This window comes from Electrophorus electricus, chromosome 9, assembly GCF_041902795.1.
Source record: "Electrophorus electricus isolate QZ-2024a chromosome 9, ASM4190279v1, whole genome shotgun sequence".
NCBI lineage: Eukaryota > Metazoa > Chordata > Actinopteri > Gymnotiformes > Gymnotidae > Electrophorus > Electrophorus electricus.
The window spans coordinates 18220001-18345000 of NC_137505.1; the positions used below are offsets into that span (position 1 = coordinate 18220001).

General features: G+C 43.8%; 6 protein-coding genes and 4 long non-coding RNA genes across 12 annotated transcripts in view; 4 read left to right on the top strand and 6 right to left on the bottom strand.

The window, feature by feature from the left end:
- The window catches only part of gpr18 (G protein-coupled receptor 18), a 3471-nt gene extending 382 nt beyond the window's left edge, over positions 1–3089 (bottom strand). Inside the window, exons 1-2 of the mRNA XM_027005217.3 lie at positions 2995–3089; positions 1–2030 (exon numbers count right to left, since the gene is read on the bottom strand). The exon at positions 1–2030 is cut by the window's left edge and continues 382 nt beyond it. Coding sequence (XP_026861018.1) covers positions 1033–2019 — 987 coding nt within the window. The 5' untranslated portion in view covers positions 2020–2030; positions 2995–3089 and the 3' untranslated portion in view covers positions 1–1032. The remainder of the gene's footprint in view (positions 2031–2994) is intronic.
- A 1618-nt stretch (positions 3090–4707) lies between these two features.
- Positions 4708–10621, bottom strand: gpr183a (G protein-coupled receptor 183a). Its single transcript, XM_081720852.1, has 3 exons — positions 10361–10621; positions 5585–9161; positions 4708–5469 (listed from the first exon to the last, which is right to left on the bottom strand). Exon 2 carries the CDS (start codon positions 9121–9123, stop codon positions 7930–7932), a length of 1194 nt encoding a protein of 397 aa, XP_081576978.1. The 5' UTR covers positions 9124–9161; positions 10361–10621; the 3' UTR covers positions 4708–5469; positions 5585–7929.
- Positions 10622–26320: 15699 nt separating this feature from the next.
- On the top strand, positions 26321–29733 carry LOC145659230 (uncharacterized). Its single transcript, XR_014125196.1, has 3 exons — positions 26321–26407; positions 29228–29436; positions 29601–29733. It is a non-coding gene; the product is annotated as an uncharacterized LOC145659230 (long non-coding RNA).
- On the bottom strand, positions 27480–29877 carry si:ch211-184m13.4 (G-protein coupled receptor 183). Its single transcript, XM_027001405.3, has 2 exons — positions 29666–29877; positions 27480–29404 (listed from the first exon to the last, which is right to left on the bottom strand). The coding sequence occupies exons 1-2, from the start codon at positions 29875–29877 to the stop codon at positions 28366–28368; spliced, it is 1251 nt and encodes a 416-aa protein (XP_026857206.2). The 3' UTR covers positions 27480–28365.
- A 1697-nt stretch (positions 29878–31574) lies between these two features.
- On the top strand, positions 31575–38017 carry LOC145659267 (uncharacterized). The gene is made up of 3 exons (XR_014125304.1): positions 31575–34531; positions 36035–36169; positions 36571–38017. It is a non-coding gene; the product is annotated as an uncharacterized LOC145659267 (long non-coding RNA).
- Positions 38018–42535: 4518 nt separating this feature from the next.
- Positions 42536–92694, top strand: clybl (citrate lyase beta like). Of its 2 annotated transcripts, XM_027001357.3 has the most exons (8): positions 42536–42623; positions 68198–68402; positions 77354–77542; positions 83053–83154; positions 84016–84109; positions 84347–84514; positions 90291–90415; positions 91658–92694. In XM_027001357.3, the coding sequence occupies exons 1-8, from the start codon at positions 42580–42582 to the stop codon at positions 91751–91753; spliced, it is 1023 nt and encodes a 340-aa protein (XP_026857158.2). In that variant the 5' UTR covers positions 42536–42579; the 3' UTR covers positions 91754–92694. The 2 variants fall into 2 exon arrangements, with proteins under 2 accessions (XP_026857158.2, XP_081576778.1); XM_081720652.1 differs by lacking the exon at positions 77354–77542.
- Positions 92695–108171: 15477 nt separating this feature from the next.
- On the bottom strand, positions 108172–112696 carry zic5 (Zic family zinc finger 5). The gene is made up of 2 exons (XM_027001362.3): positions 111496–112696; positions 108172–109873 (listed from the first exon to the last, which is right to left on the bottom strand). Exons 1-2 carry the CDS (start codon positions 112535–112537, stop codon positions 109428–109430), a joined length of 1488 nt encoding a protein of 495 aa, XP_026857163.2. The 5' UTR covers positions 112538–112696; the 3' UTR covers positions 108172–109427.
- Positions 112697–114853: 2157 nt separating this feature from the next.
- Positions 114854–116962, bottom strand: LOC113572084 (uncharacterized). Its single transcript, XR_004775615.2, has 4 exons — positions 116610–116962; positions 115708–115785; positions 115412–115545; positions 114854–115046 (listed from the first exon to the last, which is right to left on the bottom strand). It is a non-coding gene; the product is annotated as an uncharacterized LOC113572084 (long non-coding RNA).
- zic2a (zic family member 2 (odd-paired homolog, Drosophila), a) lies at positions 115316–121213 on the top strand. Of its 2 annotated transcripts, XM_035522879.2 has the most exons (4): positions 115316–115365; positions 117892–118574; positions 119911–120074; positions 120219–121213. In XM_035522879.2, exons 1-4 carry the CDS (start codon positions 115331–115333, stop codon positions 120411–120413), a joined length of 1077 nt encoding a protein of 358 aa, XP_035378772.1. In that variant the 5' UTR covers positions 115316–115330; the 3' UTR covers positions 120414–121213. The 2 variants fall into 2 exon arrangements, with proteins under 2 accessions (XP_035378772.1, XP_026857164.1); XM_027001363.3 differs by lacking the exon at positions 115316–115365 and having other exon boundaries at positions 117324–118574.
- A 928-nt stretch (positions 121214–122141) lies between these two features.
- Positions 122142–124493, bottom strand: LOC113572031 (uncharacterized). Its single transcript, XR_003410058.3, has 3 exons — positions 124392–124493; positions 122595–122722; positions 122142–122446 (listed from the first exon to the last, which is right to left on the bottom strand). It is a non-coding gene; the product is annotated as an uncharacterized LOC113572031 (long non-coding RNA).
- Positions 124494–125000: the final 507 nt, after the last annotated feature.

A 125000-nucleotide genomic window follows, 5' to 3' on the forward strand; every position in this document is an offset into this window, starting at 1 on the left:
AAACACTTTACTTGCACTGCTTGTGCAGTTGATGATGGACCTCTGTCTGAAATGTTCTGTTTCTCTGGAAACCTTGTGTAATATATATATATATATATATATATATAAAATGTGTAATTCATCATTTGAGAAATATTTAGTTATAGTGGTTTTCAAGATGCATATTCATTCCTGATATGAAAATACTGACAAGAAAGACAGCAGAAGAGGAAGGACTTATCCTTGTAGGTATTTTGGTATTTTACAAATACTGACTTTAGGTTTGCCTAACAGAGATCACCCCCGAATATCCTGTATGGAGATGGAAAACATTATCACGATTGCAAGTCCCGTAAATACCGTGCTTGACTTTTTCTATTGCATACATGAAACATTTTGAAGAGCCACAAATATTGTCCTTTGATTCCTTTGGTCCATGATTAGTTCATGATGAATAATTCATGAGTAACTCAGTTTACTTTTCTGTCTCTTCATGTAGTCTCCTAAATTGCGAGCACTGGAATGTAATGACTTTCCAGTGTGGAAGCTGGGAAATCAAGCTCTCACCGTTGGTTCCAGTATCAAGAGCTTTTCCTGTTCTGATGGTTCCTTCTTTGATTTCTGTTCCCACCCCCTTGAAAATCATCAGCAGCTGAACTGCCAGCATGCCCCATTATAAGATTAGAAGTTCTGTCCAAACAGCTCTCTGTTAACAAACTGCAATACTCTTTGGTGGAAAGTGAAAATTAAATGAGCTTTAGGGTGCGTACTTCTCCTTTCTTTAAAACCAGGCAAGTTTCTAATCATGTTATAATCAAAACAGCATTTTTACATACTATACCTAACTAAACCCTGTCTCCAGCGGTACGCCTTATCAATGGTGTTTCAGCACCAAGTCCTCAGGGGACCTCCAGACAGGCCTGTTTTTTATGCTCTAACCCAGCTCCTGGAGCACCTGAGCAAGAAATCAACTAAGTACCAAGGGTGATCTGGGACAAAGCAAAAAATGTGGAAGCCAGTACCCTCCCCCCACGCGAGCGGGTTGGGAAGGCGCTAAATCATGGCACTGGTGAGGTTGCTGAGGGAGCGCACGCTAGTCGTGTGCCGGCTCTTCCGCCGCACACTCCTCAAGTAGTTTCTGTATAGGATCACGCTGATGACACGGTCCTGGAACTGCTTGGACACAATGTAGTAGAGGATGATGTCTAGTACTGTGCTCATGTTCATCAGGAAGGTGGTGAAGGCACCCCAGGTGCTGTAGTCCTGTCTGCTCTGTTCCAGCAGCAGGAAAACGAAGCAGATGTGGAAGGGCACGAAGCAGACCAGCACCTGCACGATCAGAGTCATGATGATGCGGACAGACTTCTTCTTGACGTTGGGCTTCAGCTTGGACATGCGCCCGTGCACCAGGTTGTTGACGATGACCATGTAGCAGCCCACCATGATGAACATGGGCAGTAGGAAGAAGAAACCCAGGCGCACAAAGTGCACGGGGTTGTCGCGGCGCAGGTACACGATGTCATGCATCTTCAGGCACGTGGTGTGATTGGATGGCGCGTCCGGGTCCTCGTCGTGGAAGAGGAGCGGCGCGGCGCTGCCCAGGGTCATGACCCACACGCCTGCGCATGATAGCAGGGCCTTGGGCACGTTCTTCAGCACCTTGCTGTGTCGTGGCTGCACTATGGCGACGTAGCGGTCTGCACTGATCAGGGCAAAAAGCCACAGAGCCAGACAGGGGTAGACTATGGTGAGCGCTGCATTCACCCTGCAGAACAGGTCTCCGAAGGGCCAGTAGTTCTTACTGTAGTAGATCATGCGGAAGGGCAGTAGCAGAATAAAGATGAGGTCCACCACAGCCACATTGATCATGTAGATGGTGACAGAGTTCCTTCGCTTCGTAGTCAGGGTAAAGACCCAGAGGGCGGTGAGATTGACTGCCAGGCCTACGCAGAATATGATGCTGTAGAACACCAGGCTGGCAGTGCGGAAGAGCAAAGGGAGCTGATCTTCGAACTTCACAACCAAAGGACTCTGCTCCATGATTAAAAGACCTGACATGAGAGAAGAACAGGACACACGAAGCCACTGTAAGAGAAAGAGCTGTTCATTTATGTTGACAGCGTTTGGCTGATGCTTTTATCCAAAGCGACTTACAATTCTGAGTGAACGCGACTTGATCAACTGAGGGTTAAGGGCCTTGCTCAGGAGCTCAACTGTGGTCAGTGGTGGGGCTTAAGGTAGCAACCTTCTGATTACTAGTCAAGCACATTAACCACTGAGCTACCCGCCCCCCCCAAATAATGGCGAATAAAACCAAACCACTTGCTGTGCGGGAGGTTTCTATCTGTAGAATACATCATTCACCATGCCACATGTTGCAGGCTTTTGCAGGCTCTCTTTGCTTGACTTCACCCTGAAGCCCTTAGACCACCCACAGGGGAATACACATACAGATACCTCCAGTGGAAAGTTGGCAACATCTGGCATTTATTTAGAAGCTTAAAATAAGGAGTACCAATAGAAACAAATAAAAAAATAGATAAATAAACAGAGCCTTTAATGAAATTAAGTTCTTGATCTCAATCAGAGCATAACCAACAGAAGCATAAAGGGGAGGAAACTACTTAGTTGAATGTTCTTTGTGTTTTATCGTTAGGAGATTATGACAGAAAGTCCACTTGTCTTTCTGATCATGCTTTCTACCCTTTGATCATATAAAGATAACCCAAAATGTAACAAAAAAAAAAAGTTCTATTGACTAGTTTTAGTCATTTTACCTAGCTACAGTCAACATGATAACATTTACAGCCCACACTTACATAGAACTCTGGCCATGTGTGCCTTTCTATTGTGGTAAAGCAAAAAAGGGATGTGACCTTTTATAAAGTGAATCTCACATGTCTGTAATTCCATAGAACAGGTTTTTCATTATCTTGTTTCTTTTGTCTTTTTCTATCTTCTTGTTTTCACACTCTGGATTGCACACCATAGGAAGCTAACCAAAGGCAAACTTACCTCAGCGATCTACACCATCGTCTGTTGGCACAGTAACTGCTTGAGGCCCATGACAAAGACTTGTGATGTGGTGGCGAGCCATCTCTGCTCAAGCGCTGCTCTGCAAACATACAGGAAGTCATGTAGCTATGCCTTCATTTAAATAAGGTCTCTTTTTTTCTTTCTCTTTTGGTTATAACTTCCTGTGTTGCTTGCACTATAGAAAAATCATTCAGTCTTTAAATTCTGACGCGAATTATTATATATCATCTAGCTTTCTATTGCACAATGAGTCTTGAAGGCTAACGCAGTTTAGGTGCTGTTTATTTCTTGGAAAATTTCAGCAAACATTTGCATTTTTCATCCTGCGCCTAGCATGCACTACAGAGTAACAGAATGCAAGTGGTGTTCGTGACCTTCAATGAGCCATGAGATTTTAAGTCGTTCTTAAACAGGAAATAAGATTCTTTTAATAGACCTGAGATCGGCCCCGCGAGTCCTCTCAAAAGTTCACACGTAGCATGGCTTGTGAGGGAGCAGTCTGATAGGATAAAGGTGAGGATGAGGATAAGGGGAAAACGAATTAAGAGATGACCTTGAGACAACTGCTGGAACCTTAATTTACTGAGCAAGTAAACTAGACACATGTAGATTCAAATCCCCTTTCAAGAAAATGGAGGGAGAAGGTATTATTTTCAGGACATTGCTCAAGACCATAAGAATTCTGCTCTTTTTTACATAGGACTTACCACTTCAGTGGTAATCACACAGATGAACATTGCATCATGAACACTGTGTATATTTTAGTAACTGAAAAGAATGAGATGTAAGTAAACAGTAGCTGCAAAGAGTAAAATATTACAGACTTTGTAAATCAGTAAATCATCAGTAAATCTACAAAGCTACAATAAAAATAATAACTTTTATAAATAACCATCAAATACAGAGATCTGAGTGAGTGATACAAAGTTATTAAAATCATTTTTGAGTATGTAAGACATCATTAATGAACAGCTGTCTGAACAGTGAGCTTGAGTGAACAGTGAAGACCTCTTTAAGATTGAAACCCTTGATCAGTGTTTAAAACACTTGCTTAGTTAGTTGCAACACACTTATCAAGAGTACAACCAAACCTCTCATGAGCACCATATACTATCAAAAAATGTCTCTCAAAAATGTGTCTCACTTGTTTCCAACATTTTTTACACCAAACGTAAACACTTCTGTTCTCTGCTTGACCTCTGGGATGATGCAGTAACTCTAGTCCCTTAAAGCACTTTATTAAAGCACTTTCAGGACATTGCCAAGTGTTGCTTAAACACTCCACTTAAGCCACACACGCTTCAGCCGCTTCAGAACCCCCCTGTCAGTAGCTGAATAGCCCATGTAAGCCTATTTGTGACTAGATATAAAAGGTGTGTGTGTGTGTGTGTTTTATTCCTTGATACCTTCATCTATTCATTCATATTTACACACACACCAATACACATACTCTCTCTCTCTCTCTCTCTCTCTCTCTCTCTCTCTCTCTCTCTCTCTCTCTCTCTCTCTCATAAACTGTTGGTTAAGGTACTCTAATAGCATTCAGAAGGTTGCCACTGTTGGGCCCCTGAGCAAGGCCCTTAACCCTTAACCCTTAATCGCTCAAGTTGTACTCAGTCATAACTATAAGTCACCTTGGATAAAAGTGACAGCTAAATGCCATAAATGTAAATAAACAAGGACAAAAAAGAATTTAATCTACAGCAGCACAATTTAATTTAATAAGTTCACTGTCTTTGTCATATACTCCATGACAGTATTAGACCATCTTCTCCACTGTGACTTATACCACAAATATAACCACAGCATAGAAAGTCGCCTACAATATCCCCTCTACCTGCTACCATCAACTCTCTCTGTTACACCATTCACATGAGATGTTTTAGATCCTGTGCATGTATAGGACAGGTACCCTTTATTTTTAAGATAAGGTTATAAAGTCTGGTTGACTCCTGTCCCACAATGATCTTAACATTTGTAATCTTAACATTGGACCACCACCACAACCACAGTGACAACACACAACAGACATGTTGAAATTGCAGCAATACTACTGTAAAAGGGGTTTGTGCTAGCTCTCTCAAGAATTGCAGAGTTTTTTGTTTTGTTTTGTTCTGTAAAAAAAAACAAAAACAACATACATGGGGTCTTTGGTAGCTGCTGTGAGCCCACGCATCATTGCAATTTCTCAAAATTCAAAAATAAAAAGACAAAACGTGGACAAAATAAAACAGACAAAACATGTGACTGCAATGTAACTCCTGTCTGTTCTTAACATGAACATTACAACGGCAATCTTAAAAGCAAATCGAATCACTTTTGCATAGGGTTTTAAAGAAATGAAAGTCTGTGTAGTTTCCCAGCCTCTGTCTCCAGACAATCTGTGCAGTTTCTTAATTTCCATTGCGTTACCTTCCTGTGTCTCTGCCCTGACCTTCACCCACTTCTCCTTCCCTTTTATGGTAAGAAAGCAATAAACAGATTACAAAATAACACATGCAAACACACACATATACACTGAATGGAGTGACAGCATATTCAGGAGATAGACCATGCTGGAACTCCTCACCTGCCAGCTGAACAAGTCTGCAGATGTATTCATACATAGACGATTCAGTCCTCATGCAAACATCCCACTCCTCCTTCTTCTCTCTTTATTCTGCTTATTTAGTGATCTCTGGGGGATTTCACCCCTCGTGCTAGTGAAGGCTCCACCCAGAACTCCAGGCCAAATCAAGCCAGCAAAACAATGCTCCACATCTTTCTCTTTGTCTCTCCCAGTGAGTCTTCTAAAAAGCCATTCATTTCGGTTAATACTCGCAAACACTGAGGTGGGCCTACATTCCAATATGCACACGCAAGCATGCGTCTGTTCACATGAAGAATAAACACTCCAGGACAGAATTAGATCAGTGGGTTATGGCACAGAAAACACATGTGCAATAGTCCTCCTGAACCAAAAAACCTAGCTTTACAACCTCGCTCATCTGAATGATTTGCTCAAAGAACAGTCGTATTCCCGTGGAATGACTCGAGTTGAACATTACATAAGGGCATTGTTGCAGTTCTAAGCAGTGCAGTACTAGAAATTCCTGTTGTGATGCCACAACATGCTAAAGAGAGAGCCAAAAATAAATAAATAAATAAATTTCCCCCCTCTAAGCAAACGTATTAAATCCTCAAAGCTTTACAGTGAAGTGTGCAAAACTTCCCCACTGTCAACTCTGTCACCCCTACAAAGTGGAACCTCCAACTGCCAAATAAAAATACACTTCTACAGAGCGCCTCTTACACACATTTACAGGCAACAGGTGCTCCATACCCCTAACGTACAGTAGTTTTCAGTTCTTCATACACTTGGGTTTCAGAATTTCTAGAATCTAACAGCAGACAAAAGGGCTTGTAGGAACATTCGTAACCTTTTTAACCTTTTCTTGATGTCTTAATGTCCGGTTAATACAATCTAAACAGATCTAATGATCTCAGTTGAAGATATTATACCTGCTATGATCCAATAAAAGTCAAAGTCAAATTTATTTATAGAGTTCTTTTTACAACACAGAGCAGCTTTACAAATGTAAGGGTCTGGATCCTTGATGAGCCAGCCGAAGGCAATAGTGGAACGCAAAACCCTGGTCCCATTTAAGAATGAAACCTTGGAAGACTCGAGAGGGAACCAATCTTTGGGCAGACCTGCTGGCTGGAACATAATGAAGGTATTTAGAAAAGATATCTATTTTATGATGCATTTTCTGGTGCAAACACCAGAATGTCCAGCTGTTAAAGGGGAAATGGGTAGCGTTTTTCATGTCTGGCTTGTCAGGCTGCAGATCGAACAGTTGGCACGTGGTTTGGCATGTTCTGTGAGGAGGAAGATAGCCTTGCATCTCGCAGTTTGGACAAAATGTATAAAAGAAGGCATTTCTCAGCTCAGAACCAAAAAGAGGTTTCAGGTTGTTGCCAGAAATCCACACAGCATGCATTAACGCTGATCTGAGTTCCTGCATGAGCCCTGGATTGGCAGGAAAGTTTTATAACTGGCAGCTTTCACCCATTCAGAATCATGAACTGAAGATTCCCCTGATTAAATGTTATAACCATCTCTACTTTGCACAACCCAAATGAGGAGAAAGGAGAAATTTTGCAGACAGTTAACAGTTAAGTTTTTCTAAGGAAAATTGGACTGATGTTGTCATTGCCATTTGCTGCTAAAACAAATAGACTGTACTTCTGCCTATGGGCCCTTTGCCAGTGTAAAGGTGTCAATGCATTGCAAGTAAATTAATGAGGCTACAGGGATATAGAATGTGCTGTCGAATTATATTGCCCTCTTGAGGCACATCTCTGAAACTGCAGTTAAACAGACAATGCTTTTCTATGCATATGATTAGGAAACATATGTTGATTGGTGCTTTTTACAAAATCTCTGGATAGTTTAAAAAAATCTATTTTTTAATCTAAAACTACAGATGACAAAGACTGAGTTGCAAGCACTCTTTGGTTTAATTTTTTGTAGCACAGTGCTTTCATACATAGGCTGTGGTCACAGACTGCGGTCAAGGACTGTGGTAATGATCACTCTGTTAACCGACATCTAACCCTGCAAACACATCTAAGAGGAGTATGACAGAAGGGGGCACTCTTAGATTAGAGACCATTAATGAGAACATGTCTCTTCTTCTGAGGAGCCCAGCCAAAAGATCTTAAAAAGATTAGGTTTTAAGGAACTAATACTTGATGATATCTTAAACATTTGAAACAGCAACAATTTTATTATTATACAAAAATATGGCAGTAAGCAATATAATTCTAACGGACAGATCAGAGATGAGAAATATATACACTGAGAGTAATAAATTATAGAACATCAGTTGTGCCCTGATATAATCTTCCTGAAAACTGCTCACATTGCTCCTATGGCAGCATATTTTGTTTTGTTGCATAGTGAGCCACTTTCCCGGTGGTTCCGAATCCGCTGTCACTATTTGGACTCTGTTCACTGTCCAGAAGCTGAGAATTTCTCCCTCGCTGCTCCACTTTCTGATAGGCCCTACTGTTCATTTGGATTTTGTCGTGGCCAATCACGTCCCGGGAAGAGCCCTCTGGGGAAGTCCTAGCTACACTGGAGAAGGATGTGCTGATCTGCCTCCTGAGCAACTTCAGCATCTTCTTCTTGTAGCCTTTGCAAGCGAAGAAATAAATGAAGGGGTCCAAGCACGAGTTGAGATTCATCAGGCAAACAGTGATGTGCAGGGAGATCTGGAAGGCGTGCAGCTCGGCACAGTCCGGCTCGTAGTGCAGCTTCCGAACCATGTACTGCAGAAGGTCGATGTGGTAGGGGCTGTAGCAGACCACGTACACAAGGATGACACAGCAGATGACACCGATGGCCTTGCGGCTGCGGCCCGAGCGCTCCGTCAGCTGATTTGTCCTGGCCAGTAGGCGGAGCTTGAAGCAGAGCGCCGAGTAGCACGCCAGGATGGTGACGAGGGGCAGGCCGTAGCCCAGGAGCACGGCGCAGATCAGTATGATGGGCAGGCCTTCCACATGCTCCAGGCTGGGGTACTCCATGCACGTGACCCATCCGTCGCTCTCTTTGTGGCTCATGGGCATGCCCAGGAGCGTCAGCGTCTGGGCAAGCACCAGCGCCCACACGCCAGCGCACACGTAGCGCACAGTGCGAACCTGGCGCAGGCAGGCGAAGCGCAACGGGAGCACCACGGCCACGAAGCGGTCCACGCTCAGGCACGTCATGAAGTTGACACCGGCGTACACGTTGAGGTAGAAGAGCAGAGCGGAGGCCTTGCACAGAGCCTCACCCAGCGGCCAGTGGAAGCCCAGCGCGTAGTAGAGCACGCGCAGCGGCAGAGTCAGCGAGAACAGGATGTCGGACACCACCAGGTTGGCCGAGTACAGTGTGGTGGAGTTGATTTTCTTCGTGTTGGGCCAGATGACGTGGAGGGCCAGCATGTTACCCAGCAGCCCTGCCACGAAGATAACGAAGTAAACGGTGGGCAGGAACACGCGTGCCCACCCGCTGTGGTCATACAGGTTGGTGCAGTTGCTGGAGGAAGGCACCAGGGCACTGGTGTCATTCGTGGTCACCATCGTAGAATCCACAAGGTCAGAATGGAAAAATGACAGATCTGGAGGAGCAAATGTAGAAGTGTTTTTTGTTTCTCTCCTCATACATTCACAGTTTCCAACCAAACATGTGGTGCAAGGTTTCAATAAGGAAGTGAAAAGTTGTTGGCCTGTTTATTTATTTATTTATTTATTTATTTATTTTGTCTACCTTTCACTTGGCTATTAATTTAAAAAAATAAAAATAAAAAAAGCACCACAGACTAGCTGGCAGAGCTAGGCTGGTTAATAAGTCTCCAAATGCTGAAGCATAGCGCACAGGAAGTGTACAGCACAATAGCAGCGGACAGTAAGGAAGTCCTGTGTCTGACATCACTAATACACACAATGAGTGGTGGGCCCTACACAGCTTGAGACTCAAGTGAAATGTACTTCCTGTGCTGCCAACAGCACCGGAGAAAGCTACTCCTACTCTAAGATGAGTGCAAAAATATGTCAGTAAGTGAATGAAAAAAGAAATTTGAGGTTGGAGGCTATACACAAGCCATGAGTCTACTGTAGGAGTGATTGTGCAATAGCAAAAGAGACTCTATAAATCACCAGCCTGGCCTTACTCCTGTTGAGAACAGTTAGACTGTATCATCCTGAATTTTATGTAATTACTGTTACATTTACAGGAATTAATTATAGTTGACTGAGTGACGTGTAAGTGTTAGTCGTACATATAACTGATCATATAATTGAGTACAGCATTTGAGCACAGCTTTTGAATACAGCTTTTGTTAACCGTCAAACCACCCTATATCCTTGGCGACGTTTTTGGAAGGATATTGTTGCCATTCTTGAATGTCATTGCTGAATTTTTTGCAACTCTTTTTTTGACTTCCAATCATGAGTAAAGTTAGAACAAAGAGTCACGTGAACTGTACACATATGTGTATAACAGGATACCGTGGATTTTTCCGAACAACCTCTGGATTTTTTATTCATGTAAAGATTTTTATATTTATTATTTACATTTAAAAGGTATTTATTTTATTAATACTTTTAATTTCCCTGGCACATCCCTGAAAATCATTTTTAAAATATTTTTGTAAATACATACAAAAATTACTCAATAAATGAATATCTGCCAAGATCGTGCCATTAATGTAATTTGGTGTAAATTATCTGTAAAACAGTTACTGAAATGGATATGTAACTGCAGCAACCAGCAGTGATTTCACTATTATTTCATTAATATTAATATTATTGTACTCACCAATGCTTTGTTTGTCTCCACTCTCCCAGTGTATCTGTTGTTTCTGTCAGCATGGCAGAGATGGGTGTTGTCTCTGCTGGTCCAGCATGGACCACGTTTCTTCAAACGATCAGACAGCAAACGTCCTTTCCTATGTAGATCTGACACCATGGCAACTGACATAATTTCCTGTTTGGTTGTTTAAGATCTGCCCAATTTTTTAAGGGTTCTCTTTTTTTTTGCATTCTAGCATATTTCCTGGTTAGTTTTTTGCTGTCAAATTCTTCACTTGAAGCAACAATTTGTATGCTGAACTCTCTCTCTCTCTCTCTCTCTCTCTCTCTCTCTCTCTCTCTCTCTTTCACACACACACACACACACACACACACACACACACACACACACACACACACACACACACACACACACACACACACACATATATGTATATCAGTGGATTTATTGTCAGGGTTTTTATAAACAAATTATATTCATCAAATTGTTGAATAAACCCTATCATGTGAGCCCAAAAGTAACAGAATGTTAATGTATCATGTACCAGAATAAACAAAGCTTGTGCTCAATAAATAAACATTACAGTATTTAAGTAGTTTTTATTGATAAAATGGGAGCATAGATATATCTTTAGAACTAGGTACTATTAGTCATGACATTTCTGAAAAAGAAAATGTGTGTGTGTGTGTGTGTGTGTGTCTCTGTATGTGAGTGTGTGTGTGTGTGTGTGTGTTTTTGAACTGACACACCTGCCATTAATTTGTTTAGCTTCTGCTAAAGTATTAGATTTGAAAATCGTGTTGTCTATTTTTACAACACATGAAAGTTTTGAAGGGCTTCCTTTTTGCCTAGTGGGCTCCACCCATGTGCACTTGAAGATTGGAACACTGTTTAGGCTCACTGTCAGAGGGTAGGGCAACACAAGCATTTTCATAAAAACTGGCAGACAAGCAGAGAAGCTCTTGAAGTCCCCGACTATGACCCCTTTTCATGTTCAGCTCAGAGACGCAGAGCGCTAGAGCACCAAGGGCACACTGGCTGTGCTGAATAAGATCTTTCCAAACAGTAGATGAAAGACTTCAGTTAACTACAGTTTCGAACCAAACACCCCAGCGCAACCCAAGCACAGCTGTTTTGTGTTCTGACCAAACACAGGCTACAGGTATATAATGCAGTAGAGCACAAAATGTATAGGCACTCTCACATAAGCCTCTAACAAATAGCATTCATATGAGTTAAGCACTGGATTATGCCTCTGTGATAAAAGTGACAGGATGTTAAAAATTTAAGACAAAGAGTTTATGTGTTTTTACTCTATGCTTTAACTACATACAAATTCTGTCTTTCTTGAAAAGCCAAAACTGAACACAATAGTCTATATCTGGTGTGATAGTGAAAGAGACATGATTGGATTATAGTAGGGCATGACTAAACACTGGCATTTTTTAACATTTGGATAGTTTTGCCATTTTGACACATGAAACGATATGTGACAGACGTCATTAACAGAAAAAAGCCCTCTGTAAAAATGACTGAATATTTTGAGTTAGCTACATGTATGAACACAAAATTACCAGTGTGGTCACCAAACCACATCAAATGGCATCTGTGCACCATCTTGTCTTTGCAAATGAAAGTAAAGAATCAAGGATGAAGCTCATGAAAGGTAGTTTGTAAACCCAAAATGCTGGTTGTACTTTCTTTACATGGCTATAAATTTAGCTTGCGATATTTGATCCCACATACAATCACTACTCCGTTGACCCGTTCTAAAGTGAAGCAAAGTAGAGCAGGTTTGAAGCTTCTCCAGAGACTATCCTTTAAAAGAACAGGTTCTGCAGAAGTTGTAGTGTGGACCCATTAAAGGGAGGAATGTTCAGTTCACAAATAATTTGTAAACTGTTTTCACAGCTTCCTGCAAGAATTGGAAATAACATAAAACTGTAGTTTTCACACCTTGGAAGATGATCTGATATACTCAATAGAACAACTGAGATGGTGCTACAAACAAACACTTTCAGCACCAAATCTCTCTGGTGTTATGGGGCCAGTATTGTCTACTAAATTTTAAGTTAATGTAATTTCATTTCATTTCATTTCAGCAGATTTTATTTCAGCTTTTTTAAAGGCTAGGGTAAGCTCTGGTTGGCTGTGAGTCTCAGCCCAGTGAATTACTTTTCTGACTCACTGGCACGTGGAACAGAAAATTTTTCCCTCCACTGTGCTAAAGGGTACCACGGAAAAAAGATGACACTAATGAAATTTTGACCTTCAGAGCATCAGCATCATCAGGTCTTGAGCTGTAACCTGATTTAACATTGTTTCCAAACATCCTCTCTTTGGTGAAATGACACAGGAAAGCTATGTGTTCAGCTTAACAGACATGAAGACTTGACCCCTGTTCGCCTTTAAAACTCAAGCAAGGCTTGTGGCTAGTGTAATGGCAGTAATATCTGAGCAATCACTTAGTTATATCTGTTTTAGATCCTTGACACTCTTGGTTCCCAGAAATCTAAGAATTAATGTACAGAGTTAAAGTTCATCAGAGATGTCAAGATAAGACTTCAGAATCCCCAACCACAACTGTAGAAAACTTAGTCAGTGTTATGTACTTAAAACAAAAGTAAGTGCTTCATTAGCTAAGTAATTTCATGTAATTAAAACTAAATATCAGTGCTTAAAGAGGTAAGTATTTGTGTTTTCTTGAACAAATGTCAGTGCTTCAAGGAGTCAGTACTGAAATAGCAACATTAGCCTATGGAACGATCTGTTGGACAGTAACATTGCCATGAACATAATGCAGAGAGATAGTAAGATATATATATATATCATCACCTGGATTTAACTAAGCAAATAGGCAAGAGCCTCCCACTGAATAATTACAGCATGGCAACAAGTTATTTAACCATAACTGAGGCAGTGAGTAGCTTCTCATTTGTTAAACAACCACACATCCTGTGGTCATGGAAAAGATGTTAATCTGTTTCAGAGAGGTTATTGGCATACATCAAATTATTGGCATACATCAAACAAAGAAAACATCTAAGGAGATTGCTGAAACTACTAAACTCGGGTTAAGAACTGTCCAACGCATTATTAAAAAGTGGAAGGACAGTGGGGAGACATCATCTTCGAGGAAGTGGTCGGAAAAGGTATCTTGAATGATCGTGAACAGCAATCACTTAATTGGGTAGTGAAATCAAATCATAGAAAAACAACAGTAGAACGATATGTTTAATAGTGAAAGTAAGAGCATTTACACACGCACAATATGAAGGGAACTCAAGGGAGTGGTCCCTTGAGTTCCCTTCGTATTGTGCGTGTGGAAATGCTCTTACTAAACAGTTGTGTAGCCTTAAGAAAACCACTTGTCAGTGAGGCTAACCGGCAAAAACGGCTTCAATTTTCTAGGGAGCATAAAGAATAGACTCTGGAGCAATGGAAGAAGGTCATGTGATCTGAAGAGTCCAGATTTACCCTGTTCCACAGTGATGGGTGCATCAGGGTAAGAAGAGAGGCAGCAGAAGTGATGCACCCATCATGCCTAGTGCCTACCGTACAAGCCTGTGGGGGGCAGTGCTATGATCTGGGGTTGATGCAGTTGGTCAGGTCTAGGTTCAGCAAGGTTATGTGCCCAAAGAATGAGGTCAGCTGACTACATGAATATACCAGGTTATTCCATCAATGGATTTTTTCTTCCTTGATGGCATGGGCATATTCCAAGATGACAATACCAGGATTCATCTGGCTCAAATTGTGAGAGTGGTTTCAGGGAGCATGAGACATCATTTTCACACATGGATTGGCCACCACAGGGTCTAGACCTGAACCCCATTGAGAATTTGTGCAGTGGTCCAAATCTCCCATCATCAATACAAGATCTTGGGGAAAAATTAATGCAACTCTGGACAGAAATAAATGTTGTGAAAGCTTGTGGAAACGATGCCACAGCGAATGCATGCTGTAATCAAAGCTAAAGGCGTTCCAACCAAATATTAGCGTGTATGACCTTTTTATTAGACCACTCCAATTTTACAAAAAACTCTACAAAAAGAATGACATGCAGCAGCTGGGGTGAACTGCACAGCTAGGATGGTGTGAAACAGGCTTCTGGAGGCAGGGCTGAGGTGGTGCAAAGCTAGAATAAAGCCCTTCATCAATGAGAAGCATAGAAGAGCCAGACTGAAGTTTACAAAAGACCATAAGGATTGGGCCATAGAGGACTGGAGTAAGGTCATCTTCTCTGATGAGTGCAATTTTCAGCTCTGTCCAACACCTGGTCGTGTAATGGTTAGACGGAGACCTGGAGAGACTTACAAGCCAGAGTGTCTCGCATCCACTGTGAAATTTGGTGCAGGATTGGTGATTATCTGGGGGTGTTTCTGTAAGGCTGGAATTTGGCAGATCTGTCTTTGTGAAGGACTCATGAATCAAGCCGCTTACAAAACTGTGCTGGAAGAAAACTTGTTTCCTTCTGCTCTGACAATGTTCCCCAACTCTGATGATTGTTTTTTTCAACAGGACAATGCTCCATGTCACACAGCCAGGTCTATCAAAGTGTGGATGAGGGACCACCAGATGAAGACCCTACCATGGCCAGCCCAATCTCCAGACCTGAACCCCACTGAAAACCTCTGGAATGTGATCAAGAGGAAGATGGATGGTTACAAGCCATCAAACAAAGCTGAGCTCCTGGAATTTCTGTGTCAGGAGTGGGGTAACGTTACCCAACATCAATGTGAAAGACTGGCGGAAAGCATGCCAAGACGCATGAAAGCTGTGATTAAAAATCAGGGTTATTCCAACAAATACTGATTTCTTGACTCCTCCTAAGTTGAAATATTAGTACTGTGTTGTTTATAAATGAAAATGAGCTTGTTTCTGTGACACTGGTGGCACAGAGGGAGCAAGAGGCGTGGTTGCTAGATGCTGCTCTTTATGGTCCATAACTTAAGGCTCTAGCATATAACAACAAAAATGAAACAAAAGGTAAGTGCTTGTTGTGGTTCTCCATGTCGGTTCCCCAACAGGTAATCTTCTAATGCGCTGCGCCGTCCTTGCTGATCTGCAGGTTGAAATAGTGCAAGGGTGGAAACAAAGGACAGGTGCCCATGGTTAGTAGGCTGGTGATTGGGACCGGGGTAGGTGTGTACTGTGGTCCTCCCAGTGAGTCGGCATGTTCTTCATGCTGGGATGTCGGCCACCCATGACAGAAGCCCCCCAGCATGACACAGAGAGTTTTGTGCTATGTATGCTAGGTATGCACTCCAGGTTTCTGGATGTCGCTGGCAGTACAGATGAAGGAACTTGCCCAATTCCTGGTTTACCCTCTCCACTTGGTCATTGGCCTGGGGATGGTAACCTGATGTCAGACTCACAGTAATCAGTTTCCCAAGGAGTTCCTTCCACAGTCTTGAGGTGAACTGAGCCCCCTGTCTGAGACAAAATCCTCGGACAGCTCAAACTGTCTGAAGACATGGCGGAAGACCAAGTCCGCTGTCTCCAAGGCCGTGGGTAGGCCTTTTAGTGGGACGAACCTAACTATTTTGGAGAAGCAATCCACGATCACCAAAATGGTTGTGTTCCCCTCAGAGGCGGGCAGGTCCGTGACAAAATCTATTGAGATGTGGGACCAGGGTCACTGAGGAGTGGGGAGGGTGAGTAGCTTACCGGCAGGAGGAGTGCACGGGGTCTTGCTGCGGGCGCAGTCAGTATATAAGGACACATACCTGATGACGTCCCTGTGCATTGCAGGCCATCAGTATGTTGTGCTCAACAGTTGCGTGGTGCATGTTGATCCCAGCTGTCCTGTCCCCATAGATGCGTGTGCCCAGGTGAGAAGGTCCTTGCGATGTCTAAATGGGACATACACCCGTTTGGGTGGACATTGGGGATTCATGGCCTCTATGCTGCGGTTTCTCCTCCCAGGTCACTTTGGCCAACAAACACCTCCTGCATCCTTCCTGCATCCTTTCTCCTGCAATTCCTCCTGCATCCTTCCGCTGTTGACAGCATTTGACCTCACCGACAACCACTATCCTCCGACTCACAAAGCAGGCAGCATCAGACATCCCAGTCACCCCCTCCACCTCTCAGACCATTACTCTCTATCCTTCTCTCTCTCCCTTCCTTCTCTCCAACATGTTCCTCCTCCTTCTGTTGCAATCTGCACTCCATAATTCCCTCTTCCCTTACTTCTACTATTGTGTCCACTCTCTATCTCTCTCTTTGGATGCAGTTACTAATTCTTTCATTTCTACACTCTCCTCATCAATGAATCTTCTGTGCCCTCTCTCCTCTAGACCTGCTAAGTCCTCCCCACCTGCCCCCTGGCTAACAGGAGCTCTCCGCTGCCACAGGAGAGAACTAAGGACTGCAGAGAGGCGGTGGAGGAAATCTCATGTAGATTCAGACCTCAGCTCAGGTCTCTCATTTCCAAGTTCTCACTGGAAGTAACATCTGCAAAGTCATCCTACTATAGAGAGAAATTCGAATCATCAGCATCTGATCCACGAAAGCTCTTCACAATTTTTTCTTCTCTCCTTAATCCTCCCCCTCCCCTCCTTCCTCATCTCATAGGATTTTATCACCTTCTTTGAGGAGAAGGTTGCAGCAATCCCCTCTTTTTCTCCTCTCTTCTTAGATAAAATTCTTCAACTCCTGACTTCCAGCAATACGACTACATGTCCGCTGGATCCAATTCATTCCGCTCTGTTCCAGAAAATCGCATCTTCCTTTCATCTCTGTCATCATCAACAACTTCTTATCTTTTGGATACGTGCTTACTGCATTCAAAACCATCAGGGTGGTACCAATCCTCAAGAAGGCCACACTTGACAGCTCCAGCGTTACCAACTACAGACCGGTATCACTTCTCTCTTTCCTCTCAAAAGCCCTTGAATGAGCAGTTTATAATCAATTGTCTTTTTCTCACCCAGAACCTGCTGCATGATCCCAATCAGTCTGGCTACAAACCGGCACATTCTACAGAAATGGCTCTTATAGCAGTGACTCAGAAACTTCATGCTGCTAAAGCTGCCAAACTGTCATCTGTTTTGTTTCTTCTAGACATTTCAGCAGCCTTTGACACAGTGAACCACAACATTCTTCTCTCTGTTCTCTCCAGGCTTGGTGTGACTGGCTCTGCACGGAGATGGTTGCAGTCCTATCTGGAAGGACGGTCCTATCAGGTGATATGGAGAAGATCCACATCCAAACCATGTAGACTCTCCACTGGTGTTCCACAAGGCTCAGTATTAGGCCCCCTTCTCTTCTCTTTGTATACTCATTCTCCTGGTGATGTAATATCTTCTCATGGTTTCTCCTACTACTGCTATGCTGATGACACTCAATTATTTCTTTCTTTTCCACCCTCTGACACGCAGGTTTCCAGGCATATCTCAGCATGATTGACTGACATTGCATCATGGATGACAGCCCACCACTTGAAGCTCAACCCCAGTAAAACCGAGATTCTGTTCATCTCAGGTACTCCCAACCCTTACCATGACCTCACTGTTTCCTTTGAGAACTCCCTGGTATCACCATCTTGTGATCAGTGATGATGGTGAAGGGATGTCTCACTCCCTCCAGCCAATGCCTCCACTCCTCCAATGTGAGTTTCATCACCAGGAGTTCTCTGTCCCCCCACCATGGTTCTGTTTGGATGGGCTCAGCTTCCTTGAAAAGTAAGCGATGGGACCTAGCTTACCTTCCTCCCCTCTCACTAGGGACAGCACAGCTCCTACTCTCACATCCGAGGCGTCTACCTCCACAATAAAAGGTCGCTCTGGGTCAGGTTGTTGCAACAGCGGAGCGGAGGAGAAGGCAGTCTTCAGGTCTGCGAACGTTCTTTCTGCCACCTCACCCCACCTTAGCTGTTTGGTTTTTCCCCAAAGCAAGTCCATGAAGGGCCTGGCTATGGTGTGAAAATATTTTATGAAGAAGTTCCCAAGAAGCACTGCAACTCCCGGTGCATCCGGTGTCTTGGCCAGCCTGTCAGGGCTTCCACCTTGCTGGGTTGCATGCTTATGCTACCCTCCCTTATGTACCCTAAAAAGTTCACTTATCTGCAATGAAACTTGCACTTTTCTAGCTTGCAGTAAAACTGGTTCTTCAAAAGGATATGGAGAACAGTGCCAATGTCACGCATATGTTGGTCAAAGGAGGCAGAATAGATCAGGATGTTGTCGATATATGCAACGACCGATCTATCCAGTAACTCCCTTAAGACCTTATTAATATATGCCTGGAATATTGAGGGGGCTGAATTCAAACCATATGGCAGGACCAACTACTCATAGTGACCAGAAGATGTGCTAAAGCCGGTCTTCCATTCATCCCCCTCCCTGATCCTAATAGAGGTTGTAGTCACTGTGCATGTCTAACCTAGTGAAATACCAGGCCCCCCTCAACTGCTCAAGTGCCACAGGGACCAGGGGGAGGGGACAGGGGTACGTAACCAGTAGTTTGTTAAGTCCCTGGTAGTCCACACATGGCCTCAACCCTCTGTCCTTCTTTTTGATGAAGAATACGCCTGCTGATGCTGGAGAAGTAGAGGAGCATATGTACCCCTGCACAGTGGCCTGATGTTCCATGGCTCTGGTTTCCTCCTGGGAAAGAGGGTAGGTCCTGCTCCTAGGAGGTATGGATCGCTCCTTGAGGTTTATGGCGTAGTCCCACTCCCAATGGGGGGGAGCTGTGTAGCCTTCAGCAGACGGAACACCTCAACCAAGTCGTGGTACTCCTTGGGGATGGTGAGGTCCCCTTCAACCTTCGGGCTCTCAATCAAGGTAGACTGAAGATGCACAGTCCTGTTAGGGAGGCAATGCTTACCACAAGAGGGCGCCCACGTGAGGATGTGGTTCTTGGACCACAGCAGGTGAGGGTTGTGTTTCCGTAGCCAAGGGAGGCGTAATGTGACAAGGTGAGAGAGAGAAGGGATTAGATAAAAGGAGGTTTGCTCTATGTGATCCCCGTTTGTTCCCAGTTGAACATGGGGAGTGACATGTAACAAAGCCCAAGCCCACTGGGCCCCCATCCAGTGCCTTTATACTCAAGGGGGAGGGCAGGGGAATTGCATTTATCCCTAGCCTCTTTGCGAAATCCCAGTCCATTATGTTCCCCGCCGCCCCAGAGTCCACCAATGCTGCCGAGAAAACAAAGCGACCCTTGTGCAACACTTGAGACATTGAAAGGGCCTGGGAGAAATTCACCGGGTCATTCCCCTTTTTCTGCTCTCTGCATTGGCGATGCATCCTAGACCCGCCTAGTTGTATGGGTTCTTCCAAGGTCTCTGTTGTCACCGTGGGATCTCAACCCAACGAGCCACGAGGAAAACCTAGATGTCTCTCCTGCAACTGACGGTCGTAATGGCTAGGTGGACCGCCTGGTTTAGCGTGGCCACCTCCTCCTTGCAGGCTAATTCAGCCTATAGTTTTGCTCTCATTCTGTTAAAAAAATGTGTCTATCAGCACTGCCGCTGATCCATCGAGATCCTGCTGCCAGTGTTCTGAACTCCGTAGCATAATCAGCCGATGCACGCAACCCTTGCCTTAGCCTAAGCAGGGATCCCCCGCAGATCCTCCCCTGTTGAGGGTGATGGGATACGACCTTGAGTTCTCGTAAGAACCCAGGGTAGTCGTTCAGGATTGGGGAGGAGTTCACCAACAAAGTGGCACCCCAGGCACGAGCTCTCCCTATCAATTGGGATACCACTTTGGCATGATCAGGCAGGAGGGGCTGGTACCCAAAGTACAGATCGCACTGCACCCCGAACCCCTCATAGCTCTCTGTATCTCCCCCAAAGACCTCAGGGGTGGTGATAAGACACCTTACCCCCTCTGGGATTGGCCTTGTGATGGAAGTTGTCGGTTGGTTCTCGGGGCTCTTGGTGATACTACTCATGCATTGCCCGAGGCTCTGAACCATGGAGCGTATTTCTCCAATCTTCTGCCTTTGCTGTTCTAGTGCCGCCATTTGAACAGCTAGCAGGTTAGCCCGGTCCGGGCTGCTCGGCACGTTCCCTGAGGGCTGCGCATTCTGTTACACTGGCAGCACAGAGGGAGCAAGAGGCGTAGTGTAGTGGTCTCTTATTTTTTTCCGGAGCTATATATATATATATATATATATATATATATACACACACACACACACACACACACAGCAGATCAAATTTAGAGAACAACACACAATTTCCTAAATGTCAAGGTCACTGTAGTCCTATGTGAATTTATCCTAACAGGACTAAAAGAGCAATATTTTAAGCTTATTTCATGAGCTGTATATATTCTAAAGCACAGTATAAAAAACTTAAATGAGATAATTGAAAAAGAACACTGATCAAATTTAGAGAACACTTTAAGATACCTGCAAGTTATTGGTGCTAATCTGGGCCCCGGTGCTTTTCCTTAATTATCTGACAAACCCTATTTAACTGGTAGCCTAACTTTCCCATTTTCACTGACTTTGCAAGTTGTTCCAAAGTGAATGAACCTGGCAGCAGGTTGTCCAAATGAAGGCCAAAGGGGTGACCCTATCAGCCATAGCAAGAGAAGTTGGTCATTCCAAGTCTGGGATTTCTAGAATATTGCATCATTACAACATCACAGACTCATTCAAGTCCCCCAAGAAGGCTGGTCGCCCATGAAAGACAAATGCAAAAGTGGACAGGATAATGCGCAGAATCTCCACGGGTAATCGGTTCAACACTGCAACTGGAACTGCTCACTGGTTCAGCACTGAACAGGGTAAGGATCTGTCTCGTCATACAGTGTCTCAACATTTAAGAGCATTTGGACTGAAAGCCCACTCTGCAGTGACCCAACCTCTCATAGCAGAAAGAATCAAAAGGCTAGACTAACCTTTGCTGAGGAGCATAATGTGTGGATAAAGTTCACTTTAGTGATGAAAGCAAGTTTAATTTATTTGGGTCTGATGGGAAACATGTTCGTCAACAAACTGACTGAAGCCAAAGTGTGTAAGAAGAGTGGACCAAAATCACACCAGAGCAGCGTGAGAGACTAGTGATGTCCTGTGCTGAAGTCATTCAAAGCAACGGCCTGCACACTTCCTACTGATTGGTGACTGTTGTAACCCTCAGAAAATTTAGTTGCAATCTTTCTCTGTGCTACAGCCATTGTTGTTATCTAATTTTGATCATTGTGTTTTCTGCAAAATAAAGTTTTTATGTTGAAATACCTTTGGTGTCATGGAACGCTCGCCTCCCACGAGTCACGTGGCTTGGACCTCCATGTGCAGTGGAAGGATTCTTGTTTGTGGCCACGCCTGCACACACCTGTACCTCGTCCTGTCTATGTATTTAAACCCTTGTCATAGCGTGCAGGATTGTTGGTCATTGTTGATGTAATGTGTTAATGTAAAGTTAATGCTCTTTTTTGTTAAACGTTTGCGTGTTCATCGTGTTTGTTTAATGTCAACCATTACATGTTTATGTTCTGTGTTTGTAATACGTGTGAGTGCCGTTGTCGTTTTGTGTTAATAAATGTTCGTCCACGTAAATGAACACTATGTGTCAGGCCCCTCGCCCTTCGGCACTCGGGCTACCATGTGCTACATTTGGTTCTTTTGTAAAACACTGTTCTAGTGGCATGGTATACCCCTAACAAAATATTTTTCAAATGTTGACCAATGAACATTATATTAATTTATATATATATATATATATATATATATATATATATATATATATATATATATATATATATATATATATATAATTAATATAATGTGTGTGTGTGTGTGCGCGTGTATTAAGCACCTAAATAAATAAGCACCTACTACTTACTTTATATAAACCTAAAACTAAATTAGTAATAGTATCAGCATTGGTGGTGGTAGTGATGGTTAGAGAAGAATATATCACCACGTTTTTGCATTTTGACAGTTGGTGTCCTGAAACAATGAATGTGATGTCAGTTCTGTATAGTATAGAGTCAGCCAAGGACTTGAGAATAGGAAGTTGTTAGGTAGAGGATATCCTGCCTGGTATAAGTTAAACTTTGCAGCCACTCTTGCCAAAAGGCATGGAAAATTTGCATTTTGCTCCTGACAAAAATGAGGGTTTTTTTTAACTTGACTGCATCTTTGCATGTATTTTGTTAAGGTAGTATATGGTATTTGCAGGTAAGTAAGATTTTTAGTTTAAGTGCTTTACAAACATAAACTTGTTAATCATACCACCTGTTTCTACGTATATCACTATATCCACGTTTGCAAACAACAGGTATACTGCATCACTATACACCAGTGCAACACTATCAGCGGTTGCTTAAGAGCAATTTTAAAAAATGTGTCTTAAGCTCAGATTTAAACCCAGACAATGCTGATGTGGGATGTCAGCTGCTAGAGTTTTCCTCAGTTTTGGCACAGCCACAGCAAAGCTCACGCTTTAGCTCATGCCTAGTCCGCAGGACTGCCGAAGGTGATTACAAATACGGTGGCCGTGAAGACCCATTGCGCTGCAAATGAGCACTGCAATTACACAAAGCATATTCATCAAACTGCAAATCCACTGCAAATCCAGACATGACACAACGGAAGTGTTTCTAGAGGACACGCGGAGGGGATGGACCAGCGGGAACTGAGTGGCTGATGAAAAAGAAGGAAAAGGAAAAATTATTGATGAAAAATAATGGATTTTTTGGACACGTCTTCTAAATTTGCACCATGTTTCCGAAATGTAGCGCATGTGATATTTTGAAGCTTTGTGTAGCTGCAGGGTGATGGGTCTTCCCAGCAAACAAAGCATCTTCACAATACATGTAGATGCAAGTCCATTTAAAGCTTTACTAAAAACCAGCTCTGCCTTCTGTTGGAGTTTGTAATGAACTGCAAGCCAATGCGCTGAAATGTGCTAGACTATGGCGCTTTCTTTGTACCACTTAAAAACAAGGCCACAGCATTTTGAAACATTTGTAGATGAGCAAGAGATGTCTTAATCCCCTCATACAGTGCATTACAGTAATCCCATCTGATCCTAACTATGTGATGTCCTCTGATAGATTTGCATGTAAGATGGTGCTGGGTGGATTATGTCGTAGATATCCTTAGGCTTCCCATTTTTTTGCCCCTTCAGTTCTTAAAATCTGTTTGAAAAAGGTGTTGCTACTGGTGTCAGTGATAAACATACAGCATCTCAGCAGGAAGCAAATGTTTGCGGCTGTTTCTGCTGACTTCAACATACTGCGGAGGCTGGTTTCTGAAAAACATGTTTTCTCATGGTCTGTTTTACAAAGTACCTTTTTAGTTTATATTCAATCCAAGAATCATTATTCAGTTATCAAGGTTGGAAGGTGAAGTTTAATATGGTGGAGCTTATTGTGATTAAAGCTGTTTGATATGCTATTATCATAAGGTCTTATTTCTGTCAACCTATCAAAATAACAATCTGTCAGTCAATGGAAAATGGTTCTTTCGTCTGAATAACTCCATATTGTTTGATTATATAAGACCAAATACAGATTGATTTTCCATCAGCACAATTGCACAATAACGCTCCCTGCTGGCAAAATGTGAGACCAAGTGAAGGCCCCTGGCATGGAGCCATGACTGCTTTCCCAAGAGACATACAACATATGATAGATGATGAATTTATGAATCAAAATTATTTTTCTAATAAAGAGCTTCAGATGCTTGCAATTATGATTATCTTCATTCATCCTCATTAGCTCTGGAAAATTAATGCAACATTTAAGAGTATCACTTTTGATGGACAGACGTAACCAGACTTGGCCTCAAACTGCTAGTGTTAAATCTAATGAAGCCTGACCTCATTCAGACAGACTATCATCTCTGAGGCATTGCCTCCTGCTTTTCAGCATGGCCTGACCTCATCATGTGCCTCTTTATGTGGCAGACCATGTGCAATTAACAATGCAGGGAGACACAGTTATCTGCACAAAAAGTATCTATGTATTATCTATCTATCTATCTATCTATCTATCTATCTATCTATCTATCTATCTATCTATCTATCTATCTATCTATCTATCTATCTATCTATCTATCTATCTATCTATCTATCTCTTTTTACTGAGTGTAACCCAACTTCATATCAGCTGTATAAAAAGAAAAGAAAGTAACACTAACATATTAATCAGACTCCTGTTCTTCTTATTATAAAGATTTGTTCTGCAATTTCTGAGAACTCAATACAGACGTAGCACTAAACAGTATCAGATCTCTCACCTTTATTTTCACCTTTGATAAGGCCATAGTTTCGAAACAGTTTAAGGCTTTGCTAGTCCGGATATGGTGACACAGGCTTGCTTTTTTTAAATTCTTTTTGTGCTTTTCGTGAGTGACCAGTACAGAAGGCTGAGCCCCAGAGCAGCTCACAGACATGAGGCTAGCTGTCAAGTGTAGCTGAAACAGAAGCTGAGTTGCTTGTACGTACATATTATCAATTTAATCGTTCCACAACAAAAAGGGATTTGTGAAAATCATATTCCAGGAATCATAACAAATATCAGCACAGAGGAGACAAAAAAGGCTCAAAAGCAACAAATCCAAAGGATCCAAAACCTGGCCAAAGGGCCAATACACAAAACAGATAAGTAATATACAGGCTCAGAAATGCTGTTTCAAACATCGGAAGACCACCAGACTTCCCAACTGTTAACTGAAAACTAATGTGCATATATAGTATCACCAAGGTTTCACTAGTAACAGGTGTACTATTATTCAGGGGACTGAGAGCACCCTGGGCGATTCTGGGAAGTGTAGTCAATCCAAGACCAGCTGGAGGCTTGAGGCTGAAGGTGTGCGACTAGCACCCAAATGTTCTACTCTCTGTCCTGCTTTTTTTTTTTTCTTTTTTTTTTTTTTACCTGTATTTGAGGTAAAAATCTGTATTTTAGACTTGCTTTTAAATAAATGTATGTAAAACCATCATCAAAGCCATTTTATAGCAATATGACAAGATTATTCAGGTCAGTTTTACGTGGTGTCTGGAAAGATGCGGTTTGTTGTTGTTATTGGTGACTAAAGTATCACCAGTGTGTGTCTGAGCAAGATCACACCAGCTGAATGCATCATTGGCTCTTCACATTTGACTGTTACGAAATTAAGATCCATTGTTTGTGTGCTGTTTTTAAGGATATCCTACTGTCAAGTGTGTCCTATTGTCTTTATGACTTTTGAGATTAGCAATTTAAAACTATGTAACTTCAACAGAATTAATGCACCCAACTCTGCCATTCAAGTGTTACTATGTTACCACAGAGCTCAAGTTATCATAATGGGGTGTATTGATTTATTAGTTATTACCTGTGTTGCATCTTTATTGGTGTAGATTAGTAATTTATTGTGGGATTATCTGCATATATCAATGTTCTGTCTTCATGCTTATTTGAAAAGTAAATGCATATTGCAGATCAAGGGACTTCTGGAGCAGGATGAGTATGTTAAGCTGTGGCACACGATGCAAGAAAGTTGACCTTTAATGGTTGCTTAGCAGCCTGTCATCCATATATATTTTTTTCTGTGCTCTGTAAGAAGCCTAAAATCAGTCATGGTTTGTTTTACGCTTTTTGAGACTTGAACTATGGCCAATTGAATAACATAGTGGTAGCCTATTTCAATGCAATTAAAAATCAAAATATTAATCATGTAATTTCTACTAAATATTCACTTAAGGTTTTCCTCTTCTCATACTGTTTTGTCTCTGTGGAGATATGAAATTGCAATGTGACTTGAAACGTCTTCGTGGTTATGTATTAGCACACTACATTGTACCCTCTCTGGTAATTCTGTCCAAACTGATCCTTAGTTCCCCTCAGTCCAGTAGACGGTTGTGAATTAATAATGTAAATAACTGTAAATAACTGTTCTGAATTTAGACCAGTGTGTTTCGGATGTAGCAGTCAAAGGAGAGTTCAAGGGCCTTGTTTGCAGCTTCCTGTTTCTGAATGCTTTCCAAATTTTCAGCCTTGCCAATGTGGAAACCGCTGAAAGCGGCCGTGCGAAAAGATGACCATGAATGAATATCCACGCATGCCAACGTGCTGCAGCAACTTCTGACAACATTCTCGGGTATGCTCATTCCTGATCTTTTTATTATTAGTCTTGCCCAATGTTTTTAGAAGATGATCTGGAACATTTTGCCTTCGCAAAGGCAGTAATGTGGTCTCTCCCTAGATCGTACCCACGGGCTGCATTTTTAGACTGCCGCATAATCTTAAAAGAAAAGAGTGTCTATTTATAGAAATGTGGATGCATGAAGTACAAACAGACCACCTGCAGCAGCTAAAAAAGAAGCAAAGTTCTGTGTTTGTGGTTATGATGCCATATTTTACACCCCAGCTTTGGCAAAATAGGGCAAGTAGGGGAAGCTGACAGACCGGCTCCTCCGTTCGGCTCGAACACCTACACGCCTCTGTATCCGCTTACCCCTGCCCTCCTTGGTGATTTTGTGTTGTGTAGTAAAGAATTCGTAGTATTGTCAAAGTGATCTCTCTCATGTCTTACATATCAAACCTACACATTCATTTACAAAGTAATGCAAAGATGTTCCAAGAAACGATTCAGAATCACATCAAAAAATATAACTTGTGGTCCAAAATTTGCAGATTTTTTCCCCCCTTGAATTTATGGCTAACAACTTAACAGATAATTTATTTTAATGGTGAACTTCTCGCCAAGGGAGTGCATCTAATTATAGATACTTTGAAAAGTTGATATTAAAACTAGACTTTTTATCAAAGGTCTCCAATCTAAGATGCCTTTCTGTTAACTGTTAAGTCTCTAAGACCTTTCAGATCATATTTTCTGAACCTTCTTAAAATGTTTGCCTTAAACAAAGAGAAACAAGCCAAGCTAAGGGACAAAAACCTTTCTTTACATAGTTAAAATGAGGTTGATCTGACTTCAGTAGAACAATTCATACCCTGCACTACAACAACCAAGACACGACAAATCAGTCATCTCATTTAGACTGCTGAATTAGTTTTGTTCTTGGTGTGATATCAGCATGTCATTAAGACAACGAAACAGAAAATTAAAGCTTTTCATAAACAAATACTTGTAAAAGATACTGCGACCTGAATATAAACACGTCTCTTTATCAAATATAAATATAAACACGTCTCCTTATCAAATGAACATAAGCCACACAATCCAGTAATGTTCTGAGGGAAGTTGTGGGGTTTTTTCACAAATTCTTAACAAGAGGGAATAGATTTGCATTTTGAAGTGGCTTTTTTGAAATGTCAAAAATGTTAATCACTCTTAAATGAGATAAATGTCACTGGAATTTTCAGTTCTGTGCAGAGGTCATAGTGATTAGCCTAATAAAAAGTATTTTTTGTTGCTTCTTCTTCAGTGAATGCCAAATCATTTATACATGGTGTATTCAGCAATGTCTGCCACTCTCAGTAATGTTTGCCTAGTGACAGCTTGTGAAAAAGTTTTAATAGAGGACTTCAGAGGACTTTCTATGTACATTATGTAGTTAGGATTATGAGGATCAGAGAATCTACAAACTGTTGTATTAACTAAACAGTATTGTGAACTGTGGTGCTCATAAAATACCCTGGAATCCACATTTTTGAAGTTTTAAGGTGTAAATCTGACAAAACTCTAGTTTATCAGACATTGCTTAACACCTGAACTGAATCACTGCAAGTGAAGGTTATGCGTCGTTTGATCAGCTCATTTCTCTCAACACCAGCCCCTTTTTTATAGGTTCTTGGTGAAATATGCAAGTCCTTACAAAATGCAGAAGGAACAGCTAATTATAAAAAAATCCTGGATTTAATTACTGAATTATTGCAAAAATATTTCAAAGAATATGGAAAAATGCATAAAATAGATGCACATTGACAGTATACATGTTAAATTGGACTAAGCCAAGAGCCATCTATCAAACAATAGCGATTTGTCTGAGCTAAAATCATGAAAAAATCTTCTGCTTCAGCCTCTCTTTAAGGATCCAAGCATTCCAATACAGGTTGCTGGATCTGAAATATGGCATTGCCAAAGCAGGCTGGCTCTCAAGTGTTACTGCTGCTGTTCTCAGGCATGCTCCTAGAGGAGAGCAGCGTAGGCATGTAACCCATGAAGAGGCTCATCACCCTTTGCTTGTATGTCTTAATGGCGAAAAAGTAGATGACAGGATCCAAGCAGCAGTTAAAGTTCATCATGGACACCGTGACCTGCAAAGACATCTTGAAGGCTTTCTTCTCCTCACAAGAAGGCTCGTGGAGAAGCCTGCGCACCATGAATTGCATGATGTTGATGTGATAGGGTCCGAAGCACACCACGAAACTCAGCAGGATGAGTAAGATCATGTTCTTGGCTCTGTTGCTCTTTCCTGACCTGCAGGTCATGGGGTTGTCCTTAGCCATCCTGGAAAGCTTGCAGCTGATCTGGCTGTAGCAGCACAGGATGAGACCCAATGGTGCACAGAACCCAATAATGCAGGCAAACAGAAGCACATATGACATCTTGGGAGAGTCAACCAAGTTTGAGTACTCCATACATGTGCGCTGGCCATCGAACTCTTTCACCAGGCTTCTGAAGAGCAAAGGGGATGTCTCCAAGATGACAACCACCCAGATGAGGGCGCAGACGCCACGCACCACCCGCGTGTTCCTCAGGCTTTGGCACTTGTGCGGGTGCACCATGGCCAGGTAGCGGTCTACGCTGATGCAGGTCATGAAAGCGATGGCACTGTAGGTGTTTGAGTAGAACATGATGGCGGTCAAGCCACAGAGGAGGTCTCCAAAGGGCCAGTCAAAACCACGGACATAGTACGTGATCCTACCCGGAAGGGCAAGGGTGAAGAGGGCGTCTGAGACAGCCAGGTTGATCAGGTACAGCGAGGTGGAGTTTAACTTCTGCTTCCTCTGCCAGGTGATATACAGGACGAGGCTGTTGCCCAAGATGCTAATGACCAACACAATGGTGTAAAAGATAGGGAAGAGGACCCGAGCTGCCTCCTTGTAGATGAACACATCACAGCTTTTGTTGGTGGTGCTTTCGCTTGATGTCACAAAAGAACTCACCGAAGGAGCTGGATTGGTCATTTTTCTGAAATAAAAGAAAAAAAAAAATCCCAAAAGGTAAAACATTCACAGTAACAGAAAGTGTATTACTTAGGCCCCCAAGGAAATAACCTGTGATCCATTTTGAGAATGCTAATAAAATGTCAAACTGTAAGAGTCACCGAAATAGTAAGAGTAACACTTTGTAAACTCCTGTGAGACACTATGATTTTCTGTTGCAGTTAACAACATGGAACACGAACGATCTTAGACGAAAGCGAGAGGAAGAAAACGTCCAGTTACTTACAGGCAATTGAGCAAAGCGGGTAGATCACACAGAGCAACAGCAGAAGGTCCTCTCTCTGCAGGAATCTGGTGAAGTATATGTGAACTACACTGGCAAGAGGCTTTCTTGAGCAACCCCCCAGAGACCCAGCCCCACTCCTCTAATCTCAGAGTGCGAATGTGAGTGATGCAAACTATACTGACTGTTTGATTTGGCTCTGTGCTATCAAGCATGAAAATCTCGTCCTAGGAGCAAGGCTAGGTTAAGAGTCAGATCTTATTTTCCGGCATATATCTGATTGTACTCCACGACTACTCTGGCACTGTTTAAAGTGTCGTGGCCCCCGGCACGTTTGTCTGTATGCTGCCACTTAATATAAATGATAATCATAAGTGTGACGGTTTATGTACATTTGAAAACCACAGCCATCTGGCGCTGAAGAACTGGCCCAGTTAGGAGAAGGATATCGAGGTAAAGGTGCATACTTGAGCAAAACATGGCAAAGGGTTTACCGCAAAGATCAATATCTACAGCGCACACTCAATCCTGTATATGAAGCTAAGCTGGCATGTGCTCTGATTCATGGGGAAATTATTTAGTCACTGTCTATGCTGTGTTCTATATTTCAGAATAGAATCTGTCGTTTGCTACTCTCAGCATGTTTGGAAAAATAAACCACATTAGATTCGATCAAGACCACATATAACCCATCAAAATTACACAATAGATATTTCAATTTCCATTTGTGTGACAGTAATATTTGCTAGCAAATTTTGTCAGACAGATCTAAGCTTTATGATAATTTAATGTTGCATATTATGTTGCGTAATGTTGCATATTACAAAATACACTATAATTACCAGTTTAAACTTAAGAAAAAAAAACCTGCAAAATACCAAGAGAATGACAGCTGAGACTGCTAGACATGTCAGAGTGAAATGTCTACCTCTAGTGGTTGGGAAAAAAAATATTGTGCAATACAACAGAAGAAGAAAATTTAGGAATGGGCCACCATCATGTGCATGTGGAGATATGACAGTAACTAAAGTTACAACGGCTAAAATTAGCTGCAGTCTGCCATGGTCACTACTGGTTCACTGCCTCGCTTCCTGCTGTAGCTAAATGAAGCAGATAGATTTAAACCAGACAAAGGTCACAAATCATCACCCGTAACATGCAGCTATGATGAGACGTACTTGGGTCATGCCACGTGGGGGTGTAGGCAGTGTCACCTGCAGGTTAACACCCTGCAGATCTGCACTAGATTTCATTCTCCATTAATCTACAGTGCAGAGTTAAAGCTCTTTCCATCGTCATCACACCGCTAAATGAAATGACACCATTGTTTTATGCACACAGTAGGGAAGTTCTCCAGCTCCATAGCAGACCATAGAACTCAAAAGTTAAGTCAACCTCACTCAAGAGCTGGACTGTCTGTACATCTGATTATTACGCTTAGCATCTATCAAGTCATCAGATGTTCCTAAGCTCCCAAGTGCACGAAGAGTGAAAATACTATTAAAAAAAAAAAAAAACCCGAAAAACTGAAGCAGAGTAACCCAGCAGTGCTCGCTGTGTCTCCCAGCGGCAAAACATGTGCTGTGTCAGTGTCGGTGTGAGTTACCAAACCTTTAATTTATTGCCTCACCTGGAGTCATGCTCTCAGTGCAGGAAAAGTTACAGGACGTTACAGGTTGTTACAGGTTGCATGTATGAACACGCGTCTGCACAGATGACGTCTCGGTGCAGCCACGGTGTGTGGATATCGAAAGTGACGACCCAGCGTGAGTCACACATAAAAGTCACTTCTCAGAGATCTGACCTTTTCCCATGTATTCTGGAGGGGAGGTCTTTCGGGGGTGAGGTGGGGGGTGGGGCTGATTTGGAGGGAATTATACATGATAAGACGTTGCTGCTGGAGCTTCAAACATCCTGCAAGATGCACTTTGTGAGAATTTACACCACATCCTCCGCAAGCACAAGTGAGAGGTACTTCTGCCTAGAAAGTAGAGGGGTTGTTTTGGTTGACATTGGGCTATATTTACTCATCCTTAAATAAAGCTGAATTAGTAATCGAAAGTAAATAATCTGTTAATTTAAGGTCCTGCAGGATCTTTTTTTTTTCCCCCTTTAACAAAGTGACCACGGCCTCCCTCATCACATCTCCAAATTCTTTGGTCTGAGGTTTGGTGGGCGAGATCCACATTATCTAAGCAATAACAAACTAACTGAGAAAGAAAACAGAGAAGTCATTTTCTCTGCACTGTGACTTTGAGACTGTATAAAATCTACAGTGACTGGTCTAATAAACTTGCTTAAAACATAGCATGATATTACTTTAAGCAGTGAGGCATTTACTATGGCATCTGAATATTTGGTTTAAAAATGAAAGACATCACTTCTGGTGGCTGTTCATCTTTATTAAAGTACACAAGGTCCTTTGCATTATTTAGTCCAAGAGATATTTTACATATTATGCCATCTCAATGATCCACACAGGGGTCCAACACCTAAGATACAGATCACAGTAATTATTCATACAATGGAAAATGCCATGCCAAATGTCAAATATACCATGCTAACTGCAGCCATTTATTCTGCATGTTACAGATAAAAGTTTGTTTTGTTTCAAAATTATGCATGTAACAACATTAAAGATTAAGGCATCACATATTTGATTATCATCTATGATTAATACCACACAATTGATTACTGCTTATGAATAAAGCTTTGTCAGTCCATTTGACTTTTCATCAAATAAGATGTTTGTTCCAGCCATGGCCACTAGAGAGAGCTCGTTGTGAAATACACAAGATAGAAAATCACGGATGTTTCCTCGTAGAATGGGAAATTTCTAAATAGAGCGGATGAAATGAAAATGACGACCTTTCCATTCCAAATGAATAAAAAAAACCATTATTATGTGATGCAAAGTTTATTATGCAGACTCGTTCCGTTTTTCATGGCCAAACTACGCGTTTATTTGAGAAGTATAGATAGGCGTGTGCTTCGTCAATGCAACATTACAGATGGCATAGCTACAAACACATTTCACAGTCAAGAGCTGGCTCCCCTCTCAAGACCTCTCAAGATCTTTTACTGTCTTCTTTTCCACTCAAGCCAGAGCTTTTCTCGACATTGACCACGCTGACCTTAGAACATTTACTTCTGGCGGTCGCTTAGGGCGTCTACTACATGATGTAAACGTGTGTATATTTTTGCGGGACTTTGTAGCTGTAACAGGGAGAGAAGCACCTCCCCGGCCGCTCTGTGATGCTGCCCTCTCGTCCAGCGGCTCCTTTACTGGTGCGAACGGTGACCTGTAGTCATAGGCCTTATATATTATATATAGGCCTTAAATACACAGCTTGCATGTATTTCAATCATCGACATTTGCCATGCAGCTCGGCGGATGCACAACTCGCACCATGTCCATCAACTCTGTTAGCAGCAACACCCCCTGCTCACTTGTCAAGTGCCTGTCTGTGTAGTTCCGGCTCACAGCAAGGAGGGTGTGTGTGGGTGTGAGGGTGTGAGGGTGTATTTATGTATATGGCATAACATTTCGAATTATAAGTATTTATGCTTAAATTTATGTTAAGCAGCCAATGTTGCCTTCACTCCACTGCATATGTATAAGAAAAATTATTTACTGAACAAGCGCATTATGGCAACTTTTAAACAGCGTGTTCACATTTGAGAAACGCAAAAGTGAGTTTTCTGCCATGCAGTGTGTTCTTTCCCTGCTGGGCACTAAAGATATTCAAGAGGTCTTGAGTGCAGGTTGATGTGAACATAAACGGCGCATAAGTGATAGGGCCATTTTTGGTTCTTCTCTGAATGGGTTATATCTTCTCAAAAAGGAACCAGACAGTAGCAAAAGTTCTGTTATATGCTGAAGTAATTTTTAATATTCCAAGGCTGGTGATCTTAATCACAGAAGAGCACATGTCTAAAAAAAGTGACCAGAAACTACATTGCTTTGGCACAAATGATTTTTTCCATCAATCTAAATGGCATATGATACAGATGGTTGAACAAAAGACATCACAAGATGCTAAGTGCTCAAACACTTCTGAATAAACCCATCATGCAAATAGGACACCTGCTAATTCCTGCCCCTGATGACCTGTCTAGAAATGATTTTAAACAAAATGCAGAAGGAAACAATGAGCAGGTTGGTAGCAAGAGAGAACATCCTTTTGAGACCAGGGGGCAGTCCCCTTCAGCGTGATATTACTGGGTCTGAGGTATCACAGGCAGTCTTGTTGACAAATCACAATGTTCACAGTGATTCTCAGTAAGTGTGTAGCTGCTCTGGGTCTTGAGAAAGCAATATTTGCAATATTTTGTACCTTATTATGAAATCATTAATAAAATAATATTTTAAAAATCACTATAACTAACATGCCAAAATAAAAAAACATACTTTTACTTTTGTTACTTGAGTGCATTTGAAATTCTTTTTTATTCTTTTTTTATTCTTCTCCTCAGTTTTGCTAAAATACTTTTTGATTTTAGTTAACTGAAATTTTGATAAAGTATTTCTTTTTTTTTCATATTACTAAATTACACTACTGTCTATGTGTGTGTGAATGAATTTGTGTGTGTGTGTGTGTGTGTCTGTGTATGTGTGTGAGTGTCTGTGTGTGTGTGTGTGTGTCTTGTGTGTGTGGGTAGTTCCACAGACACTGTGATACTGAGGCTGGTAGTGTTGCAGTGCTATAGGTTGACAGCGCATGCCAAGCCTGGCTGTGGGCTGTGTAAGGAGTTAAAGCAGGTCTGGATTCTCAATTGCACCCAGCGGGAGACAACTATTCGACTCCCGGGGCCCTGCAGCCAGCTGGCTTCACACAGATGAGCCGTGCCCCGTCTGTCTGCCACGAGGTGTGTGTTTCTGTTTGTATGTGTGTGTGTGTGTGTGTGTGTGTGTGTGTGTGTGTGTGTGTGTGTGAGACAGACAGAGAGAAAGGATGAAACAGGAAGTGTTTCTGCAAATATGTCTTTCCGGCACTGATGTCTGTTGATATATTTGGAACTACAAACAAGAATATTTATGTCTTTTCACATGTTAAAGAACACATTAGCTGGTTTCTATGGTTTAGGCTCTTTACCGCAGTTACGCTTCTTTCTTTCTAACATGTGAGACAGATAGTGTAACTAAGTGTCCTATTGAATTGCTAATGACTTCACACATTACAATGTGTCAGAAGTGACACTGCCCATATTTAGCATCCGTCAATGTTTCAAGGCAGCTAATATTTTTTGCACATGCTCAAGATCTACCAGGGAGCACCGTTCTCTGAATTCCATCCACTGTTAAAAATTCTTTCCTTAAGTCATTAATACACAATTGCTAATGAAACTACAGGCTCTGTAGTAAAGGATATCTGTATGTAATATAAAAGAAAACTAAATATACACTAAGGCTGACACAGTGGTTGTAGATACGCAAGTTTGCTGTAGCTGATGAAGACATCACCTGCTAATGGATAAGAATTGTGGGGATTAGTACCATTCGCACCATTAGTACCAAATACAAGCCTTTCTTATTAATTTAGAAAAACACTTATGGTTAACCACTATCATCAAAACGTCTTCATCGTGGGTCCGCATAGTCCTTTTCTATAGTAAATGCGTAATTATATGACTAAACACACATGGTATGTGCATTTATGTCCTACTTTATTGAATTTTACCAGTTATATTTGTACATAAATCTCATCTGTATTTAAATACTGCTTGTTCTGTCTTTTATTGCCTGAACTCAATTAGTAAAGATTTTTAAAAATGATTTAAATATGTACAGAAACCTCACTGTTATTAGGTAGTGAGTACTTCTTAGTCCTTGGCAAAGCTAAGATCAAAGCTAAACAATTAGGCCCATACAATCTATATAATGAAGGAGGCTGTACATAACAAAATATTCTTTATTGAACTTAACCAAGTAATTCACTTTTAGACCCAAACCCAACCAAGAAACTCATTAGCTCATCCTCAACAGTCAGGGTGTTTTGGGAAGCCATTTTTACATACTGTTTACATACTGAACAAACCTTGCGGACAGTGCACCTGCCCCATGTCTCTGTTCACATTTTGAGATGAGTCTCTGTTCTTTGGACTATGCCTGCGCCTGTTTTCAGGTTTTCAGGTCATCTGAGCAAGAGCTGGTATTTTGGATGTCATTCCGGCTGTTTTCATATTGTTTCCTTTACAGAACTTGGACTAATTATCCCAGCAGTGCTGCTCACTGGTTAACAGAGTGACAGTTGGCGTTATCGGAGTGACCGGCCTGCTCCTGGGCCCCTGCTTCAGCCATTTGATGTATATTAACTGTAATTGGTGCCCCAGCAACGGTGCTGTTTAGTAAACCTTCATGCCGTTTTCCAGGAGGGTGCACGGCAGGAATTTGGGGTGGATGCCGGGTGTCGGACGCGTCTCCTGAGAGAGCTTCTGCACACAGTGCAAGGGCTTGACGGGGCCCACGTCCGAGTCTACAAACAACAGCAAGAACTGAAACTACATGTGAGGAAAGCTTACAGGGCGACTGAAAAAAAAAAGGTTCTAAAGAAATTCTGTGAAGTCCAATGAATTGACCTCAGTCTTAAACTATTTTCATACATAGCTTCATGGAAGAGACAGACCTAATTTTGGTAATATGTATAATAGATTAGCAATCCCACAAATGAAATATGGGTTCAAAGGTCTACAATCATAGTATAATTAAAATACAGCATTTGTGTGGTTGAACAAATTGTGTTTCAGTCCTCTTTATTGTAATTGGTTATAATATAACAATGAACATTGTATCGGGCTTGCGGAACTTGATTCCGCCTTCAGTTTTAATGTTATGTTATGGCCTGTTATGGGCGAGTAGGTAACGTCTGCGCTGCGGTTCCTTTGTATGTTTATTGTTTTCCCTATAGGCCCATTGAACGTGAGGAACCGTGGTGGGGCGCTCATACGTTCTCAAGCAGGGTCGATTCTATAGAGGACTTCCAGTGACTCCGTCAGGTTATGTAGCTGCCAGATTCTACAAGTGTGCGCTAGTTGGAAATGTGTGGTGACAGCGAGACGCTCATTAAGCCCAATCAGGATCAGCGAGGGTGACAACTGGACAACTTAAGGCTTCTGCAATAAGCCGGCAGCCCCTTGCGGTCTCTGCACGCAGTTCACTGGGGAACGGCTCTGCGGGCCATGTTAGTGATATCTATTTCAGCCCGCCGCTCCACCTGACACGCAGCACTGTGGATCCAGAGAATTATGCGTTTGGAGAGCGCTTACACCCTTTAATTTGCTTTAGCTCCTGCGGGCTATTACAGAGCCACGCACGATGGTCGGCATAGATGCGCGTCGATCTAGTTTTGCCATCATCAGAGATGTGGATGATGAGTAGGAGCAAAATACCTGAATATTTCTGAGGCACGCACTGTTAAAACGCAGACAAAGAAAGTTCATGTGTAGGTCTGTAGATTTTGTAAGTCTGTAGGTTTTGTAGGCTTTCTGGACACACCACTATGTCTCTTGGTAACTAATATTTTCATTAGTCTTGTAGTGCACGAAACAGCATAATTAATAAGTATATGAAAGAAAGAAAGACATAATGGATGAATGAATGAATGAATGAATGAATGAATAATGAGGATTTCATCGGAATGAGGAGAAAATTTGCCTCTACCTAAAATCAATCAGCATAATCACAGGTGTTCAGTGTTTAGAGGCTCAGTGAAGCTGATTTGTCCAGGAGAACATAAATACTGCGCCATATTAACCCCCATCTGCTAAGCTGCTAAACTTTTCTCAGGGGCAAAATATTAAGGGCTGGTGTCCTTTTTTAGCGCCTTGTCACAGTTCCGCTCCTGTTGAACAGCCCTCGTTGATGAAATGAAAAACAAATGTTCCACTGACACGTGCCCCATGCCGACAGAGAGAGGACATTTATATCAAATAGGTGCTAAGAATAATGGGGCTTTATGGGGCGGCCCATTCTTCCAGTGTGCCATGGGGCGTGAGCACACTGGCCTTCTTGAGCACTTTAAATGGCTAATTATGTGATTTTACATAAGATGATGGATGGGTGCAAACTTTAGGGATGGTGTGACATGATCTTGGTTGGCCTTGAGGAGAGTAAAGGCCATCTGCTGATCCTACATTTGAAAGGTCTTTTTTTTTTTTCCAGTTAGACTGACAGAAATATCAGGATTAGTTTCTTTACTCTACATTTGTTTTGATGTTTTTGTCAACACTTCATTAAAAAAATGCCACTAGCCTTAAAGTATTGTAGCAAATCAAGGGCATGGCAAGAATTATATTATGACTGCAACTGATTCTGTATTATTGGTTAATTATTGTATATACAGAATATAAAATGTCTTGAAAGTTCTTGTTGCCTATTTGGTCAAATATAAAATTCTCCAAATATGTCGACCTTGTCTCAGTATTATCTGTTTTTATGTGGCTATTTTATTTATTTTATTTATTTTATTTTTTTTTTACAGTAAATCAATTTCCATTTTTATTCTCTTTGACAGTTTACACTGGATAATGGCTGTATGATAATCTAGTCACAGGTTTGGTGGTCAGAGGTGTTAAAACACAGCTTCTTCTTCTGAAAAAAAAAAGTATTAATAAGCAGGCAATGACGTCACTCATCTTGCCGTCAGCGTTTACTTGTTTTCAGAGTTTACGGGTCACTGGAGTGGCATTTGGTGCTTGTCCCCAGTGCAAGTCGTGTCCTTACTAACTAGCCAGTTGTGACCACTGTGTGAAGCCTTGCTTATGGCAAGCCAATTTCATAATGTTGACCATGTAAGTGACAAGGCTGATGGGGGGATATGCTTATGCAGAACAGAACATGAATAATGCATGAATTCCTATCAGTTCAGAGATCACATGAGCATGAATAATGCATGAATTCCTATCAGTTCAGAGATCACATGAGCATGGTACATAGTGAAATATGGTGGCATATTGTCCTTGTCTATCTGATGAGGTGGAAAGGTTGGAATGGAGAGAGAGAGAGAGAGAGAGAGAGAGAGAGAGAGAGACCCATTATATTAATACTAAACAAAACTGATACGCATCAGCTACAATGCTCATGCCTGAGGCTATACTGAAGACGTGAGCATTGTAACTGTTGACTTGATCCTCACATCTGTATTGTAATTGTAATGCATCCTTTATTGAAACATTTAATGCTTTGAAGTTATTTGATGGAAATAAAATATGATTAAATGGGCCAGTACAGACCCATGTGTAAAAACGTTCCTTTGTTCCGTACAATGATTGCATTTTAGTTTAATGCAGGAAGGAGGGTATCTTGTAAAAGGTTTAGATTAACTATGTTTAAGATTTAGGAACATGTGCAGTGAAACGTTCTCTCAAACCTGGAGAACACATGTCTGCTATAAATAAGGTTACTATGAGAAGGGATTTTTATTTATTTATTTATTTATTTTTTACCTGCTCATTAATTCAGTTAAATGAAGTGGGAAAATAGGAGTCAGGGTCAACTAACCAAAATCAGCAGGAAAAAGAACAAAAATACCCCTTTAAAGCATTTCATGTGATTCTGCACACATGCAGCATGACTGCCAGCCACTGCTGTGGGAGTGGCTCCGACCTTTTGGCTTGCAAGGGGTTAATGTTTGTGGCATGCTGCTTGTCATCTGTTAGACTGAAATTACTGAGAGTATGGCTGTGTGTGGGGTGGGGAGAAAGAGAATTTGAACAATTTTTATATTAAAGATCTTCCCAATGTTTTTGGGAAATCCATTATTTCTAGTAAGTGGGCTAAAGACGATGGCTATTAAAACAATAATACTTTTTTTTTTTTTTATATTATCCCACAACTGGTCATAGAATTAAACAGGATACCTACATAGGCCTGTTCTGTGAAAGCTGAATTGTTCCTTAAGCCAACCAGTGAGCCCACCTCATGCGATCCCACCCTCTCCAGCAGAAACTAGTGCGCAGTGTCTCCTGAGTGCAAGTACACGTAGCGTAGCAGCAAAAAGCAGGCCACTAAAATGAATAAGGGAAACCCGCGATTCACAAATCCAATAGCCCTCTCCGTCGCTGTTGCTTACTCATCTGTTAAAAATTGGAGAGAGCTGGAAAGTTTTTTTTTTTAGGAGAGGACTTTTGCCGATGCCCTGCTGCTCTGTCAGTGGTACACACACTGCAGGCCGTGGCGTTCCCTATTGCCTTCCAGGTCATTGGGTAGCCACAGTGGGGGACCCGCCCCTGAGCCTCATGACAAGCTTCTGATTCGCAGCTGGATCCGTAACTGGGTATCATAGGAAATGAGTCAGTAAAATATCACTGGGCTGAAGAGCGTGAAAAATTGTCATGATATCATTTGTAAATGCCAGTCGTGGGTGAACTCAGCCTAAATAATGAAGGGGCCTTTCTCCAAAACTCTCCTGATACATTGCGACTGAGTTGTCTGCGAACGCAAGGAGGCAACATTGAAACAAGGGTTCACGTTAGTTTCTGGTATGAACAGCTTGAAGCCCCACTGTGGCTCCACTGTATTTCAAGCATACGTTATATACAATCTTACTAATATTACTAATTGCCAATCTTAGTAATATTCAAGTTTCTGTGAATTTAATATATTAAGTATCTACTAACCCCTCAAATTGGAACTAATTTCAGGTACTAAAAAACACACACGTACTAATGTAATATTCCAGTATAAACAGATTAACATAATATCTGGCATTAATATTTAAGGTTATTTAAAAAATGAAGAAAACCTTTAACTTTAAAATAACAACAAACAGTTTTCAAAAGAAGAAAATGTGTGAGGGGGTTCAAGCAAAGGCAATAATAATTCTTTTAATGTTATTTTTTAATTTATTTTCTGACATGTCATGCTAATGTACAACTGGAGTTACTCCCTCTCTCTCATTTGGGAGACACTAGAGTTGAATATCACAGCCATGTAAATCTAATCAATTATACAGTCTTACAGATAAAATATTGGTAAATGAAAACACATTTTCAAAAAGTCACAGTATAATGAGAAATTTAAATTGGAAAAAGAAACCATTTGTTTATTGGAATTACCAGAATGAGGTGATGACTTGCCATCCCTCAATTTTGTCATCCTTTCATATTTCTTTAATCTTTAGGCCCCAGCCCTGGTACTATTTCAAGATTTTTAACGAAGCCAGACATCAGAGGCCTCAATTCCTGGTGATACATTGTCCGTGTGTATCAGAGGGAATTGTGTAGAAGTAGAAGGAAAAGAACAAAACAGGTATCCGTATATCCAAATTGACCATTAGCTTTTCGAAGGGACCTTTACATGCTTTCCCTGTTTCAGGCTGCCCTATCAGAAGTCTAGTAGACATGCTAGCGTATGAAGATCGAAGGAAACTGCACAGATCCCGAGCCACTGTATGCAGAACTGAGTGATTTTCATCACTTTGGCTCCACGAAACTCTGTCTTCTTTCTGAGGCCCAGTGGTTCCTAGGGGAAACAAGAACAGAAGGCGAACATCTTGCTGTGATCCAAAGAAACTGTGCCAGAAGCTATCAAAACAGGATTAGCAGGCAACAATTGTGTTTAATGAAGGTATGAACAAATAAAAGGTAAGTAACTCATGAGTGGAATGCAGCATGTCTATTGTTTTGCATCTATACTACACCTGTTGTTTAAAAGTACTATATTACAGAGCATCTTAAAAGTGCCCGAGTGCATCATTGCATAGACACCCAGAGCCCTACATGATGTTATTATTGTTATTCTTATCATTTTGTGCCACATGTGTGATGTGGTCAGAAAAGGTGAAGGGAAAGTAAGAAAAGCCAGGATATTGAGGGAAGGGCTCATCATTGGTGAGAACTATGCAGTTACACATTGTGAAATAAGGCTGTTTTAGCTGGTGCTACTACTGTCATGTAAGCAGCAGTGGAACACAGCAGGTCTCATCTGAGCCTACTGCTCTCATTGCTACCCACAAACGCTCAGACATTTATTTCAGGGAATTGGCCTGTAATGTAAGCAGGACCGATTTGACTGAATGGCTGTTCCCCAAGACTATATCATTTATCACTGGGGCAGCTGGTTCCCATGTCCTGGGTTAAAGTGTTACAAAATACCACAATTATACATCTGGAACGGCTAAATAGTCTTTTAGAATTTTACAATAACTGTGTCCCAGATAGTTTCTTGCCACGCCGTTATATTTAAGTTAAAAATATCAACCTTTCAAAATGTGCATAGCACAATACAGCTAATGAAATGTCAAAAAAGAAATGGCCCAGGATCCCATATTTGATAGTAGCCTATTCAAATATTGATGGGCTGTTTTTCCGCCCGGCACTCTCGTGGATCTTACCGAGTGTCCCCTCTCATGCGATTCTTGACGCACACGGTTAATACACAACCGGGCTACCGGTTTTTGAATCCTGCCATTTGGAGTGAATCCCCCGCTGACTTAATCATCGCAAATATTGCGTGTCATTTGTTAGCCATACACGGACGTGGCCGATGGTAGGAGCGGTAATTCGCCTCTGCTGTGCGCGGGTTCCTGGAGTGATAGTGTCACTGCGTTCCTCGCTCTTACTGTCCTGCCTGCCCGTACAAATGACAATGAAGCTCACCATGCAGGGGATATTTATGGAAATATACTTATGATATACTTATGATATACCTATGACTATGGCGACTATGTAGACTGTAGGAAACGAGACAAGGGGGAATTAGTCATGGTTAAAATAGTGATGTGATTTACATGAATGTTTTACATTAAAGAATGACATAACATGTAAAATGATTACAAGTGAATGTTGGGTTATAGCTTTAAATTATCAATGGGACGTCTCGCAACGCCCCTCTGGTCCCGTCCAATCAGAAGTCTTCAAATGTATACGAGCCGACGTAGGCAACCAATGGAAATGTGCTATGAGACGACCGTGGGAACATGGCGCTCCACATATTCCGAGCTTGCAGGAAGGATTCTGTACTGTAAGTTTTAAATGCCTCTCAGACTATTCTTGGTCCTCTTTAGACGTTCATCCCGTGACACGTATTTGCTTTAACGCATGCGAATGCGTTTGTTTCTCTGCTTACCAAGACACGCAAGAAAACCCCCCAAACCCCAACGACAATAAAGGTGACAAAACCATGTAGCATTTGTGCTAAGTAGTGTTGTTTAGCAATGTGCGTTTTTGCAATATGCCTTTTTCCAAGATCGCCTTCTGCGTTGTAAAAATACACTCTTCTGGTGAAAGAGTCTGGGAACACGTTCTGCTTGGAAAGCCATGCCGAGCCATGACTGTCGTATGAAATGTCTGTGACTGCAGTCAAAAGGGAGCACTCATACTGCTCCCATCACCGTGTGTGTGTGTTTTAGTTATCGTTATCCTCTGCCGAGCTAGTGTATAAGGTTTTCGAGGGAATATTGTTAAATTCACACAATCCAGTCAGGCTTTTGATATTGTTTGTGTTTTACCTCAAATGTATGATCGTTCAAAAATGACATAGTAGACTAGGTAGCGTATTTACCGATTACAAATTGTACCCCTTTGTATGTCAGAGCAGTAGATGCTCACTGTCTACAAATATAGAAAAAAAGCTACCATTTAGCTTTTTAATGCAGATCATTTGCCCGGGTCTGTTGATGGTATCCGTATGGGAATTGTCAGAATGGTTTTATTGGTATTGGTTTATTGTCAGTAAATAGTTCATTTCTGTCTTCTGTCAGCTATTGCTTTTTACTCTGTATTGAGACTAAATAATTACATCTAATCAGGCATTTTGCAGTTATGATGACATTTAAAAATAAATTATGTTTAAGTTAAAAGGCAGCAAAAAGAGGAACGCATTTTAACTTAAATTACATTTTAAATCATATTATTTTGTCAAAAGGGTTAAATAGCAGTGCTATTTAGCAGGTGCTGATGTGGCTTATTGACAGAATGTACACCCCTGCTAAGTCTGTGGCCTGCTGCTCTGATTTCCTTCTGCACCGTAGGTTGTTTGGCATGCTTATGGTCATGCCCCATTTTCACACTGAAGTTTGATTAAGCTTGTGCGACTGCCTCTAAAGTCAGCGTGAAATCTTTAGACTCTACTTTTTTATTATTTAAATAGCTTGTCAACGGTTGACTCGACATTTTATGCTATTTTACATTTTTGCTACCAAAACATTTATTTGAACTAGGCATTTCTTCCTCTGCACACAATTTGTTCCTTTTCCATCAGTTCTATATTCGCTATAACACTGCCGTCTGTATTATAAATCGAGGGAAGAAACTGATTTGTTATTTTTAGTGTTCTTAGTATTTTGTATGTTTTGATTGTTGCTTAAAAGAAAGTTTCCCAACAGAGGTATACCAGCCACAAAGGTCGGAGGTCTCTAACTCCTGACCAGGGGGCACGTTAGAGAATGGAACAAGGAAAGACAAAAAAGTGAGAAGTTTCAGATCACTTAGGTTTGCCAATCGAGCTGTGAAACAGATAAACTTAAATAAACAGGGAGCACAGGAGCAAAAACATTCTCGTCTTTTTTTTTTTTTTTTGAGTCGACAAACAACCCGTCAGAATGTCCCGCTTCAATTAAGCAGTACAGTAATCTGTAAGAATGGTAGGCTATGTCTGCACATGATTTGCCTTGAGAGACTTTAATGAGGAACTTCTAACAGTTTAAATGTCAATTACAAAGAAAGCAAGGTTTTAAGGTCCCGGCAGTCCGCCCCTATTGGTCATTGGGATTGTGGTGCCAGGTGGCTTTAATCTGAGGCAGATGAATTTCCAGAGGCGTTTCGCTGATGGCATTGAAAATCTACAGCATGACACGACAGTCACGCTAGGGCCCGTCACGCCAGGCTCCGTCAAATTTGCAGGTCGCGTGTGAGGTTGAAGCATGCGTGGTGACAGTTTCAGAGCCCGAGGTTTTCCAAGGCACTGCCTTGAAGGTGTGTTTAGCTGCGTTAATTAAAGCCACCAATTCCTCATTGTCTGGAAGATTAAGTCATTTGCTTGTCTCTTCTTAGAGAGGACATATGAACTCATTAACAGAAAGTGTTGTGTATTTTTAACAGTTTTCTTTCCTGCTTTTTATCCCCTCATTTGTTTAATTTAATTTTTTTTAATGACTTGGCTAAGCTTGTCAGTTACCATGTGGCTGACAGCACAACTGCGTTCCTCTCCAGATTATATGATTTTACGGTGAGTTTCTCAGGAAGTGCTTGTAAGGGCACATGCTTTATGGACAACCGACAGTCTTGTCTTATACTTGCGGGCTGTGGCATGTCACCAACACCTGCACGGCAGATATGCAGAAGCATCCCAGAGAAAACACAGGGTGCTATGAACTCTGCAAGTGATGAACGTGGCCTCGAGCTTTTCAATTACATTGGTGAGGCCTGGATGTTAACGGGCAGCTTCCTCTTTTGAGGGCTGCCAAAGCTTTATAGCACAGGTTATAAAACCCTGAGGTATAATGTGCTACTATAACTTTTTCAATTAGGAGCAACTGTGCACAGGTCTGTAGATACGTGGCAGGGATGGTAAGCAATTTTAGGGAGGCATTTAGCATAAATTGAAGGGGAATTTTCAAATAGCCTCAGTTAATGAACTATTTAGGAAGCTATGTGAATTTGTCTGTTCGTATGCGCCCTTCTGAAATCCAGAAGGTCTGTTCTGTTTTGAGACCCATTTTGTATAATAACAGGATTTTAGTAAGCTGCACAAGGCTGTCCTAATATACTCCATGCCAAGGACTGTCAGAGTTGATAATTAACATTTTCATTTTGAACGAGTGACCCTGCTTGAACAGCACCTGAAGTTGTACTTGGCACAAAAACTCCACCCTCCATTGTGGCTACAAGAGAAATTCAGCTAAACGTCTGCACTTCTGATACTCATAATGCATGGAATGACTGTGAAGTTTGAAAACGGCGTTCTCTGCGAAGGGCAGTTTTAAATATACAAAACCGACGGCCCCGCCCATCTGGTTCAGGCGTGGCAAGCCTGTCTGCAAACAAATGAGCGCTGAGCAAACAGCACCATGCTGACAGGTCATTTCCACGTTAAATTGTGCTGGTGACCGAAGCAGAGGTGTGTGGCCTTCACACAGGTTAGGGTGAGAGCAATTTAAGCCCACCGTTAGAGAGCGCCACAGCCAGGCTCACCGGAGCAGTGGTCAGCAGCTCAGCCCGTGTCCTCGTACTTTGGTGGACTCCCGACACTCCCCGAAACTCATAGCTGAGAAACTGCTTCAGGAGGCCAGCTATGGAGCAAGTCAGGTCTTCGATGCCTTTACTACAAAACGAGGGAGGTGGTTTTTGACGCCACTTCCAGCTTTTCCCGCCGTAAAGGGTGAAAAGCTGCAGTCAAGCGTGAGGCACGTATATTTGTCTTTGCTGGCTGCACTACTCTAGAAAGCATGATGGAGAGTAAAAGCAACAACGTTCTTTCCAAAAAAAAGTTTCTTTCTGGCGCTCTCCTTTCAGAGCAGTGCATCAATAAATCGCTCTATTACCTGTTGTTGACCCTCCTAAGCCAGCCTTTGAAATTTGTTACAGAGCATTAACTTAACACATGTCGCAGAGGGAAAACAAAGAGTGGGTAACAAGATTGGGGGCCAGCTGAGTAAACTGAGTGTGAAGGGACATTGGTCCAGAGCGCCCTCTTGTTCTGAAGGGAACCGAAAAAGCCCATAAGGCTGACAGATGGAGATTTCTTGCTTCGGGTCCCCACAGACGAAGAAAAACACCGGCCCAAACAAGTGGCTAGGCCCTCGGCGCTGGGCGCTTTGATCAGCAGCGGGACTCGGCCCGAGAGAGGCACCTCCGATACGCCGTGGAGCCGCATCTGTATAAACATGGCCTGCAAGGAATGTGTGAACAATGCAACAAAAGAATCCTGTTCTAAAGCCGGACAGCTGGCCAGGGCAAGAAATGTGTGGCTAGACGGATCATGGGATCCAGTTTAAATTAATAGTGTTCGGAAGAGGGTTTTTCTTTAAAAAAAAGAAAAAAGAAAGATACTGTTTTTTCTGTAATGCAATAGTTAGCAAAAATACTCAATTTTATCATAAAATAAATAAATTAATAATCTTTTTCATTTTTGCTGTATTATGAAAACAGTACATTAACATATTTACATGAAGTGTGATTTATTAGTTTTCCATTGTTTAGTCCTAAGACGGCGCAAGCAAGCTAATTATTAAAAAGCTAAAAAGAAAACGGGCTTGTGGAAGGCGCAGAGCTTCTTCCTGCAATGGGCCTAATTGGATTTCAGCCTGTTCGGTTTGTTGGCTCGCTACATGGCGTACCATGCGTAGCCCATCATCCGGAGGGCCGAGCTGTGTGAAGGCTCTCGCGGAAACCCGTCCCCGCGCGTGCCAGGAGCGCCCATGATCACCACCTGTTTTCTGTCTTATGCGTCACTCTAATGAACTTCAGCGTGTGCGGCGGCGCTTCTGAGAGCAGCGGGCTGAGGCGGCAGGAATTCTCGCTGCGTCCTCACGGGGTCAGTGTTCACAATGTTCTGCTGAACTCCGGAGCCGCAAGATGGGTGGGCATGGCGCTTGCTTTGAAGGAAATGAACTTTCAGGTTTGGAAGAGAAAATAACACCATTTTTAACACTTCTTTATGGTTTTACCTTTTAGAATTTTGAGTTCTCAATTGGAGTCATTTTAAGGAATATACGTCACTGTTTATTATGGAACTATGATGGAGAAAAAAAAAGAATTGCTGTGATTTACATTAACAAAATAAAACCTTTTTATATAGCATAGGTTGTATATAGCATAGAAGATAACAACATATTTTTAGTGCATTATCAGAAACATTAACTTCAATATAATGCTCTAAATTTTAGTCATAAGCAGTGAGTGGTGTTGAGCTTGTGATTTTTTTTCTTCACTGAAAAGCCATAAATGAATGATTATTATGGGCGTGTTGTGTATTAATAATTCTATGTATATCGATATGTTTCACTGCACGCATTTCTGAATAATCCATTTTACTGCAGCTTCACTCTGTCATTAAGGTCTACACAGCCACCTCCGATAAGCAAATTCTACATGAAAAGAAAAATCCTAAAAAAACCCCCAAAGAACTTAGAGAGAAATCAGCCACTTGCAGTGGAACATGCGATGAAACAAAATCCCCCTTAAAAAAAAAAAAGGAAAAAAAATCTTTTTTTTTTTTTTAAAGAACTTCAGCAGTAGTAATTCAGAACTTGAACAGGAGCAATGACACGAGTTCCCAGTGCAGGAGCGCATAGTTGGGTTTCCCGTCCCCATGTGTCCACAAGCCTGCTCCTGTTCCACCGGTCCTCATTAGCTTTGGAAAGTAGTGCATCTGGGTGCAGTGTTTCCCGGGGACGGGGGCCATCGGGGGTGCCGTGGTGGTAGTGTGTGTGTGATAGGTGGAGCCGCCTGTCACGACTTGCACTTCCTCAGTCCGGCTCTGTTTGGCTCGGGTATGGAAGTGGTGTCCGCTTTAATTTACGGCCGGGCACGCGATCTACTGCGGCGGGGGTTGCAAAGTGCTTTGCACTTTTAAAACACCACTTGTACTTTGTGTAAATGCTTTGTAATGTTGCTAGTGGTTCGAGGCTGTGTGTCTGCTGGGTTGCATGTGCACTTCCTGCAGATACAGCCCAGCCTCTGGCTCCCAGAGCAACACGCGCATGGAGGATTTCATATGTGATTGAATGTTCATTTTATTGAAGCTCTCAAATGCTGGATTTATATTACTGGGCTTTTCTTATCATAATAGCTTTTTGGTGCTCGGGGTATTTCCTATTAGTGGAGTTGACAGGGTTCTTATTTGTTAGGTTTCCTTTTCCCTTTGAGTATTTAGGTGTGCTTCTGGTGAAACAGATTTTTCAAGAATGATGTTTTTGAAGACACGTGTTTTGGATATGAACTGCTGGTGTCTGACTTCTTATGAGTTTGTCCTGTGCCAGTTTTTTCTGGCAGAACTCCTGACTGTGCTGAATATGTACAGACCTTTGGCAAACATAACTCTATTATAGAGTATGTTTTTACTAACAAACAAAAATTAACCTTGACCATTGGAATGATTTCGTTTGTGGAAATGTTTTCTATGAATCATACAATACTTTCTGGGTGATTAGACATGATTAAACATGTCACTGTTTACTTTGTAGAACACAGCTTTTTGTGCACGCAGCACTGACATAATAGTGGCGAAGTATTATCCTAGTAAGCCAGCTTTTTTTGGTTGGTTGTTTATATTTTCAAGGCATACCCTAACCTGAGGTGTTTAACTGTACACTCTTCTGTGGCTACTCGGTTTCCTCTGTTTCAGTAAGAGTGTTTTAGGACTGTGGTGACCTTGAAAACCCTCCTTATTGTGGAAATCTCTAAATTTCTTCCCTACTTTCCTTTAATTTTTTTTCCCCCTGCCAGTACCTTGCCCATATTTGCCATGGCTTTAAGAGTGAGACTGGACCAGAGCTAGCAGCTTTATACCCTGTAACCTTTCTCAGATCTCAAGGTCATAGATTTTCTCTGTTGCTCTTTTAAGCTCTCTAGGATCAGCTCCCAAACACAAACAAGGCCTGGTGTACTCTGGCTCCGCCTCCCCCACGTACCACCTGGATCTCCCCCGCTCAGAATGGTTGCTCACAATGGCCCCGCCTCATGTGGATGTCCTATCAGCGAGCGCGAGGTGACTGGGGGCACGCGTTTGCTGCGGAAGCCAAGCAGGCGAGTCAGGCTGTTTGCTTTGTCCCCTTAATGGGGTGTGTGATGGGCCCCTGGTCACATCACTCCGAGCACTGGCCTGTTGGTGCTGCAGCTCATTAGAACCAGGCCATGGTCCCGCCACATGCACACGAGCACAACCCAGCCGAGGAGGTCTCCCTCCTGCTCCCCACCCTGTCTCACTGACACACACACACACACACACACATATACACACACACACACACACACACACACATACATACACAGAAATCTCTGTACTCCAAGGACAGGTGTCTGTGTCCACATCACTCATCCTAATGATGCATGTGCCTTTTCGTGTTAGTCAGCCAGTAAGTTGGTTACAGTGAGAGGTTTAGGGTCTCCCCCTCCTCCACCTCTCCACACATAATGTTTGTTTGGTGAAGTTTTGTTTGTTTATTGTTTCCAGATGGCCACCCTCAACTTTGCCTGCGTGGCTTTCCAGTTCCCAGCGAGTGTTTTATAGTCTTGGCTCCAGCGCTTATCCTGTTTCCTAGCCCCTGCTTTATGACGGGTCCGTTTTCCTCCAAACCGGGAACAACTGTCAGAAGCTGTCTGCACTCTTCTGGAGTGAAAAGAAGCATCTAATCATTGTTTTGACGCCATGAAGTTTTAGCCGAGGTCTAAGGGTCACTAGCGAGGTGAGCGTCCCCGAGGCTCCGTTCCGCTCACGTTATTCCCGTATCAGGCCCCAGCCAAAGGCCTTTGTTCATGGAGGTGCAATGAAATGGGGGGCTTTTGTTACGAGGGAGGACTGATGAGGCTGGGAACCTTTTTGCATGCTTGCGTCTGGGCACCATTAAGCGCACGTCACTTATTTACAGGAAAAGGGCAGGTCTGTGCCGGCTGTAAAGGCAGGGGCAGACGGCCTTACTCATCGGATGCGGTTAAGGGCAGAGTGCTCCCGGCTTTGTTAAGCCCTCCGCTCCTTTAATAGGGCCCTTTTATTTTTCGCCCCTCGACGGCATTCCAATTCCCTTAATCTCATTTCGGCGGGTGACTTAACCCAGCGAGACCGGGCCATCGGGCCGTTGGCCAAAACCAAACGGGGTGGCTCGGTCCTGGGTCAAAGGCGCTGCCGCCGTCGGGAACCGAGACCGGCGTCCTCCACGTTGGCCCCTCAGGAAGGCTCCCACCTATGCCTGGTCGGGGCGGAGAGACAAGAAACGAAGCCTCGTTTTCTCTGGTGCCATCGAGCTCACCCTGCATCACCTTCGGTCACAGGATCGCTGGCGTGTTGCTAAGGAGCCAGGACAGCCGAGCCACGATCAGGGAGTGGACCTCGGCGCCGTCCTGGCCCTGACCCTGGGCTGCCACGTGTCGGTGACGTGGCCTTCATTGGCATCAGGTTTACAGTGTATATGCCAAAATGGTAACAGATGATTTGGAACTTGTCAGGTGTACTTGACGCTGTTAACAGCTGGTGGCTCAGTGCTTCACTCATCACGCAAATGAAGGTTAGAGGTCATTAAGCACTTAGGTCTGTAAGCTCACGACAGCAAAATTAAACCGCAGTTGTGAGATGATAAAGCTTTAAGATCTTCTCAACTAGAAAAAGTTTAAGGTGCTGAATTTCCATTTTGACCAATTTGCATGTGTCTCCTTTTCTTTGATTCATTTTGTCATGCAGTGCCAGAATTCTCTTTTGATCACAGACCTGTTCAGTCTAGACAAAACCGCTTCATGTGGAAGGTTAGAATCTTTGAGCTTTTAAAGTCAAAGTGAAGCCTTAGATATATCTGACAGCCTAATGTCTAAGCCCAGCAGTACCTTATACTATCCAGAGTAAGATCACTGGGGAGTGAGTGCAAAATTCTGTTGTGGCACAGATTGGTAGGGGCGGCGTCTAGTAGCTGAAGGTTGACTCATGTGTAGGAGGTCACGTGATGAAGAGAAAGAAATTAAATAATTCTGTGCTATTGCTTTCATAATGTGATGGCAATTAGCCTGAAGCTATACGTGCGTGGTGTGTGATTTTGTGAATGTTAACCAGGTCTGGTGTATAAGTATATGATTTTATTGCCGGCTCCGTTTTGTTTCATGAACAACGTGGAGGCACTGTGATGCTCATTTGAAAGCATGTTTAATTGATGCACAGAATGCAGAGATCCATCTGGGGAAATGCTGTTTAGATCAAACGGCCCCTTTTCAAATAGTTTACTTCTAGACTAATTATCAGCTAATGGCTGATGTGCCAGCAAACAACTAGACTAATTAGGCCTATTCTCTGATGCTGCTTTTGCGAGAGCACAAAGTGAATTATTTTAACACCTTTGTAAATGTCCCCAGTAGAGCATTTTTTAAAAATCTAAACCAGCCACAGCTGGTACGTTTTTTTGGGGATTTTTTGGGGGTTTTTTGCAAGAGCTTTCTCATACATATTTACATTTTTGCAGGCTTTCCAAATCAGGTTTGTCAACTGTAGAACCATTTTTGGGTGGCTTGTAATATTTTGCTTATCTACTGGAAAAATTTTATGACACTTTCTCCATATTACAGCGCACACCTGATATGGGAAGAGCCTGGCTAAACGCAGCTGCCTGAGGCTGTTTTCCGTGCTTATGCCGTTTTGAAAGGGCATGGAAGGAATGGTTTGTTTTGCTAAAAGGGTCCTCCAAAAGGTTGAACTTTTCCGGCAGAGTCCTACACATGGCTTTTGGAGCTACCGGTTTCTATTACTGTCGTCGGTGTGAATTTCAGTTCACCCGGCAGGAAGGGCTGCAATTATGAAGATGTGAGGGCTTCAAGCGGGGTCATTGGAAAGTGACGACCCAGGAACAGGAATAAAGTCTCTGCATGCCTGGCCACTACAGGGCCTTTCTCGTTAATTCTGTTGCTGGCTCATCCCCGCCAAACCCAGTTTGTCCAGTTGTCGCTGCTATGATCCGTCCATCCCACGATGGGCCCGTCACACGACATGCAGATTAAGGCAACCGGATGCAAAATATGAAATGGAATAAAATAACGACTGGGGGCCTTTCTTCTGTGTTTGATGGTTTTTTTGGAATTCCCTCCCCAGGTCATGCTCGCCCACGCCGGCCACCCATTCGATGCAGTTTGATGTTTTGTCCGATATTTGTTCCCATTTAGGGGCCCTCTGTCGTGTTCGCCCGGCTGGGCCATCTGAGGCCCGGGCATGGCTGGAGCACCGCTGGTAGCCTGCCCACAGACACATCGCCATGCCTGTTAGGCCTGGGCCGCAGCCGTGCGCTCCTCCCCGACGGCTATTGTTTACCCTCGCGGGCCCCAGCTGTTGCGAGAGGTGATAGCCACGCTCCCTGTGCCGAACCCCCAAAAACCTCAGGCTCCGCGCTGTTGCACCCCAAACACCAAATAGGCGCATTAGACACACCACATTAAGAGGCTGCTGGTCTGGAGGTGGGTGCATGTCCCTCAGGGCCTTGCTCTTCTGCCTCTTCACACCTCAGCACCCTCCTGGAAACACACACACACAATCACGCTCGCTCTGTCTGGACAGATCAGGGGGCATGACTCTGTGAAAAGCTTAGGCTCAACGCTTTGTAATGCGCCTTTCACCACTCCACCCTCCTCCCTCACCCTGCCTTGCCTCCATTCACACAACAGTACAACAGTCTCACGATTTAGATATTCTGCCTTGGGTTGCCATCGCGGTCATTGTTGAGATTTTTTTTTAACCCTGTGACTGCTGGCACTGGGTCTGATGTGCCGCGTTGCCGCCTTTGTGAGCCCCTCCGTTTCCCCACTATCCAACTCCCTCTGTGCCTGTGGAAGTGTATGCCCAACCCCAGCTCTGAGAAAATACCCACAAGGCCAGTCACACCATATGCAGCATTGCCCCCCCCCCCCCCCCCGCCCCCCTTCTTTTTTTAATATTATGCTGGCTCTGAATCACAACACAGCAGGGTATTCCTAAACACGTAAACGAATTCACAGCTAAATGCTCCTATACGCAGGACAGTGCCACTGCCTAAGGGGGAGTGGGCTCTCTTGCTAGCAGCTGAACCGGGCCTTGCTGTGGACACAGCAGAAAGAAGAGAGACATGGGGGGAAAAATGGAAGCGCGAATAAGTGTTAGCATTAGCAAACAGTTAGGGAAATCTCCACCATATGGATCCAGTGGCTCCTCATACAGCTACTGCTTCAGTTTGGAATAGGTGGATTAATGAATGAGCTGAAACGCTAACAAAACCACCCAACTGGACTTTTGGCTATGTGGATTTTTTTTTAAAAATGCGGTCATAGCCCAGGGAGCGCGGCTGATTGGATCAATAATGCAACCCTGGGACCAGGGACAGGTTGACCCACACCCTGCTTAATGAAAGCAATGGTGGCGTTTCTGCTCTTGTAATGAACTTTACCATGAACGTACTTGAGCATGACTTTGTCTCGGAGCAGTGCAAATGGAATTGCCCCCTGATGGTTTGGAATGCACCCAGCTGGCCTTTAAAAGGTGATAATTGGAAAATACAGGATACAGCTATAGTCAGAGAAGGGACTTCGTGTTCCACTGATTTAACCAGTGCATGCGTGATATGGGGCTATTCTGAGTTTGCCTTAAAAAGCTCTCAATTTTTGATTTCAGTTTGCTTTTGGTGGGAGCCAATCACTTTCCAGGGTGGTACATTGGGGGGGGGGGGGGGGTGCCCTACAAATGTAGAATCCTTAGTGACTTATACACACTAGAACATCTTCGTACATATGTTCAGCTTTGTGAATAAAGAATGAAGAAACATTGATATGATGCTGTTATACTACAAGCGTTCCCCTAAGAATGATGCACTCTACTCCCATTTTCTACTTAACCCAAATCTGAATATGGAGGGATGGGGTAGAACTAATCCCATTCAATGGCAGTCTTATCGGAAGTTCTTCGTTTTGAGCTCCGAGCTTACGTGCCTCTCTGTGGCCAGGAGAGCCTGGACAAAAGACGTGAGCTTCAAAACCTCACCCCTCTCCTTCGCTCTTCTCCTCTCTTCCACTCCTCCCTTCTTCTCCCCTCTCCTCCCCTCTCTTCTCTTTATTGTAGTCTTATAGCAGCGCATTAAGCCAGATGTGTTATTCCACCACCTCGGAGGAAGGAAGTCTTGAATCCTGGGATTTGGAGAAACCTTGGACCCTCGCAGGTCTAAATTGAAACCATTTCTGTGCTTCTCTTTTAACCCTGCGTAAGCAGGAGCAGGCAGCCTTCATTAGAGAACCTTGGCAGGGAGACCCTGCCTGTGCTACCGGTGAGCCCCAGCCCACAGCTGCAATGCGAGCCAAAGCTGTGATTCATAGCACGATCACAGCCGTGTCTGTTTGCGGAAAGCATTCGGAATTGCGGGCGAGCGCACAGATAAGGGTTATCACCGCTCAGCAGATATAGGCAGATTGCTCTGGTCGCGCCAAGCTCCTGCCATCCTGTTTGACCTGGGTGTCTCCAAAAAAGAAGTTTCCATCATTTGCATTTGGGGATCGTTTCTGTTCAAGCCACCGAAACACCGGACTGGACGTTGTCTAACAGCCAGCTCTGGGTTGCCGGCAGCGTTCCCATTCTAGATATGCACCTGGGGGGGGGCGCGAACATCCTGCTGCCATCCTGCGAGTCAGGGTGAAGTTGCAGCATTTCGACACCCACTGTCAGAATGCCGGGCCGCGCTGCCGCCCAGAGGCATATTGCTGGTTCACCTCTATTGCGCTGCGTGTTTTTGGAAAACATGGATTTTCTGTGTTTTTGGAAAACATGGATTTTCCGTGTTTTTGGAAAACATGGATTTTCCGTGTTTTTGGAAAACATGGATTTTCCATGTTTTCCATGCCTGAGAGGTGACTGGAAGGGCTGGAATTCAGGAAGGAAGGGCGACAGCAGGGTGTCACCTGTCTCCACTACATCATCCCTCCTCTCCACACCCGCTCTGTACCTCCACCGCTGCACTTTCCAGCATGCTCCCTGGGCCTGCCTGGCCAGACCTCGAACTGGGAGCCTTTGTTGAGCTGATCAGCTCTGATCTTTTTAGTCGATTACTGGTCATCACAGAAGCTATAGCTTAAACAATTTATTTAGTGAGTGCTCTGTTTAGCCCCCTCTACGCCCTCTCCTTAAGCCCTCATGTTGTCCTGCTTGGTTTTCTGCTCTGTTTCTACTGATGCTCTGAAAACTGGTGTTCTGCTGGCATTTCCATTTGCATCCACCTGGCACTTTACTCCGTTCGTTAGCTAGAGATGCAAATATCACTCTCTCCTTCAGTCCCTTGCTCTCTCACTTCTTCATTCCCTCTCGGGGCTCCACCCCTTATTTGCATATTCCCTAAACCTTATTCTCCAGCATGATTTAAAGGCCCTGGAAACAGGGGCATTAAAACGGGTCTTTTGCATTAGTGGAGTGAGCGGGTCTGGATAAATGGCGGCAGGTTGTTCCTACAGAGGCTGGGGTCTGCACTCACCATGCCACAGGGCCCCGCACTGCCCTCAGGGGCAGATGAGCCGGTGAGGAATGTCAGACAGCAGGAACCGATCCCCCCAGATGTGAACGGCGGGAGAGCTCTGTGTTGTGGACCCAGGTGCTCGGTGGTAAACCCGAATCCTAAACCAACTCGGAGAATGCAGGCCATTGTCATTCCCAACGCTGGTACTTCCAGCTGTGTGCGAATTGTTGTTGATGGGGAGAAGTTACTTAAGAGAACTTGTACCATGGCTCCATGGTGCACGTGTGCACTGTGGAGTTTTTTCCCCACTGAGAGTGAATTTGTGGTGTAAATGCTAACGGCGGTGCCGATTTTTCTGTGTTCTACCTCTGAAGAGTGAGACCAAAGCCTGTTAAAGTCAGCCAGCCAGCGAAAGGCAGACTTTGTATAACTGTCTACACAATCACTCGTGTGCCTTGTTTACATGTAGGTGTGCGTTTTTCTTTCAGTTGGTAGGTGGGGTAGGTGAGAACTGGACCTGGTGGATGCTGGGAAGGTGGGTCACAGAAGTCACAAAACTCCCTGTGACGGCAAGAACTCCGGGCTCCGAGCCAGCAGTGATTGAAGCACCCGGATCAGGCTGCCGGAGAGGGAGGTCTCGCTGTTCTGATGCAGTGCTGCGTCCACGGGGTGTCTCCCTGACTCTCGCCCTCGCTGTGCCAAAACTAAAACACTGGAGAAGTCATTTGAGCCCTGGCATTATGAAGCCAGACATTAAAACGCCATCATTTCAAAGTTGTTTTTCTCTCAGTAGACCTTGTGTGGTGAACGAACGCCCCCTTCCAGCTCGGCTTGCTCGACTGGCCCTGCTATGCCGACAAGCTTCCTGCCGGCGATGACTGCAGGCCTAGTGGAAGCGTTTGTGTGAGAGGGCATGAATTCTTCCTGATCCTCTAATAGTGCTGTAAATGGCCACATCGGTGGGTTGCCCTCTGCTCACTGATGCCAGGTCAGACATATCGGTCCGCTTATGGATAGCGGAGACGGTACCTGTGGCTGTTCTGGGCACACGGCGCCTCCGGTTGGACAGTGGGTGGCATGGGTCATGTCTGGTTCCTGCACACCCGTGAAAAAGGCACCTCTTATTTGGTCCCGGCACCCACTTTCTACCCAAGCATATTTGAGTTTATTGAGGCAATTTGGACCCCCAGAAACTGGGCTACGCATGTCTCTTTTTCACTCTTTCTCCAGTGCTCTCTGTCCAACACACTCTCTCTAGCATTCTTTCTAGCACTCTCTTTCTCTAGCTCACTCTCTTTCTCTCTCGGTTTTTGTCTCACACCCTTTTTCTTTCTCTCTGATCTTCTATGCGTTGATCTGTCAGTACAGCATATTCTTTACTCTCTCCGAGACTGGACCACCACAGCCTCATCCCCTCAGTTTTTCCTGCCAGTAGGTAATCAGAACATTTTGTACACAAACATGCAGTACCAGTGCTGTACCACTGGAGGGCGAGGCACACTCACCAGGCCATTGGCTAGCAGCTCTAGAGGAAGTGTCTGGAATTTGGCTAGATGAGGCCGTATCCAAGAAGCGGAGTGCTCACTCACGTAAACATGCTGTTTGGAGCGGAAATCAGACGATTTCTGGGCAAATCCGGAGCTGTATTGCTGGGTCTGTTTTGGTATTGTACCCACGTTGCCACCCCACCCATCTGTTACTGTGGCCTTCAGCGGGTACAGTGTGGGGCCAAGAGTCTGAAATGGTGGTTTGTGTGAGTGAGTGAGTGAGTGAGTGAGTGAGTGTGTGTGTGTGTGTGTGTGTGTGTGTGTGTGTGTGTGTGTGTGTGTGTGTGTGTGTGTGAGAGTGTGAGTGTGTGTGTGTGTACTGTAAAGAGACCCTGAAGGCTATGTCTTTGCTTCATTCTAGTTCACTCTGCTCCGCTGAAAGCTGGAACCAGAGTCAGCTTGAGTCTCATTCTCCCTGCTTAGGGCCCCAGCCACCTGTGGTGCAGCTAAGCAATCCATCTTTTTCTCTCTCTCTCTCTCTTTCTTTCTTTCTCTCTCTCTCTCTCACACACACACACACTGTCTTCTCTGACATAAAGAGCTCTGACATCTTAATGTTGAAATCTTCCATCAGTGAGGTTCAGTGTGTCGTTCTTTGGATAGATTCCATAATTTTTCCAGCTTTATTTGAAAAGAACAAGACAAATCAAACCCCAGTGCCCTGAACTGGGTAAATGTTAGCGTCTGTGAAGTGTATTTGTTTGTTATTGACTCAGTATTTAAAATGCACCAAAAATAGAAAAGGTAAAGATTTGCCTAGTCATACCCAACTGTGTGCGTGTATGTGTGTGTGTGTGTGTGTGTGTGCGCGCGTGTGTGTTTCATGCGTGTGTGTGTGTGTGTGTGTGTGTGTGTGTGTTGCCACAAATTGTTTCATTTCTGCCCCCCCCCCCCCCCCCACACATACACACACCCCTTCAGGTCCCATCAGTGAGCTGGATTTTGTTTAAGTACAGCCACTGCAAAAGGACACTCAGATGCCCATATGGTAGAGAGAAAGGGAGAGAGAGGGAGAGTAACTGAGAAGGAGAGTAACCGAGAAAGAATGAAAGATCTAGAGAGATGGGGGAGAAGGAGGGAGAGATACAGATAGAGATAGAGATAGAGATAGAGAGAGAGAGAGAGAGAGAGAGAGAGAGAGAGAGAGAGAGAGAGAGAGAGAGAGAGAGAGAGAGAGAGAGAGGAGGAGGGCATGTTTGAAGCGATCTGGACTCTAGCCAGATGAGTTGTGCTTGTCTTTGACTCTATAGGGCCTGTCGAGCACAGAGGCATGACAAAGCTGTGTGCGTGCGTGCGTGCGTGTGTGTGTGTGTCAGGTATAGCTAGAGGGTAGTCGGCCTCCCAGTGGTGTCTCTTCAGTCATCAGTCAGCACTCTAAATCAGTAATCTCATACACACCCCCCACTCCAGGGCTCTGCACAGAGTAACCCCAACAACAATCCCTTTGCCCTTCCTCCTCTATCCAGCTAAAACCAACACCAACACCCTGACGCAGATCACAGTGGTGGCTAAATAACTGTCCTGCATGTTTGTCTTGGGCGAAGGCACTCGGTCAGTACATTGTGCCGAGCCCATCCCAGACAATTACCTTCTCCTGTCATTCGTCTCGGTTGGCCCATTGCACATGCCTGAATGAGTCTCCCCAAATTAGACTCGTTGATTAGAAAGTAGCCCCTCGTTGCCTTCAAGTTCGCTTACCGATTCGTAAAATCAAACGAGCGCATAAATGTAATTAAAGACGAAAGAGGTTGTCACACGGAAACGATCCGGAATGGCCAGACGTGGGCACGGGGTACTTCAGCGGAGCGGAGTGGCCGCGGAGTAGCGTTAAGTGGCGATGGGCGGCAGGGGCCGGACTGGGGGCTGTTCCAGAGGAAGCCCGCCTGTTTCAGGCCTGCTCCCTCTGCGGCACGGGCTCCGGTCAGGCCCGCAGAGCCCCGCAGAAGCAGGGGAGGAGCGCTCGGCTCCTGGAAGCTGCAGACACCTTGCGGTCCTGCTGCCAGCGTTGTGAAAGGCCCCGATCTATTTGCATGAAATAAATAAAACTCGTGGCTCGTCAAGCACGGTGCCATGGCAAAAGGTTTCCTCTCCCAGATGCAGTCTCCATCTGTCCCACGGCCGCCCTTCTCATTGTGCCTTTCTGTGCTGGTAACTCTTAAATAATTCCTTTGGAGCAGCACTTTTATTAATGGCCTGTGTTTTTCCTATACCCTGCCCCATGGACCCCCCACCCCCACCCCATCCTCCAGTGTTCATCTCCCCTCGCTACCCACTGTGAGGACATTTTATCCCAACATTGGGAGCCCCTGATCACATTGGTTTGTAACTATGGGAGAGGCAACATGGGCTAATTAATAATGTGTTGAATAATGATTGGTGAGCATGGTGAGGCACTTCTCTTTGTGCGGCTGCCCTGGTGAAAAGGAAGCGCTTTATTAGTGTTTAGTGAGCAGCCTGGCTTTTCTCTTTCTCTCATTCTGTCTCCTTCTCTCTCTTGCTCTCTTTCTTCTTCTTTTTTTTTTTTTTTTTTCCCCCCGTTGCCTTATGGGTTGAACCGAGACAATGGAAAGGCTACACACACACACACACACACACACACACACACACACTATAGAAACGAGTAACCCAGGCCCTCCACTGTGATTTGGAGAGGCTCAGATAATGAAGCTGTATAAGTCCCTTGTTTGTTGTTTTACAGCGTGTTTTATGAAGGTGAGCTGACGGCGTGTCCGTAACGCCGACAACATTGTCGTGAGCGGCAGGCCCAGACACCGGCCAGACTCTTCCAGCAAGCCACTCCGCTTCCATGGCGATCTGGCTGCAGGCTATCGGTTTTACATTTTACACGGGCCGCTATTGTCAAGAGGCCGTCACTGGCGCTGAACCCGGGGTTTAATTCCCACCTCCTCGCTAATCAATTACAGCGTTGATCCATTAATCAGCTAAACTGAGCAGGGAAAGAAAGAGAGGGTTAAATATGAGCTCGGCCCACGGCCCCGGGCACACTGCAGCACTTAGATAAGCAGCCTGTATGGCCTCTTTCCACTGAAGGCTCACGCCTGGCAGGCTACCAGTTAGGATGCTCTCGCCCTTAGGAATTCTTTCACAGAACACTTGTGAGAATGCCTTCAGAGGCTGAACAACACGGAGCTTGTTATTGGTTGATTGTAGCTGCGATTATGCTGTTCAGTGTTTGTCATCCTGACATTATTAGCTTGGGGTAATTGGATTTTTATTGTTGTTGTTGTTGTTACACTGCAGTCACTGGGCTCTTGGGAGAATGTAATGTAAGTGAGAAATTGCATTAGTTAATGTGTGGATGACCACATATCTGACGATTTACTATTTGTTATTCACTGTAGTGCAGAATCAAGGTGAAATGCAACATTTCAATCAAACATTTCAATCACAGTCCAATACCCACCTTTCAGTAATATTCAGTAATATTCAGCTTTCTAAACCAATTGTTTTACCTGTTTCTGACCTGAAATATGTTTCTGAACTTTGGGGGTGGAACCGTCATTTGTGGAGTTTGTTAGAAAAGCACGTTAGAAAAGCACATGGTCCTCGTCCAGAGGCGGCATGAGTTCGCTGTAACGAAGCCCTGCCACCTGCACGGACCCCGCACACTGACCGCTGTGCAGTCCAGCCTCCTCCTTCCCAGCCAATTGGAAGAGGGGATGGGGACAGAATAACAGTCAAGGGAATAACAATCAAAGAAGTGTGTGTGTGTGTGTGTGTGTGTGTGTGTGTGTGTGTGTGTGTATTTGTTTGGGGGAGGGGGCAGGGGTTGTGTTCTTCTGGGGTTTAGAAGCTAATTGTGTTGGTGCACAAAGAAGCACTTCAGAAGTACGACTGAAGAGAGCAGTGAGCCGGAGTGGCTGTGGGTGCCCCGGACACGCCGCGGCTGTGTGAGGACGCCAGTCATCTGCCGTCACCTGTAACGGCTTCGGTCAGGATAGGAGCGCGTCCCTGTCTCACTCTCCTTCAGCCCCTTTAATCCTCTTCCTGTTGAGCCTCTGTGGCTCTCTTTGAGAATTCAATTCTAGTCCATCTCCCCCTCTTTTGGATCTCTCAATGTTAGTCTGGCTGTCTGTCGCCTTCTCTCTCTCTCTCTCTTTCTCTCTCTCCCCTCTCTCCCTTTATCTCTCTCCCTCTCTCTCCGTCTGTCTCTCACTCTCACTAATTTTTTTTTTTATATGAGACAGCCTGGCCCCACAGCCATCCTGCAGCTTCTTGTGGGTTTTTGTGGAATGGCAGGGGGTGGAATGGAGTGACGCTGTGTGGGGGTGTGTGTGGGGGTGTGTGTGGGGGACACTTCTTGTGTAGACTTTTCAATTCTTCAGTGTGTCACTTGGCTGTGAGCGCTATTGTGCGGCAGCCTTTTCCCCGTGCCCCTCTGCCGTGCCGAGTTGTGTCATTCCCTCCTGATCAGCACTATTGTTGCCTTTGTTTTTGGCCGTACCTCAGAAGTCCATCTTGTCTTTTATCCACCCCCCATTCAGGCAGAAGGGAACAGTTGTGCTCTGTTGTGGAGATGTTCCACTGGATTTCCACCAGTGGGGTTTCTTTTCAGACCCTTCAAAGTGCTACAATGGGCTCCAAAGGCCTGAATGGCTATTGCCGAGTGCACACTCCTAGTGAGGTTCCCTTATTTTGTTTCCTGGAGTCAATAAAAATGCTAAGTTAAAGGCTAACCCCGACGCCCTCCCCACTCCCAGAGCTTGTTCCCTGCTTTCATGAGCCTCCCTCAGTTATTTCTAAAGAAAAATTAATGGGAAAATATTCGCTCTTGATCTCGCTAGGAGAAAAGGGGCCCGAGAACGAGCAGTTGGTTCCTTAGATCGTCGCAGGACGAAACTTTGTTTTCATTTTGATGTGCAATTGTTTGCGCGCAGATTCTCACATCTGCGACTCCTGGCAGAAGTTTGTTCTGCCAGCAGGGGCGCGGGTTTTACCAGGGAAGCGGTGTCGCTTTTCCTCCATGGTCTTCGCCAGTTCAGCTGGATATAGATGTTCCTTGCGCTGACCGCAGGTGGGTGGGTGTGTGTGTGTGTGGGGTGGGGGGGGGGATGCATGCTCTGTGGGCTTGTGGGAAGGAAGAGCTCAGACCTCGGGCTCGTTAGGCATTGCATGCGTGGCTGGCGAGAAAGGATGAGCGAGCAAGAGAACGGAAATGTCACGGCGGAGATTACGGCAAGACGTATAGGCCGGCGAAGATAACGGCGATGACTTCACCCTCCTTGTGCAGATTAGTGCCGAAAGCCTGCCCTAACGAGGCGAGCGCGGGAGCGGGTGGGAGCAGGCACGGCCCCCTCGCTCCTGAGTGCCCGCGCCTGCCGTTACCAGATGCCACGGCTGATCCTACGGAAAGAGGATCGCGCGGTTCCCTCACCGGGAACGGCGAGAGGGACACCGTGTCTCCCAAACCGTCCTCCCTGTCCCTGGGTTAATTTGGCTAGATTTTTTTTTTTCTGCCTTCCAGGCTCTTGTGTCTTCAGACCAAGCATGCTACCCTGCAGAGAAGCAGCTTTTACTGGGATTGTTTTAGCCTGGTGCTGGGTGGAGACAAGGCTTGAAAACAGGAATAAATATTGATGACTCTGACCGTTACACCCCCCCCCCCCCCCGTTTCATGTTTATGCATAACAGCATTGATTCAGACCCCCTCCCTACATCCCTTCATCTTTGTTCATTTCTAAATTTAATTTAAAAGCTTAAACATGACAAATCCTGAAGGTAGTCTGCATATTAAACATGCTGAGTATCACAGAGTAGAAACACAAATGTTTAATTTTGTGCATTTTAGACACAGCTACTGCGGTCCCTACCACGCACTGAAAATAATTGTGGAATCTACATACTGAGCGCGCTACCCTTGACAGTGTTCGTATGTGACAGGAGCAGGCGAGCGCAAATTGGACAGCATATCTTACCGTGGCACTGTGGCAGGAGAGCATGCAGGAGTGAGTTATGAACCGATGGCACGTGCATTCATACACAGCATTTAAGAATCAGATTTTTGTTGGATAATTAATAAATAATACGATTTTTTTTCTGTCTAAAATGCTTTTCTTTTTTAAAAAATATTTAGATGAACAGAGGCGTCAGTAAGGATGTGGAAACCCATGGCTGGCAGTAACAGGACGTTAGCTATTGGCGGGTCAGGCGTGTAGCCTGTGAGTCGTTCTCTGAGACTGCATGCACCATGAACTGTCCTGCTCTGGGGGACTAGTATCTCGGAATCATTCAAAATGAAACAGGTGGGGGACGCCCTGAAACCAATGCTCATGACTCCAGGCATGATGACTGCACTCCCAGCCAGTCAAACTCAAACTTGACAGCAACATTTGCTGGAGTGTTTCTTTGTCACCGTGTAGAAGGGCATGAACCGGTGAGCTAGGCTTCTGCATGAGCAACGCTGTACCCCCTCCCCGACATTCGTCAAGCAATATGCTCAAGTCTTGTGGGTGATGGACACTCCTGAGCAAAAAAAGGGCCAAATCCAAAATAAAATGTAATGGACCTAACAACAAAAAACTGAACCAGAACAGCCCTCCAGAGACCTGTTCCACCGTTCCCTGGTCAATGAAAACTGTGTAAAAAGTAGAAAGTGAAATTTAGTCACATAGTCTTCTTGTATACGTAAAATGATGAAAATATTTAAATGGTTCAATTTTTTTTTTCTTTTTCTTTTTTTTTTGAGTGTACTTAATAAATATATAAATTATGAGTTAGATAGTGTAGTGGTTGTTAAGAAAAGGAAGCAACTGTTTCCAGGAATGACATCAATCTCAGTCCAGAAGGGCACAATCCTAGGAACAGCAGGAACACCTCCCAGACCTCGGGTAGAACGCCGCAGCGAGAGGGAAAACTGACCACCCACCTGAAGAGTGAGACAGGAATTCTAAATATCAGTGTGTCCTATAAGAGTGGCAAATTCCAAATATAATCCTAAAACCACCTTTTATGGGCTAGGCTGGAATACCCTGTACAACGACGTCTCTTTCTATAGTAGTTGCAAACAGCAGTATGTGCGATAACATGCATCGTCATTCCCTTCTTTCAAGAAGGAGCACTGGAGCACACGTTCTAATGTTCTGTAATCGTCGTGGGTTGGGGGGGGGGATAAACGACACCAGAAATGTCAGTGTGTCCAGCAGAGTGAGCAGGCAGCTGAACGGGAAATGCTTGTTACATGTTCACTGAGCAAGTGATTTAAATGTCCAGTAAACCAATTTTGCAAAGTATGATCAACATGTTCTTTTAAAGTTCACAGTGGTGGTCGGATTGATGCATTTTCATTTTCTAGACTTTTATGGAGTCTAATGTATGTTATAATTGCTGCCGAAATAGCTGAGCTTGCAGCAGGTGCTCCGTTACCATCTCACATTAGGAATTGGGAATTGCATTAGAAAATTCAACCCTGGTGAGATAGACCAAGAATAAGAGCCAAAGAGGGTCGAGAAATTAGTCCATTAAAAACGGCGATAGGTCATTATATTAACTGAGCTAACGTTAGGATGGAAATGTTTCAACCAGAAGGTTAGATGGCAGAAGCAGTGCTGGAGGGTGGGGAAATTGACTCGCTACTCCAGGATCTTGGCTCTGAGTCTCGGCAGAACCTGTAGATCGCAGGGAAAGTTCTCCGAGCCTAAGTGCGTCTTTCAGAAGCAGATGAGTGGAACAAGAAGTTAGAAGCCCCTGTCAAGTTCACTATCCTCCTTGTATTTCATATAGAGGGACAACAGATTTATACATAATGAGGACTGTCCACTGCAATATGAACATAAAATCTAGAGCGCTTTAGAAGTTTGACCAGGAAGTCCATGTACAACGGCGCACGGCCGATAACTTTACAAGCTTGCCGTCAGAACCTTTCAGGAATAGGTTTATTAAAAATTATGTAATCGTTTTAACTGTGTCTGTTTTAGGCGTTGTTAAAGTTATAAAATATATGTCGGAATTTAACGGTGGTGGAAGCTGTTGGGCAGATGTGAATTTGAGCCAGTAAAAAAAACAATCCCAGCTGGGGAAGTGCAGAGGCAGTATGAATGACTCCGTGAGACCGAGCATCAACGAACGGTTCCGTCGCTACAGTAATGCTGCAATGATGTTTATTGCTTCTTACTTTTATTGTTCACCATCTCCTCTTCTTGCTGAATTATTGCGCAAGTCACATTAGCTCCCGGTGCTAGCTCTCACAGCCGAGCACAGTTCCCAACGAGAACCAGGCAGAGCAGCTATTCAAAGGAATAATTGGGCCATAATCATATAAGCATATAAGACTAGATGCCCATGTTGAAAGGTAGTGTGAACATTCTATTAACAATTGTTAAATGGAATTGCATGGATGGTTTGCTGCAACATTTAATGACTTCCATGGTCACAAGCGCCAACAGCAAACGTGTATACGCTAATGTAAGTTTTCAGCAAGTATTCAGTATTGTATTGTGTGCAAGTTAACATTTAGCCAAAGCCTCACCACGTAACGATTTTAATCAATTTCAAAATTATACTCACCATTGACAATGATAGTTGCCTAGAATATCTGTAAGGGCGGATTTCATTTATTTTATACCTACATAATCATTATCAATTTCATTTATGCCCAAAACCCAAGACTTGTGAAAAAGAGAATATGGCCAAATTCCTGTCAAGTTGGTGTCTAGTTGCAGAATCACTTAGTAAATCAAAATGAATTTGACTACAGTCGTGAGTACTCTTAAAATAAAGTGTAAACACATTTTAATGGTACATAGTGAAGCACAGCTGGACAACTATTGGTCTTTCCTCTGGTCTGCTTTGGAGAATACAGGACATGACGTACGTCGCTTTGCTTGTATAGACGACTCAAAGACCAAGCCTCTTAGGACAATGCGAGTTTTGGATAAGCTGACATTTTTTACTAATTAAGCTTATTGGGCCTGCTTTACGTCAACATAAAAACAGTAGGTTGTGGCAGTAATTGAAAACCCTTGGCAAGCTAAACGGCAGCAGAGTGCCGTACGCGTGCGTTTATGGCTTTGGATAGTGCCAGATTCAGGGGAGGGAATGTTTCTGCTTGTGTAGGACCTTTGACTCACTTCTGGCGGGAGGGTTCACCTTCCTTTCTGTGGGTAATGACTGTACGTCGCACTTTCTATGTGAGCAAAAGTGAAGTCCCCGTTAACCCCTGCGGCACAACAGCGCTAGTGTTGCAGGGCCCCGGCGAGAGCCTCCACCCTGCCTGCGTAGTTTGAAGGGCCAGCCTGTGCTGGGGAAACAGTAGCTGCCTCTGCTGCCTCTGCTGCCTCTGCTCCTGCCCCAAACACGAAAGCGAGAGCGGCTCTCTGCGAACTCCGTTAGAGTCCCTCTACTGGTGTCTACCCTCCGCTGCCCGTCAGCCATCAGGGAGAGCTCTCTGAGCCGTCCTTTTTAAAACTATCTTTAATAAGAATTTGTCAGCTGTCCTGTTTTGTAGTCCTCACACTTAACTGGTACTTTGTTTCCCTTTTAAGTTAAATGTGTGTATACACACACACACACGCGCACACTCACTCACTAACTCACTCCTCATTGCCTGCTCTCTTCTAGTCCTCTGGATCATTTACCTATGTTTTTGTTTTGGCCCGAGTGCACATGCTACGTGGCAGCGTCCCGTGGGATGCTGAATTCCTCCCAGGTCCCTCTTTTTTCAGCCCGTACTGACGGGAGGCGTTTGCACATTCCCTCTTCATTCCGACGGCAGGCATTGTTCCCGTCCAAATTCAAACACCGCGGCGATCGGGATCCCTGCCGAGGCCCTGGGTCCTTGCACCCACAAAGCGCTCGCAGCCATAGCTACCTGAATTGCTTTTAATTGCTCAGTATAACTGCATCATCTTAGCTGAGATTATGCCTGATTGATACTGGAAGGCAATTGTAAGCGTGGAGGATAGGATTAAGAGCCTATTGAAGTGACTTTAGCTTCTTTAGACAACAAAGGCAGAAAGGAGAATAGTTTACCCTCTTTTTTTCTTCCAAAGCCCACAACCCCCCCCCCCCCCCCCCCCCACCAACAACCCACCCCCTTCCTTTTCTGCTCCCCCTCTCAGGACGGAAAGGGAACACAATCTACTGATATTATCCCTCTGAGGGAAATGGGAAGGAACAGTCAGGGAAGGACTGTTCGTGGCTATAATTAGCTATATGTGATCCCAATTACTTGGCCCATTCATTAGCGCTAATTGTTTGAGCAGACCGACCTACAGAACAGATAATTAAAACGTGTGTGCCGTAGCTGCGAGTACCGCTGCACGCGATAAAAACGCCCTGGAAGGAGCCGAAGCAATAAAGTGGCACTTCCATTAGCCGACGGACCCTGTGAAAGGGAGAGCTCGGCCCTCGCGGCGAAGCTTTCGCGCTTTACGTTAGCGCCGTTGCTGTTTGCTGCTAGCTAGCTCTGTTTCCAGGAGTAATTAGTAGCGAGTCTTTTTCAGATTTGCTGTGTTGCCCGAACTTTAATTATTTTGCAGGGCTTTGTAATCCTTTTCTATTTCTGTCTCTCCGAGCTCAGAGTGGCCCTGGCCCTAAATAGATTTATTCAGCCGCGGCTACTAAGCCTTTGTGTGTTAGCTTTAAAGGAGAACAATTGGCAGTGATGTTGTGGGGGACAAATGTGCTTAAAGCCCACAGGTCAGCAACACACATCCACTTGAATGGGAGGATTAAAGGAAAACAAACTTTGTTTTGTCATTGTGTTAAACGTATGGGAAGGAAGGAGATGCAGACACAGATAGCCATTCTTAGCTTTCACTGCAACCCATGTGTCATATGGCAATGACAAATCACCTCAGCCAAAACAGACGCCAGCCAAAGCTGCACGGCCTCCATCCATTCCATTGTGTCCAATTTTGTTTGTTTGTTTGTTTGTCCAGGGCAGTCCATAGGGTGGTGTCAGCTGTGTGGCGTTTTGGCGGTCAGCGAAACCACCACGCCGAGGGAGCGCCTCTGAGATATGTACCACGACGAGCTGTCCTGTACGTACCAGGTAATGATGAGCGCAAGCTCAGGAAGTTAACCACGCTGGACGTGGACTGCGCCGTGCTGGACTGCGAAGACGGCGTCGCCCTTAATAAAAAGGTGCGCACCCAGACCGCAACCTCAATTATTCCTTCAGCACCTGACCAAATCATTTACTTCTATTTAATTGGATGTCGGCGCTTAATCACAGAGCATCGAGGCTAGCTGAGCGCTGTGCCTAAAACAAGCACATTTCCTTCCCATTATGTCGTGATGAAGGCAAGAAATGCCCCTCTATCACATTCATTTGAAACAAGGTGGCCACTTCACACCGAGAAAGCAGCAGGAAGTCAGCAGATGCAGCAGGTTAAAAGCATTCTCGACCTGCCCACACAGCCATCCAATTGGCCCCTGTTTGCTGCGCCATGAAATTGTGATTGGAGCGCGGGATAAAGAATGGCTGAAGGAAAGAAGTCACCCGACAAAGGTTTTTAAGTCGTGATAATAAAGATGATTGATATGGCTAGAGGCTATTCCTGATTGAGACGGGGGCGGGGGGGACGATGACTCCAGTTGATAGACAACTGTGACCCCTTGAAAAAGGTGCTGAGCCTCAATGTTTTCCAACACTCCCTTATTTCTCTATCACTGCTAAGTGGGAAAAGGTTTTCAAAAGAAAATGTCATGGAAGTGTCCGCTGATGCTTGAAAATAATGCTATCTTAAAATTCGCATGTCTCTTGTGTCATTGTGGTGCCATTATTATGTCTTAATCCAGCCTTTGACAGCCGTTCAGAGAAAACTGTGGGTTTCAGTGTCACTTTTTCTTTTCTACTGTCCACAAGTAAAAAAGTACCACAATTGTGATTCCTAAAGTACAGCATTTCTGTTAGCAAATAAATAATGTTAGCTTCTAACATGTAGTAGTAGCTACCATTTTGCCAAAGAAAAAGGGGGAAAAAAAAAAAAAGGAATATGGACTAAAAGCGATTTTAAAATGAGTTCTTTGGGGTGGTTCTGCCTGTACCGGATTATTGTGCTGTGGAATATTAAGGCCGGCTGATCTGAGAAGAGGAAAATGGCATTAGGGAAGGTTCCCTCCCTTAGCAGCGCAGCCTTTCTACACACGCACATGTTCCTGTCAGGCCTGATAGAATTAGCGCTCTCTCTGGTCTCTTGCATAAAAATGATAATAGCTCAACCTGAAAAATAACATTTGTACTGCGCCAAGAGCCCGGCAAATAATCCTATTACTCTTCAGCTTTTTGAAGGCATAAATCTGTCAAGGCTACAAGCGTGTACAATCCTCAGTACAAGACGCAGTCAATTTTAAAGACCATATGTTAGCTTTAAAGAGTCTGGCACAGTATGCTGAAAGCTGTGATCCATTATTTATTTGCTAGCCTGCTAGTGCGTAATGTAAAAATGAGTTATTAACTCAGTAATAAAAAGCACCTCTCTCTGCAGCACCCAAACTCCCATTTCTCACACTCTCCGATGTTTTTGCCATCATGGCAATTGGAAATCCGTAGGGGTTTATGTGTACATATAGATAGATGTTTTATTTTCCACGCCATTAAATGACACTTCCTCCTGCAGTCTGGCTGTGTTCGAATAGGCCTGCAAAGCTGGGGTGGGGGGTGCACACTTCTCTCACAGTTCTGTCTCCGATGGAGACCTTGCATTGATTCTAGTACTTTCAGGATCAAAAATACACCATTGCCTATTGACACATGCTTTTCATTCACAGTCATTCTGTTTCGTCTGTGTTGGTAAAAATCACAATATACATCGCCCATTTTTAAATTATTTTTTACATTACTCATAACCACCACTGACTTTATTAAAAACACATGACTTGGATCTATACCCAATGGCCTCTTTATTAGGTACAAGTGTGGAGATCCATTGCAAGTATTTGCCATCAGTGGTTTGTTTTTTTTTTACACATTTTTTACATGTCACTTCTGACTGCAGAGTGATCTGCTATCTAAACACCTCCAACCTGCAGCAGTCCTGTGACCAGAAGCTGAACTCTGATCCAGGGTCAGACTTTGTAAACACAAATCATGCTTAGAAATAGGCCGCGTGATCTTAATAAAGTGGTGTCCTCCACAAACCATTTTATAAGTGTATATTCGCGAATGTGTATTCAGTGTGACGTGGTCTCTTTATGCAGAAATAGCACAAGGCTTCAGGATGTGTGTTAGAGCAGTTTAAAAACTATCTGCTTAGCAGGGGTGTGGGCCGTAACCGTCCCCTTACCAGCAGGGGCTGGTTCCCACTCAGCTGTGCATGCCCGTTGCCATGTGACAGACGAGGCGAAGACAACCCGGAGACCGCTAACTGCTACGCACGGCGTCGGCTTACGCACTCACACCCAAGCACACATGCGTTTTCGTTCACAACCGCTCAGTTATTATATAAACGCGCCCTCTTTTGAGAGTAGGCCGGGGAGTGTAGTCTTCTCCCTGTCCCTCCGGGAAAGACGGTGGCTGCACCTGTCTTCGTCATCTCTCCAGGGGAAGACTTTGTTTATCTGCTGTTGCATCGTGCTAGAGGTGCCCTATAGGCTGCCGCTCTGCGTGGGGCAATCCGCCTGACGGGTCTTCTGCTCACCCGCCCCGCGTAACCCCCCCCCCCCACCCCCAGCTCCCGCTCCCGATCCCTGGAAGTTTGGAAATAATGAACTAACCGCTGAGATGCCGCCACGGAGCTTGGTCCCAAACTATACTGTACTTCACACTCGATTTATCCTCCAGATGGCAGGACTGCGCAGCCCCGCCGGGAGGGACCACCTCTTCCACTGGAGTGTGAAAGTGGACGGATGTTGTTTTCATACCCTATCTGATCAGCTCCAAGTTCCGCAACCCCCCTGCCTCACCCCTCCTCCACCCCCCACCTCCAAGCTTGGCTGGTAGGGATGGGGTCCTCCAGCTATCTTGCCCCAATGAGGCTTAATGAGAGCAGGGCTGTGGGGAGGTGTGGGTCTGCCCTGGTTATGGCCAAAGCTCAATGCGGTGGCCGCCGTTTGCTTCCCCTGGCTTCCTCTCTTCCGTCTCTTTCTGCTCAATAAGTCTGTATCTGTCTTTGTGTTTCACCCTTAATTTGTCCCGCTAAATAAGCGCACACACACACACACACCTTCCATCCCCCCTGTTCTTCTCTTCGGGTCAAGCATGTACCAAAGCCACTGAGCAACAAGTCCGTTGGTCTCCTTGGTGGTCAGACCGTGTGAAGTCCCTATGTTATGTAATCAACCTTTACTCTTCCACACGATGCAGTTGGAGCAGCACTTCGGTTGCTATATGTGGTAAGACAACACTGTACTCATACAGCTATTGTACCTTCTACCACTGTCTATAGTAGATATCACACCTCTCTGTCGTTCCTGTACAATCAGCCATTCCTAGCTCTGCATGCTGAACACCCTTATGCCTCTGATATAGCCTTTAAGTTATTTTTGCATGGCCCGAATACAGGATTTGTCTTTCGTTTGCCAAATCATGGTCAATAATGCACCATTATTAACTTAGATTTCAGGCTTAGCTGATTTAAAAGTGTAATCCTTTGGCTTCCTGTTAGGGTTTCCGTTTTAGCATAATTTATGCAGCCAGATGTTATGTGATATTTAGAGGCCCAAAAAGCAGCCTTTGGATTTAGACTTCAGCTCAAAGAGCGGATGCTTGTCCAAGGAGCAGTGTTCTTGCACATGTGCATGTGCGTGTGTGCATATGGGGGGACGTGTTGGGTAAGGCCTGTTCCTTCCTTGCTTCCTCTCTCATTGGTTGCTGCTGTACTCGGGGTAGGAGGCTGTGAAGAGGTGCATTTCTGGATGGGAGTCCTGGGGCCTTCACGGGGGAGGAACACAAACACCAGTCCAGCAAGCCCCACTCAGACCCGAGGGAGCTGCAGTGACAGACAGAGGCAAGGAGCTGTCCAGGGCGAAGCTGCTTTTAAAAGTGACTGAGCGACCGAGTCCATGCGAGCACATCATGGCCTCCCCTCTGAGGCCTTTAACGGCAGCCAGTGTGACAAGCTCAGATTGTCACCGGGAACTGGCCGAGTAGCATGTGTGCCTCACGTAGCCGGCACTGGCAAACTCCTCCCTGCCGTCTGATGCCTGTAACCCGACTGGAAAGGGATGTGTGTAAAGCGTTTGTGTCCAGACCAACCCAGCCTGGAATGCTGAACAGCCGTGTCCATGTCCTGGAGAGATAGGTCAGAAGACATGGATTACGTGCCATGGAATCATGTTGACAAGAAGGCTAGCGGTGAAAGCTGTTGACAGAATTGTAGTGTTTTAAGATGTTGCTCATCTCGTCATACTATGCTCAATATGCATGCAGATATCTGGCTAATAGATCAGTGTCGTCTTGGGGGATACAGGGGTCACATAATCACACTCCTTTTGCATCAGTAGCTACCCTCCGACTGCAGTTTGCACTTTTCTCTACGTGCCAAATGCTCTGCTCTGCTCACTGTATTTTACTGATAACTGCTAAACTTCAAGTGTGAAGATCATGAAAATCAAACTTGTTAGCAAATATTTCAATATATAGCATTTACCTCAAAAGTTTGCTTAATATAAAAAAAAAATCCTTCTGCCATAGATTTATGAGACTGCTGACCTAGCTATTAATGGCGTCAGTTCATGCTTCAGTTCATACTGCTGGTTTAGAAACGCATAGCTAAGTCTGTGTCTTAGAAAGCCTACGTTACAAAGCTGGCCAACCCTAATATCTTAAAAGCAGAGAGCAGGCCATTGGCAGCACTGTGTGCATATGCAGCTCTTAAAGACAGTCGCAGATTTCATGATTAGCTTCAGGAGTCTCGCTCCTGCTTTGTAGAGAGCCTCACACACAAGGTATAAAGAAGGGCATTATCGCCGAAATTGGGTGAGCACATCTAAATAGAAATCACTCCCCAGCAGATGGCTTAGACAGGAAGCAGGCACACCAGTGCAAATTACACTTTGATATTTTGTGGTGCATCATGTTTTATTTTAAAAGACTGAACCTCAAAATTAATGATGATTAAAGAGAATGCCTAACGAGGCCACAGTTGGCTTACAATTAGCATCGATCTGTCAATCATTAAAAAAAGTTCACCTTTTCTGAATAAAAGACCACGTTAATTCAAGTTCCACTAATCAGACGGTGAATCAGAAAGAAGCACTGTGAAAACGGAGGCCAAAGAGTATTCGAGGCGCACACGAGAGGAAAGGGCTACAAAAATATATGCTATTTTTTTGGACATGCTAGTGAGCACTGTTGGATCAATTTGAGCAACTGAAAGACAAGACTGACCCTCAGACAGTGTCTGAGCAAGAAGGGGGCCAGTGAAAGAAGCCACAGAGCGGGCAGCAAGCGTTCTGAAGGAGCTCCTGAGTTAAGTGGCTGTGGCCCAAACAGCATGAGAGCTGTGCATGTTCTACAAGCTCTGGAAGAAACGTACCCCAACCGACTTGGAGCAAAGGGGCAGGCGTTTTTTAATTTGCAATTATTTTGAAAGAACTGCTGACAAATAATGTTAGATTCATAAATTAATTATTACTATAAGATTTGAATCATTATGCAACACCGTGTGTGTGTGTGTGTGTGTGTGTTACTCCAGAGCTTCACTAGAATGTTAGGTGTTTAGAGTTTCTTCACTGACATGACCAGTATAAATAAACAAACAAAGAAATCAAGCCGCAAAGCCTTCATTCTCAAAGTTCATGCTAAAGGTGGAGGCGATATGTGTGTGAGTTTCAGGAGAGTGCTCGTCCCCAGGGGCCTCTGGAGAAGTCCTGGTTCTCTTAGACATGTTCCCTCATGTTCAGCAGGTCTCAGGAAGAGTTTCCGAAGCGACATTGCACATTTGGGTTTACATGTTTCCCTTCATTTAGGAGCCAGCCCTATGGGGGAGGTTTTTAATAACGCAAGGCTTAAATCTTATTGCAGCCTCGGGGCCTCTTCTTAAAGCTTACTAATTATGTGGTGACACCACTCGATTTTATGATTTGTACCAGTGGTAAACCATGCACCTAAACATCGAACACACCGCAGTCATGCACAGCGGTTGGTGAGCAGAGCCCTGGCTGAGGTCCCATCAGAGCCGCCCGCTCCTCCAACCACAGGCAAGCAGATCAGCAAGTGCTGAGGCTTGGAGAGGAGAACACGCCTTCTGCTTCTTGAATTCCACTGGCCTGCTTTCGTCAGCAGCTGCTGGGCCTGCTCGACGGTGCGACACGTGGCCCGCTGAACACGGCACTCTTCAGAAACGTGCCCTGAGCAGTGCCGGGCTCCGTGGCTCTGTTTTTCTTTTTTTTCTTTTTCCCCCCCCCCCCTCGCCGTGCTGAGAGGATCCAAGCGCTGGCCAAGAGCGACAGACATTCCCCTCATGTTGAGCTGGACAAAACGCGGAGGGACGAGAGGATCAGATGCCGTATCTGGTGGTTGTTGGATGGGGCTCAGGGCCGCAGGTGCCCATTGTGTCCCACGTCAAAGCCGGTCTGTGGGACGTTGTTTTTCCTGGAACTCGCACCTACGGGACCCTGGCCTACCTCCTGCTTAACCTGCAGCTCCCTTCCCATAGTGCAAGCGCGTCAGTCAGCTGCAGAGTGGCAGGAATAAAAGACGATAAAGGAAGAAATGATAACATAGCTTAAAGCAACTGATCTGAGAGTGTTTGAGTCCGTAGTCCAAACGAATTAGTATGATTGTTGCTGCACTTTACAGGGGGGAAAAAAAAGCTGTTTCCTGAAATGCAAAATAGTATATAGCTACTGCATGTCAAGTTGTTTTATATTTGGCTTCAGTCAAAATAGCAAATATACAAATAATTCCAAAAAAATGACATTAGCATATAGGTGGTTGTTACCAGTGCCTGCTGTTTATCACCTGGAAACTCTACAAATGTAGGAAGTCATTGCACCATGGATGTGTGTTTTTTAAATAGTTGACAGTATTTTGTATTTTTGTATTTTCTAGCAGTTTCCAGCAGTTTCTACGTATCTTTACCTTTGACTCAAACACCTTTCCCAGACGTAGATGAAGAATCCAGACATGGAGTTCCTTTTTTTTGGCGTACGACTCTGCAGGAGTCCAAATTCTGAGGCTCTCCACACATGAAGGAGCTGGCCTTTTTCTTCAGCTATAGGTCAACATTTCCAAACTTGAAAGTCCATCCTTTGTTTTGAGCATTTTGTGGACATGCTGTCATGACTCGGTGTCAGACTTTAATGACAGGCTTGATGGAAGGAATCAAAGCTGCGCAGAACCGAGGCTTTTCCAGGCCGCTCTGTGGGATGCCTAGGTGATGGGGAGCATGCCTTTGAAGCAACTTGTTGGACAGAGATCCATTAATGTAAAAATTCCCATTTTCAAAGCGCTTTATTCAAGATTGGAATAGTTTCGCCCCCTCAGGAGCTGCGGTGGTTCTCGAGAATGTTCTCGCTGTCAGTTTACTGGGAGAGGAGGTGAGTTAACTGGCTTTCCTCCTACTGATACAAAATCAAATATCACCGTGTCTACAGCACCCTTTCACAAAAAGAGAGGGGAAAATGTCAAGAATTCTGTCATATGCAAGCTTCTCGTAGTGTTAGCGTATTTAGTATGGTGTAAGGATTTTGTGTGTCGACTTACTCCATTTTTGTTTGCGCAAAAGTAAATTCATTACAGATTATCCAGAGACAGCCTCAGTAACCCACGGCGGTAGTGTTTAGATCCTGGGAAAGATATGCATGAAAATGGATCCACCACGCAGCAGCTTTGAGTATTAGATTATGGCTTTATAGTTCGTCACCCTTCCACACCATTCCTTGCCTTATGACGCCGTGTTCCTGTCCCTCTCCAAATTTGCTTTACAATCCATTTATGGAAGAAATTCCGACACAAGGACACTAGGCCTGAGTGGAAGGAGGCAATTAAGCTTGAGTCTGTAGTAAACCAGATCTGGTCTAGAGCACATTGATCTAGGCAAAAGATCAGACCTTGGTTCTGAGCTTTTGCTGTGGATGTGTGTGGGTGTGGGTGTGTGTGGTGGGGGGGCAGGGGGTGAAGAAGACCCGGCCTGGCGAGCTCGTCATTCATGTTCTATTAACCTCTATTCCCCCACATCTCCCAGCTTCTGTAGATCCTTCCTTCCCGCCGCCCGTGGAAACCGGGCTAATCACGAGCAGATCCCGTCGGCCCGCGCTCTCCTGGCCTCCTCTGATCTAACCGGACAACTCCTAAGCTACTGTTTCCTCCAGCCTACGCGACTCCGACCACATTTCCCAGAGCTGCACGGTCCGCTCCACACACGCTCAGCTCCGCTTCCCAGTCATTCCGCAGCCTCGCTGAACTCGGGCCACATCTGCTTCTAATCTGCCGTTGTGTGTGCTGCTGTGGCGCTCCCTCTTTGGACTTCCTCTCTCTCTCTCTGTGTGTGTGTGTGTGTGTGTGTGTGTGTGTGTGTGTGTGTGTGTGTGTGTGTGTGTGTGTGTGTGTGTGTGTGTGTGTGTGTGTGGCTGCCGGGCCTTGTCCTTCATGGTTTGAGTGCAGTTGCTTCATTGAGGATGATCCCAGCCGCCATTTCCTCAGTAAATTCACAAAATGTCGGCTATCAGCACATGCTAATCTGCGCAGAAGGACGATGTCATTTATTACCAACGTTGTGTTTTTGCTGGTGTTGTTTTTTTTTCTATTTTTCTTTTTAGTCCAGTTGTTCAGCTTCTACTTGAAGTAATGGTCAATATTTCTCTCCCCATTAAGCACAAGGATAGAAAGCGTTAAAAATAATGTTGGTGTGTCTCAATTATTTTCTCAATTGTGAATGTTTGGCAAACTGAATGCCCTTTTGAGTTTTGTATTACATCATTGTTCTCGCAATGTGGGCATGTCTATTATAAACTCTTATGGTCAAATAAAATAAATTGCCCCAAATCTTTTTCATACGAATAGAAGAATTGGGCACCTGACAATTCAGCCTTCAATTGTGCGCGATTAGGTTTGCATTGTGTGCCTGAATGTTGCATTTGCAGCCGGCCGGCTGGCTGGCGCGCGTCGCTGCTCGCCCGTCACTGTTGCTTGGTGTGTCTCTGGGCAGGCGGAAGCACGGGAGACGGTCGTCCGGATGCTGGCCGAGCTGGACCTGGGCCACACGGAGAAGTGTGTGCGGGTGAACTCTGCGTCTAGCGGCCTGGCCGACGCTGACCTGGAGGCTGTCCTGCAGGCGGAGGTGCTGCCCGCGGCCCTCATGCTGCCCAAGGTGGAGGAGAGCACAGAGGTGCAGTGGGTGGGTGCACGCGCACGCGCACGCGCACACGCACACGCACGAGGGGTCATGGCTGCATGAACTGGCCTCACAAACCAACCGGAAGAACCCAGTGATGCTAGGAATGACATAGATGCCTCGGTAACACTAACTTTTCCGTAACTGCAATGCCACCTTGAAATAAAATTAGAAAGCTGGTTAAAACAATTTAAACAGAACCGTGCACTGGCAGTTGTGGCTTTGAGAGCAGTTTGAACAAATGACCTGTTCTGAAGTCCACAGTAACGTTTTGCTGATTACAGGGGTGATAAAAAAAAAAAAAAAAAAACACTGTCCGTCATTTTTAAGAATTAGCGTACAAATAGGCACGACGCAGAGGATTGTGGAATGTAGATGTTTATGGAGGCGCGGAGCTTGACATAGCTGAGCTAGCCTACCTGTAGCCTGGAAAGCGCTGTGGCAGTAGGAACACTAATGTTGTTTTAAAGCTGTCAAGATATACTTTACTAGAATGTTAGGCACAAGCAGACTGAGTTGGCAAAACTGAAAGCTGCACATCTAAATCAGCTCTCTCCAACCATAGGCAATATTGGGTATTGTCAAGAGTGCTTAGGGCAACTTTGAGAATATTATAACAGGTATTTTATTTATATAGCATGTTTGCAGGTTTCTCTACATAATGAACAAAACAAGGATAAAAAGCAGGAGCCAGTTTAAATTACACTATTCCTACACCTGAATTCTGAAAGGTTTAAGTTTCTTTACTGTTAGTATCATATAGCTGTATGCATTTAGTGGGCACTGTATAAGATGATCTAGGCTTGGCACCAGTCAGGCCCAGCGGTGAGCTGTTCCGACGACAGGCCATGGTGAAAGACTAACCCTAGCATAATTTGAAAAATGACGACCTAAAATACCCATGACATTTTCATTACCATCTTTAAAGAGCACCATGGTCATACCACATAAAACTGCTGGAAAACCTCAGATTTCATCAGGGCAACAAAAACAACCTGCACATTTCCAGCGAGCTGGAGTCCATCCCTGTGGCCTGGCCCAGAGAGAGGGGCTGTTTCTCTTCAGCGTACGCCAATAAAGCAGTGACATTTCGATATCGTTCCCACGCGTCAGATCTGACACAGGATGGACCTACCTCTGGACCACCAGGACCCCCCAAAAAACACTGAACTGCGCTTCCTTATGAAATAGCAGAGACGAGTGTTTATGGATAAATTAGTTTTTCCCCAGTGTGGCTCAACTCGGAAGGGCCACTAGGACAGCTAATAAACTGGTGTGGTAGTGTTGGTGAGGACAGCTGAGAGAATACGAGTTGGCTGTGACGCAGTGTCGCCGCCCTGTGCTTCGGGCCGAGCGCTCCCTGCGTCACTCCGTAAAGCACTCCACACAGATGCCGGTGTCTCTCACAGCACGGGAGACGGTGGCGTCATTTAACACGCCCGTTTCCTGATCCCGTCCACGTGTTGCGCGGCTCCGCGTGCTGGCCTCTGGTCCCCCTGTCCGTCCGGGGAGCATCCCGGGCGCTAATAGGGCCTGGTGGCTGCCAGAGGAAGCACCACCCCACCACCCAACCCCCCATCCACATTCAGTGGCTCCACATGCCTCCCAAAAAGACCTGAATGGAGCCACAAGGTCTTAACTAGGTGGAGGAAGAGCATGAGGGAGAGAGGTGTGGGCGTAGGGGGCCCCAGTTTGTAGCTCACAGCGACCCCAGGAGCAGGAAGTTTTTAACTAGTGGTTTTAATTAGTGCTCATATATTTCCTGGGCTACTCTCAGTTTCTTGCCTTTTTAATTGCCGACAGGTGCTCATATCTTTTTTTTTTTTTCTTCACCCCCCCCCCCGCCGCCCCGTTCCAAGATTTTTCCACGCTCTGATTTTCCGCTTTCAGGCATTATTCACTCACCCATCATGGACCTCCTTGGGTCAGGCGATCAAAGAGAGAGAGCGGGTTTTGAGACCCAGCCGAATTGCTGGTGCACGAAACGCTTTGAGAAGCCGATTATAAGTCTGTGAGTTCCTAACATGACGACATAAGACGGATTTTAGCGCCTACTTTTTTTTTGTGCGTGTTTAGTTAAGTGTCGGTGAGCAGCAGGGATTTCCTGTTTATCCACGTATGAACATGTATTTGCTTTGAGCTTTACAACATTACGCCGCTCTCTAGCTCAGCAGATCTTTAACCGTACATGCTGTCACCAACAAATAATAAGGTGTGCGTGTGTGTGTGTGCGCGTGCGTGTGTGCGCGTGCGTGTGTGCGCGTGCGTGTGTGTGTGTGTGCGTGTGTGCGTGTGCGTGTGTGCGTGCGTGCGTGTGTGTCCACACTGCGCGTGGATTCTGTGGACATACTTGCCCAGGGCTGGGCTCGTAACCCCAGCAGGGTAGAGGATGCCGTGTAGCACTGACCTGACATTGGCCTGCCACTTTACAAGGGACGCGAGACAGCCAGCTAGACTCACATGAAAGCCCTGTCCCTCTGGGCCTGTCCCGCCTCTCCTTTCTACCTGAGCGACGTGTCTCCTGCACGGCTGGCTGTCCTCCACAGCTCATTATCATAGAAATCTCCAACGCGAGGTTTGGATTTGCCCGACATGGTTGATCTCGACTAAACTGGTTCGGAAGTCTGGTTTGCACATGTGCGCTGCGGAATGAACTTCTTACCTCTGACTGGCACACTGCATTAATCCATCTTTTGTGCCAGTTCACTCTTCACTCCTGTTCCAGTTCGCAGTTCTAATTACCAGCAAAACTGGCTGCAGCTCAATCGCCATTTGTACAGCCGAAATAAAAAGCGCCGACACCGTGTGGTACCGCTGTGTGGAATTACAGCTCTGGGTCTCTCTCTCTCTCTCTCTCTCTCCCCTCTCTCCTCTTGTCTGTGGACTTTGTGGGATCGGAAGCCGCTCCTCGGCGACTTGGGCCGCTCCGAGCGCGGTCGCGCTTTTCCACCCCCAGCCCTCTGCTGTCGAGCCTAAACACCTTCCCTCTGTTTATCGTCCTCTGCTTTCCTCCAGCTAGCGTAGGAGAGGCACCTCCGCACTGATTTGTGTCTAAGAGGCCGACTTGCTTGTTTCCCTTTGTGTGAAAATCTTTTGCTCTCCCTTTCGCTCTCCTTTCTCCCGTCTTGTTTGACTGACGAGGCTTATTGGACTATAACAGGCGGAACTCCCACCCCTTTGTCCGGGAACAATCCTCCAGCAAATTCCGAGCCCCGTGCATTGTTCTGTCGCCACGCCATCGGGTGTGCACCAGCTCCTGAAAGGGTCCCGCTCCTGGTCCAGCCTTCCTCCCTGCCTCTCTCCCTCCCTCTCTCCCTCTCTCCGTCCTCCTTCAGTGAAATGAGCACTTCAGCAGGCCGGAAACATTTAATCTGGCCCTCTTTTGAAGAAAATTAAACTGAAACCTGTCGCCACCCTTCACCCTCCCCCCCGCCCCCCCCAGCCCTGGCTCCCCTTCTCCCATGATCATTTTCTTCTCTCCCGCCACGAACCAGCCACTAAAGGATGGCCTAATGCAGCTCTCACTGAAGAGCGCCCGGAAAAGGATACGAAGGGCCTGCTCACGCCGAGTCATTGACTCTCCTGAAAGGCCCCTTTCTCTCTCCCAACACGGGGACGGTATTATAGCTCAAGCAGCACCGCGACAATCGGAAAGCGCCGCGGGCTGCGTAAACGTCGACCAGAGGCCGACTCTTCGACGCTCCGCCGGTACAAAGGCGCACCTGTAATTTGCTGCCACTCCTCGACATCCCAGTGGCCCACTCAAAAGCGCATGTGGTGGATTGTTTGGGCCCCGGTGCCTTGCTCGGCGGCTCAAGGGCCGCATAAGTGCTTAATTTCTGCCAGGCGCGTGGAAGCGGGCACCGGCAATCGTGGCGTAAAATAGCAGGCTGGTGGCAAGGAGCTGGGAGGGCGGAGCAACCTGGGAAGAGGCGTGAGAGAGGGAAGAGGGCGCAAGCACTAGGGAACGCTGCCTCGTCGGGTACGCAGTCCTCTCTGCATGGTTGTGGGGGGTGGGGCGGGGGGGCATTATGCTAAGCCCTCGGCGTTAGTTTTCATGTTGCCATAGCAGCGTTACTCCTGCAGGGTTGTGACCTCAGATGATTACAGTACAAAGCTTATTGGGTCTTGAAAACCCCTTTGAAGATGAAAAGGCTTTGATGGTTTATATTTATGCAAATCTCCCAGATATGATTTTTCCTACTGAGATTGAATGGGGAGATGATGATTAAAATTCACCCCATTAGAAAAAAAATCCCTCAATGAAGTCGTATTCTCAGGGCTAATAGAACAAGCGTGGAGGGGATATTTTGGTCTTTATTTTGGGGGAAAAACAGACTGGATTTACCTGAGGTTATTTTGATCCACAGTCCTGTGTGTGTGTGTGTGTGTGCGTGTGTGTGCGTGTGTGTGTGTATATGTGTGTGTGTGTATATGTGTGTGTGTGTATATGTGTGTGTGTGTGTGCGTGTGTGCGTGTGTGTGTGTGCGTGTGAGAGAGAGAGAAACACCAGGCTGGAGAGAGGCGACAGGGGAATTACACTTTTCTGCTTTCTTTCCCTCTCTCTCTCCCTCTTTCCCTCTCTTTCCCTCTCTCTCTCCCTCTTTCCCTCTCTTTCCCTCTCTCTCTCCCTCTTTCCCTCTCTTTCCCTCTCTCTCTCCCTCTTTCCCTCTCTTTCCCTCTCTCTCTCCCTCTTTCTCTCTCTTTCCCTCTCTTTCTCCCTCTTTCTCTTCCCACCCATCCCTTTTTTAGCGGCTTTGAAAGGAAATATCTGACAGAGGGTGCTTTTGTGTGTTTCCAGATGATAGATTTTGGAATTCGGGCTACCCCACTGGCAGCGCAAAGCTAGCTGTGAACTGGTCTGCTGGAAAAAATGGAATGCCTTGGTCTTCAAAGACCTAAACTTCATTTTAAAGGCTTCTTAGGTAAAGCTCAAATATTAGTGGGGGGAAACGCAGGCAAATGAAAGGCTGGGAAAAGTGTCACATCACACCCCGACCGCCGCGCGTCTCGCTGGTCCGTCTGCCCAGGGAAGCAGAGGGAAAGAAAACGCATAATGCTAAAATGAATTGCTCACTCAGGCAGCTGGAATCATCTCCCTCTCCTTTTCATATTCCCGTTTCACTGGGCTCGCTGGAAGATGTAGCGTGTCTCGAGAGCGCTTGTGAAGTGGGCATTAGTTCAGGGTCCCGGGAACGAGCGAATCCTGACGCTTTTATATGAGGAGCCTCCAGCCCAACCCTGACTCAAGACCTTTTTTCTTCTTTTTGTTTTAATCCCGAGTTTAATTGGATGTTTGTCAGATGTACCGAATCATCAGTATAAGCATGATTCGTTTTTTGTTTTTTTTAAGTTCACATACAGGGTACACAACCCGCAGCAGGAACAAACGGCCAGTGTTTTGTTTGTTTTTTTTATTCAGATGGCGATCTTTCTCACTGATGTCTGTGTGTGTGTGTGTGTGTGTGTGTGTGTTTGTGTGTGTGTCACTGTGTGTGTGTGCGCATGTCAGTTTGTTGACAGGTTTCAGTGGCACTTAAAAAACAGAAAGCTGTTGGCGCCGATTCGCTTAGTCACCTTTGTGGAAACGGCTGTGGGGTTGCTGAATTTTAAGGTAAATTACTGCCCAAACATGTAGATGTAAAAACTTTGTTTACCAAAGCGACAAGATTCAGATATCTGTCACCGTACACAGGAGCATGTCAGCGCCTACACAGGGATTTTTTTGACAAATTATTTTAGAACTTTTTTCATTTTCTTTTTCTTAGTTCTCTTTTTCTAGAAAGCGTTTGTTTAATTCTTTGTCAGTTAAACATTTGGCCATAAATAAACAATTTTCAGCCCCTTACAAAAACGATGAATTCAGAAGGCATTAGCAAGGGCTTTGCAGCTGCTTTGCAAAAAGAATGCAAATTCTGATTTGGCTTTCCTCAGCTTTTGGTTTTCTGGTTTTGTTTTGTTGTTTGTTGTCTGTTGTGCTGGCTAGACTGCATCCCAGAGTGGAGACAGGAAAATATTGCAGTGTCACAGCGAGAAGTGAAATTAATTTGGAACCCAACAAAAGCACGAGACAAATTCCATCTGCTCTGCGCCTGACACAATCATATCACATTCCAAACTTTCTGCTTCCCGCCATCGCTCTGGTGCCACATTACAGATTTGGACAGCCTTCACAGATTATGTGAAATTGTATTTTTTTCCTGTCCTCGGAGACGTGGCTATATCAGGCCATTAATTATGACTGGTGTCGATGTGTGTGTGTGTGTGTGTGTGTGTGTGTGTGTGTGTGTGTGTGTATTATTATAACTGATCACATTCCATGTCTAAGCTCCTGTGCGAAGGGTGATAGCAGAGATATTGATTGAGGGAGCTATGGGGGAAATCTGAGCCGTCTGACTGGGCGGCTTGTTGGCGTGCCAGGACTCCCAGGCGCTTGCCCAGGCAGACGGGTTTGTGTTTCCCCTGTTCGTCCCAGACCGTGTGCGAGGAGGCTCGCCGCCTCGGACCTGCAGCCGGCCTGCATCACGACGGAGTGGTCTTTGGCTCGGACGACTTCTGCGCCAGCATAGGTGTGTCTGCTAACCCTGCCCTCTGTTCTCCGCCCCTCCCATCTGCTCTGCTGTATCCCTCCTGCAGCAGAATGGATCTCACTGGCTGCCTCGGCCCCGAAGCCCACATCACTTCTTAACAGCGTTTGCTGACATGTTCAGTTTCCAGCCTGCTGTTTATTCAGCCTGTCTCGTAGTGAAGTATGGAATGCGGAATATGCCACATGCTAAGGTGCATCATTTTTTCTTGTGTTAAAGGTGCCACAAGGACCAGAGATGCCCGAGAGCTGCTGTATGCCCGGCAGAAAGTGGTGGTCACCACAAAGGCTTTTGGCTTGCAGGCCATTGACCTTGTTTACATCGACTACCAGGATGGTGAAGGTCTGCGGCAGCAGGCCAGAGAGGGTGCACTCATGGGTTTCACTGGTACACACGTACACACGCGCACGCACACGCACGCGCATGCATGTCAGTGGAGTGTGTTTCCTGAATGTTTCCTTCATGTGCTCTATAAAGTCTTAAAGTTCCATGTTTATATTAGAATTCCACACACATGCTATGCACTGTCAAATATTCACAGTCATTTATACTCACATAATACATGTATACAGTGCTGTACTGCTCAGCTCTGTTAGTTGTTTTCACATATAACGCATATACTCTGGCTGTACCATTATACACACATCTAGATGCTCCAGTGAAACAATTTGGATTTTCCATCTTCTGTCCTTATGTACCGTAGTAATATGTGTTTTACAGGCCCTACTGTAGATAAGTGTGTTTTAGAGGATATTCAGTAATTATCAGGCTTTACAGGATATACTGTAATTATACATACTTCACACACCATACTGTGGTCATATATACTTTACAGGCCATACAAGCCTTAGTGTGGCCTGTATATGAGCATATTCCAGGCCACAGTGCAGTTATATGTGTATTACAGGCTATACTGGCAGGGTGATGCATTCTTTTCAGGCCACATTGTAGTTAGATGTGCTTTGCAATTACAGTTATTTGACCTTTCAGGCCATAGTGTACTTATATGTGCTTAAAAGGCCATACAATTGTTCTAGGTGTTCTGCAGTCAATCTTGGCTAAAGATTTTCGCCAGTCTGATTGAATGCGTTCCGATCATAGATTAAGCCTGAGCTGTACCTATGCACATTGTCTTTATAGTTTGTGTAAGCCCACTGTTGATCGGTTTCTTATATACGCTTCTGAACAGTTTATTGTTGTGAGCTTCACAGCCATCCATCTTGAAATTTAGACGTTTCAAGTCTTCTAAATTTGGAAGCAGGAATTTTTTTTTTAGGATTAGCCATCTCATTCAATCGGATGGAAATTTGATTGGAAATGGCCTCAATCGGAGTAGACTGTTCCAATTAAGGTATATAGATGGACGTGGTCTATTTCGATTGAGCTATTAGGATTATTAATGGATTTTCAGGGTTATTCGTGCTTTACAGGCCATGCTGTAATTATCCGTGCTTTACAGGCCATGCTGTAATTATCCGTGCTTTACAGGCCATGCTGTAATTATCCGTGCTTTACAGGCCATGCTGTAATTATCCGTGCTTTACAGGCCAGGCTGTAATTATCCGTGCTTTACAGGCCAGGCTGTAATTATCCGTGCTTTACAGGCCAGGCTGTAATTATCCGTGCTTTACAGGCCATACTCTTGTACTTGTGTTTTACTCACCACACTGTATTTACATGTGTATTACAGGCCATGCTGTAGTTATATGTGCTTCATAGACCATGCTGTAGTTATGTGTGCTTCATAGACCATGCTGTAGTTATGTGTGCTTCATAGACCATGCTGTAGTTGTATGTGCTTCATAGACCATGCTGTAGTTATGTGTGCTTCATAGACCATGCTGTAGTTATGTGTGCTTCATAGACCATGCTGTAGTTATGTGTGCTTCATAGACCATGCTGTAGTTATGTGTGCTTCATAGACCATGCTGTAGTTATGTGTGCTTCATAGACCATGCTGTAGTTATGTGTGCTTCATAGACCATGCTGTAGTTATGTGTGCTTCATAGACCATGCTGTAGTTATGTGTGCTTCATAGACCATGCTGTAGTTATGTGTGCTTCATAGACCATGCTGTAGTTATGTGTGCTTCATAGACCATGCTGTAGTTATGTGTGCTTCATAGACCATGCTGTAGTTATGTGTGCTTCATAGACCATGCTGTAGTTATGTGTGCTTCATAGACCATGCTGTAGTTATGTGTGCTTCATAGACCATGCTGTAGTTATATGTGCTTCATAGACCATGCTGTAGTTATGTGTGCTTCATAGACCATGCTGTAGTTATATGTGCATTACAGGCCATATTGTAGTTATTTGTGCTTTACAGGCCATGCTGTAGTTATGTGTGCCGTACAGGTCCATCTGCTGCAGTGGAACTGTGCTGCTATGGTGCATCTCCCTCAGGCTGCGCGTCACCCTTTATGTTCCCGTGCCTGTTTGCTCTGAGTCCCTGGCTCTCTCTCTCTCTCTCTCTCTCTCTCTCTCTCTCTCTCTCTCTCTCTCTCTCTCTCTCTCTCTCTCTGTCTGTCTGCCTCTGCCTCTGCCTCTGCCTTTGTGTGTCGCTCTCGTTCTCATGCTCTCTCTCTCGCTCATTAGTGCTTTTATGAATCCGTCAGAATTCCGCCCTGGGCCCGGCCGTAAGCAGGCCCAGCGCGGCTCTTTTGGAAGGCATGACAGCTTGCAGCTTTGCAATTCCACATCTTATCCGTGCTTCCCGGTTTAGATAGGAATATTCCATCTTTCACTGCAAATTAAATCTCTCAGCCCGTCTGTAAGACCACAGTTTATAAGATAAATGAATCGCTTCCTGTTTGAGAACTGAACGCTGGTTTTGGTTGATTTGTGGTTCTGATTTGTGGGCTTTGATCACCTTTGTACAATTAGGTGAATTGTTTGGTATTTTTTGTGTATCTTGATGTGCATGAGGGCAAAAGTGTGTGTGTGTGTGTGTGTGTGTGTGTGTGTGTGTGTGTGTGTATCTTTGTTCTAAGAGTTTGCGTTTGTCTTTCTATGTGCATTATTGTGCATTTGTGAGAGAGTACATACGTATGTATGTGCGTATGCGTGTTTTGGTCGTATGTTTGTGTGGGTTTGCAGCCAGGCAACACACGTGTGTGGAGTCCTGGTGAGCGGGTAACTGGCCACAGGAGGCTCCAGGCAGCCCTCCTCTGAGCCTCCGCTAATGAATATGTAATTGCTGTTTGCAGAACATGCACTGTCTCCCTGCTCCTCTGTGTTTACAGCAGCTCAGCCATTCCTCTATAGTGTGAGTTTGTTGTCTCTCGGCATTCCCGTATTCCTCTCTGGCCTTGTCGCTCGGCTTCTAAATTTAGCCCCTCCATGAGAACCACATATTAAACCTCCAATGACAGTCATTTAAGGCTGTTTTTGTTATTACTTGACATGTGGCTACGGGTAAACCAAGAAATAACAGAAACCTAAATAAAAGCCTGCATATTAGTGGTCGAGCTGAACAGTATTTTCCAAATATTTCAGGATTTGACCCTAGAGCCAGCCCCACCACTGGGGTTAGACAGGCTTTGCTCAGCGTGTGCGACTGGCGATGGCCAGTGCATCGGTCGGAGTGCACTATGGGTGGGGTGCGCCGACCCCGAATGGGCCCAGTGCTGTGGGGAATGGAATCCGATGGCTCTGTCCACTCTGAGCACGGCACGTGAGAAGGACATGGCACGTCGGAACCACACTGGACCCTCCCCCCTGCTGCCTCTACCGCCTCCCGACTCTGGGGTTGCCACCGCTAGCCCGGATGCGGAGGCAAACCACAGACGCTGCTTTACGCTCTCTGTTTAAAGAAGCGTGTGTGCGCGTGTGATACGAGTGTATAAAGGCACAAGTAATAGAACTGGAATGGCGTCGATACCGTTATGACGCAACTGTGTGTGAATCTGAAACCATGCGCGTTACAGCATATCACAGTTGTTGGGAAATCAGGGAATGTTACATCTTTATCAGACATTGAGGTTTTTTTTTTGTTTGTTTTCTGTATATTATGTAATTACTGTTTTTCTTGGAAGGAACTAAAAAACACCTTCTCGGGGAGAAAGACACAACAACTAAAAGCTGTTCAAAGCTGGAGTTTTGAACTCCCCAACTGTATTACTGCCTTTGATCTCATCTTGTTTTATATTTCCTTCTGTACCGTCACCTGTAGTAACAGGTTGATGTCAAGACTGGATTTGGGTCCTGGGGATAAGGAGTCTTTTCACATATCTGTTGTAGGTAGGCATTGTATTAAAGTGGGCAAGGCAGGTTTTGGCTGGGCTGATTTGTGGATTTGTGCATGATTTAGAGTATATGCATCGTCTTGGTTCTGATTAACATCTTACTCTTGCATCAGTATTACATTGACTGGTACCGACTGTGAGTGTTTTTGGTTTGTTTTTGTTTGTGTGCTTGTCTTTTTCTTTAAATACATTTTGGTTTTGTGATATGGGCAGAATATTTTTTTTTACAATTTGTCTTAGAGAATAAATTTGAACATCTAAAACCTTAAAATATCAAGTCATACATGAAAACTATTTGTCTGTTCTGACATTATGTCGTAGAATTAACTGTGAACAAATTGTGATCCCACAATTCATGTACCCCCCCCCCCCCCCCGAAAAAAAAAACAAAAAACAAAACAAAAACATTAAACTGCCAAATGTGGCTCATCATACTGGGATTTTGAAGCTCATCTTACAGAAGTCTTTCTGCCACCCCAATGAGACAGCTTCACACCAGATGGCACCCTACGATTGGCTTGCTGGTTTCAGGGGGCATTGATGATGCACTGTGGCCATCCAATAGCAGCCCGGCCAGAGGGCCTGGCACGCCCCCTGTGCTGCCTCTGTCACTAGCTGGCCCAGAGCAAGCAGCTCCTGAACAGGTGGCAGTACTGGGAAGGGGGCATATTTTGTTGATGTGAGGGAACTACCCCCTGCCAGTCCTTTCTGGGATGGGCGTCGCAAACGCCCTGAGCCTCCTCTTTGGGCTGTTGATCCAACAGGCCAGCTCCTCTGGGAGCAGAGAGGGACAGCACACACACCACTCTCCGCCCACGTCCGCTCCTCCGTCTCCCATTCCCCGCTCAACAGTGAGGAACGTTCTCGCCAAGCTGCTCTGCTTTACTTACATCGAACTGTATGCCTGTGTCAGTCGTAACTGGCTTCGTATGCCCTGTAGGTGTTTTGTTTTGGGGGTTTTTTAAATGAAATGAAGCGGCCGAAGGTCTATTCTCACGCTGAATGATACAGAAACCCAACGCTGCGCTGGGCCCCGTAGCCCTCGTCCTGCGTTTGTTTGTTACACGCCCGTGCTGGAAGTCGAGCGCGTTTTGGAGGACCAAGGTGGGGTTGAGGCTGGCAGATGGAGCGAGCAGCTTTTCTCATGCACCGAGTGCTCCGCCCACCTGCCACCCCCCACGGAGTTGTTCTCCGGAAGGCCACAAGCCGTAGAGCGGCGGGCGGCGGCCCTGCCGAGCCGCTCCTGCCGCGCAGTGCCCGCGGGTCACAGACGCGGACGTCGGCGTTGAAAGTCCAGTCCAGATTAGGCTGGAGCTGCTCTAGACAGATGTTACCTGCATGAACAGGGAGAGGCGAGAGATTTAACTTCTCTCACCTTCAGTGGGCTGCATGGGACAGAAGAAGAGGAAACCTGTGAAAGCAAAATTTTACAGACTTGAAGATCTTCATAAAATGTTTAAATGAACCACCGCTTTTAGCTCTAACCGATTGATTCCGAGGGAGGCGCGGTGGCACAGTAGTAAGCGCTGTTGTCTGTGTGGAGCCCGCGTGGGTTTCCTGTGGGTTGTCCACTTTCCTCTCACATTCCAAAGAGGTATGTTGGATCGATTGGTGTCTCCGACTGGTCTGGGGTGAGTGGGTTTGTCTGTACACACATATGCAGCTGGGATAGACCCTGGGGATAGGACCCTTTTCGATCACTGCCCCCCCCCCCCCCCCCCCCAAAAAAAAAGCAGATTAGAAGATGATTGATACGGCAAAGTTTTACTGGTATCGAGCTGCTTGTGTTACTGGTATTGAGATGCTGGTATTTGCATTTATAAACTAAGTGGCTCCTAATTTTACTGTATTTAATAGATTTATATTAGTGGTATTTAACAGTGGAATATTTCTGTTCTCTCTGGCATTTATCTTCAGGCAAACAGGTCATCCACCCAAGTCAAGTCAAAACCGTGCAGGAGGAGTTCTCCCCCAGCCTCGAGAGGGTCAAGTGGGCCGCTGAGTTAATCGCTGCCTTTGAAGAGCACCAGAGGTTGGGAAAGGTACACACCACTGCGTCAACCGAACCCCAACTCCGTCAGCCCCGTCCGGCCGTCCGGCCGACGCGGCTACGCACCCCGGACAGCAAAGGGTAGCGAAAGAAGGGCCGGGGCGTTGGCGCTCCTGATTCAGCGCGGGGCCGAGGCAGGGATGAGGCAGGGTTGATGCGGGGGCGAAGCAGGCACTCTGCGCACGGCAGGGCGGCCGCTCCGGCGACCGTGCACTGGTAATGCGCAATCTGCCTGGCCCTCGCTGCCAGTAATTGCTAGGGTAAGGCTGGCCTGGGGGAACTGGGCCTGCTCTGCTCTCATCAGTCCCCATTAGGCCACAGGCCACAGGGCTGGCGCCCTCTTCCCCTGCCCCATACCTGCTTGTTCCCAGGCCTGTTAAGTCCCTGTCAGACAGACAGGAAGGGCCTATAAAACACCCACCTGAGGTCTGGGCTCTTTTCGATCACTTGCCATTTTAAGCGCATGCTATGCCCACGTTAAAATTCGGCCCGTTGCTCTGGGCAATAACGAGCATTACTGCAAACATGCCTTCTGTATAACAGAAGCTTATTTCTCAGAGAGGTTACAACTCGCCCTGGCTGATTGAAGCGTTTGGCGCTGCGCAGTGGTAAAGTGAATGAAGGCCTCTAACAATCAAAGAAAAGACTTCCAGCAATAATTCATGTAGCTGTCAGGAGCATTTCCCTTCTCTCTTATTTCAGCTTTTCCCATGCAGCTAAACAAAAGCGTCTCGATCGAGACCGGGCAGTATTTACGGGAGTCCCCGACCGACATGAATAAAGCACACAACACTGCATTTAGCCATAAGCTGCCTACAAGGCTTTATTGATCCATAGCATACAGCCGATCAAGTCGAGAGTGTTTTCCCATTAGAATGCTAATTAAACTCAGAGTGATGGTTTGAATTACAACTGCTGCTGAAGCCAACAGAAAGTCCATCCCCCTTACGGTCACCCGCATCATTTCACATGTCCATCTCAGGGGTTTCCTGCTCAACACATTTGTCATTACTGTATTGTAGTGTGTGAGTGTGTGTGTGTGTATGTATGTATGTATGTATGTATGTATGTATGTATGTGTGTGTGTGAGAGTGTGTGTGTGTGAGTGAGAGTGTGTGTGTATGTGTGTGTACGTGTGTGTGTGTGTGTGTGTGTGTGTATATATATATATATGTGTGTGTGTGTGTGTGTGTGTGTGTGTGTGTGTGTGTGTGACATGCTTTTCTCTCTGCAGGGTGCGTTCACTTTCCACGGCAGTATGATTGACATGCCATCGCTGAAGCAGGCCCAGAACATCGTCACCTTGGCGTCGGCCGTCCCGAGGGAGTGAGCCAAGGCGGGGGGGTGGCGAGCAGCCGTCTCTGTCACCGCTTAGGGCATCCGATGATAGAGTGGGAAGCACAAAGTCGTGCCCTCTGGCCATTTGCTAAGGGTCATCCGGTGCCATACAAGATCTGCGGGGCCTGACAGTAGCATTTGCCTGATGTCATCCTTTAGATATAAAGTGTGAAATGTAATTGTGGTCATTTGTGTGCTTGAAACAGGAAAATGTTTCTCTTTCTCTCAATTTCTGTTTATCCCTCCCTCTCCCTCTCTCACACTCTCCGTCTGTCTGTCTCTGTCTGTATACCCATACACTGTGCCTGCATGTGTGCATGTTTGTGTGCATACAGCGCGCTCGCTGCAAGCCTTGCTCAGGTCAGCTCCTGGGCCTGTGTTTGGCGTGCCCACCAAAAGAGGGCAAACAAACAGCCTTTCCTGCTTTCAGCCCCAGGGGTCCTCGGGACTCGTCCAGGCCTCAGCTCATCAAAGCGCCGTTTGCCAAAGGGCCCCACTGAATGTCCTTAAACCAACATGGAGGGGCGCGTGCGGGCCGGCGGCCCACTCTGGACTACAGGCCTTTGTGCGGGAGGAGGTTCCGAGTCCGTGAAGTGGCAGGCGGGGTGGATGAATAGACCCCGGAGCAGGCGGAAGCTCTGAGCCGAGCTACGTGACAACCGCCGCGCATACCGACGCTCGCCACAGGCTCGCCACCAGTCGTTTGTCCGCTCCGCCGTGAGCAAACATCCGCCCTCACGGCCCGCGGGCTTCTTCACCTGCGTCCGAGACGCCCGCTTCTCGCCCTGAACACGCCCGGGAACTGAGAGGACATGCAGCCGTTTTCTTCTCCAGCAATGGTGACACAGCTCCAAGCGCAGCGTTTCTTAAGAATGCTTCTTTTCAAACGAAGCCCCTGGATGTCATTTTAAATAAATGACTGTCATTTCCACACTTGTGCTTCAATTTTTTTTTTTTTTTTGTGCTTTTTTTTTTTTTTCCCCTTTCTTTTCATTTCATTTCTTTTCTCATGAATGCATCCCACAGAACGCTCTGTTCTTTCTCAAGGCTGGTCCTCTTTTGTCTCCCACTGTTGACGAGGCCTTGCCAGGGAGGGCCCAAGGGCCAACAGGGGAATGGCGAGGGGTGGTGCAGGGTGGAGGGTTTTGGGCAGTTCATACTCCGCTTGGTCACTATGGCAATGGAGGCCTCGGTGAAGCGGCCGGGCCGGACGTGGCATGATCAGTCGCCACTGGGGCGAGTGCTTCAGGTCGCCCGCTCGGTGCCCACCCAGAAATACAAACCAAAAAATTTTTAAAAAGGTGGAGGCCACTTCTGTGCCCCAAAAGGGCCGATGGTAAGCTGCCTGGCTGGCGCAAAGCCCAACACCCCCCCCCCCAACCCCACCCTCCTTTTAGCCTGTACCTCTCAGTTATTAACAATTTTCTAATGGGTTTATATTTGTTTTGCTCGATCTTGTTTTCCACCCTGCCACCACGTCTTAATGATGGAGAAGCCCCGGCGCCCAGTGTCTCGTCAGCGGCGGCTGAAGCGCTCCCACTGTGCTGTGGCGGCCGGGGGCGGGACTTTGCTAAGATGCAACACTGGACGTCAAGCCCGGTGGGCCAATGGGCTTCGAGAAGGAAGGCGGGACGCGTGGTGGTGGAACCCAGGTGCGCGAGGTTCGGACGAAGCTGTCTCGGGGACTGAAAGTCCGCGGTACCTGCTAAGCGTGCTCTGTGTCTGTCAAAATGAAGACATGTTAAAAACCCGGAGCAGGAGCTGGAGTGAAACTGAAGCTCACAGGACTCGGGTGACACTGAATTCTCAGCCTAATCAGATGACCGTCCATTAGCACCCAGTTGGCCAACATTTAATATTTCTCCCACATTGCCACATTAAAAAAGTTACACTGCAGGCGGGCCGTTCCTGGGACTGACCTCACTGTGACAATATCATTGTCTATTCTTTACAATGAGCCTTTGTGGTATTGTGTTCATGTTGGTTGAGGCCAGGTTCCCTAAAGCCTATTCAGTCACTGAATCTATTAGCCTAGACCTTATTTAGGGTTACTCTGACATGGTTTATACATAACTATATAAAAGGCATAGCTGACAGATGTGGTAACTAAGACTGAATAATATTTGTTATTATTTTATTCTATGTACATTGTGTACATTGTTGAAGTTTTAACATTATTTGGCTATGATGGTAACTGGATTTGACCGACATCTTTGTAGCCAGTACGACGCATTATCTCCCATCTCTCTGAAATGGTACATGACATTTCTATTATGGGCCTAACTTGACATAATCTTCTCAGCTCAAGAGGCAGGACTATTTAAATACATTTACTTGTATTCCCAAAGAGAGTTCATTACAATTAACGCGGTTAGGACCTCGCCGAAACTTGATGGCACTCAATTAGGCTTGAACTAGACTTGAATCGCTGAATTCTTTGTTATGTGTTGGGATTGCTTTTCATAAATGATCAGATATAAATCCGCCGGAGAAAATGCATGTATGCAAAGCAGTGCAAGAATGAAATTAAAACGAAACGTTTTACATATTTTCATTAATCTCAATGGGGCCCGTGTGGCAGGGATGATTTTACTCGCCTAATTTCTCGCCCGGAGATCTGCCAATAACGACTTCATTGTTTTACTAGCGTGCTAATGACAATATGTGACAAACTCATTTCAGCAAAGAGTATATTCCCTGGCAATAAAAATTAATCGTTTAGGACGCGAACAAAGGGCCATCAGAGACCGTTTAGGGAATAATGCGTAATTGAAATCATTCTACATTTAATTCATAACTACGAACGGCAAAAGTAGTAGACAGTGAATCTCAGTCCTGTCCAGTGCACTTGTTTTACGAGAATAAAAGGTTATGTAGCAATGACGGAATATCTGAAGTCTACAACTGACTCCACGCATCTTTTTTTAGAGCCTCGCTCAAAACAGGCCAGTCTTGTGGAGTTGCGCGCGACGTGGCGCGCGGGCAGCCCGTCCCTAAAGTCTGAGTTGTGCTATTAAACACGTTTCGTGCAATGTTTCGTAAGATGTACTTTTGTAAGGCAAGAAATATTTTAAGGAAAATTGCAGGGTTTCAGATTTTTAAAAAAAACAACAAAAAAAAAAACTAAGCATCGGTCAGTGAGGGGTTTTTTTAACCTTGCTTTAGTCCTTCAGTGCACAAATTATTTAACCAATATGAAACGTTATTTTACATAACAACTTTTGGTTTTTTTTTAATCGCAGAGAAGTTACTTTTAATCAGAACAGCGACCTACTGTAAGTTGTCAACAAAGGCTCAGCACACACGTTTTTGAGGGGTTAGCCTACAATATTTATCCAAACACAATTGGCAACGTTTTATAAAATAGCCTAATAATAGCCTGTCGCCTAACATTCTTGTGCTACTAGATCAACACGACGTGGGAATACACTATTAAGGAGAAAAGGATAGTGATTCCCAGACCTTACTTTAACTGATCCTTATAAAAATGACCCTTCTTTTGTAGTGTGAATTTAGCTTACCCCAAGAATACAATGCTTAAGAAGTGTTATCAGCGTTGCTGTAAAGTTGCTTGGTTGTTCTGTCCTCCCTTTTCAATGATTTCTACAACACTTTCAACAGACCGGGGTCTGGTGAAGTTCGAAGGCACTGGTGCATTTTGGCTGGTTTGAGCAGACTGCCTATTTGAAATAGAGGCAGATCAAAGCATAAACCCCCCCAAAGCCCAGTAAACCCCTGGACCTATTGTCTGCTGTTGCTAGGTTTCAAGTCAACTAAGACAGGGTGTCGGGGGCACGTTAATCAGACTCGTTACAGTCTGCCAGAGTCTCAGAAAACGTTCTCATTTTAGTCTGTCTGGCCCTACCTGTTATGTTGGTTATTCGCGTCAGCACCTCTTTAAGAACTTCGGGGCTTTTGTTCAGAGCTGTCTGATGATCTCCATAAAAGTGTATTATGATGTCAAAATTCTTCTTCTTTATCTATTATCATCATACAATTGGGGAAAAAATCGTATAAAGCTTTTTGATACTCGTAGCATAAAAGATACTAACTCAACTAAGTCTTAATTAAAGTTTTTAAATACAGCATGTAATAAAAAGGAAATGTGTCATCTAGACATTCTCACATAAGAATTTTTTTTTAAATTAGGCTAACTTTTTGATCGTTTTGAAATGGGCATTGTTGAATGAGCAAGTAATCTTCTGTAAGCTTCTATAAAGGGAACTGGGGTAAGGTGAAGTAGCCTATATAAAAACGTCACTCGAGTGAAGGTGGAAATGAGTGATACAATATTACTTATTAAACATGACGTCAAGCAGTCGAAAATAAACTTGAACTTTAGTATTAAAATATTGGCACTATAAGGTACTTAAGTGCCAAAATCAACCGTAAACTTTAAGAATTAAAAGTTTATGGGTGATTTTGCTTGTTACTGTTAGTATTATTGATATACACATTTTTTCTCTCAAAACAGTTGCTCTTCATTTTATTTGATCTTAACAAGTATAATCATGGGTGTGGGTTTTCTCTCAGTTTACTCCAACTGAAAATGCAAGTTAAGTGCAGACGTGGACTACTTCTGCTTCCTTCCGCTCTAGTGGTGGAGTATTCCGTTTGGCCTGGCTGTCGGTTTGTTTATAACAGCCTTTATTTGCATGCTTGTTTTCTTTTCGACCTTTTTTTTGTTTGCTGTTTATTGAGTTGTTCGTTTGGTTTCCTAAGTATGCTTAGATTATGTCTATTCTCAGTTTTGTGTATGTTCGTAGAGCTAAACTGTAATGTGCGGTTACTCGTTTTATGTTTTTAATTTTTTTTTTTCTTAGGTTTTTTTTTTAATCTTGGAGCCAAAAATGTAAGGTGTATGTGTTTAATGAGCAGGTGTATCCCAGCGTTGATTTTACCTAATTTTCTCACCGTTTTTGTTATGTCGTGCTGGAAGGGGGTGTTGTCTATAGGCCTACAGGCTTCCTACAGGCTTCCTGTAGGCCTTCCTCCATAAAATTTTCCATAAAATGATGCGAATGCTTGGGGCATCAAAGAGTGTTAGCACATCACGATATTCCTTGTTGCCCAGTATGGCAGATCGTAGCTCATTATCACACAATTGCTCATAAATTAGAAAGAAATTAAAGTGAGCCAGCTCTTTCTCGTATTCAAGATGAAATAAATGCGCTTCTGAGTGAGAGTGCGCTTGCTGTGTGATTTGACTACGTTGCGCAGCATCCACCACCTCACCCACTGACTTTCTGATGAAAGCAGAACAACGCAGGCGCCACGATTTAAGACGTGTGCCGCCGGATGCTGTCAAAATTGGAGGAAAGAAGAGAATGGGTTTTCATAAAGGCGACATTTTATTGTTTCTTGGTCGTTAAGACCGCTTTTGCAGTTGTCGCTCGTGAACGAAGCTAGACACGTGGGCCAAGCGAAACTTCACCTGGCTACTCTGATAGGCTTTGCATATCCATCTGAGGGGAAAGCGAGCATGCATATGAGCGCATCGAGTGAGTGTGGGCTTATTGAAGCCTAATTGCATTATAGCCTGTTTATGATTTTATATCCGTATTTCAAGGCTCCAGTGAAAACGCAAGAAATGGAATGATCTTGGATATGTGACCACCAGAGAATGCTCCCGTCAGCTTGATGTCCTTCAAAGTACAAACATGGTGATCGATAAGACGCGTTACAAATCTTTAATGCGCCAGGTTAAAAATCAGCCGTCCCTTTTGTACAATGAGTTCCTCCCAGGCATTTGTCATTGTCCAATCTAAGTTATCCTGGAGGACCAATAATGCAATGGCCAGACGTTTACTATAAAACTGTCGCTGCTGTCGCGAAAAATCAAACATGTTTCTCAACAGGAGAAATATAAAGCTACGTTTCCTTATTATTAATTATATAAATGCTGAAGTCATTATATATATATATATATATATATATATATATATATATATATATATATATATATATATATATATATATATATATATATACACACACACACACACATTACAATACCGGAATGGCACAAAGGGAAAAGTTTCATTTACGCCCGCATGAAAATATTAATCGATTAAATTCTAGAATATGCATTAAAAAAAAAAAAAACTATTTCTCACCTCGACAGCGCTATGCTTCTCATGTTGTCAGATTCTACAGAGGTATACATTGCCACCAGACCTACTCACTAAAATTACATACACCCTTGTGATTTAACTGTTAAGTATGCTATGATCTTTGGCACGCGTTTATTACCACCTTACTCGTGAATCAGCTCAGGCACGCGCGCCAGCACGCCCTTTATATTTGAGAATCTATCAGCAAGCCACTCCATTTCCAGAAAGTAGACTCGAGGCGCAGTACTCGACCATTTCGTCTGCGCTTCTGTCTCTGACGTCCATATAAGTCACATATATTGCAAGTTGCAATATGCAACACAGCGGCGGCCGAATTGTTTGAGGGGACACGTTATTTGCAAAATATTACCTGTGCTCATTCCCCATATCAGCACGTACTGTCAGAGGTAGCTCCGTGGCGAGTTCTTTGGGCTTTGGGACAGCTCTGAAAACACACTTTGCATCTTACATTTACTGTGAAATTAGTTTGGTGTAACGTGTCTCCCCGAAAAAAGAAACTCCCCCCCCCCCCCCAAGACTTAATGGGTACTTTATTTTCAATTGGTGTTACGTGTGTAACTGTTAACGACTTAGAACTCTAATGGCCTTTTGCAGTCTACAGGATGTACTGGTTATTTGTTTATTTTATAACTATCGTGTTCTGTGTTTCATTAGTCAGGCATCGGCATTGATTGTATCGCTCATATTCTTCTTTTCAAATTCCATCTCTGAAGAATCAATGTCCTCCCAACATAGGTGTTATTGTAATTACTATTGTGTATGCCTCTGTATTTACGTGTTTATTTATTAATATTAGTACAAGCAGGGGTTCTAATGCTCATTTTTTTAAGGTTAGTTGTGCATGCTTTCTACTAGTTTATATAAATACGCAGTATTTATAGAAACTCTTCATTTTAACGAAGGGTAGTTTTCTGAAGTTGCAGTTGCATGCAGTTGTTAGCATAGACAAGGTCTTAATTGCAGAATATGTAGCAATCTCTGCTAACCTATGTAAAAACATTTTTTACATACTTCTAGAACTTTAGGAAATCCATTGTATCAAAGTCCATAACGTTTTAGACTTAAAACAAACGAAAATAGCCTTTCCCTTCGATTTATGAAGCATATTAATGTTTTTATATTTCCATTTGAGTGCTTAACTCATGCAAACGATTGTTTAAAACTACCTCGATCTTATAAATTTTCCTGGGCTGTTGTAATAAATTAATTATTAGACGAACCGCCTCAAAATAACTTTAAAAGTCAGTTACGCACATATAAATAATAAGGCTATACTACTACTACTACTACTACTACTGCTACTGCTGCTACTACTACTACTACTACTACTACTAATAATAATAATATCGCGCAAACGCTAGACTAACGAATAAGTCTAATAATAACTGAATTTGTTAAAAATATTTATTACCCACGTCTACTTCGCCTTATTTAGAGAAGACGATTTCACCTCCGTTAGGAGGTGCGCAGTAGTCGTCGCCCTTCAGAAATGTGCCGGGCAATTTAAAAGTTTCCCTTAGACTCTGTATAACCGGAAAGGTAAACATTGCCTAATTTGAATAGTTTGTCTATTTTGTTGCTTTGTATTTCGTAGAAAATTTCAAATTTTGGATTAGTAAAACAGACTTATTTTGCGTTTAATTCGCTGCTATATTTTGGAAGGTCTGGGACAATTAAGTAGTTGTCCGTACTTTTTAGGTATTGACATAAGCATATTTATATATTTACATCTATTCGAAAGTCTGTAAGATTTCTACAGTAGCGACAGCATTCAAACATTAAATTCAACCAACCCCCGCCCCCCTCTTGCCTTTAAAGCAACTATGAATTCATGGCCCTTAATTAAATTGAATCCGCACAATGTGTGAGGCATGTCATTCGAGAAGCACACAAGGCAGAGTAAAGAAGGAGAGGCCTAATGAAGCACCACTTGACCCCTAAAGTTCTTCGCACAGTGTGCAGCGGTTAAGTTTAGCAGCAACTTCATCACTCCCCATCAGTTTCCGCGCAGAAAAGAACTATAAGGAGAGAGTCATTCAAACCAATACGCTGCACCGGGATTACACAAATGCGAGTTGTACTGATACTTCCCTTTTGTTAAAATATTTACGAAATTATCAATTATTATTAAACTACTGTATTATTTTGTTTAATTTATTTAGATGATATTGTTTGTTTTCATTTTAATAAGATGTCTGAGTTTGTATTTCTCATATGGAACACTTTTTTTTCTGAATGAATATTCAAGTACTATGTAAATTAAACGACAATGTTTTTACGGATTGTAAAATAACCTGCTTGAACATCTTATCCATTACTCGATTTGTAAGTTTTGTGTGTTCAATTGTAAAATTCTTAAAGCTTTCGGTCTCCCTGAAAGGAACTGTTCATAATCGCCGAACAATAGGGAAGGAGATTAAGTGTCTATTTAAGTGGATGCGCTGCTTGTCAGTGTCATAACTTTGTATGGATCTTTGCAGCACTTACGTCTCTGGCACGGTTCGGCGCGGAGGAGCAGATACTCGTGCTGTAAAAAAAAATGCTTTAGACGTTTGACGGAAAGTCCTACATTAATGCAAACAAGGACTAACGACTCCGCAGAAAAGGTTCAGGCTTTGAGTTGCCATTTGAATTTTAGCGGTACAAAGGTGACATTACCCACATATAACACGTTTGTCGCAAAGTGAGCGTATCTGTGCCTTCGGCAGGCTGAAGTTTGCGCTGAGCTGTTATATTGGGACAGCAGACGTGCTTATGTCGGCGTGTTGAAAGAGGGATGCTCAGGTAGGGAGCTGTGCGCAGCTGAGTCCTGGTGGAGCCGGCGTAATGAGCGTTCCGCTGGGGGCTGCATGGTAGGAGAGGTGGCTTAACCCCCGCCGCAACAGTCCCGAGCCCAAACTCTGCACCCCCACCCCCAAACCCCACTCTAACCCCACCCCCCAACATCACCTCTTTACACCTCACAACGCACATTTTCACAACGCTGGTGATGAGCGGGCAGTCGTGAAAGAAAGCCGAGCTCGAGGGCGTTGTTGTTACATTACACTGCAGTTCAGGTTGACGCGAACTTCAGCGATGCAAGGCTTGGGAACTGTCTCACATCAGGACCAAATTCGTCCATGTCGACAGGAGAGGCAAATATCCCCCAACACATAAGGGTGCCGCTCCACATAAACCAATAATGCGAAATCTTGCATGACGTTATTGCCAGCACAAACAAGCATTAACATGTTATAGTACGTTGTGAAAATGTGATTAATAGCCCTTTTCAACATTAATTTAGTTTTTCATTATTTCTTAATATATAATTGAATTGTTTTTAATGTATTTTTTCATATAGACTGTATCTTTAAAGTATGATAATATTGATTATAAAATTTCTGCCACATAAAAATTAATTAATTGATAATTAATCAAATAAGTAGATAAGATGCACAGAAGGACTTTTCTGAAAATGCAATTAATAGTTTTAGAGATTATTGTATGTGACCATGATTAATTTGCACCGTTATTTTAGTGAGACTTTCTGTCATTTACCACTGCAAATGTCAAGGAAGGGCCAAAGGTTGCCTTCCCCTAAGAGTTCAGCCTAATTATACAATTTGTCTTGTGACTGGGACAGACCACTGTAAAGTCTCCACTGGGAACGTTTCTTCACCAGCCTGGTTCCATCATCGCTTTTCTCACCTCGTTTTATACAAGGGCTCTTCCCGTGACTTCAATTATGTCTCCTTCCCATACACAGGAATTAGTGGCCAACAATGAATGTTGATAGTTTCAGTTAATTTTTACTGCAATGTTTCAGCTTTGGTACAAAGTAGTTCAGATATGAACATATGAACAGTTTGCATCTGAAAATCCTACTTTTGTGATGTGTTTGTAATACTGTTTTAGGCTAATGGGAGCTGCTATGAAAGAATAGATAAAAGTCCTATAATGTTTTGTAATAAAAACAAATCATAACTATAATTTTGGTGTGATTTTCTACATTTCAAATCATTTTACGTATCTGCCAAAATATACCTAGTATATGGTATATGACACGATAATAGACACATGAACAACATAAAGGTTTTAATAACAGATTCATCTCTTATAGCTCTGCAATGTTCTAGGCAAAGTAACTTTAATAATAAACTGTCTGCTGCTTAATCAAGTGATATTTTGTGGTTGCAAAACCGAAATCATAAAGATTCAATGTCCAGTATGGACATATCAGCACACTTGGAACGACTGGCTGCATAGAGGAAAACAGATTAAGTATGAAATCGTGACTACACAACTTTGAATTAGTCGTGCAGTGTTGGTAACAAAGCATGGTACTATGGAGGTATGTCTGCAATGTATGCATTACCTGTTCAAAATGCCACGACACAGGTATGAAAACAAGCCATCAACAGCACAGAGGGACCCTGAGGCCTAGCAGGGATAAAGTTACAGCGATTCAACGCCATGTCTAATGGTTGTTTCAAGGTCAGCTGGGGGCAGAGAAAGCTAAGCAGCCCGTAATGGTTAAGAACAGCCACCATAGCAAAGGGATAGAGGCACATTGCGGGTGAGGCACTGGGCTCAGGTTAGTGGATTCTTCTGTGTGAGATGCTAGGATTAGCACGCTGGGATTCAGAGAATTGGGGTGCTTAGGGATGATACACCGCAAAACGGCAATAAACAAAACAAGCAGCGTGCCGACCCAGCCACGTGACACAGAGTGGGGAAGGATGCAGTATGTAAATGATTAAGGCTTGATTGGGGCTCCTAACTGCACCGTCTGTTCTCTCATCACACTTTTCTGGTCATACCTTCTACCTGCTTTTGCAGTGCTCTTTATGTACTTTATACCCCCCCCCCCCCCCGCCTCTTTGTGTGTGTGTGTGTGCGTGCACTTTATTGTGGTCCAGCTGTGCTGGAATGAATTCTTCACACTGAATCTTGACCTTTTCCTCTATGAGAGGTGCCTTGAGAATCACTGCTGTGGTGTGCATGATCGTTTCTGAGAAAGAGGGCCTTTCACAATCTATAGTTAGTACAGTATATTGCATGAAAGGCAATGGATTGCACTATGATTAATAACTGGGGACAGTTATTAGTAGTCGACGTACATTTTCTTCTTCTTCATCATCATTCTCTTCTTTTTATATCGCCTGTCAAATGTTAAATACTGCTGGCTGCAAACAAACAAACTCTTATGAAATATTGAATTGAATACTGAAGAAAGCAAATTGTAGTGATTCCAGAATAAATTTTGGTATGCGACTAAGAAAAGCCATGTGTCTGGCTTTGGCCTGCAATGCGTTCTAACAAAGCTTTGCAATGAATGCATAGTCACATGAATGCATAGTCACATACATGCATTATATAAACATGATCCACAAGTGTGCAATGTTTCTATAACTGGAAATTGTCTATATGCACAATACATAGACAAATCACTGACAGAGAGATACTGAGGTCTGGTACCCACACAGAGTCTAATGGGATCTTTTTCCTTTAATATCTGAGCACCTGAATTTTAAACTACCTTACATTTCCAGGGCGCAGTACAAGCATAGCGCAGTGGAAATGCAATATGGCTCCTGGAACACGCGACATATTTTGAAAACGCCGTCCTTTCCCAGGATAAGGCTGCACAAATGCCGCGGAGCGTTTACCACCTGGATGGAACATGCTTCTATTGGAAGTGTATCCCTGCATTTAGAGCCTTTTAAGCAGGCCCTGTCAAACACAAGGCGAGCGGTGAGGCGTTCGCTTTGCTCCGAGGTTTCGGCCGTATGCTGTCCGTGCCGGTCAAGCCAGGTACGAGGGGGCTGGCTCCTGCACTTGTCCGTGGACGACCTTGCTCTACTCACCCTGTGCTTTGGAAAGTCTCCCAGTCCTGTGGATCCCACATTTGGACGTGCACCAAGTTTGGAGGCCCACAGATGTTGTGGGGAGGCCAGATATCATGTCCGCGTTTTCCAGCAGACACGCGAGGTGATTCATATGTTTTCAGTATCAAAGTGCTTTGGCCAAAAGGGCTAAGCCATGGTGCAACTTGAGAAGACACTGAGACACAGAGAAAAGACGGTATGCAGTTACTTGTTCCTATATGTTAAAAGGTGTCAGTACTTTAACTGCCACATATATCAATATATTTACAGTGAACGATATTTCATTTAGATGTAAGGTCTCCAGTGGATTAGCTCATGAGATGTATTATGGATTTTTCAAACCTGTGTTCCATCAAAAAATCAAAGACAGCTGTAAAAGCTGTTTCTGCTGAATGTTTTCTTAACGTTTGCATGTTCCAGGAATAGTTTCTGGAACACAAGACACATCTTTTTTAAATAGTGCCCTTTTTGGATAAGCATGTCCAAACACTGCCACAGAGTAAAAGGGTTCAGGTTACGCAGAGCTCCATATCTGTAACGTCCATTAGAACTGAACGACTAGACTAGAAGCGTTCACACCACTGAGATTACAGAAGCAGGATCTGATATGTCTAATGGGATACATCTTTATTTTGTAAACACTGCATTTAAACCAAGCATTTACACATCATTACACAGCTTATTAATTTGCCATTTTCTTCTCAATCTTTTCATTCAGGCCTTTTCTGAAATTTTTCCTGTCCTAAGAACTCTTGTACAAAGGTGTGGTCTGCGGTTCCCCGAACAATTATAAAAATATGGATCAACGCAATTGTTTTCAAGTCTATTGACTTAATTCATGTTTTCGAGTTTAGGACTGGCATTATTTTTGCTGAGAACCACAAGACATGTTTTGGTCACACGGAGCATGGTGCATACCTCACTAATAAGAAGTATCTCAGAGGTGCAAGAGCAGAGTCGAATCTTAAACTTGTCTAAACGAACTATGTGCGCGTACGCGAGGCTCTTAATAGGCTAAACTGTGCGCAGGTATCTGAGTTCCTAAGCAACATGCAACAGCCAAATAAATTCATACAAATGTCAGTAGTTCAAACTTTTCAGAGTTAATTACAAATAAATTATAATGTTCCCACCGAGTAACTGATTTAATGAAGTTCCTATGAAACTATTAAAACTGGGTATAGGTCAGGCGAGCGGCTCCCCGGAGAGCCCATTGTCTGATGTTTAACTCTACCAATCTTTTCGGAAAGACATCGGGGCTAATAGGTGAATTCACAGCTGCCTAAATAGGGCTCACAGAGAACGCGTCGCTCACGGAGCTCTCAGTCCAAACATCCAACAACTTGTGCAACTTGAAACTTCTGCAGTTACCTCATCTAGTTACCATCACCTCCTAATAATCACTTAACACGGGGCACGTAGACAAACAATCGCCACAGTTAAAAACACGCTTTGAGTGTTAAAAATCCGCATGGATATTTAAAGAGACAAGCTCGTACGTATACTCACAGTGTATTATGTACAGACGACGTTAGATCCTATTAAAGGTTTGCGGTTCCGAAAAGTATTTTTTTTGTTGTTTTGATTAATGCTCCAAGCTGACCAGATAACATGTAGACTACAGCTGCAACTGGATTGTGTTTTCTCACTTATTCAGGAAACTTAAGATAGTCGGCAGGTAGGGTGCTTGGAACAGTTTGGCAGACTGCCTGGAGAGCGCATATGTGTCCAGTTTTCTTGAGCTTGCCTTTTGAGATTAAAGTGGTAGATTTAAAAAAAAAAAGCGAACCTAATATTTTTAACCACTCTTAGGAAAATTTGCAATTAGAATTATGAGTATTATGAAAAATGTTACCCGTCACATTCATCCAAACGCATCGGACCAATGAGTATGTCCACAAAACACACCCTTACACGATCAAATGGTAAGAATTAAAGACATTTCCGTTTTGTGCTTTTAAACATAAAATAATGTTATAGGATAACAGCGTATCTGCAAAAACAGGCGAAGGTACGGGATATACAACAGAAATGAAATGCAAAAATAAATAGGCCTGCCTTTTGGGATATTTTTAATGAGCAAAGATATGCTTTGTGTAATTTTTTATACCAGCATAAGAACTTGCCCAAACAAAAAATGCACCCGATCATGAAAAACTGAAGCCTGAACACGAAGAATAGCTATTTTCTCTTTGTGATGCAGAAGTCTCGTAATTTCTTCCTCGTTACATTTCCTTCACCCCCTAATTAAAGTATGGGCCATATGCATAAATATAAAATTCAAATGGATGCCTTTAATAAGAAGGATTTCACGCAATAAACCATTGAAAAAGAATCATCTTACCGACAAAAATGAAAATAATTGCATATTTATTTCCAATCATTAAAATTGAAACAAAATAAAAAGTTCAGGTTATATTTGTTTTTAACGTTATGCCTGTTTTCGTTTCTTACACTTAAATGTAGGCCTTTGTAAGAAAACGATTTTTTTCGACGAATTAATTAATGATGTGGCACCGCGCAAAGACATATCGTTCTATTTGGAATTACCCCGATATTTTGGTTTAAAAAAGTGCAAAATGTCTTCGGCGCTTTGAGTCCATGTTAAATGTAATGTGAAGGAGACGGTGTGAAATCTGACTAGACTGCAGTAAACAGGCTCCTCTGATGTGATTATTCTGTCTAATAAAGGCAAGATGGGAGAGATCTTGCTGCGTTTTCACAGTGACTTCTGCTTTGTCTTTTGAAAAGTGGCGTCTACAAGTCTGACTCACAGAGTTACTGATTTGCAGGCTGCATGTTAAGGTAGTCCATGTAAGTGATTTCCACGGGCATGGCACTAAAGGCGAACAAATCGTTGACAAAGGAGTAGCTTTTCGATTCAATAGCGTCGTTAGGACAACCGAAAAGTATTCCTCAGATAATAAGTTCTACTTCAAAGCGTCTCTCATTCAACTGTGACTGCTTCAGCTCTTTTATGAAGTTCCCCTCTTTCACACCGAGCGAACTATCTCTTTGATTATTTTTCATCGTGTTTATTTTGTCCCATTCACAGGGCACTTGTTTTTTAAATAAATAAAAGATCGTTCTTTTACATGGCAAATAATACATTGTGCACAAAAGATGGGTATCGCGACGGCGCTTGTTTCAAATTAAACCTGAACATACCCTTGGGATTTAAAAAGGGTTGGGAACAAAATATGAGAGATTCAGATGAAATGCAAATCGACTACGGTAACGTGGCATGAAACCAAGGTCAGCGCAACTGTATCTTAATAGAGCGTCTCTAGCTGAACCGGGCTGATTTTGGTGCTTCCGTGTTTCGTCGAATGTGCACGAAGGAGGAAGGAGTCCCGACTTTTTTAAAGGTGCACTTGAACTTCCCACCATTTATGAAACAACGTGCGTAAAGGCAACGTACGCCATCGTTCTTAATGCTCCGCACCTTCTGTTGCGCTAAACTAAGGCACAGTCTTGTTAGGGCGCCGACGACTACAGTTTTGTACCTGTCCACTTGCGCTAAATAACACGGGGCTGTTTGAAAAGCATTACAAATGCGGTTTTTTTTTTCATTTCGAGATTCTGTAGTTCAACTGATACATAAAATAGCCTATAAGACAGGACGCTTTAAAAGTACAAATATAAAAACCGCGTTTCGCTTGTCTTTAGTCACAGTTGAGTGGAAACGCAATACATAAGAATTGCGGCCCATATCAGGATTCGTGGGCCAAGCTGCTCTCTTTGATGAGCACCTATTTATGCCCAGTTTAGGGGTTTTTCTACAAGACATATTCAAATGTTAGCGTCTCAGTTGCCAATCGCCATAGAAATCCTAACGTACCATGAAGACCGTCAAAGTGGGCCGACTTTCCGCTCTGAAGCAGATCGCTTTGAAGTGATGCAGGACTTGCGTTGGTCAATTTTGATTCTGTACTCTGGACAAGGGACAAAATTTCCCTTTATTGTCAGAAATCCTTTGTGTTTTACATTCCCCATGACTGATTCGTGTGTTGGTGACTGTGTTGCCCGCCTTTTATAAGCGACACTACTGGTCTGTTATGGGCTTTCCCATTAGGAACGAAGAATAGCTAGTTACTTAAGAGCAAATTTTACTTAACAAACATTTATTTAACTCCTAGACAATTATACTCTATTCCTGTAATCTGTACAGACTAAGCAATCTATACTCAAGTCTCTTTAATGCTTGTATACCCGTGTCTTATAAACTATAGCAAATCGCCTATCATATTTTGCCATTGACATAATAGACTGCATTCCGACTTTTATAGCGTATTGATAATCGTTATTTATCGTTAATACGTTTTAGTAGTAATAAATTAACGTGCTTGTTTGATTTAAAATAAGATATGCGAGGATATCAAACTGAATGTCTAACAAAAAGAAAAACATACATGTCCTGTTTTTTTATTCAAGTCCATAAATTTATACATATCAATTTCGTCATTAAACATTAAAAACATTAAAGATCTTCACAATCCTTTTTCACGTCTCACCCACCACAGTCAACGGCACCATGCACCTCAACAGAAAGACACAGTTACTACACAGGGCATGCGAGGGATTTTTCACATTACACAGTCTATTCAAGTAAAAGCTTTTACATAACACCATAAAAATCACTACATTTCACCAAAATTAATCATATTATTCTTTGGTGTATCTGTAATTTCAGACCAACATTAATACCAGCAAATAAATTACAATGTACAAAACTCGTTGGGACGGTACCACAACATTCACAAGCATCAATACTATTAGCCTTTTTTACAAATCAGGAATAGGCCTGTCAATTTTACATTATTTAGGGTCTCGAAGGACATATTCATACTCTTAAATCAGAGTTACATTGGCTTTTGCATAAAATATAGTTTTAAATAGTCCTTAAATATCACAAAATTGCCCCAACCACAGTTATTGTATAAACAAGTACTCAAACATATTTAGAATAAACAATTTTCCCTTGACACTGACATGATACAACTGATAAGCCTACTTGAAAATGATTCTCACTGCAAAACATTTGGAATGTTTACATAACACTTGGAAAGAACAGTTGTCCCTCAGACATTCGACGTCAGTACATCACTATAAAAGACCTCTGGGGGGAAGGTAAGCTATATAAAACCGTTGACTCATTGATACAAACACATCAATTAACTCTTATTGTTTCAAACAAACAATGTTGATGTCACATAATAGACTGGATATGACTTAATCAACTAAGACCGGACCATGAATGCGGAAACTTGCAGCTCATGATCAGCGTTTTGTATGATCCCGTGTTTTGTTGATGAAATGATTCTGACTTTCAATCAGGCTTCACTCCGTTAACTCTCTGACATTGAATCTTTGTTTTCCAAAACGTCGAGTCCACTTAGTTGCAGTAGTTATGGCCAGCTATGACTGTGTTGATCAAAATGTAATGCTGTGTGGGGGAACACATTTGACATGAAAGCATTACGCACATCTTAAGGGCAAAGGGTAGCTATTGAGGGCAGATGCTCTCCACCGTCTGACAACCTCTGTGCTGTTTTGTGTCTTTCCACTAGCCTGGTGCACTTAGGAGTAGGCTACTGTGCATCAAGCACCTTTATAAAAACAGTGGGGGACAGTACAACATAAATATATTCCTTGGGCGTTCACATCAGAGCATTGTCCTTGGGTCCGAATGTCTGAAAGAGTCCTCGTCATCAGATTCTGATGTCGGCACGTCACTGGAAGGTGTGTGCAGATTGTTGGGGACGGCACTCCCTTGGCACACGTACCACTCGTTGAGGTTGGTAACCTGAGGCGAAAGGTTCGTGGAGCGGTTCCTGTGGGACTCGGAGGTCGGTGAGAGGGTGTCGCCGAGCGAAGCGGACGACGAGTGGTACGCTGCCCCCGAATTGGATGGTGGGGGTGGAGGAGACTTGCAGTGCACCTTCATGTGCTTCCGTAAGGAGCTGGGGTGCGTGTAGGACTTGTCACAGCCTCTGACTTTGCAGTAGTAAGGCTTGTCACTCGTGTGGACATGGGAGTGCTTCTTCCTGTCGCTGCTATTGGCAAATTTTCTATCGCAGCCATCGAACTCGCATTTGAAGGGCTTCTCACCTGCAAAAGAAAAAAATCAGAATAATTTTAATAATATTAATTGAATATTCATATTCATTAGCGATCCCTCGGGCATATGGTAATGCAGTGCTCCGGTAATCAGGGGATAATGTTTGGAAATGAGAATAGCAATTAGTAAATGTTCAGTAATTATTTATTTAAAATGAAGGCCTATACGCCATGCACACATCTTCTGAGGCTACAGTAGCCAACTAAACATGCAATAACACACCACATGAGCTACTCGACCACACGAGCTGGGACACATTACTTTGTATTATGGCAGTGACTAACCTGGACTTACCAGAAACAGGATTTATTTTTTTCAATGTAAATATCAGCACAGTCAGCAATACTGAGCTAAACTTTAACTGCAGTTAACACAATAGGATATGCTCTTAACTGTACGAAACTTAAACTATGGGCCAAAGAATGTTACAAGGATACACCACAAGCATATAATACATATTAGATGTTATTTTTGTTTTTCACATGTGGCCTGGGTACATTGTAGCCTATATGCACCTCAAAAATCGTCAAAGGACGTGTTCCCAGCGTAGAAAGGATGAAAAACAGAACAAATGTCTCTCTCTGACGTCTCTACTCCACACATACATTATACAATTCGTGTTAGGATTACAAGGCTTGTTATTAGCAATAAAAACCTCGGCTAACATGGCGGGCCCAGCGGGCCCGCTTAACGGGACTATGGTGTAGCCCTGACTATTTCCGTAGGCACCAAACAAGAACATATTTACGCTGTTCGTTTCCTTTCCAGAATTCCCCACAAGTATAGAGAAAACACAGTAAGGAAAGTAAGCCTGCTGTCTTTATAAAGACTGCCTTAAAAAAAAAAAACAACAGCAAAGAAGCCCAAATAAATGCGCACTTTCTGCATATACTGCTCAGCCACAGAAGCTCTGTCAGTGGGCTACTATGTTGACAACACGGACAACACGCGTTTGGCGAACGTTGGTATATTTGGCCTGCACTGACTCATAGGCTTGGGGCCGAAAACAAACCTTCCTTAAAATAGTCCCACGTAACAGCCGTGGTTAACGATACAACTGAAAGCAGTTCACGGCTTATATGCATGCGATACGCGTAGACGTAAAGTAAATAAGAACCCATTCGTGCTTCAGCCGTTTACTTTGTTTCAAACAAAGTGGGTTGCAGGGTTCCTCTATGTGTCGATGAATGCATCAAAAGCACAAGATTGTCGAGGAAGTCGAGTTACATTCCAAAATGCGCAGCACAGGCATCCTGGGTTAGATGTTCTGGGGGAAAACAACTGACTCCGTCAATAAGCAGCCTGCTCGGCTAGGCACACCACAAACCACTGCACGGAAATCCTGTTTACAGTATAGATTCTCGTATGACCAAATGCACAGTCTATATTTTCACCAGCTCTCCTACATAGGCTCGCGTAAAATACGACACGAAAGAAAGAGTTTGTTCAGGACGAATGGGTAACTGTTTAAAGTCATGAGCCTTACTTACGTGATACACACGGGCAACTCACGACTACAACACAGACTTTTATTTCCGAAATACAAATGGCTATTGCCTCATAACCTTTTTTTTTTTCCCGCGCTCAAGTTATTTATTTGTGTTTTACTGACCTGTGTGAGTCCTCTTGTGAATCTTAAGGTTTTCCGAGCGGGCGAACACTTTTCCGCAACCGGGAAAAGGACAAGGAAACGGCTTCTCTCCCGTGTGAACTCGGATGTGATTGATCAATTTATACTTCGCTTTAAACGCTTTGCCCTCGCGCGGACATTCCTCCCAGAAGCAGACGTGGTGGCTCTGCTCGGGTCCCCCGACGTGTTCCACGGTGACATGGTTCACCAGCTCGTGCATGGTGCTGAAAGTTTTGGAGCACGGTTTCTTCGACGTTTGCTCCTGGTCAATCCATTTGCAGATTAACTCTTGCTTGATGGGCTGCCTCATGTATCTCAAAAACGCCCCCGTGGCTCCGTGAGGAGCTGAAGTGATGTTCACATTTAAGTTCATGGAGTTGTAGCTGTGGAGTGAGGAAGGTCCATAGTGTTCGGGCCTGTGGCCGAAATGTTCTGGCCTGCCGTAGATGTCCCCCGGTAGACCCAGGCGCATCTGTCCGTTGAGAGCATGGTGATGAGCACCCGGGGCCGTTTGGTCGTGAAGTCCACCAAAAAGTGGATGGGCACCACCTTCCGTGTGCCCGTAAGCACCTGTTGGGGAAATGAACATGCCATGGTGATGAGGGGAGGAGGCGGAACTATGCTGGTCGCCAAGTGCATGCATAGCAGAGGCTGAGAGCTCTCTCCTGAGGATAAAGTCCCTGCTGGTTGCGTAGCCTGAGTGGGGGTGAGCCACGGGGAAACCAACTGTGGTCTGAGAAGAAGTGAAAGATGCCGCGGTCTGGGCTTCGGGGTGGCTTTGAATGTGCTGAGATGGACTAAGTTTGAGAGCATTTGTCTGTGCCATGTGCTCGGGTCCGAGTGGAGTGAGAGCCACTCCGGGGTCGTTGCCCATCTCCCCAGGGTGGAGGTGGGCATGGTGGGAGTGAGGGTGATGCCCCCCTATCCCTGGGAAGCCTGTCATATTCTGATGAGGAAGGGGTTGAGTCGCTGCCAAATCCGCTAATCTTATCGCCGAATTCCTCTTGCTCAAAGGGGGCTCCATAACTACGCTGTCATGTCCACACTCACTGCTATTGTTTTTTTTCCCCACTACACGCCTTTTAAAACATTAAAATATACGTATAAAGCCGTCTATATAACTTCTTTTGTCCTGCCTCTAACTCTGCTTGCTCCTTTTCCCACTCTGTCCTCAAGCGATTGGCAGAACATACAACAGTTGGAGGACACAGTGGGGAATACAGTTTAGAAATGGCACTGCGGGTATTGGACAGATTTTGGTGACTGGCAGTTAAGAGAACGAAGCGATTGGCTGTCTTTCAGCGCATAAGCTCAGCGGGGTTCCGCCCCCTCACTCTCTTCATCGCTGTTGACTCAAAAAAAGTTGTAGTCGCAAACTTAGAGGCAAATTTGTTTATAGGCTCTGTTTACCTGGACATGCACATGTGGATAAACGTTTTTTTAAGCACAAATACAAATGGACTTTTTCATATATATATATATATATATTCACATTCTTTGGACGCATTTTAACTTTCAAGCATTTACGTACAAATGATTTCTTTCGCTACACCGACGATTGTACTCGGAAATAGAAATAGTGTTAAATTACACTTTATCTGATATTTAATCTGAACCTTTTATATAAAAAGGTTAAACACAACTCTTTGTTCACCACCGCAGTAATAACGGAACTTGGCTATATTTAACATTTTAGCCATTATCTCTAGACATTTCACATTCTTATCTCTTTTGTAATGAGACTAGGCTAAATACTATTTCATCACTACAAATTTGCTATACAAAAACGTGAACAACACAAACATAACCAAAGCTGCCAGGTTTTCTTTTATTTAAAGTACAATAAGGATTTCATTTATATATTTGTAATTCGTCACCAAAATCATTGCGCTTTGATGTACTAATAAGTGTATCTGTATGATAAAAAAGCAATCAATGTAGTCAATGATTCAATGATAAAAGAAGAATACCAAATATACTAGATAAATAACAGATAAATAAAGAAAATATTTTTTTTCTAATTTAATTATATCTAACATTTAGCCCAATCATAATGTAATAAACATGTATTCCCTGCTTTCTTGTAAATCAATTAACCCTTAAATAAACAAATATATTAAGTACATTAAAACAGTCATAACAATTGAAACATTTAGCCCCTTTAAGAGCAGAAATATTTAACATTCTCTAAATTTTAACCATAATTAACCATATTCTACAAGCGGTAAAATAACGTAACAGTAAAATGGTTTATTCTCTGGAGAAAGTCAAATTTCCAGATATTTTATACATATTGTATCATCTCTCTCTCTCTCTCTCTCTCTCTCTCTCTCTCTCTCTCTCTCTCTCACTCTCTCTCCGTGTGCGTGTGCTCATGTGTGGGTGTGTGCGCGCGCTCGCGCGCGTGCGAGTGTGTGCGTATGCGTGTGTGGGTGTGTATCTCGAACTTTATGATACAAGTCCACGCCCTTTTAAGGTTTCTGTTAAACACAGCAGGACATGTATCTGTCATCGATTTAATGTCTTCATTCAAAATCATCTTTAAAAGTGATTAATGTTGGTAGGCAGGATAGAATTATGGCTAGGACTTTGGTTACCTATCCTATGTCAAGACTTTTTCCTTGTAGATCTCACGATTCCATGTGGTGACACTTTAAAATGAATATTGTTTTTGTCTTAAAATCAGACACTGAATAAGCACACGAACATTTGTGAACAATTAAACTACATCTCTGGTAAATGTACACCATATGGGTTAATTTAACACTAGTGAGTTTTTCTTAATATTTAAATTATTTTAAGCCAATTGGTTTAACATTTAGATTTACATACAAACGAAACTAAAATACAATTAATTTATTATTAGTCATTAAAATGTAATATTATCAATATTATCAAATTATTTTGCAGCAAACGTTTTTAGTCGTTATACGCTTAAGACTGTGTTAGCTGTTTTAAAGATGTAGATATCTTGTCATTTCCTCTATTCAGTCATACATTTTATCAGTGTCAGAGGTCCGATATATTGCACAGGATAATAACGTACACCGACTGCTGCGTCATCGTCTGTCTGCTCATCATTACTGAGCAACAATTATCTTGACAAGTATAAAGAAATAATAAAGTCAGCGCGCACCATTTAACTTGATACTGTGGTTCCACTGGTAGTTGCTGTATATGTTTCCAAAACCTCAAAATTATATATATTCAAGAATATACACACACACACACACACACACACACACACACACACACACACACACACACACATATATATATATATATATATATATATATATATATATATATATATATGCTTTTTGAATAAGCCTGAAAATAAAATTAGCTACACCAAGAATGGACTATTTAAAATTTAATACTGTTTGTTTACTGACAACATTTTCACTATATGAAAACTTTTACACAGAGGGGATTTGTTTTAACGGTTGTACTCCTTAAACAGTATGTTCATGGGGCAGCATATGTGGTCTTCACAGGTCGAAGGTCAAACACCCTTCAAAAACCCAAGGTCACTGAAAGTAAACAACAATAAGTCAACATATTGATAACGTCAAATCTGAGACAAATACCCTGTTGTTGTGGCTGAAGGCTTCCTGCCATGATCAATCCGCGTTTTCACTAGTGACATTTTCCCCTCATCACAGTAAGAGGTAAATGCTTATGGCAAACTGTTATGGAACTGCACTGTACACACCGTTAGACGGCAAACGAAGTTGCTCTGATCTAGCCTATAGGACTACACAAGCCACGGTGTTGGTTGGAGTTTAATCACTGTTTTGTTTAATTTTTATTCGCTATGCGTTTTAGAACTTTCCTTTCTCCCCGGCAAAGGTAAGGGAATTAACTCTAGGCTAGCCACGTGCCCCGAGCCAAATACCTTGTCCTTCGTTATTTTTCTTCTTTTCCCTGCCCATGACAAGGTGAAAGGTTTTGTGGTTTTCTTGAGAAATAAAGAACTTCTTAGAGGGGTCCGCAGACGTGACTTTGAACTTGGAACGGATCCTGTGTTTCCTGCGGAGAGGGTAGGAATAGTCTTGCAAGAATGGTACATAACGTTCACCACTCGTGGCTTTGAGATCAGGCGCGTACAATTCCCAAAGTTTTATACTTCTTTTATACGTGTTAGGAGGCACGGGGAGAGAAGAGAAAGTTTGTAGGGTGTTGGAACAGTACCTTGTGGAACATGGGTTCGATGAGTAAGTAAGCTGAACGGTACGACTGGTATTTTGCGCTGTGTGGGAGTCTTTAATCCTAAATACAACCATAAAGTGTTTATGCATATTGAACCTCTTAGTAGCGTTCTTACCCATACTCAAGATATCACTAGTCGAGAAGTGTCGTGACTTAATTTGGAAGAAGCGTTTGGTAGTGTCAGTGAATACAGAACGCGACAGTGATAGTTAATTCTGCCTGCAAAAGGCATATGATTTACTTAAAAATACTACGCTGACAGAAGATGTACACAATCGATGTATGACGTCATGTATTAAAGAAAACACATTTTTGAAATGCAGTTACTGCTTTTGGTATTCCATGTAAATGCAATTGTGGTTTGTGCGCGTTTGGTTAAAAGTATGAATACGATCATTTTGGTCTACCATTTTAACTAGAAAATTGGCTTTCAAACACATTTGATGCCCTGGTTAATTTAATGAATTCTATTACGGTAGAGCATATAATCCGTGCAATTACTTGTGTATTTTTAAAGTTTTTTTTTTCTTATGGTCCCGCGTTATTAAAGCTATTAGAGAAAATGGTATCTACAACACTATCAGTTGTCTATTAAATGAAATAATAGTTACCTAGGGACCACTAACGTAGTCTATATATGCAGTTGTAATAACGCTGATGAAGATTTCAGAATTACTTGTCCTGTCTATCTATGCGTATGCGTATTTATTTTTATTACCTTTCAGTAGTGACAATACTCGCAACAGTCTTAATTCAACGTGTCAGCGCAGCCGTAAAAGACTCCGTGCATATTGTACGTGAGCTACCGTTATAACAGGCCTAAAGCAAACGATATATTTATACCAACTAATCTACATGATGGCTGTTACTGTACGGATACTTACGTATAAAATGAGCCATGGCCCACTGCGAATGATCGGTTTTACGTGATTGTAGCAAGTTATTGCAGTATTGCCAGAATGTTGGATTACAGTTTTGTGCTATGCATTAATTAGATTTGCCTATAACCAAAATCTCCTTTGGTTCTAGTAAATAATTATATAAATGAGCATGCAAACGATTTTAACATTTTACTCCCGGTGGTGCAAGCAACTCCAACATATGACAATGCAGTCTATTACGCACACTCTACTCTCGATCATACATTGCTTTTGACGTTATAAACGCTATCGGAGTCTAATAAAACAATAGAAGCCTATATTAGTTTCCTTTCTTTCTGTCTGTCCTCAGAAAAGACTCACCGAGAAAAGTAGGCGGTAATTGTCGTTGGAAAATGGCGATGGGCTATTAGTCGCCGAAAGAGTACCTAGGATTGGAGGGACATATGGGATTGATGAGGCCCGGTAGCCAATGAGGCTGCGTCAAATGAATAACCGGGCTCCAGTTAAAGGGGGCGTAAGAGGACGTAGTGCCAGTCCACTGAGAAAGAGAGACCCTCCGAGATAAACACAGACGAGCGAAAGAAATAAACATTCCAATTCGAGATGCTTCAAGACCTCGAGGTGCGTTTACAGAAGACGCAGTAAGATATTCAGTCGTGTTTTTTTTTTCTTTCGTTTGATTCGAAAACCACAACACCGACTCATTTTGAACGGAAAGACGCAAGGAATCTTTTTCCTTCCTTTTACTGGGATTTTGAGTTACAAGTTATCCGCAAGAAAACAGACGAGCCGAGTAAGAAAGCTTCTGTTTTTTTTTTTTCTTCATGTGAGCGGATCAGAGCCTAGAAGTTCACCTCATGTCGTGTTTTAAAATCTGGAAGTTAATACTTCCGTAGCTTATTGCATTTTATTTTTGTTGCTTATATTACATCAATCTAGGCCGTTGTATACTGTACATTGCTTCAAGCTAAATTTATTTTAATTGCGAAATAATGTTACTGGACGCTGGTCACCAGTTCCCTGGGCTGGGAGTTGGAACATTTGCAAGGCATCACACAGCAAGCGATATGCAGGAAAGAGACTTGAGTTTAGCGCAAAACAGCTTCGTAGATACGGCGCACATGGGCGCTTTTAAACTGAACCACGATCTTTCTCCCGGACAGAGTTCTGCATTCACTTCTCAAGCACCCGGTTATCCCGCCGCGGCGTTGGGCGCGCACGCGGCTCATGTCACGTCGTACGCGAGTTCGCCGTTTAACTCAACACGGGACTTTCTCTTTCGCAGCCGAGGTTTCGGAGAATCGTCCCCGGCGAGCAGCCAGCATGCCATCTTCGGCCCCACTGCGGGGTCTCTTCATCATTCCCACGCAGACAGTCAAGGCCACATTCTGTTCCCTGGGATTCACGATCAGCATGGGTCCCACGGATCTCCAAACGTACTCAACGGGCAGATGCGACTTGGACTACCGGGTGAGGTTTTCGGGCGGTCAGATCAGTACCACCAGGTCTCCAGCCCTAGGACCGACCCCTACTCAGCTGCCCAACTGCACAACCAGTACAGCTCTATGAATATGAACATGGGGATGAACATGGCAGCTCATCACCACCACCCGGGTGCCTTCTTTCGTTACATGAGGCAGCAGTGCATCAAACAAGAACTCATCTGTAAGTGGATTGATCCGGAGCAACTGAGCAACCCCAAGAAGAGTTGCAATAAAACTTTTAGCACAATGCACGAGTTGGTCACCCACGTCTCAGTCGAGCACGTCGGTGGACCAGAGCAGAGCAACCACGTCTGCTTTTGGGAAGACTGTCCCCGGGAAAGCAAACCATTTAAAGCTAAATACAAACTGGTCAATCACATCCGCGTGCACACGGGAGAGAAACCTTTCCCCTGCCCTTTCCCTGGCTGCGGGAAAGTCTTCGCACGCTCAGAGAATTTGAAGATTCACAAGAGAACACACACAGGTAATTACGATTAATTCATTTATGGTTGTGTTCGTTACGTCGATGTGAAGCAAAGATGAACCGTTGCTTTCATTATTTGTCGGTTTAAAAGTGATTAAATTTTCACTAATTTTGTCATGGAAATGGTGCTATTTAAAATAGTTTAATTATGTGCATTGGGAGTTGGCGCGTATTAGACAGTTAAAGTCGAGGTTTAGATTGGGGGTCTTAGCAGATTTAGATTTTTAAAACGAGTCTACTGAAGATAACGGCCACCCTGCTTTCACGCCGGGAAGCGACCGTGGCCGGTCCTGTTCCGGATAAAAGTGGTGTTTTTCATCAGTGCGCTAAATGATGTAACAGGATGTCGAGGGTTTGTGCTTCATAAACTTTAAACGGGTCAAAGGCGACACAAGGGCTCCGTCCCGTTAGCGCATCGCGTGCGCAGAGGTGCAGTAAATCCCTTCAACCGGTTTAATGTCCGCGCGGACCAATGCTCGCGCAATGAGCTGGCTACGTCAGTATTTTGACTTTCAGTTGAGTGAATCTGTTAAGGTTTTTTTTTTTTCTTTCTTTTCTTTCTTTTCTTTTTTTGAAAACGCCCGCAGAGTGATCCCTGAAAATGATTTTTTTTTTACATTTGTGCCGAATTTTCACTTTTCTGTGGATGTGGTTTGAAGGCCTATTGTTTTCGTTAATAGTATGTTTGTTGCGACGTGTCAGACAAGTCACTGGGAGGATCTGAACCGATTTCCTGTTAGAATACACGGTTGTATCGAGCTTTAGTGGGTCGTGTTATACACATTTTTATGGTTTCTAAATATGGGGAAACTCTGGATATTTGTTAGCTTTTCCATAGTCCATGGCATTGTGATCTATCTATTTCGAGAAATGAAGACAAAATAAGCAGTGCTTAATATATATATATATTAATTGCCGCACAGATTTATGTTAACAATCTAAGCTGTTAACAAGCTAAGCATTTTTACATTTGCAGTCATAAATAATGTGACTTTATTTCAACAACGTTGCTATTAATTGGTCTAGTTGGGATAAGGGGCTGGTACCCCTCTCATTAGTAGCATGAAGGCAAACACCCTGAGTTTATGCGTTTAAATATAATTATCCACATCTAAGTTTAAAATAAGTTATAAAAACACGTTTGTATTGGTTTATAGACACACTATAGCATTTGACATAGTCTAATTATATGACAAACCGCTTCTTGGCACATATTGTTTGGCGCTGAATTAACTTATTATTTAATTCATTTATATGTTACTTTTGATATAGCCAGGCATTTAATACATAGCACTTATCTAATCAAATCAATCTTCTCCATGTTTTTTTCCTCCAGGGGAAAAACCATTTCAGTGTGAATTTGAAGGCTGCGACAGACGCTTTGCGAACAGCAGTGATCGAAAGAAACACATGCACGTTCACACTTCAGACAAACCGTATCTTTGCAAAATGTGTGACAAGTCATACACCCACCCCAGCTCTCTTCGAAAGCACATGAAGGTAATTCTAAAATGTGTAAAAGTTTCGGGTCTGTGATACTGTCATTGCTGTGATGTACAAGCTGTAAACCTTCATACAAACCTTAGATTCCGTTCGGGCTTTGCTCTGGTCCTTGCATGGCACTAAATGATGCTTTTTTTTCAGGTTCACGAATCATCACCGTCAGCGTCCGACTCGTCGCCGGCAGCCAGCTCCGGATACGAGTCGTCTACGCCCCCCGGTCTGGTGTCCCCCTCCACTGAGACCCAAAGCAACAACAATCTGTCGCCTTCGTCAGCGGTGCACAACTCCAACGGACACGGCACCCTGTCGTCCAATTTCAGCGAGTGGTATGTTTAGGACTGTGTCAGTCCAGAAACAATAACTTCACACACAACTCCTAAAAAACGGAGTCCAAATAAGACTTACACAACTGAATCTATACAAAACCGAACTACAATATTATGCGCTATCCCACCAGGAGTCATCCACATCAACCGAAGAAATGTGCACAAGATGCACTGCATATTTTGTAAATAATATACGCCTCTTTCCCAATGGTTGTAATAGATTTTGTCAGTTTTTGGTGTATAGATGTTGCTTCAATGGTAGGTATTTCTCTAACCGGACTTTTTAGTGCACATATTACGATAAAAGTTGTATTATGGTAATAAATATTGTGATCCCATTAAGGCAAATTGATTGTACGTAAACATCTATTAACTGGAAAGAGTGCCAAAGTCTACACTTTACGAAGACAGACACAATATTTGCTTGTGAATGTACATTTTAGTTTGCTGGGCTTAACTTGTGATGTTTTGTGCTTTGCAAGTTTGAATTGTGAAATATATTTGGAAGATTGTGAGGAAAATAAACGTCGTGCCGTTAAATTTTCTGTAACCACACCCTTCCTTTTGTAAATATCGAATGCCATATTTATCCATTTGTAATTAAATTATGGTATTTACTTGCTACAGATGAAACAATATTTATAAAGAATGTTTCTTTACTATAAATATGTACAATTATGAGCTGAGGGCAGGTGTTTTGTTATGTGTTTTTGTTGAAAGTTTAAGAGGTGTTTTCTCCATTATTGTGATAAAAAATTTTACTGCATACAAATATAATAAAATGTGGTGCAAGTGTTAAACTGTTTATAATTTCCTGTGCTCTTTTCTTCCTGTTTTGCCTTTGGACATTACATTTGGGCTCCGTTTGGTTTACTCAAGCGATTTGTGGCTATTTTGCTATTTGGTCAAATTTATCATAGTAGCCTAGAACTATTACTATACTTATAAATCGCATATAAATTTTGCGACTTCGTTTACAGTGTTTTCTCAACCTCGACGAATACAAGCTTGTGAGAGAATACTTAGTTTCCCCAAACCCCACCCTGTTCTAAAATAAATCAATCCATGTCAAAAACGTAACAACATACTTTATGTGCTTCCAGGAATAGAAAGCTCGCCGTCGTGGCTGTTTCACCGTTGTTACCGTTTATATTGGTAAGAATCTATCTATCAGCGCACGTTTGTCTATTTGGATGAGCACGAACCTGTTAAAGCTATAAAAAATGACGTAGTCATCCCCCCTCCCCCCACCGGACAATTTCTGGAATTTTGAAGACTGGATGGGGTCACATCCTTACCTTTGCGGTTGTGAACAAACGTAGTTTGATTCCAAGTGTCCATGAACTTGAACTTGACTAAACTTTGCAGGGCGTTAAGGCGCCCTTTTAAACAAACAGGCCTACTAAAACGCAATACGCGCTACCCTCTACTGGAAACACACCCGCCCCTTGCTCACGCACTTGCAGGTGAAAAGCAAGATTGTGAATTTCTGTAATTCGCTGTTTATACCTGAAAATGCTGATTCTTACGAGGAATCGGGATATAATTCAATACTTCAGGATTTGCATAGCCGAAGCTTAGGCGCACACATATAAGTGGTTGTTCAATGGCAAAGTAAGTAGTTATTCAATGAAGCAAATGTGCAAACGAGTTGCTCGCTTAACTCGAGTGCTTCCTCAGTTCGATACAGCAATTTTTTTTGGAATGACGTGCAACGCAAACGTGGTTGAAAGTGATTTACTAGGCCTCTTAGCAAACATCACATCACTGATATCTCCGCAAACTGAACAGTTTTTGAACAGAACTCTGCCTGGTATGAAAACACGACCTTTCAAAATATTGACAGAATTTGCTCACCATCAAACACAAGGACACAGGCTGTGTCTATAACCAGTAGCACAGAGCTCTACCACGATGAGATGTATATTTATGCCGGCAAAGGACGGGGTTGGGTGTTTCCCTGCAGCGAAATCACGACAAATGCCATCCGTTGAATTTCTGAGAAACCACAGCTACTGGTGTAGGGGGCATCAGGTGACCGGCCTATACAGATATAAATATATCATATAACGGTATAGCATGCCAACTCCCTTCCAGGTAGCCCACCTGACGACGCATTAACAGCAAGTGGCTGTTGGTACAGTGAAATCCCTTTTTGTCACGATGAATTAAATCTTACAGTTTTACTCACCTGAAATGAGAGAAGCACATGCATTCTCTATTTGAGCGGGGAACCTACACGTTGCAGGCCAGCCACCTTTTACTATAGCTGTCTTGACTGGATTATGTGTTGACCTGTTTGGGAGAGAATCGTATGACCTGTAGAGAGAGTGAAAGGTCAGTCTCACGCAGGGCGTCGATGCAGTTTCCTTCTCGTAGCATGCTGCTCTGTTATTGATCCGCGCAGAAAGATGTGGATGCAGAAATACAACTCTTCACGCGCCACAACTGTATGCTGTAGCTTTATCGTGCTTTTGAAAACATGTTGATCTTATCTGAACAAGATTTTGAAGGGTAATCTAACCGTTATTGTAATCTAACAGAATTATTATTCATAATTTTTATTAATCACATCACTTTGTAATGCTTTATATACACATATGTTATAAATCTAATGTTATAAATACAGTTACAAAGAAATATAAAATGACCGTGTGTTTTTATAGTATGGATAAATAAGGTATTTTGTTAGTGGTCGTCTCCGTTAATTTTTTCATTACGCGGAGACCATATTGTTGAATTCTGTTTACGTGGATTACTCGAGAACAAACTGGTCTCCTTGTATAGTACATTAGAGCAAGCGTACCTTCCATAAGCAGTGCGCTACAGTAGGATACACACAGCCACAGTACATTTATCACGATGCGTCACGAAGCACACGCATGCACGCACGCACGCACGCACGCACGCAAGCACACGCACGCACGCATATGTACGTAGGTTTTCGTTTAATTACAAAGTGATATGATTTTGAAGAACAGATTTAACTGCGCACAATATACAGAACATGTTTTTCTTTTCTATAATTATCCCTATATTATGTTTAGAATGTGCTTGGGAACATAAATGTTAAGTGGACCTGTACCGGATATGGAGGATATGTTCCTAATCATTAGAGTAATTAATGGCTTAATTTTCCACCGATTACATCCACACCTGCAAGAATATGCGCATACGTCCATGTGAAGAGCCCCCCACCCCCCACCTCACAATTACCCATACCACCACCACAAAATGATCACTCTATAATGTGCTCACAGAACGTGATCTCAAATCTGTATAGGGGGGATACCTCCTCGTAGCTCATAATGAAGGTATTTTAAAAATTGTAGATGTATTTAAGAGTAAAAAGCGTTTGTGACGCTGTATTGCGTTTTTAGGACTGTTTTTTTTTTGTTTTTTTGTTTTTTTTTAAAGTTATATATCTTTGCCTGTTTGGACGTGAACCCAGCAAATTGACAAATTATGGATCTTCAGCATCTAATACGTCATCATACCAGCTCGTACCATGGGGAAATGGCGAATTCTGCCATTTTCTTAGTAACCGCGTAAACATAATATATAAATATTTGGATTGAATAAATGGCTATGCAAAAACAAAACAAAACAAAATAAAACAAAACAAAAAAAACCAAACAACCCCCCCCCCCCCCCCCCCCCAACCGCTGCCTGGCCTGGCACCACTAATTTTAGAGCTTAGAACATTGTAACAAATACAAGGTTCAGCTTTATTAGTTGTCAGAGTGTAATCTTAATTATAAATTATGCATGAATATCTTTTGGAGTCTAAATGTTACGACATAAACAGAGAATTAAATAATAAATATGATACAATTTTAATACACACAGCTAGGTATAAACAAGAAAAAGGGTAGTCCGTTGTACATGGAAATATCTCTTTCACACAAACACACAAACTCGCAGGACACACACACACACATACACACCGGTACACAGTGTACAATTAAAATATGAAATTAATTCTTACCTCAGCCGCAGTAATAAATTACACACAAAAATACAGTACAGTAATAAAAAATTAGCAAACGTAAGAACAAGACGTGGTCTGTGCTTTGAAAATGATGCGATCGGCCTACGCAGTAAGTCTGTTTAGCCGTGACCTCCGGTAACCCGCTGCTTTTACGCTCAAGTGCGCTTCAGCCACAGTGTTCTGCAGCAGAGTCTCAGTGAGGAGCACGGATACAGAATACCCGTTAGGCCGTCCATCTCTCTTACGATACAGAATTATTTCCGTGTATGTGTAACTCTAACGAAATTTGTCAAGAAACAAACGAATGTGGCTCGTCTTTTAAATAAACATGCTTACTGTCATCTTGAACAACAGATTAGAAATCACTGGGGACAGGTTCGAGAGTTTCTTGTTGAGTTATCTCGCTGCTATTTTAGTGATACCCATTCGAGTTTGTGGTAAAATAAACATATATGCAATATGAAGCAAGCAAGCAAATAAACAAACAATCAATTAAATAAGAAACAATCAATGTAAGGTGATAATACACTACTTCATTTCCCATGTGACAGCTGGGTACCTTTTACTCAGTTTTGATGTTTCTTTTTGCTTATAAACGTCCATAAC

What these genes read in the sequence shown, in the direction of transcription:
- clybl (XM_027001357.3), top strand. Translation starts at nt 42,580, where the DNA reads ATGGCGCTCCACATATTCCGAGCTTGCAGGAAGGATTCTGTACT. An exon ending in TGCAGGAAGGATTCTGTACT is followed by an intron (nt 42,624 to 68,197) that starts GTAAGTTTTAAA and finishes TTGTTTGTCCAG; the next exon opens with GGCAGTCCATAGGGTGGTGT. An exon ending in CGACTTCTGCGCCAGCATAG is followed by an intron (nt 84,110 to 84,346) that starts GTGTGTCTGCTA and finishes CTTGTGTTAAAG; the next exon opens with GTGCCACAAGGACCAGAGAT.
- si:ch211-184m13.4 (XM_027001405.3), bottom strand. Translation starts at nt 29,877, where the DNA reads ATGCTTGATAGCACAGAGCCAAATCAAACAGTCAGTATAGTTTGCATC. An exon ending in CCCGCTTTGCTCAATTGCCT is followed by an intron (nt 29,405 to 29,665) that starts GTAAGTAACTGG and finishes CTTTTATTTCAG; the next exon opens with AAAAATGACCAATCCAGCTC.
- gpr183a (XM_081720852.1), bottom strand. Translation starts at nt 9,123, where the DNA reads ATGGTGACCACGAATGACACCAGTGCCCTGGTGCCTTCCTCCAGCAAC.
- zic5 (XM_027001362.3), bottom strand. Translation starts at nt 112,537, where the DNA reads ATGGAGCCCCCTTTGAGCAAGAGGAATTCGGCGATAAGATTAGCGGAT. An exon ending in TCACAAGAGGACTCACACAG is followed by an intron (nt 109,874 to 111,495) that starts GTCAGTAAAACA and finishes TTTCTTTTGCAG; the next exon opens with GTGAGAAGCCCTTCAAATGC.
- zic2a (XM_027001363.3), top strand. Translation starts at nt 117,599, where the DNA reads ATGTTACTGGACGCTGGTCACCAGTTCCCTGGGCTGGGAGTTGGAACA. An exon ending in TCACAAGAGAACACACACAG is followed by an intron (nt 118,575 to 119,910) that starts GTAATTACGATT and finishes TTTTTCCTCCAG; the next exon opens with GGGAAAAACCATTTCAGTGT. An exon ending in CTCTTCGAAAGCACATGAAG is followed by an intron (nt 120,075 to 120,218) that starts GTAATTCTAAAA and finishes CTTTTTTTTCAG; the next exon opens with GTTCACGAATCATCACCGTC.